Below are 144,179 nucleotides of genomic sequence, written 5' to 3'. Positions count from 1 at the left end.
ACTTTCCTCCGTTCATCTTTCCCTCGATCCGGACTCTTTCCCTCTCCCAGTCTCTGCTGCTGAAAAACATCCCCACAGCATGATGCTGCCACCACCATGTTTCACCGTAGGGATGGTGCCAGGTTTCCTCCAGACGTGATGCTTGGCATTCCGGCCAAAGAGTTCAATCTTGGTTTCATCAGACCAGAGAATCTTGTTTCATGGTCTGAGAGTCCTTTTAGGTGCATTTTTGCAAACTCCAAGCGGGTTGTCATGTGCCTTTTACTGAGGAGTGGCTACTTTACCATAAAGGCCTGATTGATGGAGTGCTGCAGAGATGGTTGTCCTTCTGGAAGGTTCTCCCATCTCCACAGAAGAACTGTCAGTGTGACAATTGGGTTCTTGGTCACCTCCCAAGGCCCTTCTTCCCTGATTGCTCGGTTTGGGTGGGCGGCCAGCTCTATGAAGAGTCTTGGCGGTTCCAAACTTATTCCATTTCAGAATGATGGAGGCCACTGTATTCTTGGGGACCTTCAATGCTGCAGACATTTTTTGCTAGCCTTCCCCAGATCTGTGCCTCGACACAATCCTGTCTCGGAGCACTATGGACAATTCCTTCGACCTCATGGCTTGGTTTTTGCTTTGACATGCACTGTCAAATGTGGGACCTTATATAGACAGGTGTGTGCTTTTCCAAATCATGTCCAATCAATTGAATTTACCACAGGTGGACCCCAATCAAGTTGTAGAAACATCTCAAGGATGATTAATGGAAACAGCATGCACCTGAGCTCAATTTCGAATCTCATAGCAAAGGGTCTGAATAATTATGTACTGTAAATAAGTTATTTCTGTTTATTTTTAATAAATTTGCAAAAATGTCTAAAAACCTGTTTTAACTTTGTTATTATGGGGTGTTGTGTGTAAATTGATGTAATTAAAATAATTTAATCAATTTTAGAATACGGCTGTCATGTAACAAAATGTGGAAAAAGTGAGGGGGTCTGAATACTTTCCGAATGCACTGTATATATATGAACTGAAGAAAATAAATAACTACTTTTTTTTAAGGGCATGCTTTCGGAGTAGTATACACAGAATAAGCATATTTTCCCTTTCTCGCTCATTATCCCTCTTTCTCTATCCTTTCCTATTTTGCTCCAGGGAGATAGACAGGAAATTAATTACAGGGAGCCTGACAGACCACAACAACAAGACAATGATAGGTTTTTACAGAGGGCATTATGTCAAGATTATCGCTGAATGGGGTATTTGCTTGTGGGTCTGTAAAACTAACTTGCAACATAATACGTACCTTGTGAAAGATAAATATATTCACATTTTGATAATGCTACATTGTGGAAACACGTGGTTGCCATAGTAAAATTCTATTTCATCTTCATAATAATCATTCAAGGAAACTGATTTGTGTTGCGATAATTGTAATCTGTACACAATTCACACATTACACACAGCTTCGAAATGTGTTATGAATAAATAATATATTTATCCTCATGACTTGGTCACAGAATATTTTCCTTTATAACGAATATAGAACTAGGCTATATCTTTTCAAAATATTGGTATTTCTTCATCCCCTGGATGAACTGTCACTTTTTAAGGAGCTGTAGTCTGTATTATTTGATGATTGAGCTTAAATGTGCTCAACACTCTCACTTCACCTACAACCCCAACCCCCTGCCTTGGAATCTTAGTAGATAGCACAGAAAACATGGTCCATTCAGCAATTATTCACACAGTCTTGGGCTAATGGTACTCTGAATGCACAGACACAGCAGAATGAAGTGAGTCAGTGGACCAGCAGTAATGGCCTCATGTAGTGTGTGTGTGTGTGTGTGTGTGTGCAGGGGCGCAACTTTCACTGGGGACGGGGGGGACATGACCCCCCCCCCCCCCCCCACACACACACACACACACACACGTTTTAAAATGGCATTTTTGACCCCCCCCCCAGTTTTATAATTGCAGAGTGATACAAAAAGTGGCATCGGTGTGCTTCGGGACCATGCAGACGCCTCAGAGAGTTCTGGTAGACTGTTTGGTGGTTTCAGCCGGTAGGATTTAGGACTGTGCAGACACTACAGAGCATGCTGACAGGCTGTGTGAAGGCAAAGCTATTATTATAGGACCAGCACGATGCTGCTGTCTGGAGCTGTTGTCTCTGTGTGTTGCGCTTTTTCTCCGGGTTGTAAAAGCAAGCAGAGCAGAAACTAAACAGGCTACTCTTTATTTGATTGATGTAGCTGGCAAGGTAACTGTTGTTTGACTTAACAGAAAAATAAGTATTTATTCCCAGTGCTGAGCTAGTAGTGTAAATGACATGTAACATTACATGATTCATCCCCTCTCGACTGAAGTTCCTTCTGAAGAGAATGAACTCTAGCTAGTGGGCCACCACAGCCAGTTCAGCTTTAGCCATCTGTCAGGTAGCAGCATCTAACAGCTGTTGTGTTTATGGAAATGTTTTATAGCCTTTTTGTCCCGTTTCAACAGAAGTAAATTAACTTTGCTAGTTTTTCGGCAGTTGATGTACCATTAGAGCTAGCCAAAAGTTGGCTAACATTAGCTAGCTCACAAATTTTAGCTATTATTTATGCCTCAATCCCGCTAGACCTGAATCAAACGATGAAACAAGCTGCCAAATGATTGAAGACCAATATTTTGACATTTCTTGACTGTGCAATGTGATTTTTTTATTAGTCAGTATAGCAATATAATGTTATTGATTTGTCCGTTTCCCTTGCTAATTCCCTACTTTTCTTTTACATTTAGTGTGTGGATCAGCTTTAATAATGCGGATAGATTATAGCTTCCATCAATGTAATTGTCTGAATCATTTCAGATTGGATACAAAGTTCCAGTCATGTGTGCTCCCTTTCCGGCCTCTAGGTCACCAGGCTGCTCGTTATGGTGCACACCTGTCATTAGCGTTACGTTACGTGCATCTGGGCATAATGACACTCACCTGGACTTCATCACCTCCTTGATTACCTGCCCTATATATGTCACTCCCTTTGGTTTCTTTCCCAGTCGGCATTGTTCCTGTTCCATGTCGGTGCGCTGTTCTTGGTTTGTTCATTTATTAATTAAATGTATTCACTCCCTGAACTTGCTTCCCGACTCTCAGCGTACATCGTTACAGTTCTGTTTTGAATTGATGGGTAGGCTACAGTCTGGGGTCTGGGAGTAATGGTCATTTCAATTACTAAACCATTCTATGCTTGGATGATATAATTTTTAAATGTACACCAAGGTCATTATTTTTCATGCCTCATCTGAGCAGGATCAGATGGTGATTGGGGTCTCAGCAGGGTCAGGCAGCCAGGGAAGACCAGTCTGTGACGGCGCTGAGGGGAACTTTTGCAGAAACAACACTTTATTCTCTCTGTGCAGCAAACACTTCAAAACTGTATCAAGGGTTGATAGAGGCTTTCCCCGACGAGCCAAAACATGTCAAATAAAAATGTGAGGAAGACCTGGGACACACTGATGATGATGCATGGATACCCAGGTTTAAATGCCCAGTCATGTTCATATCATCTCAGACATAAATTACTGCAGTTTAAGGCCATCCCTAGAACGTACTATATGCCAGTGAAACTGAATATCATGCACTCAGAAATGTTATTCCTCTGCTGGAGGTGTAAAACACAAAAGGGGACATATTTGCATATGGTATGATTTTGTGAAGGTTGGCTGAATTCTGTCAAAAAGTTTGTTATTTTATCAGCATGTCTACAGAATGCTCTCATTCCCAGCATTTCGTGGGTATTCATTGTTTTATAACTTAATTGTGTCCCTTGTTTGCTTTGTCTATCAACTCCCCATTACATATATCACCAGTAATAGTCTACATTTACCGTTAATTCCCATAATTTCTAATCTGCAATGTTTGTTTGGTTACGGTGATTTCTGTTATTGCATTCAATATATTATTATTTCTACAGTCAGTTACCATTCTCATTGTCAGAGTGGACATGTATTTTGCAGAACACACAATCAATGCCACACTTGTGAGAAATACGTTTTTGTTTATTTCATTCTATTTATGAGTTGTCAATTTTGTTTGAATTCCTCTTGTCAATGTTGAGTAAGGACACGCACCTGATTATGCATATAGAGGTAGGACGAGTCTATGCCTAGCCAATGTGATTTATATGATATTAATTTTTACCTACCAGGTACAACCCAAATCCGTAAACACGGGCACACTCATAGATATCATCCTGACCAACCTGCCCTCTACATACACCTCTGCTGTCTTCAACCAGGATCTCAGCGATCACTGCTTCATTGCCTGCGTTGGTAATGGGTCAGCGGTCAAATGACCACCCCTCATCACTGTCAAACGCTCCCTAAAACACTTCAGCAAGCAGGCCTTTCTAATCGACCTGGCCGGGATATCCTGGAAGGATATTGACCTTATTCCGTCAGTAGAGGATGCATGGTTATTCTTCTTTAAAAGTGCTTTCCTCGCCATCTTAAATAAGCATGCCCCATTCAAAGAATGTAGAACCAGGAACAGATACAGCCCTTGGTTCACTCCAGACCTGACTGCCCTTGACCAGCACAAAAACATCCTGTGACGTACTGCATTAGCATCGAATAGACCCCGCGATATGCAACTTTTTAGCAAAGGCTAGTTTTTTCAAACATAAATTTGCATCCTGTAGCACAAACTCCAAAAAGTTCTGGGACACTGTAAAGTCCATGGAGAATAAGATCACCTCCTCCCAGCTGCCCACTGCACTGAGGCTAGGAAACACTGTCACCACCGATAAATCCACAATAATTGAGAATTTCAATTATTGGAAAGCTGCCATGATCATCCCCCTCTTCAAAGAGGGGTGACACTCTAGACCCAAACTGTTATAGACCTATATCCATCCTGTCCTGCCTTTCTAAAATCTTCGAAAGCCAAGTTAACAAACAGATCACCGACCATTTCGAATCCCACCGTACCTTCTCCACTATGCAATCTGGTTTCTGAGCTGGCCACGCTCAAGGTCATAAACGATATCATAACCGCCATCGATAAAAGACAATACTGTGTAACCGTCTTCATCGACCTGGCCAAGGCTTTCGACTCTGTCAATCACCACATTCTTATCGGCAGACTCAACAGCCTTGGTTTCTCAAATGACTGCCTCGCCTGGTTCACCAACTACTTCTCAGATAGAGTTCAGTGTGTCAAATCGGAGGGCCTGTTGTCCGGACCTCTGGCAGTCTCTATGGGGGTGCCACAGGGTTCAATTCTCGGGCCGACTCTTTTCTCTGTATATATCAATGATGTCGCTCTTGCTGCTGGTGATTCTCTGATCCACCTCTATGCAGACGACACCATTCTGTATACATCTTGTCCTTCATCGGACATTGTGTTAACAAACCTCCAAACGAGCTTCAATGCCATACAACACTCCTTCCGTGGCCTCCAACTGCTTTTAAATGCTAGTAAAACTAAATGCATTCTCTTCAACCGATTGCTGCCTGCACCAGCCCGCCTAGCATCAGTACTCTGGGCGGTTCTGACTTAGAATATGTAGACTGTAAACTCTCCTTCCACACTCACATAGAATCAGCTTTTTATTTCGCAACAAAGTCTCCTTCACTCATGCTGCCAAACATACCCTCGTAAAACTGACTATCCTACCAATCCTTGACTTTGGCGATGTCATTTACAAAATAGCTTCCAACACTCTACTCAGCAAATTGGTTGTAGTCAATCACAGTGCCATCCATTTTGTCACCAAAGCCCCATATACTACCCAACACTGCCAAAACTGGCCTACCTAGTTAAATAAAGGTGAAATAAAAAATAAACAAAAAATATGTGTAAATGTTTGTATGTGTACTGTATGTCTAAAATATGTGTTAAGTAAAAACCTTCCTACTGCATGTTTGTCCCTTGAATATATTTGTCTATTTTTTTCATTAAAATTACATTAGCATTAAGATTATGAATAATTCATTAGTTTTAGGTGTGCCCAGATGCACTTAGCCTTCACCCCCCTCCACATTTTTTTCCTAGCCCCTCTGTCTCTCCTCTCTCACACTCCGTGCCCCGTCTTGCTCTTTTCTTACCCCCCCTCTTTCTCTGTGTGTCTCCCTGTGAGTAGAACACATGGTTCATGGCTGGTTTAATTGGATGGAATGTGACAGGTTATGTTTTCATCTGCCTGATATGGAGCCTAGCCTGGGAGGAATGGGTAGAGAAAGGGAGGGATGGAGAGTGAGTGTGGGTCTGGGCAACCATAGTCTAGGTTCATATTAGATGCTTGTCTTGAATCAGTTGGAGATTGTACTTTATACCCCTGCCCCACACACACACACACACAGCTAACTATGTAAAAATAGCCTACATAAAGCCAACACATAACAATGCACTGTCAACTGTGGGACCCTATACAGACAGCTGTGTACCTTTCCAAATCATGTCCAATCAATTGAATTTACCACAGTTGGACTCCAATGAAGTTGTAAAAACATCTCAAGGATGATCAATAGAAACAGGATGCACCTGAGCTCAATGTCGAGTCTCATAGCAAAGGGTCTGAATACTTATGTAAAGAAGTTATTACTGCTTTTTATTTTTAATATATTTGCTAAAATATCAAAACCTGTTTTTGCTTCATCATTATGTGGTATTGTGTGTAGATTGATGAGGAAAACATTTAATTAAATGTTTGAGATATCAGCTTTGAGATATCTTTGAGATATCAGCTGATGTAAGAAGGGCTTTATAAATACATTTGATTTGATTTAAGTCCAGTTTAGAATAAGGTTGTAATGTAACAAAATGTGGAAGAAGTCAAGGGGTCTGAATAATTTCCGAATGCACTGTAACAGCAGTTGTTTGTATGGAAATGTTTTGTAGCCTTTGTTTTTATTCACGTTTTAGAAGTAAATGAACTTGGCAAGCTCTCACCAGTTGATGTACCGTTAGAGCAAGCTGGGCAAAAGTTGACTTACATTAGCTATTGTTTTTACCTCAATCAAACTGGACCTGAATCAAACGATGAAACCATCGGCCAAACGATTGAAGATTGATATTCCAATGTTTTTTCAGTGCAATGTGAGTTGTATTAGTCAGTGTGTCAATGTAACGTTATTGATCTTTCAGTTTCCCTAGTTAATTCCCAACTTTTCACATAATAAACAGCTTATCAAAGGAGACAAAGGGCTGTGAGAAATGGGTTTGATTCTAGACACATGAAAAGTAGGATGTATATGGAGGGTACGGGGCAACAGAAGACAAACAGCAGAGGAGCTAATGACCTTGGAGATGGGGAAAGGGCCGATAAACCGGGGGCTAGGTTTGCGGGACTCCACCCGGTGGGGCAGATCCTGGGTGGACAGCCATGCCTTCTGCCCAAGACGATACCGGGGAGCCAGGGTCCAGTGGCGATCCCCTTGTCATCGATGCCTGGAGCTGGTCTTGAGAAGGGCTGACCGACCTCTTCCTCTTGCTCAGGGAAGAGCGGGGGCTGATAACCCAGGGAAAACTCAAAGGGCGAGAAACCCGTGGCAGAGCAAGGAAGGGTGTTGCGGACTTATTCGACCCACAGGGATGGGTCGAATAAAGCCCAGGGATATGTGAGACCAGGGATGGTGAAGGACAGGCAGAGGTTGAAGGAGACCAGCCGGAGCTTGCCGAGGAGTCTTGTTCTGCGCACAGATCGTGCATGTGGAGATGAACGTAGAGACGTCAGGAACCATGGTAGGCCACCAAAAGCGTTGTCACACAAATGCCAGCGTCCGACGGGAGCCCGGGTTGCAGGCAAGCAGCTCATGCAGCTCAACACTGCAGCTCATGAACCTGCTTCCCTATTCCCCAGCTGAGTGCCGTCGCCAGGCACGAGGTGGGAAGGATGGTCTCGGGTTCCGGGTTTGTAGCCATGGGGCTATATAGGCGTGAGAGTGCATCTGGCGTGACATTCTTGGATCCCGGTCGGTATGAGAGGGAGAAGTTGAACCGGGTGAAAGCAGGGCCCACCTAGCTTGCCTGGAATTGAGACGCATGGCGGTGCGGAGATTTTCCAGGGTCTTGTGGCTGGTCCACAAAATGGATGGATGTTCCGCCCCCTCCAGCCAGTGCCTCCACTCCTCCAATGCTAACTTCACCGCGAGAAGCTCACGATTCCCTACATCGTAGTTCCTCTCCGTGGCGTTGAGACGATGTGAGAAGAAGGCGCAGGGATGTAACTTGAGGTCCAGGGCAGAACACTGGGACAGGACAGCTCCCACTCTGACATCCGAAGCATTGGCCTCCTGTTACGCGAGGTGGAACAGGGGAACCCAAGAGACTCGGATGAAGTAACCAAGGTATTTATTGAACCCCAGGGGGAGATGGAGTGCAGGTCAGGGAAGCTCGGGCAGGTTGCTGGAAACCAGGTGCGGAGACTGAGGCTGGAGCGAGAGGGGTTGAGACAGGGTAAGCAGGTCCGGAGGGGAATCCAAGGGGGTAGTAGAGTGGGGAATCCAGGACAGAGGAGCAGGATGACGAGACGTGGGACAGGAGACAGGGACCAGAGTCAGAGCGGGCAGAACTGTAGCAGAGAGAAAAACCGCGGCAGGCAAGGAAAACAGGCACAACAGGATAGCAGGATCTGAATAGTAACAAATGGCTAGAACGTGGACTGACTAAGCAGAGATTACGATCCGGCGAAACCATTCACGATCTGGTGAAACAGTGTTTGAGATCCCGGAACGCCCGGTCAGCAGCTGGGGACCACGTGAATGGAACCTTGGGAGAGGTGAGTGCAGACTGGGGGGAAGCCAGGGTGCTGTAACCTTGGATAAATCGGAGATAAAATTTGACGAACCCCAGGAAACGCTGCAGCTGCACCCTGGACGTAGGGTGGGGCCAATCCACCACCGCTCTCACCTTCCCGGGACCCATCTGTACACACCGTGCAGCGATGATGTAACCCAGGAAGGGGATGGTGGAGCGATGTAATTTGCACTTCTCTGCTTTCACAAAAAGCTGGTTCTCCAGGAGGCGTTGGAAAACCTGTCAGACGTGGACCACATGTTCTTGAGTGGAGCAGGAGAAGACGAGGATGATGTTGAAGTAGACGAAGACAAACAGGTTCACCATGTCGCGGAGAACATCATTAACTTCTCTGCGCTACGGATCCCTTTTACGGGATCATTTTCCTAAACAACCGCTGAATTGCAGGGCGCAAAATATTACAAAAAAATATTTATAATCATGCAATCACAAGTGAAATATACCAAAACACAGCTTAGCTTGTTGTTAATCCCCCTATCGTGTCAGATTTTGAAAATATGCTTTGCAACGAAAGCAATCTAAGCTTTTGTGAGTGTATCAATCAATGCTAGAACAGTTAGCCTTATATTAGCTTGGTTAGCTTGGTCACGAAAGTCAGAAAAGCAATAAAATGAATCGCTTACCTTTGATAATCTTCGGATGTTTGCACTCACGAGACTCCCAGTTACACAACAAACGTTCTTTTTGTTCGATAAATATGACTTTTATTACAAAACCAAAGCCTCGTTCCGTTCGACGAAAATTCCAAAAAGTATCCGTAATGGTCGTAGAAACATGTCAAATGTTTTTTCTAATCAATCCTCAGGTTGTTTTTAACAAACATAATCGATAATATTTCAACCGGACCGTAACCTATTCAATAAGAGAGAAAAAAAATGGAGAGCTACCCTCTCGCGCGCAGGAACTAATCAGAGGACACCTGACTACTTTTGAAAAATCTCGCAAATTTTTCAAAAGAAAAGCCTGAAACTATGTCTAAAGCCTGGTCATAGCCTGATGAAGCCATTGGAAAAGGAATCTGGTTGATACCCCTTTAAATGGAAGAAAGACGGGCCAGGAAACACAGATACATTTTTTTTAAAATCACTTCCGGGTTAGATTTTCTCAGGTTTCCGCCTGCCTGAATCAGTTTTGTTATACTCACAGACAATATTTTGACAGTTTTGGAAACTTTGGAGTGTTTTCTATCCTAATCTGTAAATTATATGCATATTCTACGATCTGGACCTGAGAAATAGTCCGTTTACCTTGGGAACGTTTAAATAATTAAAAAAATCTGACCCCTAGCGTCAAGAGGTTAACCAGAGCCTGGAACACAGCTGGGGTGTTGCTAAAGGGCAAATGGCATGACCAGATACTCGTAGGGACCGCTGGCCTTGTTGAAGGCAGTCTTCCACTATAGCCTTGGTCTCCAGACCCGACAGAGAGTACAGTCATCCTCGGGGCCGGAGTGGTGCCTGGGAGAAGGTCAATCCCGCAGTCATAGGGTCGGTGCAGCGGAAGCGAAGTGGCCCGGGCCTTACTGAACACCTCCAGGAGTTCCTGGTATTACGCAGGAATGGCAGAGAGGTCCGGGGTAACTTCCTAGCCCTCAGGAAGACGTCCTGGGGCAGGCTGCTGTGTCTTCAAGCAATGAGCTTGGCAGAAAGGGCTCCAGCTTATGATGGCACCAGCAGACCAGTCAATAAGGGGATTGTGTCGCTGGAGCCAAGAGAATCCCAATACCACGGGAACCTGAGGAGACTTAATGAGCAGGAATTGGATCATCTTGTTGAGGTTCCCTGACACACGTAGGTTTTTTTTTATTTATTTTTATCCCATTTTCTCCCCAATTTTTTCGTGGTATCCAATCGCTAGTAATTACTACCTTGTCTCATCGCTACAACTCCCGTACGGGCTCGGGAGAGACGAAGGTCGAAAGCCATGCGTCCTCCGAAGCACAACTCAACCAGCCGTACTGCTTCTTTAACACAGCGCGCCTCCAACCCGGAAGCCAGCCGCACCAATGTGTCGGAGGAAACACCGTGTACCTGGCCCCCTTGGTTGGCGCGCACTGCGCCCGGCACGCCACAGGAGTCGCTGGAGCGCGATGAGACAAGGATATCCCTACCGGCCAAACCCTCCCTACCCCGGACGACGCTATGCCAATTGTGCGTCGCCCCACGGACCTCCCGGTCGCGGCCGGCTGCGACAGAGCCTGGGCGCGAACCCAGAGACTCTGGTGGCGCAGTTAGCACTGCGATGCAGTGCCCTAGACCACTGCGCCACCCGGGAGGACACACGTAGGTTGATGGGGGTGGTATTGTGGGTGACCCAGCCTATAGCGCGCCCGTCCAGCGCTCTAACATCCATGGGAATGGAGAGGGGCTAAGTGGGGATGCCCAGCTCGGACTCCAGAATAGCGTCCATAAAGCTCTCATCTGCCCCAGAGTCGATGAGTACCCTGGAGAGATTTCGACTGGTTCCCCCACAGCAAAATTACATGGAAAGAGGTGCGAGTAAGGGGAGAGGAAAAGTTGTCCATATGGCCCAGGAGAGTACTCGCTCCTACCGGTGAGCATGGTCTTTTAGTGGACAGGTGGAGACGAAATGATCAGTAGTCCCGCAATACAGGCAACTCTTAGTGTGAAGCCTGTATAGCCGTTCGGCTGGAGACAGCCTAGCTCTGCCTAGTTGCATTGGCTCGGGAAGAGGTGAATCGGCAGACTTCAGAGACTCTCGGGGGAACTCGGGTAGCTTCGGGTTCTCTCGGCAACGGAGCTGTCGGGGACTTCTGGGATGCCTCGGAGGCGAGGTGGAATCCTTGGGCGAGCGAGTGAAATCGAATCTCCTCTCCTTCCTTCGTTCCCGTAGTCGATGAGGCAAGTCGAGATCAGTCGGTAGTTCCTGGGCTGCAAGCTCGTCCTTTACTTCCTCTGAAACTCCGTGCAGGAGCATGTCGAACAGCGCCTCTGGGTTCCAGACCCTCTCAGCTACCAACATGCAGAAATCCACCGCATAGTCTGCCACACTGCAGAAGTCTTGTCGAAGCTGGAGTAACTTCCGGGCAGGCTCTCACCCGGACAATGGAGCATCGAAAACTCTCTTTACCGCCGCCATGAACTCCTCCAGACTGAAGCATACTCTTGTTCCCATACTGCCTTTAGCCCAGGCGAGAGCCCTCCCGGACAACGGCGTGATGAGGTACGCTTTCTTAGAGCGGTCCGAGGGGAAGGAGGAGGGCTGCAGCTCTATGATGAGGGAACACTGAGTGAGAAACACCCAACAGCTGCCCAACTCTCCATCTAAGCGTTCCAGGGGAGGTAACGCTCTAACGTTACAAGCTTCACTGTCATGGTGCACAGTAGAGGTCTGCGTGGGACCGATTTCTTGATCCCCGCTCCCACCTTCACCCGCTGGCTTCCTGTCCGACTCCCATCCGCTACCTCAAAAACTGGTCCCAAACCCAACCGCAGTCCCGCAATGTCATTTTAGGCGTATGTGACGCAACTCACTTGCCAGCCATGGTCCCAGCAATTGTGCCCCCTATAGGCAATATCAAATGCAAAAAAATAACTTAAGAAATAGGTTAAATTACCAGAGATGTTTGCATGGCCCTTACATTGTATTACTGGGCTATATCAGCCAATATGCTAGATGTAGTTTGAGGAGAGCAGAGTTGGAGAAACTTGCACTTTCTCTTGAGCTATTTTATAGCCTACCTTTTAGGAGTGGGAAGATTTTTAGATGGAGAAATATGGGTGATCAATATTCAGGCCTATTTCTAGGGAATGGAGTAAACTATAGCCTCATCATAGGCCTATTTAGGAAGTACATTTCCTTGGAAAGTTAACTGTCCCGTTCTCTATTTAATTGAGACCACACGCGAGAATTATGACAGCGACACTTGCAACGTTTTGCATAGACCTATAGGATATAGCCTGCCGTTTAGGAGGACGATTTACAGGCCGAGAAAAATAAAGGGGTAATCCATACCCAGCTAGCAATGAGGAATCGGCCCAGAAGCGGCCCTCTTCCGGGGGGATTGAATCGGCCCGGAATCGGGTGATGGACTGGCCCGGAATCAAAACGAATGACTGCCCAGAATCTGCCCAAGTACATCGGACCGTTTCCATTCAGCCGATATTGCTGTCATTTTACCAGAATCCCCCCATCCACAAAAAAACACTGTGTTGGAGGAAACACCATACACCTGGTGACCATGTCAGCGTACATGCGCCTGGCCCGCAACAGGACTCGCTACTGCGCGATGGGACAAGGACATCCCGGCCGGCCAAACCCTCCCCTAACTCGGACGACGCTGGGCCAGTTGTGCGTCGACCTCGTGGATCTCCCGGGCGAGGCCGGTACGGGTCTCGAACCAGCATCTGTCTGCGCCACTCCGGAGGCTCCGGATTGCCTTGCACAAAGTATCAAAATACTAAAATACTACACAGGACTCTTAAAGAATTTCATTTCAATGTTAACTGTATTTTTTGATCACAGAAACAATGAGAAAATATGGAAAAATAAATAATGAAATGCTAATTATATAAAGCAGCCCGTGAAATAATCTGACAGATAGTAGCCCCAATCGTCCCGAGCCCCAAGTAATACATTTGGGCCAGATAACTAAGATAACTATCACAGCAATCGCCCGAATACCAAGTAATACATAATAACCCAATAACTCACACCGGAATTGGCCTGAGCTCAATCCCCGCATCCTATCCATTAGTAATACTGCCGAAAGCGGTCCGAGACTCGGGCCACATGACGTCTGCCGAGTCTGACTCTCAGCCGAGTGCCCTGACTTTCAGCCATAATCAGTCCAGATCCACTGTGCTAGCTGGGTACTTATTGAAAATGAAAAGGCGCAATGCTCGCTAACCACAGTAGCCTAATCTATGTGCCCGTTGTGCCTTTTCCTTTTCAATCATGATTACATGTTTTGATTGCACCTAGACTCCTATTGGTTGAGTTCCCTCCACTTCTTTTCATTATCAATATTTATTTACAGACACTGTAGTAAACTACAGTCTAAAAATATTTAAGTTAATTTCATATTCAAGTTAACTGCCACGTGATTCTCTGTCCATGTAGGCAGCCTACTCTATTTCAATGAGACCACCACACATACTAGGCGCACTTCGACTGTCACGGCCAACAAGGAGAGGTGGGCTTCTGAAGTTGAAGCTGCGAATTCTGTGTGTGAATAATGACAAAAAGTTGTGCTTTTAATACAATAGGTAGGCTAACGAATACAAAGCAGAATAATCTGTGGGACAACAAAAATATTTTCTTCCCCAGTCATGTCTGACCGCCTGCTCCTGCCTGCAGCATGAAAAATGCCGACCCTGCCGCAATGATCTCCCGCAGGGTCAAACAGCCAGGGAAGACCAGTCTACGGAGCTTAGGTGAATTTTGCAGTTCGTTATTGAAGTGATGGGAAGACCTACAGTAGCTACAGGACAGCAGCTTAAAGCTACAGTCTGGGATCTGGGAATAATGGTCATTTCAACTATGGAACCATTGATTCTATTATTGGATAATATAATGTATAAATGTACACCAAGGGAATTCTTTGTCATGCCTCATTTTAGGAGGATCAGATGGTGACAGGGGTCTCAGCTGAGTCAGGCAGCCAGGGAAGACAAGTCTGTGACAGAGGTGAGGTGAACTTTTGCAGAATAAACACTTAATTCTCTCTGTGCAGCAAACACTGGACAAGCTAGAAACTTGACATTTTTAATCTAGTTTAAGGCAGTATGACAAACCTCCATAGTTGATTTCCAAACTGTATCATGGGTTGATAGAAGCTTTTCCCGATGACACAAAACATGTAAAACAAAAATGTGAGGAAGACCTGGGAGATGCTATTGATGATGAAGAATGGATACAGATATGTTAGAATGTCCAGTCATGTTCACATCATCTCAGACATAAATTACTGCAGGTTAAGACCATCCATAGAACATACTATATGCCAGTGAAACTGAATATCATGCACTCAGAAACTGTATTATTCTGCTTTAGGTGTAAAACACAAAAGGGGACATATTTGCATATATTAGGGTCTTGTGAAGACTGGCTGAATTCTGGCAAAGACTATGTTCTTTTATCTCAGCATGTGTCACGTTCCTGACCTATTTTCTTTTGTCTATGTCTATGTGTAGTGTTTAGTGTCAGCACTATTTTGTTTAATATAGCTTCACGGTCGTCTGTTTGTTGTTTTGTTTTGTCTTCATTGAATTAAAGAAGATGTCTTTCTTTCACGCTGCGCCTTGGTCCACTTCTTATGATGATCGTGACAGAATTCCCCACCAAACTCGGACCAAGCAGCGTGATAAGCAGCAGCAGGAGCAGCGCATAAAGGATTCTTGGACTTGGGAGGAGATACTGGAAGGGACCTTGGGCTCAAACGGGAGAATATCGCCTCCCTCGTGAAGAGCTGGAGGCAGCAAAAGCCGAGAGGAGGCGATATGAGGAGGCAGCACGGAAGCAAGGCTGGAAGCCCGCGAGTCAAACCCAAAAATTTCTTGGGGGGGGCTACAATGGAGTGTGGCGAAGTCAGGTAGGAGACCTGCGCCAACTCCCTATGCTTACCGTGGAGTGTGAGAGTACGGGCAGACACCGTGTTATGCGGTAGAGCGCATGGTGTCTCCTGTACGTGTGCATAGCCCGGTGCGGGTTATTCCACCTCCCCGCACTGGCAGGGCTAGATTGAGTATTGAGCCAGGTGCCATGAAGCCGGCTCAACGCGTCTGGTCTCCAGTGCGTCTCCTCGGGCCGGCATACATGGCACCAGCCTTACGCATGGTGTCCCCGGTTCGCCTACACAGCCCAATGCAGGTTATTCCACCTCCCCGCATTGGTCGGGCGACGGGGAGCATACAACCAGGTAAGGTTGGGCAGGCTCAGTGCTCAAGGGAGCCAGTACGCCTGCATGGTCCGGTATATCCGGCGCCACCTCCCCGCCCCAGCCCAGTACCACCAGTGCCAACACCACGCACCAGGCTTCCAGTGTGTCTCCAGAGCCCTGTTCCTCCTCCACGCACTCGCCCTATGGTGCGTGTCTCCAGCCCGGTACCACCAGTTCCGGTACCACGCACCAAGCCTCCTGTGCACCTCCAGAGTCCTGTGCGTCCTGTTGCTGCTCCCCGCACTAGCCTGAAGGTGCGTGTCCTTAGCCCGGTACCTCCAGTTCCGGTACCACGCACCAGGCCTACTGTGCGCCTCAGCCGGCCAGAATCTGCCGTCTGCCCAGTGCCGCCTGCACTGTCCGTATGCCCAGAGCCGCCTGCGCTATCCGTCTGCCCAGAGCCGTCAGAGCTGCCCGTCTGCCCAGAGCCGTCAGAGCTGCCCGTCTGCCCAGAACCGTCAGAGCTGCCCGTCTGTCCAGAACCGTCAGAGCTGCCCGTCTGTCCAGAGCCGTCAGAGCTGCCCGTCTGTCCAGAGCCGTCAGAGCTGCCCGTCTGTCCAGAGCCGTCAGAGCTGCCCGTCTGTCCCGAGCAGTCAGAGCTGCCCGTCTGTCCCGAGCCGTCAGAGCTGCCCGTCTGTCCAGAGCCGTCAGAGCTGCCCGTCTGTCCCGAGCCGTCAGAGCTGCCCGTCTGTCCCGAGCCGTCAGAGCTGCCCGTCTGTCCCGAGCCGTCAGAGCTGGCCGTCTGTCCCGAGCCGTCAGAGCCGCCCGCCAGACAGGAGCAGCCAGAGCCGTCCGCCAGACAGGAGCAGCCAGAGCCGTCCGCCAGACAGGAGCAGCCAGAGCCGTCCGCCAGACAGGAGCAGCCAGAGCCGTCCGCCAGACAGGAGCAGCCAGAGCCGTCCGCCAGACAGGAGCAGCCAGAGCCTTCCGCCAGACAGGAGCAGCCAGAGCCGTCCAGCCAGGACCAGCCAGAGCGTCCAGCCAGAGCGTCCAGCCAGGATCCGTCCCTCAGTCCGGTGCTGCCCCTCATTCCGGTGTTGCCCCTCATTCCGGTGTTGCCCCTCATTCCGGTGCTGCCCCTCAGTCCGGTGCTGCTCCTCAGTCCGGTGCTGCCCCTTAGTCCGGTGCTGCCCCTTAGTCCGGTGCTGCCCCTTAATCTAGTGGGGTTAATTTGCAGGAGGCTACGGAGGAGGGGATTGACTATGGTGGGGTGGGGACCACAACCAGCGCCAGAGCCGCCACCGTGGACAGACGCCCACCCAGACCCTCCCCTAGAGTTTATGCTGGTGCGCCCGGAGTTCGCACCTTAAGGGGGGGGGGGGTTATGTCACGTTCCTGACCTGTTTTCTTTTGTCTATGTCTATGTGTAGTGTTTAGTGTCAGCACTATTTTGTTTAACATAGCTTCACGGTCGTCTGTTTGTTGTTTTGTTTTGTCTTCATTGAATTAAAGAAGATGTCTTTCTTTCATGCTGCGCCTTGGTCCGCTTCTTATGACGCTTCTTATGACGATCGTGACAGCATGTCTACAGATTCTCCGTTCTCCTTGTTTTTGTTTGCTTGGAAATGTTGATACTGGAGACTGTTATCAGAAGAAACTGTGTAACCTATCATTTATAGCGGCTAAGAAATGCATTGCCTTTAATTGGAAGGTTGGTTATCCTCCCATTATGGATGGAAGAAATGTCAGGTTAAATCAAATCAAATGTTATTTGTCACATGTGCCGAATACAACAGGTGTAGACCTTACAGTGAAATGCTGACTTACAAGACCTACCAACAATGCTTTAAGAGGTTTTAAGAAAAAAAAGTGTTAAGTAAAATAGAGATGAGTAAAAAATAGAAAATAAAAGTAACAAATAATTAAACATCAGCAGTAAAATAACAATAGCGAGGCTATATACAGGGGGTACTGGTACAATGTACGGGGGCACCGGTTAGTCGAGGTAATATGTACATGTAGGTAGAGTTAAAGTGACTATGCATAGATAATAAACAGTGAGTAGCAGCAGCGTAAAAGAGGGGTCTGAGTAGCCCTGTGATTAGCTGTTCAGGAGTCTTATGGCTTGGGGGTAGAAGCTGTTAAGAAGCCTTTTGGACCTAGACTTGGCACTCCGGTCCTGCTTGCCATGTGGTAGCAGAAAGAACAGTCTATGACTAGGGTGGCTGGAGTCTTTGACAATTTTTAGGGCCTTCCTCTGACACGATCTCGTATAGAGGTCCTCGATGGCAGGAAGCTTGGCTCCAGTGATGTACTGGGCCGTACGCACGAACCTCTGTAGTGCCTTGTGGTCGGAAGCTGAGCAGTTGCCATACCAGGCAGTGATGCAACCAGTCAGGATGCTCTCGAGGGTGCAGCTGTAGAACCTTTTGAGGATTTTTACATTTGTATTTTTCTTTTTTTTGACCTTTATTTATACAGGTTTTTTCTCATTGAGATAATATCTATTTTCCAAGAGAGACCTGGTCCAATAGCAGCAGGGGGAACAACGTTTCAGACAAAATAACTTACATACACTAACACAACATTAAACAAAACTATAAACACACATACAGTACAACAATTACATATTACATTAAAAACACAAACATCTTGACTAAAAACAGCTGGCCTAAAAACAATTACACTCTTCTATGATATATACATCGATCAAGTGTTTAAACTCCACCAACGAAACTAGATCATCACATGTTAAAATGTTCAGGAGAGAATTCCAGTACCACGGTGCTAAGTAACTAAAACAATTTCTACCATGACCTGTTCTAATTTTTGGTACTGTTAGAAGCAAATCAGAATGGGACCGTAATTGATATTTATTTACTGACTTGACTAAAAAAGAACAGAGATAAAATGGCATTTTACCCAATATGGCCTTATAAATCAGTGTATACCAGTGTTTAAGCCTACGCAAGGTCAATGTTGACCAGCCAACAGCGCTGTAGAGATCACAATGATGTGTTAGACGTTTCTGATTTGTAATGAACCTGAGGGCTGCATGATACACTGAATCAAGTGCTCTCAGGGTAGTGTCTGAGGCCTGCATATATATAACATCACTAAAATCTAAAACCGACAGTAATGTACATCGTACCATCTCCTTCCTGGCCTCAAAAGAAAAACAAGCCTTATGTGTCACGCCCTGACCTTAGTTTTCTATATTTTCTGTATTATGTTGGTCAGGTGTGACGAGGGTGGGTATGTGTGTTTTTGTCTTGTCTAGGGTTTTTGTTTATCTATGGGGATTTTGTATGTCTGGGTAATTTAGGTTTATGGTGGCCTGAATTGGTTCCAAATCAGAGGCAGCTGTTTATCGTTGTCTCTGATTGGGGATCCTATTTAGGTTGCCATTTTCCATTTAGGTTTTGTGGGTAGTTGTCTATGTGGAGTTGCATGTCAGCCAGCACTCGGTCTATTTAGCTTCACGTTCGTTTTTGTTCGGTGTTCTTCCTTTATTTAAAGAAGAATGTATTCATATCACGCTGCGCCTTGGTCTCCTCAATACGACGAACGTGACATTATGCCGGTAATAAAATCCTATTTTCAGCTTGAGCTTCCTTATCAAGTTCTCTACATGCACAGTGAAGCTCCGTTTATCATCAACCCACACACTCAAATATTTGAACACTTTAACTTGCTCTATAGTATGTCCAGCCAATGTAGCAATGCCATGAAAATACCATGCATTTTGTTTTACCCGAATTTAGAATCAGCTTTAAATCATTCAGATTCTGTTGTCACGTTCCTGACCTGTTTTCTCTTGTTTTATATGTCTTTATTGGTCAGGGCGTGAGTGTTGGGTGGGCAGTCTATGTTTTCTATTTCTATGTGGGGTTTTGTGTTCGGCCTGGTATGATTCTCAATTAGAGACAGGTGTGTATCGTTTGTCTCTGATTGAGAGTCATACTAAGGCAGCCAGGGTTTCACTGGTGTTTTGTGGGTGTTTGTTTCCTGTGTTAGCGTTTGGGCCACACAGGACTGTTGCAGGTTAGTCACATTTGTTGTTTTGTTAATTTGTAGTGTTTGTTGGTTTGCCATTAAAATCATGAATACCTCCTACTCCGCATCTTGGTCCGATCCATGCTCCTCCTCGTCTGAGGAGGAGAACGACATTGACAACCTTTACAGTTGTATGATGTTAAATGCTCTTTGGGCATTTTCAAAAGCTAAAGATAAACTACTACCACTTGAATAAAGAACAGTATCATCTGCATAAAAATGAACATCTGCTGTTTCAATAAGATCCCAAATGTTGTTGATATACAAAATGAACAACAGTGGGCCCAAAATAGAACCTTGCGGAATACCTGAGCACACCTCTATGGACATCCGCCATTACACATTGTGTACTATTTGATAGGTAATTTATAAACCAATCTAGAGCATGACCAGTAATTCCACAACATTTTAACCTTTGCACTAACACAGCATGGTCCACGGTTTCAAAAGCCTTCGACAAATCAATAAAAACAGACACACAATGTAACTTCTTATCAAGAGCACAGTGGATGTCATTTAAAACCTTCAATGTTGCTGAAACAGTACTGTGGCCAGACCTAAAACCTGATTACATTCCATTTAAGATGTTGTTTCTTGGAAGTAGGTCTTTAGCTGCCTACTAACTGAGGATCTGAAGACCCATGCCAAATGTTTTCAGTCTCTTGAGGGGGAATAGGCTTTGTAGTGCCCTCTTCACAACTTCATGTGTTTGGACCATGATAGTTTGTTGGTGATGTGGACACCAAGGAACTTGAAGTTCCCAACCTGCTCCACTGCTGCCCCGTCGATGAGAATGGGGGCGTCCTCGGTCCTCCTTTTCCTGTAGTCCACAATCATCTCCTTTGTCTTGATCATGTTGAGGGAGAGGTTGTTGTCCTGGCACCACACGGCTAGGTCTCTGACCTCCCTATAGGCTGTCTCATCATTGTTGGTGATCAGGCCTACCACTGTTGTGTCATCGGAAAACTTGATGATGGTGTTGGACTCGTGCCTGGCCATGCAGTCATGAGTGAAGTGAAGGGAGTACAGGAGGGGACTGAGCATGCACCCCTGAGGGGCCCTCGTGTTGAGGATCAGCGTGGCGGATGTGTTGGAACTTACACTTACCACCTGGGGGCGGCCCGTCAGGAAGTCCAGGATCCAGTTGCAGAGGGAGGTGTTTAGTCCCAGGATCCTTAGCTTAGTGATTAGCTTTGAGCGTACTATGGTGTTGAACGCTGAGCTGTAATCAATGAATAGCATTCTCACGTAGGTGTTCCTTTTGTCAAGGTGGAAAAGGGCACTGTGGAGTGCAATATAGGTTGCATCATCTATGGATCTGTTGGGGCGGTATGCAAATTGGAGTGGGTCTAGGGTTTCTGGGATAATGGTGTTGATGTGAGCCATGACCAGCCTTTCAAAGCACTTCATGGCTACAGACGTGAGTGCTACGGATCGGTTGTCATTTAGGCAGGTTACCTTAGTGTTCTTGGGCACAGGGACTATGGTGGTCTGCTTGAAACATGTTAGTATTATAGACTCAGTCAGGGACAGGTTGAAAATGTCAGTGAAGCCACTTGCCAGTTGATCAGCGCATGCTCAGAGTACACATCATGGTAATCCGTCTGCCCCTGCGGCCTTGTGAATGTTGACCTGTTTAAAAGATCTTACTCACATTAGCTTCGGAGAGCGTGATCACACAGTCGTCCGGAACAGCTGATGCTCTGATGCATGCTTCAGTGTTACTTACCTCAAAGCGAGCATAGAAGTCATTTAGCTCGCGGCTTGTGTCACTGGGCAGCTCGCGGCTGTGCTTGCCTTTGTAGTCTGTAATATTTTGCAAGCCCTGCCACATCCGATGAGCGTCGGAGCCGGAGTAGTACGATTCAATCTTAGTCCTGTATTGATGCTTTGCCTGTTTGAAGGTTCGTCGGAGGACATAGCGGGATTTCGTATAAGCTTCCGGGTTAGAGTCCCGCTCCTTGAAAGCGGCAGCTCTACCCTTTAGCTCAGTGTGGATGTTGCCTGTAATCCATTCTGGTTGGGTTATTTACGTACAGTCACTGTGGGGACGATGTCTTCGGTGCACTTATTGATGAAGCCAGTGACTGATGTGCTGTACTCCTCAATGCCATCGGAAGAATCCCGGAACATATTCCAGTCTGTGCTAGCAAAACAGTCCTGTACTTTGCATCTGCTTCATCTGGCCACTTTTTTACTGACCGAGTTACTGGTGCTTTAGCTTTTGCTCATCAACCCCCAAATCTGTGCATTACTGTACTTTTCAGTGAGGGCCATCAATTGCCATTTGATGTCAAGCAAAGCAAGGTAATGACAGTGCACTCACTCGCTCAGTCATTAGCCCTGCTTAATGCTGGGAGATAACACAAATTAATTGAAGTTAAGTACATGCATTGGAGGAGCTCTTCAGGGTCCAGAGTATTCCACTCTTGCAGAAACTAAACTCAGAAATGTTCCTTTTTCAGGACCCTGTCTTTCAAAGATAATTCGTAAAAATCCAAATAACTTCACAGAGCTTCATTGTAAAGGGTTTAACCTGTCTAGGCTGAGGGTGCCGCTAGCGGCACTCCCCCCCACCCCCACTGAAAAGGCAGAGCCGCGAAATTCAAAAAAAATACATTTTTAAAAATATTTAACTTTCACACATTAAAGTCCAATACAGCTAATGAAAGACACAGATCTTGTGAATCCAGCCAACATGTCCGATTTTTAAAATGTTTTACAGTGAAGACACAATATGTAAAGATGTAAATCTATTAGCTAAAAACACATTAGCATAATCCACCATCTTTTATTTGTCCACCAACACCAGTAGCTATCACCAATTCGGCTAAACTAAGATATTTATAGCCCCTAACCAAGAAAAAAACTCATCAGATGACAGTCTGATAACATATTTATGGTATGGGATAGGTTTTGTTAGAAAAATGTGCATATTTCAGGTAGATGGCATAGGTTACAATTGCACCCACCGTCACAAATGGACTAGAATAACTACATAGAGCAATGTGTTTACCTACTTACTAATCATCAAACATTTCGTAAAAATACACAGCATACACTAATCGAAAGACACAGATCCTGTGAATACAGACAATATTTCAGATTTTCTAAGTGTCTTACAGCGAAAACACAATAAATCGTTATATTAGCATAGCACATAGCACATAGCAGCCCAGCATTGATTCTAGCCAAAGTGAGCGATAACGTCAACATCGCCAAAATATATTACTTTTTTCACTAACCTTCTCAGAATTCTTCAGATGACACTCCTGTAACATCATATTACACAATCCATATAGAGTTTGATCGAAAATGTGCATATTTAGCCACCAAAATCATGGTTAGACAATGTGAAATGTAGCCCAGCTGGTGAGAAAATGTCCGTGCGCCATATTAGACAGTGATCTACTCTTATACATAAATACTCATAAACGTGACTAAAAAATATAGGGTGGACAGGGATTGATAGACAATTTAATTCTTAATACAATCGCGGAATTACATTTTTTAAATTATCCTTACTTTTCAATACAGTTTGCGCCAAGCGAAGCTACGTCAAAAAACATGGCGTCCTAAGCCACTAACATTTTTAGACAGAAACACGATTTATCATAATAAAAATGTCCTACTTTGAGCTGTTCTTCCATCAGTATCTTGGGCAAAGGATCCTTTCTTGGGTCTAATCGTCTTTTGGTGGAAAGCTGTCCTCTTGCCATGTGGAAATGCCAACTGCGTTCGGGATGAACTGGAAGCATGCCCAGCGATTCACAGCGTTTCAGAAATAAATGTCCCAAAATCGCACTAAACGGATATAAATTGCTATAAAACGCTTTAAATTAACTACCTTATGATGTTTTTAACTCCTATAACGAGTAGAAACATGACCAGAGTAATATTACTCCCTCCACTAATGCTTGGAACAGGTGCGGGTCGGTGTCCTCCACGCGCATAACGCAGCAAGAAAAGAGTTCCTAGCTACAGGGTTTTTTAATTTGTAGTGCCTGTGAACGCGCAATCGACCCCATTCAAATCGTCATCACGTAAAGGCATCCAGGGGAAGACGTAAGCAGTGTCCGTATACTCATAGCAATAACTGTGGCCTTTTAACTGACTCCAGATCAGGGGCCAACATTTCTGAAATCTGACTCCATGTCAGGGAAATTGCTGTAGAATGGGTTCTGTTCCACCTAGAGACAAAATTTCAACTCCTATAGAAACTATAGACTGTTTTCTATCCAATAATAATAATAATATGCATATTGTACGATCAAGAATTTTGTGGGAAGCCGTTTCAAAAATTACACGATTAGCATAAATAGTGACAACAGCGCCCCCAGCCTCAACAGGTTTAAACACTGTTTCCCATGCTTGTTCAATGAACCATAACCAATTAATGAACATGCACCTGTGGAACGGTCGTTAAGACACTAACAGCTTACAGACAGTAGGCAATTAAGGTCACAGTTATAAAAACTTTCTAATGACTCTGAAAAACACCAAAAAGATGCCCGGGGTCCCTGCTCATCTGCGTGAACGTGCCTTAGGCATGCTGCAAGGAGGCATGAGGACTGCAGATGTGGCCAGGGCAATAAATTGCAATGTCCGTACTGTGAGATGACTAAGACAGCACTACAGGGAGACAGGACGGACAGCTGATCGCCCTCGCAGTGGCAGACCACGTGTAACAATACCTGCACAGGATCGGTACATCCGAACATCACACCTGCGGGACAGGTACAGGATGGCAACAACAACTGCCCGAGTTACACCAGGAACGCACAATCCCTCCATCAGTGCTCAGACTGTCCGCAATACGCTGAGAGAGGCTGGACTGAGGGTTTGTAGGCCTGTTGTAAGGCTGGTTCTCGCCAGACATCACCGGCAACAACGTCGCCTATGGGCACAAACCCACCGTCGTCGGACCAGACAGGACTGGCAAAAAGTGCTCTTCACTGACGAGTCGCGGTTTTGTCTCACCAGGGGTGATGGTCGGATTCGCGTTTATCGTCGAAGGAATGAGCGTTACACCGAGGCCTGTACTCTGGAGCGGGATCGATTTGGAGGTGGAGGGACCATCATGGTCTGGGGCGGTGTGTCACAGCATCATCGGACTGAGCTTGTTGTCATTGCAGGCAATCTCCATGCTGTGCGTTACAGGGAAGACATCCTCCTCCCTCATGTGGTACCCTTCCTGCAGGCTCATCCTGACATGACCCTCCAGCATGACATTGCCACCAGCCATACTGCTCGTTCTGTGCGTGATTTCCTGCAAGACAGGAATGTCAGTGTTCTGTCATGGCCAGCGAAGAGCCCGGATCTCAATACCATTGAGCACGTCTGGGACCTGTTGGATTGGAGGTGAGGGCTTGGGCCTGGGAACTTGCAGGTGCCTTGGTGGAAGAGTGGGGTAACATCTCACAGCAAGAACTGGCAAATCTGGTGCAGTCCATGAGGAGATACACTGCAGTACTTAATGCAGCTGGTGGCCACACCAGATACTGACTGTTACTTTTGATTTTGACCCCCACTTTGTTCATGGACACATTATTCCATTTCTGTTCTGTGGAACTTGTTCAGTTTGTCTCAGTTGTTGAAGCTTATGTTCATACAAATATTTCCACATGTTAAGTTTGCTGAAAATAAACACAGTTGACAGTGAGAGGATGTTTCTTTTTTTGCTGAGTTTAGTTGTTGTTCCATACGTTTTGAACAGGTCACGTTAGCTGTGAGCATAACCTAGGGCATTACTGAACATCGACACAACCTGGCCTTGAATCAATGTGTTACTCAGTGGAAGATCATTTACAGTGTTCTGACTAACAGCAGGCTGAGGGCAGGGCGTAAGGAGCACTAGGGACACCTAGAGGTCAATGGCATCACTGGGTGCAGGGTTGGGTAGATTATTTTCTAAATGTAATCCTTAAAAGTTACTAGTTACCTGTTCACAAGCGTAATCAGTAACGTAACTTTTTTTTCCGCAAACATTCTTTCTGAATTTAAAAGTAATCCAATAAGTAATCACCTAGTTTTTCAAAAGTATCTGTAATCTGATATTTTTTGTTGTTGTTGCTGGTAACGTAACTGATTACAGTTTTTTGTAATCGGATTACATGTACCTGATCACATGTAATCAGTTACTCCCCAACCCTGACTGGATGTGTGGGAAAGTAACACTTTCACTTCATGTTGGTTTACATCATTAGCTCAGGAAACAGAGGGCATACATGTGCTTGTTACACCCAGGTTAATTCCAGATTTAGTGCTAATACTGTACTTATCAGAGGAGCCTTGTTTCTGTTAAACTGTCTAATACTGGGCTACATTAACATGAATACAGCAATGATGGTAAATTAAGTCAGCTCTCACATCACCCAAAGGGCCAACTGTAAGAGATCACTGGTTTATTTTCAGTAACGGTCTATGAGAGTTGCCTATTAGAGGGAAAACCATAGTGGGCCTTTTAAAAAAGGCTAACATGCTGAAACTGACAGATCTCTGCAATCCATTTGGATCTCATTCAAGATTATGGCCCCATCTAAGTGACTGCAGATTATTGTTCACAGAGAGGTGCGCTAAACCCAGATTATCCACTTGCTGGGGATCCATTTGACCCGATGAACACAACAAGCCAGCCTCACACGCCCTTGCATCTGTGGGTGTTTATTATTTTTTCAGTTTTGGAGGCAAGGAAAGGAGTGTAATGGACATGACTCCAAACCTCACAGTATTAAATAGATTACAGTGGTCACTGGTTGGAGAATAACAGTTGTGGATAGAAAGAGACATTTGTTCATGCCCCACTCTCCTAACATACGGATACTGTATACACAGTTGAAGTCAGAAGTTTATATAAACCTTAGCCAAATACATATAAACTCAGTTTTTCACAATTCCTGACATTTAATCCCAGTAAGAATTCCCTGTTTTACATCAGTTAGGATCACCACTTTATTTTAAGAATATGAAATGTCAGAATAACAGTAGAGAGAATGATTTATTTCAGCTTTTATTTCTTTCATCACATTCCCAGTGGGTCAGAAGTTTACATACACTCAATTAGAATTTGGTAGCATTGCCTTTAAATTGTTTCACTTGGGTCAAACGTTTCGGGTAGCCTTCCACAAGCTTCCCACAATAAGTTGAGTTAATTTGGCCCATTCCTCCTGACAGAGCTGGTGTAACTGAGTCAGGTTTGTAGGCCTCCTTGCTCGAACACGCTTTTATAGTTCTGCCCACACATTTTCTATGGGACTGAGGTCAGGGCTTTGTGATGGCCACACCAATACCTTGACTCTGTTGTCCTTAAGCCATTTTGCTACAACTTTGAAAGTATGCTTGGGGTCATGACCCATTTGCGTCCAAGCTTTAACTTCCTGACAGATGTCTTGAGATGTTGCTTCAATATATCCATATAATTTTCCTTTCTCATGATGCCATCTATTTTGTGGAGTGCACCAGTCCCTCCTGCAGCAAAGCAAAGCTGCAGCAAAGCACCCCCACAACATGATGCTGCCACCCCCTTACTTCACGGTTGGGATGGTGTTCTTTGGCTTGCAAGCATCCCCCATTTTCCTCCAAACATAACGATGGTCATTATGGCCAAACAGTTCTATTTTTGTTTCATCAGATCAGAGGACATTTCTCCAAAAAGTACTATCTTTGTCCCCATGTGCAGTTGCAAATCATATTCTGGCTTTTTTATGGCGGTTTTGGAGCAGTGGCTTCTTCCTTGCTGAGCGGCCTTTCAGGTTGTGTGAATATAGGACTCGTTTTACTGTGGAAATAGATACTTTTGTACCCGTTTCCTCCAGCATCTTCACAAGGTCTTCACAGTATCTTCACAAGGTAGAGATGATCTCTAGGAGACAGAACGCGTCTCCTTCTTGAGCGGTATGACAGCTGTTTGGTCCCATGGTGTTTATACTTGCTTACTATTGTTTGTACAGATGAACATGGTACCTTCAGGCGTTTGGAAATTGCTCACAAGGATGAACCAGACTTGTGGAGGTCTACAATTCTTTTTCTGAGGTCTTAGCTGATTTCTTTTGATTTTCCCATGATGTCAAGCAAAGAGGCACTGAGTTTGAAGGTAGGCCTTGAAATACATCCACAGGTACACCTCCAATTGACTCAAATGATGTCAATTAGCCTATCAGAAGCTTCTAAAGCCATGACATCATTTCTGGAAGTTTCCAAGCTGTTTAAAGGCACAGTCAATTTAGTGTATGTAAACTTCTGACCCACTGGAATTGTGATACAGTGAATTATAAGTGAAATAATCTGTCTGTAAACAATTGTTGGAAAAATTACTTGTGTCATGCACGAAGTAGATGTCCTAACCGACTTGCCAAAACTATAGTTTGTTAACAAGAAATTTGTGGAGTGGTTGAAAAACGAGTTTTAATGACTCCAACCTAAGTGTATGTAAACCTCCGACTTCAACTGGACATGTAGCTCTTTTCAAGTATCATCAGCTCACTGGCCCTAAACGTGTTTGTGAAAATGAAAAGAAAAAACCTAAAGTATAGACATCACATATATTTTGACAAAGCATACAGCAGTTCATGTTTCACATTATATGTCACTAAAGTAAATATACTGAACAAAAATATAGAACGCAACATGCAGCAATTTCAAAGATTTTACTGACTTACTGTTCATATGAGGAAATCAGTCAATTGAAATACATTCATTATGCCCTAATCTTTGGATTTCACATGACTGGGAATACAGATGTGCATCTATAGGTCACAGAAACCTGTGAAAAAAATAGGCCTCAGGATCTCGTCACAGTGTTTTTGTGCATTCAAATTGCCATCGATTAGATGCAATTGTGTTTGTTGTCCGTAGCTTAAGACTGCCCATACCATAACCCCACCGTCACCATGTGGCACTATGTTCACAACGTTGATATCAGCAAACCGCTCGCCCACACAATGCCATACACGTGGTCTGCGGTTGTGAGGCCTGTTGGACGTACTGCCAAATTCTCTAAAATGACATTGGAGGCAGCTTATGGTAAAGAAATTAACATTCAATTATCTGGCAACAGCTCTGGTGGACATTCCTGCAGTCAGCTTGCCAATTGCACGCTCCCTAGAAACTTGAGACTGTGGCATTGTGTTGTGTGAATCTGTGGCATTGTGTTGTGTGACAAAACTACACATTTTAGAGTGGCCTTTTATTGTCCCAAGCACAAGGTGCACCTTGTAATGATCATGCTGTTTGATCAGCTTCTTGATATGCCACACCTGTCAGGTGGATGGATTATCTTAGCAAGGGAGAAATGCTCACTAACAGGGATGTAAACAAATTTGTGCACAAAATTTGAGAGAAACAAGCTTTTTGTGTGTATGGAACATTTCTGGGATCTTTTATTTCAGCTCATGAAACATGGGACCAACACTTTACATGTTGAGTTTATATTTTTTTTCAGTGTACATTTATAAATAGACAAACTAAAGGAAAGGGGGTTATCCGCAGTTCACTAATCTACAATCTATGGAGCAGAAGTGAACCGAATTCAGCTGAACAATACCTCCCACTCTTACTCTGCATGTGTGCAATGACCTACACAGGAGTATCAGGATCCTCCTATTTCTCTACTTCCTCGTGCCCACAGTAGTGTCCCCCATTCCTCTGACCAAACCCCTGGGGTGCTAAATGGGTGGGGGTTTAGGAGCACCACCACTCTGGAATCTGTAAAAGAAACACAAGCATACAGGTAGGGTTTTACAGTGTATCCTCCGCTCTAGAACACGGACATCTGACCTCAAGACCAAACTAGATTTACTCACTACAACCCAAGGGTCTGAGTTTAGGGCTTTACCCACCTGCTGTCCTGCTCGAGGTTGGTAATCAGGACCCTGTACCCGTTAGGAAGGAGGCCGGTGGATGGCAGGGTACTTGCCATTCCTCTGATCTGCCTATAGGTCATCTCTGCCTGGGCACTGCGGGCGTGGTTGGCAGCGCTGCTGTGTTTTTGCTTCTTGTCTGAGATGGGAATTAACACAGTTGTGTGGATTAAAGTGCTATCTCTGACCGGATGAGTGTCAAACCCTAATGAGTGGATAACCAAGCCTGAGTCCCATAGCATAGCCAAAGAGAGAGAGAGAAAGACGTATGCTCTCTGTGTTGGTTAACAGCTCTGCCCATCATGGAGGTGAATGAAACATGTGTGTTCCCCATAACCAGACACTTTTAGATTCTAATGTTGGTATTTGATTAATATTGATGAGGATATCATGATGTACTGTGCGGATGTGCCGTGTGTGTGGCATTTAATAGGGAGTGCTAACTAACGTTTGGGCGTGTCATGGGGCAGTGCTTCATCCAAGTTGCAGGGCATCACGATCTCATGACCCAGGAAGTGCTGCAGATGCAGTCCTCCACTCAGACTGGTCCCCCGCAGAGGGGCAGTTCGGGACATGAGGGGAAGCAGGCCAGGCAGGTTCATATCCATGCCGGACCCATGAGCCATTGGGCGCTGTGGGGAGAAAGGGAGAGACAGTGAATACCACACCAATACTATACCACAAAAGAGGATATACAGCCTACATAAAGCTACTTTGAGTCAGGTGATATTAATGGGTGTCCATAATAAGTGCACATGGGGACACGTTAGCAACACTGTCTCAACTCTCTGACCTCACTAATATGTCCTGCATTGGCTCCCATCTATGCTTCCTGCCTCACTACACCCTCCATAGCTAGTCTCTGCACAACCCACGTTACAGTATGGATGGCTACATTTCTATTGTCTTTCATCACGTGTAAAAATCTAATTAGAGAATGATAATGATCACTCAATAATAATAACAACTGTTGAATGAAAACAAAAAAAAGAGCTGGGTGAGAGCAGGCATAAACCTGAAACGAACGGGATGGGGGTCAAGAGCAGGAAGAGGGTTTTGAATTTATGTTTTTAATGAGAAAGCCCAGGATCCCCCTCTCCCTCTCGCTCCCAAATACTCTCTTAACGAGCACAGGGGGCCGGGTTGACCCAGCTAATAGGGGGGCAAATCCATTGGTGCATTATCGGCCGTGCACATTTCATCTAATCAGCAGGATGAACTGAGCTGGCTTAGGCTGCTTTTAATTCAGCACTGGAGGAGCATTACTGCCCCCATCTCTTGTTATGTGCAGATCAAATCAGGGAGACAAACTGGAAGTTTGATCCTTGTGTTTTGGTAGTTGCTGTTTGGTTGTTGTTTTTCTGTACGCTGTTTGAGTTCAAGTTGCATTGCAGTTGACATGATATGGCCAGTTATCTGGCCTTTAACAGAAATTAGGCCTTTGTGGCTTCTTAGGTCGGAGATAGCTGCAGTGGTCGCAGGAGAAGATGCAGTTAGGAAGACAAAGCTCTTACCAACCAGGTGATACACAAAGGCAGTACCATAACTCCCACCTGGACCTCTGTGCAGAGTAGCTCAGCCTTGGTCCTCTCCTCCAGGGTGACCATCACCCCATCCAGAACCTGCAGTCTGGAGAGGCGTAGTACCACTGCCGGCCTATGGAGGGATCGCCAGGCCACCTGGGACAACAGAAAACATTTACTCATGTAGGACCTCGGAGTGAAGGCTGTCCTGTAAGGACTAAACTGGCATGGGTCTGTTTGTGAGTCCAACACAGTTCTCTGAATTCACCACCCTCAGAGACCACACTCTCATCATCTCCTATGCCGGCCCCACTAGCCCTACCCTCCCCCCGTCCAGCTGATGGAACCCTCTGCTCCCCCCTTCACAGGGGACAAAGCCATCCTCTCCGGTCAGAGCCCTGTCAGTCCCTACAGGAGGGAAAACTGAACAGAAGAGAAGGAGAGGAGAGATGATCTGGCCAGGGCACATGGGTGCAGCAGTGATCTCATGCGGCTGACAGCAGGGGGTATTGTCTCTGGAGCGGCTGCTGGCTCTCCACCCTGGCAGGATTAAGCCCCATGGGGGAAGGGAAGGGATTGGATGGGTGGGTGGGGGCTGTGGGGTAAACAGGCTGGCCCAGCTGAGAAGGCCTCCATGGATGGCAAGCCCTCTGCACTGTGCAATAAGAGCTCTGATCCATGGGCTCCAGATGGGTGCTGAACCCAGGCCAATAGTGTCTGATAACGGCCCTGCCATTTGGTCAGCGGATTTGTCTCTGATGCAGGCCAGTTTGAGGCACAGCAGATGGTCCATCATGTAATCGCTTAATTTAGAACTACAGAATTGCACTGAGTGTGTGTTTGGTAAAAGTGAGTCTGTGAGCTTGTGTGTGAGAATTTGGGTGAGGGTGTAAATGAGGTAATGTGTGTGTGTGTGTATGTATGTGTGTGTGTGTGTGAGAGAGTCTGTGTCTCAGTACACATATTTGAAGTGTCCTCTGGCCTCTAAATAAGAGCAGCCAGGTTTGGTCTCTTGGATTTCCATTGCGCACAGAACTCAGGGGCTTTTCAGACAAAATGAACACACACTGAAATGCAGGCGAAGGAGACCCATAATGGGAATAATTTGACAATTTTCATACTGAGCCCTTTCATTCACTGAGCCCTTGCTTGATTGTAGTAATTGTAGCTTCCGGTAGACATACAAGGTTGTAACCGACATTGGTAAAAAAACAAATAGATACTCACAGGATTCCCTACAACTGACAGCTCAATCAGGGAGGGAAGGACTTCTAGCTTGTCCAGCTCTGAGATGTCCTACAGGGAATAGAAAGGAGAGATAAGACATATTATACTGTCTGTCCTACTCACTTCATAGCAGCATGAATTTAACCCCTCCCCAATCCATTAGGGCCAAACCTCATCCACATTTTGAAGCTGTGAGAGAGGAGCGGGGCAGTTCATGGGAGAGATTACATGTGTGATCTTTCATTAATCTCATGAGAGTTTAGGCATCCAAAAGGGGAGCGGGGGCGTCTCTCTCCCCCACGGAACGTGACTGAGCCGGGCTGTGACTCACACAGACCTCCATTAATTGAAAACATGAAAAGATTAAGGAAGAAAAAGAAGCGAATTGGGGGAAAAAGAGACAAAGCACAAATCACCCGCCTGGGGTGAGAATGAGATGTAGGCTGAGACACTGATTACACGTTGCCTTGATTGTTCCTCTCTGTCCTCATACGTATAACCCTGACCTTCAGTCAATGTCGATTCTCCTTAATACTAGCTACCCCCACACACACGCCACAGTGGGGTGGTAACGATCTATAATTATGGAACTATATTTCCACCCCCTAGAATATACTGTAGATCAAAATAAAACAGACGCCAAATGCTCTGCACATGATGAGTGCATCACCATAATTCAGTAACTGCTGTAGAGGGAGTTTGACTTTGAACTTGGTGGACATTTCCACACTGTGAATGAATGAATTCCTCATTACAGTATATGAATGCATATGAATGGCTCAGTATTGCCAGAAAGTGCAATAACTTGCAGTTGCAGGACACTGGAGGACTGCTGGAGGAGGGGTACCTGTAGTTTGTTCATGCCCAGGAACAGCCTCCTCAGTTTGGTAAGGGGTTGGAGGTGGTTAAGTTCACGGAGGCGGTTCTCTGCCAGGTGCAGCTCCAGCAGAAAAGCCTGACCAAAAAAGGAGTTCTCCCCCAGGGCCTTGATCCGGTTCCGGTCCAAGACCAGCTCCCGGAGCTGATGCAGACCCTCCAAGCCCTCCACCTGGCTGATCTCATTACCTGAGAGGAGAAGGTAAGATATTACATCAGTAGGTAATTACATGACTACAGATACCCCTGTTACCAATATGATTTGACTGGGCGGCATCATTGCAAATTACAACACTGTGAATTTCAATCATTAACTCTGAAATTCACTCAGATACTTAAAGGGGAAATCTGAAGTTGAACCAACAACAGAGCGAACTCCCCGCCACTGTTTTTGGTAAACTGCTGAGGGATGGGGCTTGAGCAATGTAACCACATTCATAGACAGAGCTATCGATAGGACTGACCATCCATGCGATTAAAATAATAGTTTTAACCATATTTTGGGGCTATACAGTGTGTGTTTACAATTACATTGTTTACAAACAATGGAATAAAACAAGCTTATATTTTGGGTTCTGATAGGTAACGACAGTTGAACAAAGCTAATGAGGCATTTATAAGTTATAGGTATATATCTATAATTGAAAAGTACAAAAATGTATGTAGCAACTACAGATTGCCATTTTAAAGAGGAACTGGAAAAGGTGCATCTTCTGCCCTGAATCCGTGTGTATAGTGAGTGTGGTCTGTGGTGTGTACAAAGCTGTCTTGACAGGATTATAAACAAACATCCAGGGTGGGATTAGGATCAAACAGTCACTCAACTGAAGAAAACAATCATCAAATGCAAACAATGGCAGACAGAAAAAGGCACTGTTTTCCTGTGACTCATTGCCATGCCCATTTCGTTCCTATTCTTGTTGCATCATCTCCACCTGGACAGGTCTGAGAGAGCCTCGTCTGTTACTGTTACTGAGCTGTACTTTTCATCAGCTTTGAAACCTGAAGGAAGCTGTTACTGTACCTTGGAGGAAGAGTGCTTTGAGATTTGTTAGCCTGCTGAGCTGCAGATTGGCCATATTTGAGATGCCATTGTGGCTCAAATGCAGCACCTCCAGGCTGCTCATTAGTGGCTCTAGGCTGTCCACAGGACCCACTTCCCTGAAAGAGAGGGAAAGAATGGGCACTCTGAGCTTTAGCTGCCACTCTGACTGAATGCACTGCAACTTCTCTCCCCAGTGCCTCATTTAGAAGGCCAGACCTCAGGTGCACAGCAACTCAAGGCAAATCACACAAAAGCCTGACCCCCCCCCCCCCCCCCAAACCCCCTTCACATTTTAAACCTTTTACTTTGTGTAAACTCTCCTCTGGTCTTTTTCAATAGTATCAGTGAAAAGGGAGATTTGTGCTTTTCTGAGAGCAGCTAATAGAAGCCTAAAATCTTTGTCACTTCAACAGCTTCATGCTGCCCCCAAGTGGCTGAAAGTAGAAAAATATACTCTAGTCTATTGCAACAAAGACATGAAATTAGTCCTTTGCCAACCACACAGTATACTGAGAAGACAGAAATGTTTAAAGGTATTCATGAATTGTACATTTACGACTCACAAACTAGGTTTAAAAGTAATACATTTCAATGCCATGTTCAAATAATATACTTTTATCTGTACTGCTGGTACCTGCTGCCTTTTGATGAGCCCTGCTGGCCATAGCCACTGGAGTTCACCTTGTGGTAGAGAATCTGTCTGTTAGTCAAGGGGGCCTGGGCCTTCTGCCTGGGCAGGATGGATTCTATGTGATTATAGTTCAAACATAGTGCCTACATGGAAGAAAATAAGATTTTATTTTATTGTTGATGGTTTTAAAAAACCTGACAGTGCAACTGATAAATGTAAAATATATGGCACAGATTACATTTTAGAATGGTCGGAAAAGTCTGGCCGGTTGGTAACAATCATTTGGCAGGCCCACCTTGATGTTGGGCAGGTAGACAAGGCCACTGAAGGAGGTGAGGTTGTTGTGCTCCAGGTTGACACTGCGCATGTTGTGGAACAGGTCTGCTGGGGCCAGGTCCACCATACTGGGGAGAAAGGGAACACTTTATACACACTCACTCTTTCTTTTACTGTCTCTTCTACTCATCTAAAAGGTGACTGAAATACTGTGATGAACTACTACACAGTACACTATGCTCAATGACCTGATGGCACTGGACTGCAGGTTGAGATCAACGACGTCGGAGTAGTTGGAGTGTCCCAGTTTCTCTGCCACCATGTCAGGGGTCAGGCGTCCACCAAACACATCCTTGGCATTTTCACACTCCGTCATTTCCTGTGGATAACAATGACGTCACTTCTGTTTCATCTCAATTCAGCAAAAGTTTTATTTATCTCTAAAACGAATAGCTCTATTTGATTATGATGTAAACATACCACTGCAACCCCATCCAGTGCCTTTAGAGAGGGTAGATGGAACACCACATAAATCCTATAGCTTTCCAGTTTCTCCACTAAAGGATTACCATACAGATCCAGAATGATTAAGTTTGTCAAAGCCTAGAAAGAAATGTAAAAAACAATTATCTTACTTTATTTTAATTTCCACATTGACTATTAGTAACAGTGTATAAAAAACAGCTTTTATGTATCCTGTGGGTTGGTGTACAGTATGTTATCATGCTTGGCTGTGTGAGGTCAGCTCACCTTTAAGTGGTAGATGTCTCGTGTGGAGGTGATGATGTTGTTGCCTATGTACAGCTCGAATAGTGAGCGGGCCCTATGCACCCCGTTCAGGGAGCCAATGCAGTTGTTCTCCACAGACAAGAAGTGGAGGTTGGGCATCCGGTCCAGGACAGTGCCGTCCAGACAGGACAGCTGGTTCCCATTCACACTGAGCTTAGTGAGCTGGTGCAGTTTGGACACACCTGAGAGGACAAAGATAGGGAGGGATATCTCATACATCTTTGATGGACATGATTCCCTTGTCAATACCAAATAATTCTCTCTTCCTTGAATAGACCTAGTGCATTCTGAACCAAGAGTGCCAAGGGTTTTCTATTGTGTTAAAATATATATGACAACACTTAATAATTTGTCATGTGGTGACCATTGAGATTAGGACTGACCGTCTAGCCTAGAGATGCAGTTGTCGTTGAGGGACAGCTCCTCTAGATGCTGGCAGTTGTCCAGACCCTCCACTTTAGAGATGTTGTTGTCATTGAAGGAGGCCCAGCGCAGGTTGACCAGTTTGTCCAGGTTGGTGAGCCTGGAGAGCCTCTGGCTGTCAAGGTTAAGGGCTGTGATCTGCTCAGAGTTCAGAGGTCACTGTTAAGTAAACAGACTGCACTTGTACCGCAGATGAAGCACCTGGAGAGAACCCATAAACCACAAGCTGAAACGAGTACATCTTTATTGTTCCTGGACTCCAGTATTGTGTATATTAGTGTTTGTTTCACCTTGGTGGTCCAGCCTTGCTCTAGGTCTCCAGTGATGTCCCAGGGCGAGGGGCTGAGTTGATCCAGGAGCTGGGCTGCAGAGAGCAGGCTGAGACTGCGGGGACGCTCACTGTCCGTCCGGGAGTGGGCCAGCAGAGATGCCTGTAGCCAGAGTGTGAATCAGACTGAGGAATTACTACTCTCAACACAGACGTTAGACCAAACGTTCTCACGCAGCATGTAACAGCAAAGGTAGCCCACTTACATTAAAGTATTCAACTTATCTGGCAAATTATGAACTAAGAAGAGAGTGATTCTCTTGTCTAACTCTTACCTGGCTGATTCTGGAGCTTGCAGCCATCTGAACAGCAGCGCCTGCCTCTTCCTCTGTCACCAGCATGTCATCCAGGTGTGTAAGGCTAATCAGACGTCCCAGAACCGTCATCCTTACCGCCTCGGGCTGGGACAAACGCATCACTTTCATCAGCACAGTGTCTTATGGTCTTACTATATGGACACTAGACTAGACCAACGTTAAAGCTGGTGGTAGTGTGTGTGGTTTTACCCTATGCCAGGGGTTGTGGCGGGTGTCCAGTCTCAGCAGGGTGGGGGCATGTTTCCGGAGCACAGCAGTCTCCTCCCTAGCGCGGGTCAGCTGGTTCCAGCGTAGGTCCAGTTGATTGAGCCGCCCCAGACCCCTCAGCCCCTCCAGGGTCAGCAGGTGGTTGTAGCTGGCGTCCACAAACTCCAGGTTGGGCTGGAGGAACACAGAGAAACATTATGGAACATATTTGCTGTATGTAGGACTCCAAGTTGAAAATGATTCATGAAGATTGGTCGACCTAAACGCCCCACCCGTCAGAACGCACCATGTGGGAGATGTCATCTAGTTGTGTAAACTCATTGAAGCTGATAGTCAGGCGGCGCAGGGCTGTCAGACGAGAGATCTCCTTCAGCTTACTCAGGCTGTTGCCATGGAGATTCAACACCTTTGACCAGGAAAGAAGAAAGATGAAAGTGGGGCACCAGCACAGTACAGAGAGGATAACAGTGCTAAACCTAGTGGGCTAAAGTACCATTATGTGTTAGTCCCTCACTCAGAGGCCTCAACCCTTACTGTAATCTGACTGAGGACGTTGGCCCTGGCTACATTGAGTAAAGTCTTCTCGTCCAGGCTCAGCAGCTTGGGCCGCGGTTTGAGCATGGGCTCCATGTTTAGAGTTTCCTCGTCCAGGTTGATATCGTTGGGAGGGGTGTCGTCTGTGCCTCTGCTGTTGGGCTCTGGGAACGCAGGCTGTGCTCGGTCCTGAGAGGAGGGAACATCATAGTGGTGAGGACAAACGGTTGGTGAATATCAGCACCTGGTTGGTGGGTTTATAAAAATTGGAACATTGAAAGACAAACAGGGTATCCTTTTTCCTACCTGCGAGATATACTCAAAGTCGATGAGGTACTCCGGCAGGACAAGCTCACGGTCAAATACAAACCACTGACTCTGTCTCAGACTGCAGTCACAGCCACTGTGGATCTTGGAGGAGCAAGGCCTCTCTATTTGGATAGAAGTCTCAGGTTGGTCAACAATAAGATGGAATAGAAGAATGTTGACTTTTGCTGGCTGTTTCCATTCTACTGTCACCAGTAAAAAACTGGTTGTTCTGAAAAGTAACAGTTGTGATATTTCACATGACATTACCTCCATTTGTCTTATGGACCTGCTCTGGGCTCACATTGCGGTAAACAGAGTGAGCTTTGGGGTAGTTGAGGGCGTCCACTGAATCCCCTTCATGGATGGGGAAGCTGCGGCCCAGGAACACTTTGGACACTATGAGCTGACCTTGGAACAGGAGGAGAGTTTGAATAATTCCATTTCAGTTTCTCTGACACAGGTTCATTAAAAGCAAAAAAATATAATTTGTACATTTACATTTTTATCCTGATTTATATCCTCAAGGTTTCATTAGCAATACAAATTCATTGAAGTGTGTGAAAGGATGAAATAGGACCATACAGACCATGTCTGAAAAGAAGAGGGTCTATGCTCTGCTTGGAGGTGCCTTGGTTGGCCTGTCGCTGTGTGTACTCAATCCTGGGGCTGTCCATCACACTCAGGCTGTTAGACAAGGGTACAGCTCTCTCTCTGCCCAGGGCCTAACACAGACACAAGACACATGACAGTGTCAAGAACTAAAACAATGACACAATCTCAGGCATAGTGTACAGTCTAAATAAGCAATATGTGTACCTTATACATATCTGCTGTTTTAAAGCCGTCCTCTGGAATGTGCAACATCTCATTCTTCTCACTGGTTCTTTCAGGATCAGACACATAGAACAGGTACTCCAGCCAGCGTTTGTAATTCCTGCACAGATGGAACTGCAGTCAGACAAATGTAAATACTGTCAAAATATTTCAGTTTATGTGGTCTGTTATCAAAAAATATAAATGTTCAACTATTTCTGTGTAATATTAGACATAGACATAATACTGAAGAGCTGAGGTGAATATCATAGAGAAAAGGAACGCTGTGTGTAGAAGAAAGAGCTGCCATTTTAAGATTTAACAGTCTCATCATGGGAACTCACTGTGAGAACATTGTCGACTCCTCGCTGGCCAACAGGGTATGAAGCTTGTCCTCGAAACGAAGCCGCAGAGAACGGTTATGGATGCGGATGATACGGTTGATCTTAATGCCAGTGATGCCATGAGCCTTGTAGTCCCACGCACAGAACCGTGAGAGCAGAAGGTCATAACAGGAAGTGAACCTGTTGGGAGGAGAGATAAAACAGTGGACTCAGTAGCTAAATGCTGCAAATCACCGACATAAATCATCTACACAAATCACCTACACAAATGAGGTAAACTCAAGACAGATCAGTCCGAAAAAACTTGGATGAAACATATCATTACATGATCTAGTACTATATGGTCACATAAGTAATTTCCCTGCAGGTACCCTAGCTAATGTCACTGTTATGTAAAAGGAGATAATTTGTACCAGGGGTCTGTGGAGCAGCCCTCTTCAAACCGAATATTCCCCACTGTCTCAAGCTCCATCAGCAGAAAGTAGACCATCATCTCGTTCCTTTTGGTGGCTTGGGCCAAGTCCCGCTGGTAACAGGACTCAATCCTGCAAAAACAAGATAAAAACACTCTCCTTTTCACACTTCATTATCTTAGTGCCAATAGAAAGCTTACATATAAACAAGAATGCCAAATGAGACTGTATTAAACCCTTCTAAACTCAAAGAAGTTTAGAAATTCTCAGAATGGCGCTGTTTTACGGGCTCTAACCAATTGTGCTATTTTGTGTGTTTTTTCATATTGTTTGTAATTTATTTTGTACATAATGTTGATGCTACCGTCTCTTATGACCGTAAAGAGCTTCTGGATATCAGAACAGCGATTACTCACCTCGAACTGGACAAAGATTTTTTATTTAATGAGCTGACGCGAAGGATATAATGTTGCTCCCCGACAAGGCCCAAATCCCCGTCATTCGCATGAAGAAAATAAGGAAATAGAGGGGGCGGAGATCAGGGTGCCTAGTGAGAATTAGTCAGCAAGTGGGTAACCCGCCTCTACCATCCGTTCTATTAGCCAACGTGCAATCACTGGAGAATAAACTGGATGAGCTCCATTCGAGACTATCCAACCAACGGAACATTAAAAACTGTAATATCTTATGTTTCTTATGAGTCGTTGCTGAACAACGACACGTATAACGTACAGTTGGCTTGGTTTTCCGTGCATCGGCAGGACAGAGCAGCTACGTCTGGTATGATGAGGGGTGGGGGTGTGCGTCTATTTGTCAATAACAGCTGGTGCACAATGTCTAATATTAAGGTAGTCTCAAGGTATATGCTCGCCTGAGGTAGACTACCTCATGATAAGCTGTAGACTGCACTATCTACCAATAGAGTTTATCTATATTTTTCGTAATTCGCGATATTCCAAAATATTTTTTAGAAATATTTAACTTCCACACATTAACAAGTCCAATACAGCAAATGAAAGATAAACATCTTGTGAATCCAGCCAACGTGTCCGATTTTTAAAATGTTTTACAGCGAAAACACAATATATATTTATGTTAGCTGACCACAATAGCCAAACACACAACGCCATTTATTCACCGCTAACATAGCTTTCACAAAACCCACAAATAGAGATACAATTAATCACTAACCTTTGAACAACTTCATCAGATGACAGTCTTATAACATCATGTTATACAATACACTTAGGTTTTGTTCGAAGATGTGCATATTTATAGGTATAAATCGTAGTTTTACATTGCAGCCACCGTCACAAATAGCACCAAAACAGCCAGAATAATTACAGAGAGCAACGTGAAATACATAAATACTCATCATAAAACATTTATGAAAAATACATGTTGTACAGCAAATGAAAGATAAACATCTTGTGAATCCAGCCAATATTTCCGATTTTTTAAAGTGTTTTACAGCGAAAACACAATATATATTTATGTTAGCTCACCACAATAGCCAAACACACAACGCCAACATAGCTTTCACAAAACCCACAAATAGAGATAAAATTAATCACTAACCTTTGAACAACTTCATCAGATGACAGTCTTATAACATACTGTTATACAATACATTTATGTTTTGTTCCAAAATGTGCATATTTATAGCTACAAATCCTGGTTTTACATTGTGAATACGGCGCCATAATGCACCAAATTGTCCGGAGAAATTTTGGACAGTCACGTAATCTAACCAAAAAACTCATCATGAACTTTACTAAAAAATACATGTTGTACAGCAAATGAAAGATACACTGGTTCTTAATGCAACCGCTGTGTTAGATTTTAAAAAATAACTTTAGTACAAAGTACAGCATGCAATATTCTGAGACAGCGCCCAGCAATTCTCTGCCATGTTGGAGCCAACATATTCCACAAAAATACGAAATAACATCATAAATATTCTCTTACCTTTGATGATCTTCCATCAGAATGTAGTGCAAGGAGTCCTAGTTCCACAATAAATCGTTGTTTTGTTTTAGAATGTCCATTTCTTCTGTCGAATTAGCAACTTTGGCTAGCATTGTGGAGGGCACATGTCCATCAACTCTTGGCGCATGGAACAAAAAATTCCAAAAAGTCACAATAAACATCGAATAAACTATGTTTTTCTCATATGTATCCAATAAATTCCAAGACGGAGTATTTCGTTGTGTATACCTAACGCATTTCAGAAGACAATGTGGGGTTCCCTGGTGCGTGGCTAAATACTGCCAATAGGGCAGACCTGTCACTCCAAAAGCTCTCATTCGGTCTCACATCAAGCTAGACACCCCATTCAACATTCTACTGCCTGTTGACATCTAGTGGAAGGCGTATGAAGTGGATACAGATCCATAAATATAAGGCAATTGAATAGGCAAGGCCTGACACAGAGCCCCATTTTCAGAATTTTCACTTCCTATTTGGAAGTTTGCTGCCAAATGAGTTCTGTTTTACTCACAGATATAATTCAAACAGTTTTAGAAACTTCAGAGTGTTTTCTATCCAATAGTAATAATAATATGCATATCGTATGATCTAGAACAGAGTACGAGGCCGTTTAATTTGGGCACGATTTTTTCCCAAAGTGAAAACAGCGCCCCCTATTCACTAAGAGGTTTTTAATGCAGGGAAACTTAAATCCGTTTTACCTCATTTCTACCAGCAGTCACGTGCAACCAGAGGAAAAAAAAACTCAACCACCTTTACTCCACACAATTCTATCCTCCTGATTCCTGCTTACAAGCAAAAATGAAAGCAGGAAATACCAGTGACTCGCTCAATACGGAAGTGGTCAGATGAAGAGGATGCTACGCTACAGATCTGTTTTGCTTGCTCAGACTGGAATATGTTCCGGGATCCATCAAATAGCATTAAGGAGTTTACCACCTCAGTCACCGGCTTCATCAATAAATGCATCAACGACGTTGTCCCCACAGTGACCGGACGTACATATCCCAACCAGAAGCCATGGATAACAGGCAACATCCGCACAGAGCTAAAGGCTAGAGTTGCCACTTTCAAGGAGCGGGACACTAATCCGGACACTTATAAGAAACCCCGCTATGCCCTCAATCCCACTCCACACTGCCCTTTCCCACCTGGGCAAACGGACACCTATTTGAGAATGCTGTTCATTGACAACAGCTCAGCGTTCAACACCATAGTGCCCACAAAGCTCATCACTATGCTAAGGACCCTGGGACTAAACACCCTCCTCTGCAACTGGATCCTCGACGTCCTGACAGCCCCCCCCCCCCCCCCCAGGTGGTAAGGGTAGGGAACAACACATCTGCCTCTCTGGTCCTCAACATGGGGGCCCCTCAGGGGTGCATGCTTAGTCCCCTCCTGTACTCCCTGTTCACCACGACTGCATGGCCAAGCACGACTCCAACACCATCATTGAGTTTGCTGACGACATAACAGTGGTAGGCCTGATCACTGACATTGATGAGACAGCCTATAGGGAGGAGGTCAGAGACCTGGCAGTATGGTGCAAGGACAACAACCTCTCCCTCAATGTGATCAAGACAAAGGAGATGATCGTGGACTACAGGACAAGGAGGGCCGAACACGCCCATATTCACATCAACAGGGCTGTAGTGGAGCAGGTTGAGAGTTTCAAGTTCCTTGGTGTCCACAAGACCAACAAACTATCATGGTCTAAACACACCAAGAAAGTCGTGAAGAGGGCACGACAAGGCCTTTTCCCCCTCAGGAGACTGAAAAGATTTGGCATGGGTCCACAGGTCCTCAAAAAGTTATACAGTTGCACCATTGAGAGCTTCCTGACTGGTTGCATCACTGCCTGGTATGGCAACTGCTCGGCGTCTGACCGCAAGGCACTACAGAGGTTTGTGCGTACGGCTCTGTACATCACTGGGGCCAAGCTTCCTGCCATCCAGGACCTCTATACCAGGCGGTGTCAGAGGAAGGCCCTGAAAATTGTCAAAGACTCCAGCCACCCTAGTCATAGACTGTTCTCTCTGCTACCGCACGGCAAGTGGTACCAGAGCGCCAAGTCCAGGTCCAAGAGGGTTCTAAACAGCTTCTACCCCCAAGCCATAAGACTTCTGAACATCTAATCAAATGGCTACCCAGACTATTTGCATTGCCCCTCCCATTTTCTACGCTGCTGCTACTCTGTTATTATCTATGCATAGTCACTTTAATAACTGTACCTACATGTACACTTGAAGACAGAAGTTTACATACACCTTTGCCAAATACATTTAAACATTTTTCACAATTCTTGACATTTAATCCTAGTAAAAAGTTAGGATCACCACTTTATTTTAAGAATGTGAAATGTAAGAATAATAGTAGAGAGAATGATTTATTTCAGCTTTTATTTCTTTCATCACATTCCCAGTGGGTCAGAAGCTTACATACACTCAATTAGTATTTGATAGCATTGCCTTTAAATTGTTTAACTTGGGTCAAACGTTTCGGGTAGCCTTCCACAAGCTTCCCACAATAAGTTAGGTGCATTTTGGCCCATTCCTCCTGACAGAGCTGGTGTAACTGAGTCAGGTTTGTAGGCCTCCTCACTTGCACACGCTTTTTCAGTTCTGACCACAAATGTTCTATAGGATTAAGGTCAGGGCTTTGTGATGGCCACTCCAATACCATGACTTTGTTGTCCTTAAGTCATTTTGCCACAACTTTGGAAGTATGCTTGGGGTCATCGTCCATTCGGAAGACCTATTTGCGACCAACCTTTAACCTCCTGACTGATGTCTTGAGATGTTGCTTCAATATATCTACATAATTTTCCATCCTCATGATGCCATCTATTTTGTGAAGCGCACCAGTCCCTCCTGCAGCAAAGCACCCCGACAACATGATGCTGCCACCGCCGTGCTTCACGGTTGGGATGGTGTTCTTTGGCTTGCAAGCCTCCCCCTTTTTTCTCCAAACATAACGATGGTCATTATGGCCAAACAGTTCTATTTTTGTTTCATCAGACCAGAGGACATTTCTCCAAAAAGTACGATCTTTGTCCCCATGTGCAGTTGCAAACCGTAGTCTGGCTTTTTTATGGCGGTTTTGGAGCAGTGGCTTCTTCCTTGCTGAGTGGCCTTTCAGGTTATGTCGATATAGGACTCGTTTTACTGTGGATATAGATACTTGTACTTGGATATTTGTACCTGTTTCCTCCAGCATCTTCACAAGGTCCTTTGCTGTTGTTCTGGGAATGATTTGCACTTTTCGCACCAAAGTACGTTCATCTCTAGGAGACAGAACGTGTCACCTTCCTGAGCGGTATGACGGCTGCGTGGTCCCATGGTGTTTATACTTGCGTACTATTGTTTGTACAGATGAACGTGGTACCTTCAGGCGTTTGGAAATTGCTCGCAAGGATGAACCAGACTTGTGGAGGTCTACAATTCTTTTTCTGAGGTCTTAGCTGATTTCTTTTGATTTTCCCATGATGTCAAGCAAAGAGGCACTGAGTTTGAAGGTAGGCCTTGAAATACATCCACAGGTACACCTCCAATTGACTCATATGATGTCAATTAGCCTATCAGAAGCTTCTAAAGCCATGACATCATTTTCTGGAAGTTTCCAAGCTGTTTAAAGGCACAGTCAACTTAGTGTATGTAAACTTCTGACCCACTGGAATTGTGAAATAATCTGTCTGTAAACAATTGTTGGAAAAATTACTTGTGTCATGCACAAAGTAGATGTCCTAACCGACTTGCCAGAACTATAGTTTGTTAACAAGAAATTTGTGGAGTGGTTGAAAAACGAGTTTTAATGACTCCAACCTAAGTGTATGTAAACTTCCGACTTCAACTGTATGCACGCACCACTTTTCCGTTTTTATTTCTTAATTTTTTTAAACAAGTAATTTTTTTCAATTCACCAATTTGGACTATTTTGTGTATGTCCATTACATGAAATCCAAATATAAATCCATTTAAATTACAGGTTGTAATGCAGTAAAATAGGAAAAACGCCAATACTTTTGCAAGGCACTGTATGTGGGACTGATACCAGTGTGGAAGAGCTGGTCACTTTTAAAGGACTTTGTGAATGATTACCTTGCCAATAGGACGATTGAATATTATTGTCTTGCAGAAAATATTTTTTTGTGTGAGTTTCCTCCAAATACATGATGTGGTAGGAATCATGAGACATCATCATTACACCTGTTAATACTTAGATTTAAAACAAAGTTATAAAAAATATTTCTTATTGTAACAGCAAGTAAAATATGCCCTTTGTGTTTTATAGAAATGCAAGGTGTTTAATGTGAATGATTTTATGCTTACTGCTAATGTTTTTTATACTGTCTATTTTTTCATGTTTTCTAAAAATTAATTTTAAGTATATTTCTTTTTTAAATGGTCTAGGGGAGTGCATGGATATTTCGAAGATAAATACACAACACAGAGGACTAAAGGTCAAGAGGACTAAAAGTCAATAGAGTACTAACGATCAATGGATCACGATGGATACATGTCACTCATTGCAAGGTTTTTTCTGTAAAAGGGGATTAATGATCAATGGGTCAGAGACATGGGAGGAATTTCAGTCTGGAACTCATAGCTACATGGCAAGTTCTCATTGGTCCAAATTGTTTATACATTGAGCCTGAAATAGGATACTTGTTAAGTTTTATTGCAAGGAATTCTAATTGGTCAACCACAAGCTAGGGTTGGGTTATAAATTACATCCTGTCTCCTTTGTTCTGTGGAGAGAATCACTGAGGACAGTGAAGAGTGAACATCTACCTCTCAGCATAACATCTATGATTTGTCCTCTTTGAATAAACCTATTTAATACATGTCTCCATACCCTACATTACTCATCTCATATGTATATACTGTACTCTATACCATCTACTGCATCTTGCCTATGCCGCTCTGTACCATCACTCATTCAATTATCTTTATGTACATATTCTTTATCCCTTTACACTTGTGTGTATAAGGTAGTAGTTGTGGAATTGTTACGTTAGATTACTTGTTGGTTATTACTGCATTTTCGGAACTAGAAGCACAAGCATTTCGCTACACTCGCATTAACATCTGCTAACCATGTGTATGTGACAAATAAAATTTGATTTTATTTATTTTTCTCCCCCTGATTTGCTTTGGGGTCTGTGTTATTTATTATTATGATTTTTTCTACTTTAATTTATTTAGTAGATATTTTCTTAACTCTATTTTCTTAACTGCATTGTTGGTTACGGGCTTGTAAGTCAGCATTTCACGGTAAGGTCTACTACACCTGTTGTATTTGACGCATTTGACAAATATAATTTGATTTTAGATTTATACACTCTTGGAGGTCTAATCCATTATTAATGTACATGAACTCACTCCTCCAGCTTCCTGTTCCAAAATTGCAACCTCTCCTTCAGGGTGTCCAGCTTGGAGAGGATCTTGTGTTCCAGGCCGGGGTCGCGGGTGATGTCAGCAAGGGTGTCACTGCGGTCCCCTGAGCCCTCACTCAGCGGTGACAGTCCATCCTCCCAGGTACGGGCCGAATTCCTGCACAGAGCCTGCACCTCCGACAGCTCACACTCCAGCTGCTCAAGACACCAACACAATAGTCATATTAAGCACCACTGTAAATATATGACATATGCATCAAAAGTCCATTGTTGAGGGCATAGTGTTGTACGGACGTTTTTGAGGGCATAATTGAGAGCTCTGATGCGGTCCTCTGGCAGCTGTAAGAGATTCCTCTTGTTCTCCAGCAGATTGGCCTGGGTCTCTGCCAGGTTCCTCTGGGCTGTCCGCACACGCATGTTGTAGTACATCATCTTCTTAATCACAGTGGACTGGAATGAACAGATGTTACAATGTACTGTATGCAATGGAACCCCTTTATTTATAGCATAGTTCATTAGACTGTAATTACAAGATTAGAAAAAAAACAACACCGGAAAAATACATCCATCATCAGAGTTCAGGGACGACTTATTAAACAAATGCTTTAATCTCTCAGTAATAGAGAGTATCAGACATTAAGATCCTATTAAATTACTAGAGGGATTATGTCATAAACCCTCAAAGTTCCAGAATGCTGTGGTAATGGCAGCCATTTTGGTCAGGGAGAAATTCTACTTCTTTACCAAAATGGCTGATCTTTAATACTGTTATAAGATAAGTGATGTCCATTCTAGTATTCTAATTGCTAATTCTATGCTATCACAGCCCTGGAGCCTGCACAGTGACAACAGTTACGAAAGCTGACCCTTGGGACTATTGACCTGTACCTCAGCAGCGTCCTTCAAATGCTTGCTGGAGACGTCGTAGGTGTCAAGCCGCTGGAGGCCTGGCATGTGGTAGAGCACGTGGGTGGCATAGTTACACAGCAGACATACTGGGGTGGGACTTGACTGGGGGTCCTTCAGTCCCAACTCTCTCAGACAGGTCAATGGGGCCAGGAGGGTCAGCTCCTGTTACACAACACGATAACATGATGTTGATGCTTAAGAGGGACACGTTTAAAAACACTAAACTGAAGCATGCACAACCCTGATTGCCACTCAACCCCACTAATGGTTTTGATGCTGTATATCTGTGAGGAGGGCATCACATTAACATAATTGATTGATGAGATGATTGGATTTCTACTTGTTTGCTGGTGGGGAGTTACTCTGAGGTTTCAGGGTAGATCATAGAGGACCAACTGTTCCTTCACCCAAACTCAAGCCATACCTGACATTCTGTATACTGTATGTTGTAAGAATATGGTAAAACATATATTTTTTAACACAATTTTATGAATAATTTTGTGGGAATCTCCCTTTAACCCTGCCACAGTACAAAAGACACATGCAAATTTGATACAGTTAATTCATGCAGCTCAATGAAATTAGTGTTTGAGTGAATGAAAATTAGTGTTTGTATTACTTGAAAAGAGAAGGACTTATTTCCTTATTTTTCTTTTTAACAGGCAACTAAAGGAGAAATGTCATATCAAAATGGCAAAGATGGTAAGCTTCAGATGAATTGTGCAACAGTTAAAATCAGCAGATATTTCTGTACTGCCGTAGCAATAGGCCTTCGACATAGATAAAATACAGGGAATTGCTGTAATCAGCTCTTTCAAAATCAAAGAGACCCGGGGAAATAGGAAACTATCGAGACTGACGGCCAATCAATAATAATACCCAATCCTTTGTCGGGTGACTGATTTCTACATTGTTGACTAGAATAAAGGTTTGAATGAATTATCATATATAGAATCTACTATAAATTAGGCAATCAAGATATTTGACTGAAAAGCAAGCCTGTAATTCACCATATGCAAAGGTGGTAGTCAGATATTAGATTGAGAAGGTGCAGAATTACAACCTTCCATTATTTGAAAATAGTTTCATGTTTTTTTTTCTTACCTTAAAAGAGCAGATCTTGTTCCCAGATAAATTCAGATTTTCAATGCTGATATTAGGATCAAGACTGTGTCCTGTGAAACAGATATAATAATTATCATTATAAATACATCAAAGATGTAATCTGTCAAGTTTATAGCCATTGGAGATGAACCTTCAACTCACCTATCTTCTCAATGTTATTGTCAGCTAAATTCAGCTCTCTCAGCTTTTGAAGTCTGTTTAATCCCTTTAAACAGGTATGAAGAAAGGACGAGACATCTAAAAAAATGCAGATTTCAACAAAACCAATCTATACAGATTATGAGGTGCATTTACATGACACAGAAATGCATCCATACCTCTATGTGAGTGATGAAGTTATTGTTAAGCCACAGCACCTGTAGATTGACAAGTGACTCCAAATTCTCAATCTTACTGATCTGATTGTCATAGAGGTACAGCTTCTGTAACTGATGGCAATTCTGAAGTCCAGAAATGTCCTACAATAATGAAAATAAATACCCCCCCAAAAAAGTATTGTTGGTATTAAAGATAAAAATGCAAATCCTAGCTAGATACAGTTATTTTGCAGACATTTTGCAGTCTATTCTGAATTGAGAAATCAAAGATGCTCAGTTTTGATGGTCAATATAATTCTGTTTTAGATACTCTTTAGATAAAAACTCTACACACATCTCCAATATGTCAGCATGAAGGAATGAAGAGAAACCTGGATCTTACTGTCAGCTGGCATTCCACCACCCAGAACTCCCGAAGCAGGGGACAGGACTCAAGGCCCTTGATGTGACTGATACTCTGGCCTACCAATGTGAGCTGGCACAGCCTTGGAAAAAGGGAGAGGCCAACCATACGAGGATAACCTGAAAAGAACACCTCCAGGGCTGTGATGCTGCTACCTTCCTGGGGTATCTTCTCATAAGACACCCCATTGGCAATACACTGTTGAGGTACAAAAAAAGTGTCTCCACAAGCCAAACAGAAAATGACACTAGTTTTAATCATACGTATCTGGTTGACACAAAATTACTCACCAGTTCTTTGACAGCCTCCTCATCACCATTATGTCTTTGCTTTTCACTCTGTATCATGTTGTTCTGTGCTGAAATATAAGCAATTGTTGATCATGTCATGTATAGCTAAAATAAGGAACATTGCTAAACTTAAGTACATTTGGGGGCTTGGTTTGGGGGCTGTAGGGGGTAATGGGTAATCTTACCTATCAGTAAACAAGCATCTGAAAAAAATCATAAAATTTACCCTTAGCTAAAATTTGAGGACAGATAAGAGATAGAAAACATTTAATATAAGTACAAATAGCAAGAATACGTGATTTGTGTCACTCAATAATTAGTTTACTAGCTAGCTACGTTAGCTCTAGCTAAGCTAACGTCGATAGCGGACTAGCTAACTGTAACGCCAGCTAATGCAAATGTACTTACATTCGAAGTTGCAGCCTGCACAAGTTGCAGCCTGCACATTAGTACACTGTCACGGACACTGTCTGCTCAGACCACTAAGTTAACCGAATACCAGTTTTGGACATCTGTTATTGCAGCTATTCTCTTTATGAAAACAAAAATATAATTTTTGCGTGTTTATATGGTAGACATTGTGCACCTGTAGCTAGCATGCCCCAGCAAGGTTTGTCATCAACCCGTATCCAGGGAAGTGCGTCCCCGTTGCTCAGGAGTCATCTGAACTTTTTCTTCGTACTTTTGATCATCACCACACGAGGGCGCTACAGTGCAATTCATTTGAGCAGAAACTAGCATGAACAGAACAAAGAAATGGTCCTCAACTGGATATTTGCATGAGTGAAATTACTTGCATCTACTAACGTGAAAACGTTTAACAAAAAAACAAAAACTGTCGTATGTTCAAACATAACATGGTACAGGAATATTACAATTTGCGTTATTATTGTGATGTGGTTTTAAGCATTTCAAACATGATACGCTTGAAAGATGCTTCAATATGCTCAAGTTATTTTATGCGTACTCTTGGAAACATACTGCATTGACTTCCATTGTATATTCAAACACTTTAATATTAGTCATGCTGAAACAGTTAACAGAATGTTACTCTGCCCCAAATAAGTGCCAACCATAATAAGCTAATACGATGACGTCAGCTTTGAAGCGCTGAACTAAAACAATCAACCTCGCTCACTTGTGCTCTCGGACTTGACCGCGCAGCCATTAGAATTTTACAGTTTAAGTATACATTTGTAAAGGCAGTCGGCCTTCATAGCATATTTTCCTGTTTTATTCGTTTGACCAACCCACTATCCATTGTGTAGCCCGCGTTACAGCTTGTGCCTGTTATCTCTCGCGCAACCTCTCCCTAAAAGCATGTCTTCGAAGCCCAGCGACGAACTAGGTTCGGAAGGGAAATGGTTTGGGGACGATTATGAAAGAAATGGCCTGTTTGGAAGCGCCCCACCCCGGTTTGATGAGCTACGTGAAGATTTTAAACCGAAAACCAGGGAGGAGACGAGCGACCTGGATCAATTTCATCAATTTGAGGACGATGGGAAAAGGCCTCCCGTTGCTATGGAAACTACATCTACAGGTAAAGCGGTTTATCAATAACATTTATCTTATCACTTATAGACAACACTTGTTTTATATAGATATACATCGTGCGTAATTTAAATTAGTCTGTTTACATTTCTCATAGCAGCCGATGCTATCACAAATACTTATTTTTTGGGGTGTAACATGTCTGAGATGGAACCTTCGTCATCGCAGTGTACCAGACATTCTGTACTTTCTCACGGAGTCAGTGAAAAGTTTAGTAGATTGAATCTACACCAGTCATGGGTTTGGCTGGGAAATGTACTTAAGTGCAAATAATGGAATCGATTTCCTATTAGTGGGTAACTACAGAATAGAACAGAATTTGAACTTGGATAAAATACAATTCAAAACCGTTTATGGACTATGAAATTTAGGTCTACAAAACATTGAAATGTCTTAGAGAAACAGATCTACAGAACAGACCAAGAGAAGACAGCAAACAACAGGCCGACTGTGACCTAGCCATGGGCCTAGCCCTTGATCATGACTCAGTTCCAGTACATTACACATAAGAGTCATTGGATGAAGGCGAGTTTTGTTAAGAGCCACTATGCTCTGAACATTAACACTCATCGCTTGCGTTATTATTTTGGAAGCATAATGACCTTATCCTCCATATCACAGAAACAATTATCAAAACGTTAAATGTATACACTATATGTATACATACACACTACTGTTCAAAAGTTTGGGGTCACTTAGAAATGTCCTTGTTTTTGAAAGAAAATATTATTTTTGTCCATTAAAATAACATCAAATTGATCAGAAATACAGTGTAGACATTGTTAACCTGTTTGGGCTAGGGGGCAGCATTTTCACATTTGGATGAAAAGCGTGCCCAGAGTAAACTGCCTGCTACTCAGTAGATTTGGATAGAAAACACTCTGAAGTTTCTAAAACTGTTTGAATGATGTCTGTGAGTATAACATAACTCATATGGCAGGCGAAAACCGGAGAAAAATCCAACCAGGAGTGGGAAATCTGAGGTTTGTAGTTTTTTAACTCTTGGCCTATCGAATACACAGTGTCTATGTGGTCAAATTGCACTTCCTAAGGCTTCCACTAGATGTCAAAAGTCTTTAGAACCTTGTTTGATGCTTCTACTGTGAAGTGGGGCGAATGAGAGGGGATTGAGTAAGGTCTGCCATGAGCTGACCATGCGCTGAAACAGTTTTCAGCTGTGCTAACATAATTGCAAAAGGGTTTTCAAATGATCAATTAGCCTTTTAAAATGATAAACTTGGATTAGCTAACACAATGTGCCATTGGAACACAGGAGTGATGGTTGCTGATAATGGGCGTATGTACGCATATGTAGATATTACATAAAAAAAATCAGCCGTTTCCAGCTACAATAGTCATTTACAACATTAACAATGTCTACACTGTATTTCTGATCAATTTTACATTATTTTAATGTACAAAACATTTGCTGTTCTTTCAAAAACAAGGACATTTCTAAGTGACCCCAAACTTTTGAACGGTAGTGTATATATTATATACTGTATAGGGTTAGTGTTCCCAAACGGCCATATCTCCATGTTACTGCACGTGTTTATGGAAGACAGAGAGACCACTTGTGATAATTAGCTATATAGCATGTTCCCGAACATCTGTGTGTAACGGAAGAAGGCCGCCAGAAAAGTTGTCGCTGAAGAATACTGTCATCTGCAACTGATAAAGCCGGTTAAAACAGTGTACAGTAAGTTTGTATTTTGCATTTGTGAAATTATGTTGATGTGATATGAAAGTAAAGGGCTTTATGTTTCTAGAACCATATCGCAATTGAGAATTTGAGTCAACCTCTGAAAATAACATAAATAAGGTACTTGCACCTTAAGGAGTAATGGTAACGTTAGGCTCCTTAAGAGCACATCTTGGGCTAGCCATTGGCCTAGCAGGCTACAAACATTGGTCGGGTACAGTCCTTTTACTACATTTTTAAAATATTATTTGAAGCTAGGGACAACACACTGCATAGCTATATCACTTGAATATTAAACTGAAAGTTTAAAAATATATTCCTTTAAATCAGCACTATATGCCATTTTGTTGTGTTTGCATAACAAGCTTTTACTAAAATGTTAGCTCCCATGGCCTGCATTTCCAAAATAGTCCTAATTGTTTGTTTACAAAGGCAGTCTGGCTAGAATACAATCAGTCACTCACATCCTAAGCAGAGTTGGGTAGGTTACTCTAAATGTAATCTGTTACAGTTATTAAACTTACATTTGTGCCTTTTTTCAGTGCTGATTTATTTGTATGTTATTGAGAAAACAGAAAGGTGTCATAATGTATTTTTTATTTTTAAATGTAAAGGTAATCTTTCTAAATGTAAAAGTTTTCCAAGAAGGAATTATCAATTTTTTCACAAATATTTTTTCTGGTAATGTAACTGATTCATTTTTTTGTTGTAATCAGTTATTCCCCAACCCTGAACCTTATCACCTTATCACACATGTTAATGAGGTTGGGTAGCATTGATTAAGCAGTGTGCTGTTGCACCTCAAAGCAGTGTTTTTGTGGGAGCATCATTCATGCTTCAGTTCTAAATCCATTACCCTCTTCAGCAGAGTTCAGCCTATGCTGCTATTTTTAATCCTGGAGAAACGGCTCACCATCCACTTGGAGAGTAGGGAACTGGAGCCCTGCACTTTCATTTTGATTCACAGTTCCTCTGAAATATTCATAAGGTGGTGTTTCAAATCCCGGCTCTCTTCTTAACCCAGGCCTTTTCCTTAGATCTTTCAGCACTGTAATTTAGTTTTTTGAGATGGCAAGCACATTTTTTCTACAAAAACAGAGAGGCATCTAGGCCTGTAATCTGATTTAATGCAGTGTCTTAGTAAATGTGGCATTAAATATCAGTGCTTAAAAAAACATTGTTTTTGTTGTTGAGTGGGAAATGAAGTTGTCTTCTAAACATGGCTTCAGTTCAGTCAGCCTGCCAGATTCTTTGCCCTAATGGCAAGATAAACGCTTTTTTTTTAACTAGGCAAATCAGTTAAGATCAAATTCTTATTTACAATTATGGCCTACCGGGGAACAGTGTATTAACTGTTTTGTTCAGGGGCAGAACAACAGATTTTTACCTTGTCAGCTCGGGGATTTGGTCCAGCAACCTTTCAGTTACTGGCCCAACGTTCTAACCACTAGGCTACCTGCCGCCCCAGGTTCACGTGAATGGTTTACTCACTCTGTGCCTTCACAGCTCAAGTCAGAGGATGGACCTGTTCCCAAACTCACACAGACATACACACACACAATGCACGCATGCAGTCACACACGCACTCACGCGTGCACATGCACAAACACAAAGCTGCCATTTCAAAATCATCAAAAGGGAAACATAACTACCTTTTAGCCTTGCCTATAACATAGAAACACTCTGTTGTGACACTTGTGGTCTTGGTAGGCACAGTGGGGATCTTTTCAGAGCTAGGCTGCTTTCAAAAACTGTAGGCAGACACTGGACAGCCAGGTCTACAATAGTGTAGGGAACAGAGGGCAGGGAAGTAAACCCCAGGTCGCTGGTGTGAAATGCAAACACCCTATGCATTGCGCCAATAGGGTTAACTCGCTTGCTGGGAATTGTAACGTGGCTCATATAGAGGGGATGATACAATAGCCTTTGGACAGAAAAGCCCTAGCCTGTTCTGACCTGTCTAGGACCCTGTCCCTGACCCTCTCCATGCAACAATGTACTCACACAGATTTCACTCTCGCCGGTAGATATCATGCTCCAATCTTTGTTGAATCACACGATTTTCTCAAGAAAATTAAACTGCATACTTCTCGGACCACATAACTCACAGAACCTCAGAGTGAGGCTACTGTACATTAGGCCCCTCCCATTTCCAGTAGCTGACCTCAGCTACACATATTCAATTGCAGCAGCAGAACTTGAGAAGAATAACCGTGAACCATACAGCATGCCTGTTCTCCTCTAGGCTAAGTGATGCCCAATCATCCCCGCCCTCTGCACATAGAGATGTTGCACACACATATCTAATACAGATTTAAAAAACAATGTAGTAATGATGAGCAGGATGTCGCTCCATCCAGAATTCTGACCAGATCTGACCACGTTGCGAAATGCACATGAGGATATCGCTCCACTTGTTCATTTATATGCATCTAATGAGTTTCCCTGCCCTCTGGGGTAGACAAAACAAACAAACACACTGTGCAGAAAGTGAGAGAATTCTGGCATTTCTTCTGTCTCTGTGAATATTGTATGTTTTGAAGTCTGTGTTTGATATTCAGAGATTTTTTTTAAGGCAATAGGACTGTTCCACTGTACACAGTGAAAGACACATTTTACTCTCTGAAGATGAAAGGTATTAGGTTAATAGTACACATTCCCTTTACATGTCTCCTATCCAGACAAGCACACCAATCATTGTTCACTAGCCACATTTTGACACAGTGACTCAGGGGTTGCTAGTCCCTCCTCTTCTGCATCTCAGCATAAAGCATGAGACAGGGTGTCTACTGTCTGGGACTTTTCCATAGTTAGGAGAGAGGAAGCACTTACAGGCTGACTATCGCTCGTGCGCGAGCATTGCAAAATAAATGTAGAAATCTATATTATTCAATTATTGCACCCACACTGCTCGCGCGCGCCAACGAGCGTCTGCATTGCCAAGGGCTAAAATAGAAGTCAGTTCTATTTCTGACGCAGATCGCGCTGCAAGTCCTGCCTCTCCCATCTCCTCATTGGTTTATAGAAGCAGGTACCCACGTGTCATCTCCTCATTGGTTATACCCACGTGGGTGATTGAAAGACGAACGAAGTCAGTGGCGGTAATGCACCTAATTTATGAAAGTTGCCAATCGCAATATAAAGTCCAGAGAAGAAAAAGCTTAGAAGGAGGAGAGATGACTAGAAACTATTCGGTTGACCGTTTTATGTGTGGATTAATTGTCGGAGTAGAGGACCTTGTGCATTTCAGGTAAAATAACAACTCAATGTTTATATCCCAGGACAAATTAGCTAGCAACAGCAAGATAGCTAAAAAGGACTAATTAGCTAGCAAGTGCAAGCTAGCTAGCTAAATTGCCATAAATGTTTAATGCTTTTCGACCTGTACCCAAATTAATATAATTGGTGCAGTTTGTTTTGATATTTTAACCTGCGTGTCGTGATCGCGTTTGGTGTGAGGGGACAAAATACATTTATGCACGATTGCGCACGCGCGCAGCTGGTTTGGGTTCCATGTTAGGTCTACAGTACATGTTCATCAACCAGGGAGATATCTGCTCTTATTCCCAGAGATCCAGAAGTCCTGCGATGTTGCTGGGAGGAAGGATGATGAAGATGCAAGAAACTGTGCTGCTAGTGTCTCTGTCTGTGCTGCCTCATAAAAAGACTTGGGCCCCTCTGCCTGTCCTGTTTCTTGCCAGACTGCCTTCCAATCTCATTCGTCTTCTTCAGCTTCCAGGGCCAATTAGCTAATGCTGAGGGAAGGACACAGATAAAGCAACAAATGAGAGGTTCATGAAACTTCCACTCCAGGGACAACACAGAATGTCAGCTGTCGTGAACTGTGGACCTAATTAGATTCTTCTCCAAATATTTTTCTATCCCCCCACAGACAACGATGTGCTGTCTTTGAATCGAGTCTAATGCTTTCTCAAACCTTCTCACTGTCAGTGTGCATGGTTCTCCCCAGGATTCTTTAAGAAGTTGGTGCTGCTGAGTACGGCAAGTTTATGTTTATTTTTGTTATTTTTTTACACCTGTAACTGCCATTTCCTGCAATCTAGAGCAATAATATGACAACAAAAACATAGTGGCACAGCCAGTCCCCATGGTGGCTTTATAAAAAAAAGATGTACAGAGATAGATGTGCCATGATTGTGTTTGAATTGCTCAATAGCACTAGGCTTCTCACAACACTCAACTCTCTGTCCACATTGGTTGGTAGTTGGATGCTGAGGGATGTTGGCAGTCAGTGGAATCCAACCACTGTCCTCAGCATTTTGTCCAAATTTAATAGACTGGGGACAAAAAAAGACACAAATTTGTGCATGTTGTCCTACGTGTCCTTTGTGTGTGTGTCCTTGAGTGCATGATGTGTGTCTTGGCTATAAATGAAAGTGAAGTGAGACAATAAAATAGTTAATTGACAACTGGGCTACAAAGCTGGCAGCTTGTAGACACTCAGTCTGGATCTTCAAATAATCTATCCTCACCATTCCACTCAGGCAAGGACTTCGCCAGGATCGATAAATGACAGGTGGCACTGGCAACCAAAGCTTCCATTGACTTCACAACTTGAATACAATAGGGCTTCTTGTGTGTAGGCTGACTGTTTTTATAGATTTTTCTCATCCCAATTTTCTGCCTGTCCAGCCATAATGGCCGTTTAAGAAGATGGTGGATAAATATAATATTTTTACAGTTATTGTATGCCATGGATCAATCTTAATGCCCTGATATCAATAGTTAATTTGCAATTATATACCCTGACTTCCCTCTCAGCTGCCTACCTATTGACCTCCTTCTGTATTAATACCCCCGTTGTCACTTTTGAGCAACTTCTATTTGCTGTGTTTGTGAAACCTCTTGCTTAATTACTTCCCTCAATTCAACGCCTCTGTTTCTTTCTTCCCCTTTCTCATTGTCACCCTCTTATCTGCCTGAGGTTTCCGTTTGAAGAACCCTAATGTAAGGCCCCTCTCGCCCTGTGTTTGTCTGGTTTGCTGGAGAGGACTCTTGAAAAGAGATACCGCACTGGTTGAACATGGAAAAACAGTAACACGTATACTGTTCAGTGTTTATCCAGGTTCGCATACAGTATAAACACTGGCTGTACAGTGTAAGCCTACATTCACTTTTCAGTTACTTTCATTCAACAAGTCGCCATTCTAGTAATTATAGCATTGTACAGTAAAGTTGAACAACAGTGTGTGTAAAACACAATAAGTTCATTTGAAAGTCAATACAAGTAGAGGAAGAGGCATGATGGCGGTTTATTAAAGGCGTTCCTGCTCCAGAGCGATGCTGATGCAGCACAGCATCTCCTATGCCCCCCTCAGGGCCAGAAGGCTGCATGGAGGTGGGAGTGGAGAGGTTTAGGGAGTGAGGCTCCTGGGAGCTTGAGGGGAACTGACAGTTCTGTATGCAACTGCAAAAAAATTAGGAAAACAAACCAAGACTCGACATGACTCTTTGATTTCAAATCCCCTCGATATATGTTTTGATTGTTGTTAATTTAGAAATATCAAATTAGCGCAGCCAAACACAATAGAGAAAGATCATCAACATTGAAGACCACTATCATTATCCTGAGATCAATGGCAGAGTCTTGTGGAATGAATGCATTGGGCCACGGCCGCCTACATGCAGTTCATCGAACCTCTGCTTCCAAGCCTATACAGTACATGTAATAGTCAAAACTTTAGATGTCATCTGTTATCACGTTTTTGTCTCCAGCCACATAATGAGAGAAGCCTAGCGTAGCAGCTATTGCCAGGGTGCATTAGGCGAATAGCTGCGTTGTCTGTGTGTAGGGGCCATTTCCATCTAAAAGGAGCCATGACCACCAACAAGTGAAGTTCATAGGAGCATATCAAATGAAAGCTAACAATAAACATTTTTGAAATTAAAGTATGTATAGATTTTTCTAACATTTTCTATCCTAAAAATGTGGAAATGTGGAATAAGTACAGACTTTGATTTCTGGTCAAATAGCAAACGTCTTAAACATCAAAACACAATTAAAGACTGAATTAAAGACCCCTGCCAACTAATATCAACACTTATATTTATTTTTGGATAAATGATTTGACTTCTGTAAATTTAAGAAACATTACCTTGTGCCTTGTAATTCCGTTACCAAAAACCCACATATCTTTAAGATATGTTGTAATTTCTCTCCCATATTAGATTAGAAGTTTGAGTAGAGAGGATAATGAAAGTTCACAGAATTATTAAGTAAAGGTAGACCTATAAATTAGTTAGTGTTTACTAATACCAAGTTTGTTTATGAAGTCTTAAGTGATTAAAATCCATAATTCTGTTACCAAATTGGTAACGGAATTACTGCAAAAAAAAATCTTCTGTCATGTGTGCTTCCTCTCCGGCCTCTAGGTCACCAGGCTGATTGTTATGGCGCACACCTGTCATCGTCGATATGCGCTTTATGACACTCATCTGGACTCCACTCCCTTTGGTTCTGTCACGCTGGTATGAATGATTCAGGAGACAGACGCAGGAATGCGTAATAGGGTTTTTAGAATTGATAAGGGAATTTATGTGTTTAAAAATAATGATTTAATAATTCCACTTTGAAACCTAACTATTAGTGATTATAGTTTATGTAGCATGTATAAGGAATAATTAAAGTATTAAACATAAGTCCAACTAGGTTCAGAAGAGACCTGTGAGGGAGAGAAATGTGTGTGTATGTGTGTGCCTAAGAAAATACCGAGAACAATTAAAACGGTGTTTGACCCGACCTGGCTAGAACTCTGAGAAACTTATGATAGGATAGGGAGTACTTCTCAAGGTTTCCCTAATCTCGGGGGAATGGAACTGTCGGCTATCTACTGTTTGTGTGGAAGTATGTGCGTAAGTAAGGAGCGAGTTATAAAATAGATGTCTTTGTATAATGGACTTCAGAGCGCTCTCGTGAATAAACATTTTCACTATTGTAAGCTGGGACTCTGTCTGTTTAAGTTCAACCATAGTCTTACAAACTCTGGGTTGCAGACTGAGTAGATTAATTTAAGTTTATGAACATTGATAACGAAATTCTCATAACAATAATACCCCACGGCACGGGGACAAAGACCAAACAAACACGTATACAACACACAGGGTTGAAACCCAAACAAAAGATCGAGGAGTACCTCGAATAAATAACACACGCACACGATGATTAACACACGGGACGAGACCCGTAATCATCTGCGCAATCCACAATTGTACGAAAGCCCAAAACACACAGCGCAGGTACTCACATGCACCAACGGACATTGTAACAATAATGGACCCCACCATGGTGAACAAAGGGCACATACATACAAATACAATCAGTGGGAATAGGGGTCAGGTGTACGCAATGAAAGTTCCAGAGGGATCCGTGACAGGTTCCTTCCCCAGGCGTCATTTTTTCTGTTTCATTTTCATGTCTGTGCTGTTAGTGTTTCTTGTTTTGTTTATTAAAACACTCACTCCCTGAACTTGCTTCCCGACCCTTAGAGCACATCGTTACACTTTCTGTCATCTAGTGGTCAAAAGCAAGACTGTGAAAACAGTCTGGATATCATCTCACACTCCCTCTCTCTCTCTCTGCTGCTGTCTCTCACTCTTCTCTCTCGCTACAGTTAACGCCACCTCTCCGGGCTCTAATTGACACCTGCCACCTACCCTCTTTCCATTTACTGTAACAACCATCCTTTGGCCAGACCAAATCGGAACCAATCGTAGATGTAGATGTTTCACAAGTTTGAACACTACAGTAGAGCACACTAAAGTAGAGTACAGTATAATGTACTGAACTCTACTTTACTGGCTGTACTGTGTTCTACTGTGCTGTACTGTGTGATGTCCAAACTTATGAAATATAGACGTCTATGATTGTTTCAGATTTGGTCTGGTCCGGACCAACCAAATGTGGTCTTGTTTGGGGGCGTAGCTCATTACAATAATAGCCAGTGTGTAGAATAATACCCAAATATGTAGGATATTGCATATTTCTACCATTCTTTACCTATCACCAGGAAAATAATGATATTCATATCATATTATGCATTTCTATATAGTACAGATCTGGGACTTGTGCATAGAGTTATATGGTTTATGAGGCATATGTTTGGCATACATACATTTTCAAGTGACAAATCGAGTCAAAGCGTATTTCCGTTAACGTGGAATTACCCCTTCACAACGCATCTACCAGAAATGATTTCTTTAAATGTGTTATCCACTCAGAAGCATGATTATGTTATGTGGCAAATTCTGAAATGAGAATTCCCTTGCTGTCACATCTGATCTGAATGAGCTTGGTCTTGTGGGGGTTTTTCAATGTCTGACTGTCTGGGTGCTGCTGCTGCGCCACAATGTCCACTGCTGCTGTATGCTAATGTGGCTCAGTAGACAGCTTCCCTGTCTGTCTGAGCAGACTCGTATTGCCACTGCTGCCTGATGTCTGTCTGCTGAACACTCAGCCCATCTATTTTCATCATTCTGCATCTTAGACGCCTCTGCGGGTCGTAAGCAAGTAACTGCTCAGCGCTACGTCACTGTCAGACTCTAGAGCAGACAGCAGTGTGGCGAGAGAATATGGGGGGGGTGCGTGTTACCCACTGCCATGAATCAACGGGACTTCTGCAACCAGTTCGAGAGGTCACCTCTGTTCACAGTATGTTGTCTTTATGAGTCCCGAGTCCTGTCCAATTCTGTCCAATGGTAGATTATGCTGCTGGTGTTGTCAGGGGGATAGCAGAATGGGCCTACAGGGGGGAAAGGAGAGCCATAAGAGGATTATACATTAGGAGCCTGACTGGCTGTCATTATGGCTTCATGAACCCTATTGAACTCTAGAAACCACAGCAACAGCTGTTCCCATCTGCTTTAGGAACAGCCTGATAATGCTCAGACACTTCATGTGCTGCCTTGTCTACTCTATTTAACAGAATATTACCTACTGCAGTGTGTCAAAGGGCTGCCATGCTGCTCTGCTTAGGAACCCACCATGTTTTTTCATCTAGTGTTTTGTCTCGTGTCTCTGCATCATTGGTTTAGCCTAGTGTTCATGACATTGTGTTTTGTATGAGGTATTGTTAAGGACATTGTAGACATTTTCAAATGCCATGAGGAGAGGGAGCAAGACCAGCAGGCACAACAGAACAGGGGGAAGGAAGGCGGCCATTCAAGGTAAGATGGGGAGGAAGGTTGCAAAGGGTTGGAAACTTTGCAGTAAATTTCCTGAATTTTTCCGGAAGTTAAGCCTGGGAATTTTGGGAATTTTGCTTAAATTCATCAAAAAAGTTAGCTTATAACAGTGAATCTTTTTTTGTGGGATACATATAAGGCAATTCTAGGTCTTGTAGCATATTTTGGTTAACTATCCCCAATTCAATGGCATTGCAACCCTCTGCATGCACAGTGCATTCTTCCATCACATGAGCAGTGCACTCTTCCATCACATGTACAGCTGATTCTCAAGATCTTGCACACTAATGAGATGCTATTGAGCCCACACTACTACACTGTCTGAGCCAAGGACTACATGCTTTCTGGTAAGTTTTGATTACAATACTGGGTGGGGTGAATATATTTTATATGACGTACATGATTGTTTGTCAACTAGAAAATAGTAGCCTACATCAAAGTGTGTTTAAATCATTTCTAACTTGTTAACAATTTCTGCTAGTTAATTTTTGCTACCATGTGGGTTTTAGCTTGCTTGCTGAGGAGTATTAATTCACCTATTTCCATACATGTTACATTTAAAAAAATGTATCTTACAAAGGAGTTGTTTAATCAGACTGCTTAACTATTTATCTGTACATGGAATTTTATTTTATTTTTTGACACATTTTTTTCTAATCTTTACAGGAAAATGCCACGAGCACTATCTGATGTGTGGAGACATTTCACTGCAGCTAATGTAGAAGGAAAAACAGTGTACGTTTGCAAATACTGTGCCAAATCATATGTGAAGAATGCAACAAAGATGCAGAATCATCTGGCCAAGTGCATAAAGTTCCCTCAGCGCTCACAACAAGCAACCTCTGACAAAAGTCCCTCTACTTCTATTCAAGGTGGAAATTATGAATCAGACACCTTATCGATAGCAACAGCTCATGGTCCTCCTGGAATCAGATTCTTTTGGGGCTCTGAACTGATTCCCCTCTGATGCTCACAGGCAATGTAAGCATAAGAGCACCTCCTCCCAGCTGCTCACTGCACCGAGTCTAGGAAACACTGTCACCACGATAAATCTACGATAATCAACAATTTCAATAAGCATTTTCTACAGCTGGCCATGCTTTCCACCTGACTATCCCTACCCCGGTCAACAGCTCAACAGCTCTGCACCCCCCACAGCAACTTGCCCAAGTTTCCCCCATTTCTCCTTCACCCAAATCCTGATGTTCTGAAAGAGCTGCAAAATTTGGACCCCTACAAATCAGCTGGGCTAGACAATCTGGACCCTCTCTTTCTAAAATTATCTGCCGCAATTGTTTCAACCCCTATTACTAGCCTGTTCAACCTCTCTTTCGTATCGTTGGAGATCCCTAAAGATTGGAAAGCTGTCGCGGTCATCCCCCTCTTCAAAGGGGGAGAAACTCTAGACCTAAACTGTTACAGACCTATATCTATCCTACCCTGTCTTTCTAAAGTCTTCGAAAGCCAAGTTAACAAACAGGTCACCGACCATTTCGAATCCCACCGTACCTTCTCCGCTATGCAATCTGGTTTCCGAGCTGGTCATGGGTGCAACTCAGCCACGCTCAAGGTCCTAAACGATATCATAACTGCCATCGATAAGAGACAATACTGTGCAGCTGTATTCATCAACCTGGCCAAGGCTTTCGAGTTTTTCAATCCCCTCATTCTACCTTGTCTCATCGCTACAACTCCCGTACGGGCTCGGGAGAGACGAAGGTCGAAAGCCATGTGTCCTCCGAAGCACAACCCAACCAGCCGTACTGCTTCTTAACACAGCGCGCCTCCAACCCGGAAGCCAGCCGCACCAATGTGTCGGAGGAAACACCGTGTACCTGGCCCCCTTGGTTGGCGCGCACTGCGCCCGGCCCGCCACAGGAGTCGCTGGAGCGCGATGAGACAAGGATATCCCTACCGGCCAAACCCTCCCTACCCCGGACGACGCTATGCCAATTGTGCGTCGCCCCACGGACCTCCCGGTCGCGGCCGGCTGCGACAGAGTCTGGGCGCGAACCCAGAGACTCTGGTGGCGCAGTTAGCACTGCGATGCAGTGCCCTAGACCACTGCGCCACCCGGGAGGCCAATCCCCTCATTCTTATCGGCAGACTCAACAGCCTTGGTTTCTGTAATGACTGCCTCACTAACTACTTCTCAGATAGAGTTCAGTGTGTCAAATCGGAGGGCCTGTTGTCCGGACCTCTGGCAGTCTCTATGGGGGTACCACAGGGTTCAATACTCAGGCCGACTCTTTTCTCTGTATGCATCAATGATGTCGCTCTTGCTGCTGGTGATTCTCTGATCCACCTCTACGCAGACGACACCATTCTGTATACATCTGGCCCTTCATCGGACACTGTGTTAACTAACCTCCAGACGAGCTTCAATGCCATACAACACTCCTTCCGTGGCCTCCAACTGCTCTTAAACGCTAGTAAAACGAAATGCATGCTCTTCAACCGATCGCTGCCCGCATCCGCCCACCCGTCTAGCATCGCTACTCTGGACAGTTCTGACTTAGAATATGTGGACAACTACAAATACCTAGGTGTCTGGTTAGACTGTAAACTCTCCTTCCAGACTCACATTAAGCATCTCCAATCCAAATGATATCTAGAATCGGCTTCCTATTTCGCAACAAAGCATCCTTCACTCATGCTGCCAAACATACCCTCGTAAAACTGACTATCCTACCGATCCTTGACTTCGGCGATGTCATTTACAAAATAACCTCCAACACTCTACTCAGAAAATTAGATGTAGTCTATTACAGTGCCATCCGTTTTGTCACCAATGCCACATATACTACCTACCACTGCGACCTGTACACTTTCGTTGGCTGACCCTCGCTTCATATTCGTCGCCAAACCCACTGGCTCCAGGTCATCTATAAGTCTTTGCTTGGTAAAGCCCCACCTTATCTCAGCTCACTGGTCACCATAGCAGCATCTACCCGTAGCACGCGCTCCAGCAGGTATATTTCACTGGTCATCCCCAAAGCCAACTCCTCCTTTGGCCGCCTTTCCTTCCAGTTCTCTGCTGCCAATGACTGGAACGAATTGCAAAAGTCACTGAAGCTGGAGTCTTATATCTCCCTCACTAACTTTAAGCATCAGCTGTCAGAGCAGCTTACCGATCATTGCACCTGTACATAGCCCATCTGTAAATAGCCCACCCAACTACCTCATTCCCATATTGTTATTTATGTTTTGCTTCTTTGCACCCCAGTATCTTTACTTGCACATTCATCTTCTGCACATATATCACTCCGGTGTTTAATTGCTAAATTGTAGATATTTCGCCACTATGGCCTATTTATTGCCTTACCTCCCTAATCTTACTACATTTGCACACACTGTATATATACTTTTCTATTGTGTTATTGACTGTACGTTTGCTTATCCCATGTGTAACTCTGTGTTGTTTGTGTCGCACTGCTTTGCTTTATCTTGGCCAGGTTGCATTTGTAAATGAGAACTTGTTCTCAACTGGCCAACCTGGTTAAATAAAGGTAAAATAAAAATAAATCAAAAATGTGTATTGGAAGAGATTTCTGAATGTTCTTCGCCCAGCGTACACCCCTCCAACCAGACATGCTTTATCTACTAATTTGCTGGATGCGGAGTTCAACAGAGGTCAAGTAAAGGTCAAGCAAATCATAGAGAAAGTAGACTGTATTGCAATCATCTCTGATGGGTGGTCGAATGTTCGTGGGCAAGGAATAATTAACTACATCATCTTAACCCCTCAACCAGTATTCCACAAGAGCACAGACACAAGGGACAACAGACACACCGGTCTCTACATTGCAGATGAGCTGAAGGCAGTCATCAATGACCTTGGACCACAGAAAGTATTTGCACTGGTGACAGACAAAGCTGCGAACATGAAGGCTGCTTGGTCTAAAGTGGAGGAGTACTACCCTCACATCACACCCATTGGCTGTGCTGCTCATGCATTGAATCTGCTCCTCAAAGACATCATGGCAATGAAAACAATGAACACACTCTACAAGAGAGCCAAGGAAATGGTTAGGTATGTGAATGGTCATCAAGTAATAGCAGCAATCTACCTCACCAAGTGAGAAGAATAAGAGCACCACATTGAAGCTGCCCAGCAATACCCGCTGGGGTGGTGTTGTCGTCATGTTTGACAGTCTCCTGGAGGGGAAGGAGTCTCTCCAAGAAATGGCCGTGTCACAGTCTGCCAATATGGAAAGCCCCATCAAGGGGATCCTCCTGGATGATGCATTTTGGGAGAGCGTGGTAAGCAGCCCGAAACTCCTAAAACCTACAGCAGTAGCCATTGCACGAATTGAGGGAGACAATGCCATCCTGTCTGATGTTCAGACTCTGCTTGCAGATGTAAGAGAAGAAATCCGTACTGCCCTGCCCACTTCACTGTTGCTCCAAGCAGAGGAAACTGCAGTTCTGAAATACATCAAAAAGCGTGAAGACTTCTGCCTGAAGCCCATACACGCCGCAGCGTACATGTTGGACCCCAAGTATGCTGGCAAGAGCATCCTCTCTAGTACAGAGATCAACAAGGCCTATGGTGTCATCACTACCATGTCTCGCCACCTTGGCCTGGATGAAGGCAAGGTTCTTGGCAGTCTGGCGAAGTACACTTCCAAGCAAGGGCTTTGGGATGGAGATGCAATATGGCAGTCGTGCCAACATATCTCATCAGCCACCTGGTGGAAGGGACTTTGTGGATCTCAGGCTCTTTCTCGTGTTGCCTCCCTCATCCTCCAAATCCCACCAACATCAGCCGCCTCAGAGCACAACTGGTCCTTATTTGGGAACACACACCAAAGCACGCAACAGGCTGACCAATACAGGGGTTGGAAAATTGGTGAGCCTGACAACGAGCCATCCTCAACAAGGTTGGAAAGTGACAGTGAAGATAAGGCCTCAGAGTCTGATGTTCAAGAGGTGGACATTGTGGAGGTCCAGGGAGAAGACATGGAAGCCTGAGAGGAAGACAACCAAAGCTTTAGTTTCTGGACTATTATTTTACAAATGTATGTTGAAAATGTTTTTGGGAGATGCGATGGATCATTTAATATTCCCTTTCTTTTGTTGTTCAGTGAAATCATTCCATGTGAAGACTCAACTAATTTAATTAAAGTTCAATTCGTAACTAAATAGTTGTTTTTATTTATTTTGGAAGGATTTAATCATTTGCAATTATGTCTACTTATTATATGGTAAAAGGTTTATCTTTCTGGCTCCATATGATATGGTAAATAAATCCAATGCAAAACACATCGACATTTAAGTATTAATAATAATTTGCATATATTCCCGTTAATTTCCATATATTCCAGTTTATTCCCACAGAAGTTTCCACCTCTGAATATTCTCCAAAATGTGTAACCCTAATGGGGAGGGACGGGACATCCTGACCCGTAGGTTATTCAGCCTACATCCTCTGGGGGAGCCTGAAGGTTCCTATGTAAATCCCCGATCCCTCCCCCACCTCCTCATCCTCACCTACCCCAGCAGCTGGATCCAGCCTATTTATAGAGGTACTGCTGCCCAGTGAGAGGTAAAGAGTGGAGAGCAGCTCTGGGGAGCGAGGGGAGGCGCTCACAGCACAGTTAGCGGGGGAGTAAACTAGGCTTTGCACACATTCCAGCAATGGGCCCCACTGTCTGTGCAAGCTGTGTGGGGCAATGCCACGGTAACGTCATTGCGCTTTGACTCAGTTTTTTTCACTTTAAAATGTGTGCCAAACTAAAACCATTGATTTAAAAGTTTAACGAATCATACATAGGGTCTACTTTTCACAATTGCCACTGAAAAATGTACTAAAACTAATTTAATGGAAGAATGTAAACTTTGGTAATGTAATTACAGTAAAATCTCCCTCAGGTTATTATGCAAACATGTTTTCCAAAAACTGTTAAATATCTGCTACCAATTAAGATTCAAAGATGTCTGCAGAAAGAATGGGGTATCAGCTGTGGCATGGCACCTAGAGTTTGAAAAAGTCTATTTTGATTATGGAACTACAGTAAGTAAAGTGGATTCACACCAGGTCACGGAATTACATCATGGGTCCCTGATCTGTACTACAGAGATGCATAATTATGGATAGGAATGTCATTCTTATGTTTCACAAGTTTGGACAGCGCAGCACAGTAGAGTACAGTGCAGTACAAAACAGCATAGCAGAGTAGAGTTTGGTAGAGTACAGTACAATATACTGTATTCTACCCACTGTACTGTGCTATTCATACTTATGAAACATACTGTACGTCTATGATTGGATCAAATTGGGTCCAGTCCGGTCGGTCTGTGGAACAGGGAAACTGACAAAATTTCAACTACTTTTCAACATCCATGGATGTCCGGTGTCGGTCGGTGGTTATGGGTAGTAAGAGCTGGGAGAGGTGACATTAACTGGAGAGGGAGAGCAAGAGCGAGAGAGAGGGAAGGGTTGTCCAGACCCTCTTGGTTTGACCAGCAGACAACAAAGACAAGGAATAGTTATGAGCTGAACATAACCATATGCCAGAAAGGAGGACAGTAGCAGGTGACCCAATTCAGTTTCAGTAATTCCGTTACCAATTTGGTAATGGAATTACAAGTTTTAATCTCTTAATAATTCATAAACAAAATGTATATAATCAGTAAAACTAATTGGTAGGTCTATCATTACTTGTTACTTCTGTGGACTTGTATCATCCTCCCTCATGAGGGAGAGAAATTAAATACTCTCAAAGATATGTGAGTTTTTGGCAGTGGTGTAAAGTACTTATGTAAAAATTCTTTAAATTACTACTTCTGTAGTTTTTTGGATGAAAATGTACTTCACGTTACTATTTATATTTTGGACAACTTCCTAATCCAACATCACATTCCTGTAATAGCAGACTACATGCAACTCCGGACTGAAGGGCAGCTCCAGACAGAGAGACAGCTCTGGACTGAGGGGCAGTTCTGGATTACTAGCCGCTTCTGGCTGAGGGGCAGCTCATGGCAGGCTGACGGCTCTGGCCGCTCATGGCTCTCTGACGGCTCTGGTAGATCCTGTCTGGCGGGCGGCTCTGGCAGATCCTGTCTGGTTGGCGGCTCTGGCAGATCCTGTCTGGCGGACGGCTCTGTAGGCTCATGGCAGACGGGCGGCTTTGCAGGCTCATGGCAGACGGGCGGCTTTGCAGGCTCATGGCAGACGGATGGCTCAGACGGCGCTGGGGAGACGGATGGCTCAGACGGCGCTGGGGAGACGGATGGCTCAGACGGCGCTGGGGAGACGGATGGCTCAGACGGCGCTGGGGAGACGGATGGCTCAGACGGCGCTGGGGAGACGGATGGCTCTGGCCGGATAAGGCGCACTGTAGACCTGGTGCGTGGTGCCGGAACTGGAGGCACCGGGCTAAGGACACGCACCTTCATGCTAGTGCGGGGAGCAGGGACAGGGCACACTGGACTCTCAAAGCATACTCTATACCTGGTGCGTGGTACCGGCACTGGTGGCACCGGGCTGAGGGCAAGCACATCAGGATTAGTAGGGGGAGAAGAAACAGTGTGTACAGGGCTCTGGAGACGCACAGGTGGCTTAGTGCGTGGTGCCGGAACTGGAGGCACCGAACTGGATACACGCACTACAGGGAGAGTGCGTGGAGGAGGAACAGGGCTCTGGAAACGCACTGGTAGCCTAGTGCGTAGTGTAGGCACTGTAGGTACTAGGCTGGGGCGGGGAGGTGGCACCGGAAATACCGGACCTTGCAGGCGTACTGGCTCTCTTGAGCATTGAGCCTGCCCAACCTTACCTGGTTGAATTCTCCCGGTCGCCCGACCAGTGCAGGGAGGTGGAATAACCCGCACTGGGCTATGTAGGCGAACCAGAGAAACCATGCGTAAGGCAGGTGCCATGTATGCCGGCCCGAGGAGACGCACTGGAGACCAGACGCGTTGAGCCGGCCTCATGACACCTGGCTCAATGCCCAATCTAGCCCTACCAGTGCAGGGAGGTGGAATAACCCGCACCGGGCTATGCACACGTACAGGAGACACCCTGCGCTCTACTGCGTAACATGGTGTCTGCCCGTACTCCCGCTCTCCACGGTTAGCCTGAGAAGTGGGCCCAGGTCTCCTACCTGCCCTTGGCCCACTACCTCTTAGCCCCCCCCCCCCAAGAAATTTTTGGGTGTTACTCACGGGCTTTTTGGGCTTCCGTGCAAGACGCGTCATAACGCCTGTTCCTCTCTCTCTTCTCCTCCGCTCTCCGAACTGCCTCCAGCTGTTCCCATGGATGGTGATTCACTTTAGCCCATGGTCCTTCTCCGTTAAATACCTGCTCCCAACTCCACAAGTCCTGTAAACTCTCCCGTTGCTCGACATTACGCTGCTTGGTTCTGGAGATTTGGTGGGTGGTTCTGTAACGGCAGTCCTCCTCCTCTTCATCAGACGAGGAGGAGTATTGAGGGAACCAAGGCGCAGCGTAGTGAAATGACATAATTTATTGAACACGACGGAAAAACAAACTAAACTTGAATAAACAAACAAAACAAATAAACGATGCAGACAGACCTGAACGACGAACTTACATATAACGTGAAGAACGCAATGAACAGGAACAGACTACATAAAACGAACAAACCGCATACAGTCCCGTATGGTACAAACACAGGAGACAACCACCCACAACGAACACTGTGAAAACGCCTACCTAAATATGACTCTTAATTAGAGGAACGCCAAACACCTGCCTCTAATTAAGAGCCATACCAGGCAACCCAATAAACCAACACAGAAACAGAAAACATAGAATGCCCACCCAAACTCACGTCCTGACCAACTAACACATATAACAAACTAACAGAAATAGGTCAGGAACGTGACAATTCCTAATTAAAAAATAATGTACTTTTTACTCCATACATTTCCCTGACACCCAAAAGTACTAGTTACATTTTGAATACTGATGCTTCATTTGTAAATGATGTCTGAGTGTTGGAATGTGCCCCTGCCTATCCGTAATTTTATTTATTTATAAAATGATGCCGTCTGATTTGCTTAATATAAGGAATTTTAAATGATTTTTAATTTTACTTTTGATACTTAAGTAAATTTAGGTAATTCAATTTACTTTTGATACTTAAGTAGATGTTAAACCAAATACTTTTAGACTTCCACTCAAGTAGTATTTTTCACTCAAGTAGTATTTTCAATTTTACTTGAGTCATTTTCTATTAAGGTATCTTTACTTTTACTCAAGTATGACAATTGGGTACGGAATTACAAGGTACAAGGCAATATTTCATAAACTTACAGAAGGTAAACAATTTCGCCAAAACAAAAGGAGTCTATATTAGTTGGCACTTGGCAGGGGTCTTTTTGTCAGCATTCTTGTGTTTTGATGTATTCTGATGCCTTTTAAGTCCCCTTTTCCATCTGCTTATCTAGAAATCAGAGCCTTTACTGATTGAATAATGTATCTATTCCTTCATTTCCCAAAAATATAGACTCTTATCTTTCATTTGACATGCAATTTGATGTGTTATTATGAACTTCACATGTTGGTGCTCATGGGTAATTTTCGATGGAAATGCCCTGTGCAATAACTTTGCACAGAAATGTTGGCTGGCTCCACTGTAAATATTTTCTACTGAGGTCACTGAAACCAAATATTTATTTTCACATTAAAAGCTTTGGATTTTTGCCGGTAGACGACACATGGAGGGTAACAAAAGATGACTCTTTCGTAACTTCTGTTGTTGGGATGCCTTTGCATTTTGCAACGCTCTCATACTGTGGTAGCCTTCATGCCGTACTGGACAGGCTGTACCGTAGGTGGAAAGTCACACAGAAAATGATAGGGTACAGTAGTATGTGTGTGTGCCTCAGTGACAATCGGCCATCTTGTCAGAGGAGATTTATGAATACAAACGAGAGATGGGAATGGAAGGAGGAAGGAAGGAAGGCCCAGAAAATTGTCAAAGACTCCAGTCACCCAAGTCATAGACTGTTCTCTCTGCTACCGCAAGGCAAGCGGTACCGGAGCGCCAAGTCTAGGTCCAAAAGGCTCCTTAACAACTTCTACCCCCAAGCCATAAGACTGCTGAACAATTAATCAAATGGCCACCCGGACTATTTACATTGACACCCCCGTTCCCCCTTTGTTTTTACACTGCTGCTACTCGCTGTTTATTATCAATGCATAGTCACTTTAACCCTACCTACATGTAAAATTACCTTGACTAACCTGTACCCCCGCACATTGACTCGATACCAGTACCCCCTGTATACAGCCTCGTTATTGTTAATTTATTGTGTTACTTTTTATTTAATTTTTAACTTTATTTTATTTTGTAAATATTTTCTATTTCTTGAACTGGATTGTTGGTAAGCATTTCACGGTAAAGTCTACACCTGTTGTATTCAGTGCATGTGACAAATACAATTTTAGTTGATTTGAATATAGAACCCATCCCCCGTACCTCAGTGAGGATTTATAGCTGACGGGATGAGTTTTGGGGTTTGAACAATCCCCCTTTGTATGGCTCAGGGCACAAGTGCCCTCTGTTAGTGCTGCATCACTGATCTGCACCGCCATCAGATCTCCCAGCTGATTCCCATACTCTCCCTACGATCCCACACATCTCCACTATCAGACCTGGAGTACACATATGTAACCTAATCCTGTTATTATTTTCAATTCAACATTGCAACTTGATTGGAACGTGTTTTGAAGAATTTCAGCTCTAACGCAGCATTGTCATATTTGCCCCAGTTCACTTTTGACTGAAATATATCAATGACATGTTATGTTGCCTGTGATGCTATCTTCTGCCTATTTCATCTATCCACTTTTCCATATGTTTAAGTTTGCCTTATCAGGGGGCCTCCCGGGTGGCGCAGTGGTCTAGGGCACTGCATCGCAGTGCTAACTGCGCCACCAGAGTCTCTGGGTTCGCGCCCAGGCTCTGTCGCAGCCGGCCGCGACCGGGAGGTCCGTGGGGCGACGCACAATTGGCATAGCGTCGTCCGGGGTAGGGAGGGTTTGGCCGGTAGGGATATCCTTGTCTCATCGCGCTCCAGCGAATCCTGTGGCGGGCCGGGCGCAGTGCGCGCCAGCCAAGGGGGCCAGGTACACGGTGTTTCCTCTGACACTTTGGTGCGGCTGGCTTCCGGGTTGGAGGCGCGCTGTGTTAAGAAGCAGTACGGCTGGTTGGGTTGTGCTTCGGAGGACGCATGGCTTTCGACCTTCGTCTCTCCCGAGCCCGTACGGGAGTTGTAGCGAAGAGACAAGGTAGTAATTACTAGCGATTGGATACCACGAAAATTGGGGAGAAAATGGGATAAAAAAAAAAAAGTTTGCCTTATCCAATTGAGATCTGTGATTAAATCCACTGTCCATCCTCTCCTTCTAGGTGACGCCTTGTCTGACCTTTTCCGGAAGCCCATGAGTGATGATGGTGACCTGTACACCTCGCTCCTGTCCAATCAGAGCCATCCCTCAGGCCAGGATGCATCTTACCTGTCTGATGATCTGAAGCTCTCCTCTGGCCCCTCCTCCCAGGACACCTTCGACTCCTACAGCATCTTTGGTTCCTCCAACACCAAGACGATCACTGACCTGGTTGATGAGATGCCCAAGTCCCTGCTGGAGGGCTCCGAGTCGAAGACCGAGGCCTACAACTACATGGATATCAGCCATGGTGATGATGTCCACAACCAGAACCAGAGCCAGGGGCCCCTGCATAACCTAGTAAACACTGGGCTGTCTAGCTTGGACTCCCTGGGAGGCTACATGGATAAGAACCCTGCAGAACTTGAGGAGGAGAACCTGGGCCCGGCGCTTGACTCACACTCCTTCCCTTACGTAGAGGAGCCTTCTGAGGATGAGGAGCTGTCTGACTACCGCTCCTACCGTAACCTGGGCACCCCTCAGACCGCTAGCCCTGTGAAGATCACCCTGACCGAGTCCCACCCCCCTGCTTCTGCCAAACCCACTCCCCCGCAGGCCAATGTGTCTGACAACATCCTTAGCCTGGGCCTGCAGGGCGTTCCCATGGTTACACTCTCTGAGCCAGAGGACGACAGCCCCAACTCCTCCCCCAATGCATCCCCAACAGGTAGCTATCACCCACACTCTCCTACTGTGTTCTAGTGAGTTAGAGAGTTCACCATCAACATGGTCAATGGTCTTGGACTATGGTTTAGCTATGATTTGAAATACAGTATTTCAAGTTTGGTAAAAATGTTAAAGGTTTTAAGGTTTACAAATAAAAGGACAAAAACATTTTAAAGATTAATTCAGTGTTTCTTATTAATGCTCTAATTCCCTGACTTTCTCTCTCTCTCTCTCTGTGCAGAGAAAGAATCTCCATCCCAAGAACTGTTCAAGGCTGTCCCCAGCAGCAAGCCAACCCCAGGCTCCACCAAGACCAGGGAGCAGGATGGCAGTAGTGCAGAGTCGGGGGACTCTGAGATAGAGCTGGTCTCCGAGGATCCTCCCCTGCAGAGCCTCCCCAGCACCAAGTCCAGTAACAACCCCAACAACCCCTTTGAGCAGCCTCCCAGCAGCAAGGGAGGTTTCAGCCAGACTGGCAACCCCTTCGACAATCCCCCCAGCGCTAAGGGGCCCATATCCTACAGCATCCTGAGGGAGGAGAGGGAGGCTGAACTGGACAGTGAGCTCTTCATCGAGTCTGCCAATGAGGAGAGCCCCAAGAGAGAGGGGTCCGGCCCCAAACAGGGGGTCAACACCCCTTCACCTCTGATCCCCACCGCTGCTCCCCCCGCCCGCCCTGCCCCAGAGGTGGTTCCAGCCGAGCCTGTCACGAGCTCCATGATGAAATCATCCAATGACAAGAGCAAGAGCCCCATGAAGATGGAAGAGGATTTCCCCACCAAGCCCAAGCCCCCCACGGCTGCCGTGCCCCCGGAGGTGAGGTCTGAGAGGCCCCTCCTGGATGACAAGCACATCACTGAGGGGAAGGGAGACCTGACCAAACCTGCTACGCCAGTCTTTATGGAGGGCTTTGACAAACAGAAAGGTAAGTCCTGTAATTCATCAACTTGTCCTCATCTGTTGATACAGAATTTTATATGGTATTCTGTAGCCTATTTAATTTGGAATAGTGCTGCCCATGAACTCTTATAGCCTGCATTCCAACATACAATCTGTGGTGATAAACCTACCTAACTACACTATTATCCCTCCTTGAAGCCGTGTTATCTTTATATCTTTCCTTGTTGCAGTTGTGTTGCCTTTGCATTATATATCATCACAACATTCCAGAAATGTCTCTACCATCTTATGGAACAGGTAGTACGGTATCTGTCTGTGCATTTGTTTGTCAGTGGAGAATCCAGTGGCTGTGTGGTTTGCCGTTTTTTAACACTAGTTAATTGCATGTCTTTTACCAGGCTGTTGCTATGACAATGGAATCCCTCTAAAACAGTAGGTTGTTCATGCACTGTTTTTACTGCCCTGAGTGTGTGATGCATCAGAAGAGATAGCATGGAAGGTCAGAGTGTTGTTATCTCGGCTGTGTTGACAAGGTTGGAAATAAAAAGGGTTGCTATGAGACGGCTAGTTCCGTTCTCTCTGTGCTGTGGTGGGTGTGAGCATCTTGGATTTTGAGCTGCTGCATGATTTCAAGATCTGCTTCCCTCTGGTGGTAGGCTATAGTTACAAAACATGTCTGAGGCCAGCATTTTTATGATGACAATCAACAGAAGCTGAGCCTCTACATCATTAAAGATATCAACTAATCCCTCACTCTCATTGGATATGTATAGAATTGTTTTGAAACAGCCCTGACTCTCTCACTCCCACATCCCAAACAGGCCATTTGTCTCCTAACTCATTCAGACAGACATCATCACAGATCACGCCAGAGACCACTTTGCACCACATTGAGCCAGAGAGTTCTCTGTGAGTAAAGCCGGACATTTTGTGTTGGCACTTAGTTGTCTTTCTTCTGTTATCTTCTTTTTCATCCTTGTTGTAAATAGTGGGTTTATGTAATCCTGTGATGTCAAATCTGGGGCGCACACACATCAATTTACGCTTAGGAGGATTAATTTGATGTGCAGATAGATGCAGTGACAAAAATATCACAGTTCACTTATTATCTTATGGTTCCTTAGCTGTCACAGCACAATATCCACCTATGGTATGTAACTGACATTCCTTATTCAGATGGGGAGAATAAAGAGAAAGGAAAACATCTGATGTGCTTGAGGAAAAGTCGAAGCCCCTCCCCTCTCCTGGTGTTTACAAACAGACAACCACAGAAGAAGGTTCTCGAATCTCTAAAAGCAGGTCAACCAATTTGATGAAGTTGATATTCCTCCACCACTAGGTGGTGCAGGGCACCATAGACTATAACAGAGGTCCGTGTGTAAGCTGGAGAGTGAAGACAAGCAGAGCAGACATTATGTACCACGGCCTGTGCAGCTCCGCAGAAGTTGCCATGGCAACACCGTCCAAGGGGGGCGCACAGCACAGACTCATATATGTTGTGCCCATTGGCTGTTGCCGTGGTAGAGAGCTTTCTCAAGGCTGCAGCTAGCAGAAAGTGTGAGGGGGATGTCGACAAGGCTGTCTGTACACAGACTGTACCAATGTCACTGAAATAGAGGGGTCAATGTTAACATTCAAAATCCTGATGATATAGTTATTCTCTATCCAAGCACACAGACACTGTTTAGACGTGGTACTGTCTGTGTTGCACTCAGCTCCTTACACGCCTACATGCATCACTGTGGCAATTCCATGCCATCTTAGCCCGAAAATATTTTTGGTATCTCAGATTGTTCTGGCAATTCTCACATAGTAGAATTGGGAGGAAGAATGTTTGACATGGTTTGTACATTTGTATCACAATTAATTTATTTTTTAATCATGATGAAAGTGTCAATTTTGGGCCCTTTTTAGACCTGTACATGAACCATACATGATACAACATCTTGGTGTACTTATACTCCTTATAGTGTTGTCTCAAATTTCAGTTTCACATTCAAAAAATATTATGTTGTTTGTAGCAATATACTCTTCAAACACGTCAAATTTCCAGAGTTGGCTCTCTGGTCATTTTAATGATATGACCCGTTTTATACATAGAAATTGACATTATAGGTAATTAATTGCCATTGCCCCAACTGTAGACCAGGTGTTGTTAGAGCTGCAATCTGACTTTGTTGCCTTACAAAAATTCCTGGTTGGTTTAAAAAGTGTACTTAATGTGGGCAAGACCAAATATGTTGTTTACGTGGTATTGAGATGTGGGATGCATACGAGATGTTATGATTGATTTTATGAGTTATTATAGGCCTCTGTGATCTAAGTTTTCATGAAGTCACAGCCCTCCTCTACGATTACTCATTCAGCAAATCACCCTTTGAATTCAATTTCCCATTCACTGTGTTGGTGGTGCTCATACAATGTACAATGTAGCAGAGAGCCCACTCTGGAAATGTGATGTACTTGTAGAGTATATCGTTCCAAACAATGTCTTAAAATTAACAAAATCAGAAAGGGTACTTTTCAGATATTCATATTCATATTTTTATTGTTGAATAAATGAATGTGAAAAATTATATTTCAGAATCAAGACATACTCCATATTTTAGATCACACTATAAGGAGTATAATGACATCAAGATGTTGTCTGTATCATGTACGGTTCACAGATCATAGGGCCTTACAGGAGGCATGTATAGGTCTAAAAAGGACCTAAAATTGCCACTCAAAAATGGTTTGTAACACAAATGTAAAAAGCATGTCAAACATCCTTCCTCCTAATGAAGTTTATTTGTGAGAATTGCCAGAACAATCTGAGATATCCTAAATATTTTCAGCCTTCGCTGTCATGGAAACACCCTAGAGCTTTGTCAGGTCATTTGCATTGCTAATGCATCCTGGTGGGACCTAAAGCACAAACTGAACCACAGCCTTAAAGCAGTAAACCTTTGAGAGCTATTACTGTAGGCTACAGTGTGTATATTTATTCATTATTATAAAGACAAGCACTTAAGCTGCTCAATAATTAGTGAGACATATTGAAAATAACTACGGTATTTGTGTCATATTGACCGCAAGCTTAAACATTGTTTTGTACAAAGCGTAGAAACAAAGGGCAGAGAAGTTGACTATTTGCTAGATTATTCCTTAGCTACGGTAGGTCCCTTCCCCAGCAGTAGCCTATAGAGTCCTCAGTCTTAACACAAAACCTTTTACCCACAGTCTCAATGCTGTGAAGGATGACGTCAGATTTGTTTCAATTGTCATTTCAATCTGGCACCTTATCCGTAAATGATCTTCTATACAATATTGATCATTATGAAACTAGCCACAAAAATGGAAGCATGAGGGGTGGGCTAGGAAATATGACAGTGCACCTGCCTGCTTCCGACTGAGCTTTATCAAAGGGCATGTTGGTTAACTCTTTCACTACCAATCCCCCAGCCCACCACCTAGTCTGCTCTTAGAATCAGGATAAGCATGAGGACTTTTATTGTGAAGGGATGCCTACCCCCCCCCCCCCCCCCGCACTAAATCATTGTATGGATGATTAGCTGCGCAGTAGCGACTGTGGTGTGGCGTTTACAATTCGATCACCCCCCCCCCCCACACACACACACCCCCTCTCCTCCTCCTGTTCTCGCTAACACTGCTCCACAGCATCATTCTGTTTTTTCCGCGAGCCAGCAGTACCTTGGAAACATTGACTCCCTCCCTCTCGTCTCCGCATCTCATCATTCCAACTATTCGTGCCTTTGTGAGATGAGTGAGTGAATCAGTGGCACAAGAAGAGGAAGAGCTAGAAGAAAACGGAGAAGACTTAAGAGAAAGGAAAATCAGGGAGATTGATCATCAGCATGCAGGCCACTGCAGACGGTACCAAGAAGGAGTGCTCCTGGAGCAGCTGGAAAGGCCAGGGTACTGATGTGTTTGCTGTGTTTATTGTGTAAATCAAATCACATTTTATTGGTCACATACACACGGTTAGCAGATGTTATTGCAAGTGTAGCGAAATGCTTGTGCTTCTAGCTCCGACAGTGCAGCAATATCTAACAGTTTCACAACATATACCCAAAATACACGTAAATCTAAGTAAGGAATGGATTATCTGTCTCTGTGTCTGTGTGTTAGGAGTGTGTGTATCTAGGCTGTGAGTGGTGATCTGATTTGTGTGTATGTATGTGGTGCACATGTAGCCTATTTATGCTGCGAGTGCAAAGCTCTAGTTGTGTGTGTGTGTGAAAGGGGGATGTTGCATGTATGGTTGTGGTGGTATCCAAGGTGTGTGTTAGTCGGGGCCTGGGTGATCAGGCTTAGCTGTTTACCCCCCCCCCCCCCCCCCCCCCCCCCCCCTCTGTCTCACAGCAGACACGCCCTGATCACGCTCTCTGTCTGCCGTGTGAGACAAAGGGGAAAAAGAGGGTGGGTGGGTGTGAGACGTCGCTGATTATGATGATGAATGTATACATACATGCTGTGAGACGTCTGTTGTGTTTCTGTGTTCAGTGTCTGTGTGTGTTTTGTGTGTGTGTGTGTTAAGGTGAAACTCTGTTGGACCAAGGTGTGTCATTGTTATCGCCCTCCCAGTGTGACGCTCTGTGGGGGAGCTGTTTTCATGCCGGAGACTTTGAGCTATTTTTTGTGTGCGAGGCTTTCGGAGCATCCAGGATGGCACTGACAGACTGTCTCCATGGCAACCAGGCCACACCTATCCTAATTACATCAGTCTCATCCATCGGCTGCCAGGGCACCTTGCAGCGACTGGGAAAGAAAGGCACAGCCTTCGTCTGCCTTTTTCTCCATCATGGTGTGCATTAGTATTGCCTGACGAGGAGAGAAAATGGTGTCCCTTCCTCCTCCTTGCCTTTCATTTTCTATTGCAGCCATGCTTATTGTAGGAGAGAGATGGGGTTGATTGGTCTGCCTTTTCCTTACCTGTGAATGAAACTGAGTGATTTTAAGATTTAAAATGGAGAATAGAATAGAATCTCCAAATTAAAATGCAAGACTAATATAAAATATACAGAGAAGGAGCCACACGGGCCTATGTGGATACTTTATTTTCATTGAACAATAACCAGTTCCTTTCATTCAGTCACTGAGAGTTGTGAGCATAATAGCTTGTATTCTCTGAGCTTTCACTATAGACGGGTTGGTTGTTTAGCAACAAAAGCGACACGTGCGCAACTATGGTGCAAAACAGACTAGTTTGGCTTAGCTTGTTGTTGATAACATACATAATTTCTCAAATACATTGTTACAGTTGTTGGTTAGCTAGCGAATCTTAGCCATATTAGCATTGACAATGATACACCTTGGTCCAACATAGAGTTTCACCTTAACACACACACACAAAACACACACAGATAAATGATAAAATTGACCAGTTGGATGTTCTTTAGTTTGAATAAGCTGTTGAAGCAAAGACACAGGTTTGGATACATGTTTGATCATGCTGGCTTGGGGCATGATTTGAGCCAGTGTCGAGGACTTTAGTGGTCTAACCGGGTCAGGCTCAAACTGGTTCACTCTGCCTCTACCTAAAAATGTAGAACATAATCTGACTACAAATCTGAAGAGTGAGGAATATTGCATCAGCGTGTTGAGTATCAGAAGCAGAAATCATCCAGGCCTGTATCAGTGATCAGGGTTTGGCTGTGTGCCACGGTACCTACTGTACGTTTTGGTTCAACATCATGTGTTCATGCTGGCTGGGTAGGACAGTAATCCCCAGCGTCTCTACAAACCAGAGAGCTTGACAGAACCTCACCCATGACTCACTCTGTGAAATAGGCTATAGGCCTATACCAATTGTTTACTGTGCAGTACCAATGTGAAAGCAAAGCCTGCTATCTAGCGCTAAGCCTAATAAAAGGGAATTAGATGCTGAACAAATTATTAATGGGACTTGTAAACATCTCATTCTAAATCTCTGCCATACTTCTGACTTATTGGCTAGTTATTATGAGCACTCCATCCCTCCTACACCGTTTAAGATAGAAACGTCATTCAAACTTTAAAATGTACAGACCGGTCTGGAATAGTGTGCTTAAATACCTTTGATATATTTAATACTTTTTAACCTATTAAGCTTTTTGTAATTTTCCCCCCCTATCTTCACTTAAATTGAACTTTTTTCAACATTCTAAAGCATTCCCCATTGTTAGACAGTCACATGACTTCCAACATTTCATTCACTGTAAACAATGCAATTTTTGACACAAATCAGCTACTTTGACCACTTTCCTAACAACTTAGGCAAAAAGTTAGATATGAAATCTTCCTCTGCTTGTCTGCTATTCAAATCTGAAATCAGAACAGAAATATATTTTACCAATCAAACGGTGGAGCTGTTTTAGTAACCGCGTCAACAGTAAGCTATAGGGTTCGGTGACGTCAACCTTTGTCCTATAGTGATTATGTACCCATAATTCATCATCACGATATATACTGAACAAAAATATAAATGCATCATGTGTTGGTCTCATGTTTAATGAGCTGAAATAAAAGATCCCAGAAATGTTCCATATTGCACAAAAAGCTTATTTCTCTAAAATGTTGTGCCACTAATTTTATTTACCTCCTTGTTAGTGAGCATTTCTCCTTTGCCCAGATAATCCATCCACCTGACAGGTGTGGCATATCAAGAAGCTGATTAAACAGCATGATCATTACACAGATGCACCTAAAAGGCCACTCTAAAGTGGCCTTTTTTGTCACGTAACACAATGGTACAGATGTTTCAAGTTTTGAGGGAACGTCCAATTGGCATACTCACTACAGGAATGTCTACCAGAGCTGTTGCCAGAGAATGTAATGTTAATTTCTCTACCATAAGCCGTCATGTATATCACATACAACATCGTTTTATAGAATTTGGTCGTACAATCACAGACCACGCCAGCCCAGGACATCCACATATGGCTTCTTCACCTGTAAGATCATCTGAGACCAGCCACCCGGACAGCTGATGAAACTGTGGGTTTACACAACTGAAGAATTTCTGCACAAACTGTAAGAAACCATCTCAGGGAAGCTCATCTGTATGCTCGTTGTTCTCACCAGGGTCTTGGCCTGACTGCAGTTAGGCGTTGTAACCGACTTTACTAGGCAAATGCTCACCTTCGATGGCCACTGGCATGCTGGAGAAGTTTGCTCTTCACGGATTAATCCCGGTTTCAACTGTACCGGGCAGATGGCAGACAGCGTGTATGGCGTGATGTGGGTGAGCGGTTTGCTGATGTCAACGTTGTGAACAGAGTGCCCCATGGTGGCGATGGGGTTATGGTATGGGCAGGCATAAACTACGAACAACGAACACAACTGTGTTTTATCAATGGCAATTTGAATGCACAGCGATACCGTGACAAGATCCAGCGGCCCATTGTCGTGCCATTCATCCGCCACAGTCACCTCGTGTTTCAGCATGATAATGCACGGCCCCATGTTGCAAGGATCTCTACACAATTCCTGGAAGCTGAAAATGTCCCAGTTCTTCAATGGCCTGCATACTCACAAGACATGTCACCCATTGAGCATATTTAGGATACTCTGGATCGACATGTACAACAGCGTTTTCCAGTTCCCACCAGTATCCATCAATTTCGCACAGCCATTGAAGAGGAGTGGGACAACATGCCACAATCAACAGCCTGATCAACTCTATGCAAATGAAATGTGTCGTGCTGCATGAGGCAAATGATAGTCACTGGTTTTCTGATCCACGCCCCTACCTTTAAGGTTTCTGTGACCAACAGATGCATATCTGTAATCCCAGGCATGTGAAATCCATAAATTAGGGCCTAATAAATTTATTTATTTATTAACTAACTCAGTAAAACTTTTTGAAATTGTTCCATGTTGTGTTTATATTTTTGTTCAGTGTATATAACATACGATGGTATTGACCCCTATTGGCCAACCAATAAAAAATAAATAATACTTGACTAAACCGTTGGGCTATAGGACGAAATCGAATGTTACAACTGTACGAATCATAATGACAGATAATGTTGTTGAAACCTGAGCCGAGGCTAAGTGCAAATCTTTTATAATATTCCTTTCTGGTGGAGGAGTTCAGCATGGAACAGGTGTGTGTGTCGCACACATGACGGAGCGGTGACAGTCTGATAAGGAACGTCCCGACACCAGATAGTTGACATATCAAAACGAACTCTGAACCAATTATATTAATTTGGGAACAGGTCGATAAGCAAACATTTATGGAAATTTAGCTAGCTAGCTTGCTGTTGCTAGCTAATTTGTCCTGGGATATAAACATTGAGTTGTTATTTTACCTGAAATGGAGGTCAAGGTTGTAATATTCATGTGTAAACATACTGAATTATAATTGGATGCATTTTACCGCCATATCATACTGTGCTATGATTGGTTAAGACCACCCAAATGGTTAGGTCATGGTCAGTTTGATCCTGGTTGGCGATACGTGAACATGCCAGTTATAGCTAGCTAATAAAGAGCTACATTAAGAAATATCCTGTAGTACTGCATTTTATTATTTTGTACAAAGTGAGCAAAACAAGACATGGTGTCAGAGTAAAAGGTCTTACAATATGGATTTTTCTGGAGTTCCTTCACCTCGAATGGACTGGGAGTCTACAAACTTACCCGATGCATGGCGTAAGTTCAAACAGCATGTGGAGCTAATGTTCACAGGTCCTCTGAAGGACAGAGGAGAAGAGGGAAAATGCAGCTACTTGCTCCTCTGGATCGGTGAAAAAGGGAGAGATATTTACAACACATGGACACTTACCGAGGCTGAATCAAAGGTACTGAAAACATACTTCGATCGTTTTTAAGCATATGTTGTGCCGAAGACCAATACGATTTTCGCTAGGTACAAATTCCATGAGAAAGTACAGGGAGCTAGCGAGTCATTTGAACAGTTTGTGACAGAGCTGCGTCTGCTTGTGAAAGACTGTGATTATGCAAACAAGGATGATATGGTCAGGGACCGTATTGTATTTGGAATACACTCACCGCGAGTGAGAGAAAAACTTTTGAATGTTGGGTCTGAGGTAACGCTGGACAAAGCTATCGACATAGCCAGATCTCACAAGCTAGCACAGGCTCAGATGAAAACCATTTAGCGCGGCAGCACGAGCGCATCACGTGAACAAGCAGTGCACGCAGTCAGGCAGACATCAAAGCACACCTCCGGTGCACAGAGAGCGCGTTTTAGAACAGAGAGAGAGACATAACTCCAAAACAGAGCGACAGACTCAACACGCCCCAAAACATGTGGATATTGTGGATACGAAGTGCATGGCGAACAAAGAAATTTCCCAGCTAAAGGCAAACAGTGTACTAAATGTGGAAAATGGAATCACTTTGCAAAAGTGTGCAGAGCTTACCGTGGAAAAACAGTACACACAGTGAGTGAAGATGAAATGTCAATCAAAGAGTCAAACGCTGATGAACTGTTTATTGATTCAGTGACACAGAAAAGTCAAATATCAGAGACAGAGCAAGCCTTTGCTGACATTGAGATAGGAACTCAAGGCACAGAACTAAAGTTCAAACTAGACACTGGTGCACAAGTAAACATTATTCCTCTGAATAAGTACCACAGCTTGACATCTGAATGCGAGCTACAGCCCACCACGTGCAGACTGACTGGTTATGGTGGTGAACAGCTCCCAGTAAAAGGCACATGCACTTTCAAATGCAAATACAAGGAAAGTGACATGATGTTGGACTTTTATGTTGTTGACACTAGAGCACCTGCAGTGCTAGGTCTTAAACCATGTTCAGACATGGACCTCATCAAGCTAGTTTTATCAGTGACAGCACCAGTAGAGACAGACAATCTCCGAGTATGTCTCGACCCAAGAGACTTGAACAAGGCTATCAAACGCCCCCATTATCCTTTACCGACGCTAGATGGCATCACACACAAGCTAGCGGGAGTACACTACTTCAGTGTCATGGACGCTAGATCAGGCTACTGGGCTATCAAGCTCACAGAAGAGTCATCTAAGCTCACAACATTCAACACACCGTTTGGACGCTACAGGTTCCGTCGCCTGCCTTTTGGGATTATCTCAGCCCAAGACAAGTTTCAGCGAAAGATCGACGAAGTGTACGAAGGCCTCGACGGAGTTGTGGCAATTATGGACGACATCCTTGTCTATGGTCGAACCAAAGAGGAGCACGACCGAAACCTCCGCGCGATGCTGCAAAGGTCCCGCGAGAGAGGAGTTCGGCTCAACCCCGAGAAGAGCACAGTCGGCGCTACAGAGGTCAGCTACTTCGGACATCTTCTTACAGCGACTGGAATCAAGCCAGATCCACAGAAGATCTTAGCCATAAAAGAAATGGAGCCACCAAAGAACCGTGCAGAGCTGGAAACAGTGCTTGGCATGGTCAACTACTTAGCCAAGTTCGCACCCAGCCTCTCCAATGCTAATGCACCCCTGCGTCAACTGCTAAAGCAGTCCAGTGAGTTTCTCTGGGACAAGCAACACGACATTGCTTTCCAGAATGTGAAAGACTTGATCACGAGAGAACCAGGACCAATCCTTGCCTACTACGACCCCGACAAAGAGCTCAGACTTTAAGTGGACGCGTCGAAGTATGGACTAGGTGCAGTGCTACTGCAAGAAGGAAAGCCCATCGGCTACGCTTCCAAATGTCTCACAGACTGTAAAATCAACTATGCTCAAATCGAAAAGGAGCTCTACGCCATTCTGTTCGGATGGAAACGTTTCCATCGGTACATATATGGACGACAAGTCATTGTGGAATCCGACCACAAGCCCCTTGAGTCAATTATGAGGAAACCACTAGCCGCAGCCCCGCCAAGGCTACAGAGAATGATCCTTCAACTACAAAAATACGACTTCACAATCACTCACCGTCCAGGCAAAGACATCCCTGTCGCAGACACACTCTCCAGGAAGTTTCTTACCTATAATGACAGCAGCCTCAGTGAAGGCATGGACATGCAAGTGCACACTGTGTACAGCAACTTACCAGTTAGTGACACAAAACTGAAGGAGATCCAAGCAGAAACAGAAAAGAACTCGCAACTCGCACAGCTGAGGAAAGTCATACAAGATGGATGGCCTGAGGAGAGGAGAAAATTCCCTCAGAGCGTCTCAGAATTCTGGAACCATCGTGATGAACTATCACAGATCAACGGAATAATTTTCAAAGGAGAGAAAATCATTATTCCTACCAGTCTCAGAGAAGAGATTTTGACAAAGATCCATGCTGGACACATGGGCATGGAAAAGTACAAACAGAGAGCACGGGACATTTTGTTTTGGCCCGGAATGTGCAAACAAATAGAGGACATTGTTGGTAAATGCGCCATATGTCTTGAATGACGCCCCTCAAACACCAAAGAGCCAATGTTACCTCACTGTATCCCAGACCGACCCTGGCAGGTCGTGGCAACCGATCTGTTTAACTGGAACAACGAGGACTACATCGTAACAGTGGACTACTACAGCAGATACTTCGAACACGACAAGCTTCACAGCACCACATCTGCAGCTGTGATACACAAGCTGAAAGCAGCCTTTGCCAGGCATGGCATTGTAGAGACTTTAATATCTGACAATGGGCCCTGTTACAAATCAAATGAGTTTGAATCCTTCACAAAAGTATGGGAGTTCACACATGTCACCACAAGCCCGCATTACCCTCAAAGTAATGGCCTTGCTGAAAAATCTGTGCAGATTGCTAAATCACTCATGGATATAGCAAAAGGAGACAAGAGAGACCCCTACCGCAGTCTCCTTGAATACCGCAACACTCCAGTTGACAACTTCAAATCACCAGCCCAGCTGTTGATGAGCCGCAGACTCAATCCTTCCCAGCACCAACCAGCAGCTGCAACCTGAGGTCGTCAGCTACAAGGAAATGCATGGAAAACGTGCACAGAGACAACAACAAAAGCGTTACTACAACAGGTCAGCTAGACTACTGCCACCACTGATCGACAGAGAGTCAGTTAGAATCCAAGAGCATGGCCTCTGTAAGCCAGCAGTCGTCATCCAGCCAGCTGACACTGAACGTTCATATCACGTCCACACCGCAGAAGGAGCGGTGTACCGCCGCAATCGTCTTCACCTACTGAACACAAAAGAACAACACACTGATGAGATGAATGTTCCCCTGAAAGAGAACGTGATGGACTAAACACACACACAGCACAACATACACCATACTTACCTGCAACACCACAAGAACTGTTGACTGACACAGAAGCATGCTCAGCATCATATCGCACAAGGTCAGGAAGAGAGGTCAAGCCCAGAGCTGTCCTAGACCTGTGAAATGTCAAAGGGTGTAGGCGGATCGCTGCCCTAAAAGAGTTCCAGACTGTAAACTTGTTATTGAAAGTTCACTTGAAATGCTTTGGTATTTTATTTGTTTGAAATGTTAAGATGTATTTCCACTGTGAAAGCTGAGTTGCTGAGAATCCCTTGTTCGAAAAGTAATAGTATGTTGGATCATTGTTTCAGAGTCTATGTTGATTCAGTTGGTGTAGTATGCAATATAAATGGTTACTTACCTTGAGTTCAAACTGCAGAGCATGTTTTCAAAAGAAACGCTTAGAATATGTAAACATTTTTCTTATGTTTTAAAAGAAGGGGGATGTAATATTCATATGTGTAAACATACTGAATTATAATTGGATGCATTTTACCGCCATATCATACTGTGCTATGATTGGTTAAGACCACCCAAATGGTTAGGTCATGGTCAGTTTGATCCTGGTTGGCGATACGTGAACATGCCAGTTATAGCTGGCTAATAAAGAGCTACGTTAAGAAATATCCTGTAGTACTGCATTTTATTATTTTGTACAAAGTGAGCAAAACAAGACAAAGGTCTTCTACTCTGACAATTAATCCACAGATAAAATGGTAAACCGAGTTCGTTTCTAGTGATCTCTCCTACTTTAGGCTTCTTCTTCTTCTTTGGACTTTATATGGAGGTTGGTAACCAACTTGAAGGTGCATTACCACTACCGACTAGATTGGAGTGTCGACCTCAGTTCATTTTTCAATCACCCACGTAGGATATGCTCCTAAAAAAACAATGAGGAGGTAGGAAAGGCAGGACTTGCAGCAAGTTAAGTGTCACAAATAGAACCAAGTTCAATTTTAGCGCCTGGCTACGCACACGCAATGATTGAATAACATGAGTAATGCGAGCAGTGAATAACACGAGCAGTGTGGTCAGCATGTTATCGTAGTGAGTTAGGTTAACATCATGGGCTGGATAGAGGCAGTCTACCCCGTTCAAAACTGAATAATAATGGATTTATTTGCCTCATAAAATAATTGTAAAATAATAAAGAAAGAAATAATTTTTACCTCCTTGTTCGGGCGGTGCTCGCCGGTCGACGTCGCCGGTCTTCTAGCCATCATCGATCCATTTTTAATTTTCCATTTGTCTTGTCTTGTTTTCCCACACACCTGGTTCTCATTTCCCTCATGTGTTGTGTATTTAACCCTCTGTTTCCCTCATGTCTTTGTGTGGTATTGTTTATTCTGTTTCATGTATTGCGCACGTTAGTCTGTTGCGCTGGGTTACGTTAACATACTGGGTTACGTTAACGTATTGTTATTTCGTGTTCACTTTGCCGTGTGTTTTTGTTTCGCCAAAATAAAAGGCTCCGTTGGCTACACCATATCTGCTCTCCTGCACCTGACTCCTTTACAACCATTTACGCATACCTGACAATAATAGTATTAGAGCACAAACTATCGCTTATAAAGCTGTGATTTAAGAATAGCCTAAGCTATAGACTTTCATTCTTGTTATTTTTGAAAGTGGCGACTTTAGGACAACACCTTCTTAGGCTCGAACATTTGGGGAATAAGCTAAATAACTTTAACTTGTCTTAAAGCTTCTATGATAGACCTAGTAGGAGGATAGGTTATTGGCCATTTGGTTTTCAACTTCGCGTGGAGGGATTTTCCCGGTCCGCATGGATCATCTCTTTCTTAATAAGCTTAAACTTTATTAAACTGGCCATTAGATGTTTTCTATAGGCTATTGATGTTGTTTGTTTTCTCTCATTATTACCCTGGCTACCTTTTACATTTTTAGGTTACTCAAATAACTCTTTGAGATTGAACTCTGTTACATTCATTGTTTGATCGGGAGAAAGCCATGCATAAAATGATGAAAGTGTAGCCTATAGCCCAAAGTCATATTCATAGCCTATCGAATGGAAAGAGAGGGGAATATAGGCAACCACATTTTTTTTACAGCTAGACACAAGAAAGTCAATGAATGTCCGACAGAGAGAGAGAGAAACAATATTTTCTGACTGGACCTTTTGCGCTGCTTTGGTGGAATTCTCTCTGTCTGGTCTACATTTCTCTCTTGCGCTCTGTATATAACAAAAAGTATTTATTTAAATAGGCTTTAAAAAATAGGAAAAGGCAAATTACTCGGGAATGTCACTTGCGTGCTCCCCTGCTGTGTGCCGCGAGACGCCGTTCTTCACTGCGCAGCGCCAGTAAAGTTAAAATTCTAAACCATCATCTGTCACATCACTGTGTCATCACCATCGACTATGGCAGTCAATCATCGTCAGTAGATGATGCTATGTAATATCACCCAACTGTAGTAGGCTAACTTCCCACTGACTGCCTTGAAACTTTGAATTTGTTAACTACAGCACAGGGGGAGCACATTCTAAGAATGACACAATTAGTCATTAATGTAACTTTTGACACATCCACTACTTTGACCACTTTCCTAACAACTTAGTGTATTAAATATTAGTCTACTTCTCTGCTATTCAAATCAGAACAGAAATATCTTCTAAGATATTATGAAATCTACTTCTCTGCGACCCAGATATGAAATCAGAACAGAAATAGTTTCGACCAATCAATTGGTTCAACTACCACAAAAATACTTTTAACCAGATAAACATTTTTTACTTAATGCAAAATTACCATCTAGTTTGAAAACGCGTTTTTTAAAACAATTTTTTTTTCTTTTTCGGGTGGCAGTATTTTGTCAGTAAAAGAAAATGTAGGCTAGTTCCAGACAGTTGCATGATTTGTAATATGATTCAACAATTGGCATTTTAGATGACAACCCAAACTCAGCCATCAAATTCCATTAAGCCTTTATTATGGTATTTAAACCGTGTCAGATTCTATCAGCAGCTTTTAGAAACCATGTCCATGACATATGTGTCTGTTGTTTTGACGGCTTCCTGCCTCTATGTTAAACCATCCCTTTGTCCTTTTGTGTTGAACAATAAAGGCTGGGTGTGTGTCGGTGTAGACACGTTATGTGTCCCTCATTCCACATATTCAGAGCAAGTGAATCTGTCTCAGTTTCCCATGGAGTGCTTTCGCTCTCTCCCGCCATCTATCTATCTCTCTCTCCTTCCTCTCACTCTCTCCTTCCTCCTCCTTCCTCTACCTGTGAGTGGAGGGGGAGAAACTGCAGCACCGTAGCTATGGTAATTGCATCAGGCAGGTGCTCACCAGATCCTCACAGAGCTGAAGCATTTTAATAGAGCAGTACATTTCAGCCTGCATCTTTCATCCTCACTGTAAGGTCATATAACACCCTCACAGACGTTGCAGATCTGCTGAGAAACCCACTCAGTAGATGGTATACTGCCAATGAAGTCACATGCTGCGGGCTATAGATAAGAGAATAAATGATCGGAAAGAATTCCATCTTCCTGTCTGGTGGAGGGAGATCCATCCACCATTTTGAATAAGATAGTCACTTTCATTTTGCCCTTGCTTGGCAGTCTTTAATAAAGAGCTCACTGAGAGGGTGTGTGTACGAGTGTGTGCTGGATCGGAGCTCAGGTCTCTGGCAACCGATCCCCTTAACCCTCCCCCAGACCAATGACTAGCTGGTGTGCTTGTGGCCACTCCCCCTTCATGCTCTTCTTTTGTCTGTGGATAAAGCAGCTGCCTCTGTCCCTGTTCAGCCATGGGAGCCGCAGGTCAGTACACACGCTTCTACTGCACTAGCTAAAGATTTTCTCTCTTTGTGCAATCTGTAGATCAGATCACAATGCACATATGCTGCTGTATGTCAAGTCTCTCCGGCATTGCTGTCCTGCCTGTCTGTTTTATGGCTGCTTCGCTTGGTGCGTGTGTGAATTATTCTTTTTTTGCATCTCCATTTTAAGCAATACAGTAGATAAATGGCAGATCATAGAGTGAGTTTCTGACTAGTAACAGTGGGTTTATAGGGAGTGGCACTCAGTCAGATAGAAATTGAATATTATAGATGAAGGGGTGGTAATCCAGCCTTATTGAGTAGTTATTGATTACAGGGAAAGAGGTCAGTCCGTATTGGTTATTGAGAAGGGAAGCTCAGTATTGATGATTTGGGCAGATGATTATGGGGGTATGGCAAAATGTGCACCCATCCCTCACAAAGCGAGGGTCAGTGGTGGTAAAATTAGAGTCCTTTCAGCACCCAGCTTTAGAACACCTTTTTGGCATCCGCAGATGCCTGTTAGAAAATAAAGATGGCCATCATCTCTGTGCCGCTCACAGCTCCATAGCTAAAATTAGAGCAGGAAGGCGGATGGGCAGACAGGAGGGTTTAGGGAGGAAGGAGAAGACACCCAGAGCACGCAGCAGTTTTTCACTCCTCTATGGAACAGGAGCACAAACTCTTTGGAACAGGCTTTGTCTCCTCCTCCTCGTAAAACAGAGGGCTTGCAGGTGTCACATCAACAGTTGAACATTGAAATACATGAATGTACACTGAGCCACAGTCACTGGATGTGGAGGAGCTGGCTCACAACTGTGGGTGAACCAGACACTTTTCTCATGGAAACTGGGTTTCCAGCCAACACAGGAGAGGGCTGTGGGGGTCACTTGAGCTGAGCTGGAACGGTACACTGACTCAGGCCTAATCCAGGGGTGACAAACCTTTGCCGTCTTTGTTGGGGGCTGAAAACATACTGAGTCTTAGGCCCAAAAACCATAAATAGCAAGACATGGCGCCAGTCTTTTAAGACACCATTGAATTGGATGTATACTGAACATGGCAGGTAGCTGAGTGGTTAGAGCGTTGGGCCAGTAACCAAAAGGTTTCTAGATCGAATCCCTGAGGTGACAATGTAAAAATCTGTCGTTCTGCAGTTAACTCACTGTTCCTAGGCCGTCATTGTAAATAAGAATGTGTTGTTAACTGACTTGCCTAGTTAAATGTAAAGTGTTGGTCCCATGTTTCATGAGCTGAAAGAAAATAAATGTTCCATTTGCACAAAAAGCTTATTTCTCTCAAATTTTGTGCACAAATTTGTTTGCATCCCTGTAAGTGAGCATTTCCCCTTTGTCAAGATAATCCATCCACCTGACAGGTGAGGCATATCAAGAAGCTGATTAAACAGCATGGTCATTACACAGGTGCACCTTCTGCTGAGACAATAAAAGGCCACTGTAAAATGTGCAGTTTTGTCACACAAGGGAGTGTGCAATTGACATACTCACTGCAGGAATGTCCACCAGACCTGTTACCAGAGAATTGAATGTTAATTTCTCTAACATAAGCCACCTCCAACATCGTTTTAGAGAATTTGGCAGTACGTCCAAACGGCCTCACAACAGCAGACTACGTGTAACCACTCCAACCCAGGACCTCCACATCTGGCTTTTTCACCTGCGGTATCGTCTGAGACCAGCCACCTGGACAGCTGATGAAACTGTGGGTTTGCACAACCGAAGAATTTCTGCACAAACTGTCAGAAACCTCAGGGAAGCTCATCTGAGTGCTCGTCGTCCTCACTAGGGACTTGACTGCAGTTTGGCGTCGTAACCTACGTCAGTGGGCAAATGCTCACCGTTGAGGGCCACTGGCACACTGAAGTGTGTTCTCCATGCCCGGGCAGATGGCGTCGTGTGGGCGACGGTATGCTGATGTCAACGTTGTGAACAGAGTGCCCCATGGTAGCGGTGTGGTTATGGTATGGGCAGGCATAAGCTACGGACAACGAACACAATTTAAATGCATTGAGATACGTTGATGAGATCCTGAGGCATATTGTCATGCCATTCATCTGCTGCCATCGCCTCATGTTTCAGCATGTTGTCAAAAGGGTCTGTACACAATTATTGGAAGCTAAAAATGTCCCAGTTCTTCCATGGCCTGCATACTCACCAGACATGTCACCCATTGAGCATGTTTGGGATGCTTTGGATCGACGCGTATAACAGCGTGTTCCAGTCCCCGCCAATATTCAGCAACTTCTCACAGGCATTGAAGAGTGGGACAACATTCCACTGGCCACAATCAACAGCCTGATCAACTCTATGCGAAGGAGATGTGTCACGCTGCGTGAGGCAAGTGGTGGTCACACCAGATACTGACTGGTTTTCTGATCCACACCCCTACTTTTTACGGTATCTGTGACCAACAGATTCATATTTGTATTCCCAGTAATGTGGAATCCATAGATCAGATCAAATCAAATTGTATTAGTCACATGCGCTGATTACAACACGTGTAGACCTTACAGTGAAATGCTTTCAGGATTTCTGATCGATTTTATGTTATTTTAATGGACCAAAAAATTAGCTTTTCTTTCAAAAACAACAACATTTCTAAGTGAACCCAAACTTTTGAACGGTAGTATATATATATATATATATGCGAAAAGAAGCAGGATATAAAGGTTTTCACTTTGACACATTCACTCCTCCGTTTATTCGACAGCTCAAACAAACGCAATAAAACATAGGTTAGAGCAAAATCCCACAAGTCAGGAGCCTCTGAGGTTATCTGACCTAACTGCCTGGGGTACACTGGGATTACTGCTGTAAAGGATATCACAACGTAGACGTGGTAAGGAACACTATTGAGCACTGTGGTTATTCTATCCCTGTGTCATTCTGTAGTGACCCTACGGTTGGGTCATTTTGGGGTGACCCTACGGTTGGGTCATACTGTGTCATGTTGGGGTGACCCTACGGTTGGGTCATACTGTGTCATGTTGGGGTGACCCTACGGTTGGGTCATACTGTGTCATGTTGGGGTGACCCCAGTCACCCCACAGATGGGCCATCAAACGGTCTCTGTAATCATGGTGCAGGGATCATCAATTAGATTCAGCTTCTGGACAATTTTATTTCTTGAGTGAATAGTCAGGGGGCCAGAACATCATTTGTAGACTGCAAATTGACCGCAAGAAGCCCAAACAGATATTTGACTAAAACAAACATTTAAAACCTTGTTTGCATTTGTGTACGATCACATCTCTTTCTATTATGCGTGGGAATACTTTAGAACAGATTTCCAAGATTAAAATCACTTGGAACTGATGTGTTTTTAGTCTTTATGTCCCCCCCAAAATAGTTGGGGGGCCAAATTCGGCCCGCCAGTTGGGGATCCCTGCTGTAGTGTGTAATGCTGGTCTAACACTGGATCCTAACCCTGCTCTCCTGTCTGTCTCTGTCCTCCCCCAGCCATGGACCTGCTCTCCTGGAGGAACGTGAAGCAGTCTGGAGCTGTGTTTGGCAGCGTGCTCCTGCTGCTCTTCTCTCTGACCCAGTTCAGTGTGGTCAGCGTGGGAGCCTACTTAGCCCTGGCTGCCCTCTCTGCCACCATCAGCTTCAGGATCTACAAGTCTGTGCTTCAGGCCGTGCAGAAGACCGATGAAGGGCACCCATTCAAGTGAGTTAGGGAGGATACAGGATCTGTGTTTACTCAGCACATGAAATAATCTGACATTTAAACATTCACTATCTTTTTTGCAATGCCACTTTAGCCTGGACACTAATAGTCTGTTGTACTTCTTCCCTACAGATCTTATCTGGAGGTGGAGATCTCTCTGTCCCAGGATCAGATCGGTAAATATGCTGACAAGGCTCTGCTCTACGCCAACACCAGTATGAAGGAGCTCCGTAGGCTGTTCCTGGTCCAGGACCTCATCGACTCACTGAAGGTCAGCCTCACTCTCGCCTCTGGGCTTAAAATAATGACATTGTCTCCCAAGTGGCGCAGCGGTCTAAGGCATTACATCGCAGTGCTTGAGGCGTCACTACAAACCCGGGTTTGATCCCAGGCTGTGTCATAACCGGCCGTGACCGGGAGTCCCATAGGGCGGCCGGTTATCGTAATTGGATCGCAATTGGATATCACGAAATTGGGGGTAAAAAACATAATAATAATAATGACATGGTGGACACAACCATCTTACCAACACTACACTCTTTAACATATGTCATCTCAGTACTATTCCTGCTGTCAAACATTAAGTTACACTTAAAACATCAAATAATTGTATTATGACATACCTTCAGTCAAACCTCATAAATTGTGGGGGTGGGTTTGTTTAAGCAGTGCCAATAGTTAAATGTTTTTACCCTGTGTTGCAGTTTGCTGTCCTGATGTGGCTGCTGACCTATGTGGGCGCTCTCTTCAATGGCCTGACTCTGCTTATTCTGGGTGAGGATCCTTCTACGACTGGCTACTGTAGCTGTTATACTCAGCTCTGCACCTCTCCACTGCACACCATGTTCAGCCTGACATACAGCTCATACATTTTATCAAATGTAATATAATGAATCATATTGAAACCTCCATTTACACCATCACAGAGCCAATCTGAGTATGTACTATAATCAGGGGAGTGGGCTGTAATAAGCAAGCATCACAGTACCCCAGTGTCAGTCAATGGTTAACCCAACACAGTGAGAACACACGCTGTGGTGCAGGGAAACATGACCTGACAAGAGCAACTCAGACAGCCTGATGGTTGCCTCATCACATTTGGTTCTTCATGGAACCAGTAAGAGTTTTACTGAAATATGTATAAATTCTGTATCAGTGGATTATTGATCGTTCTGCCCTTTTGAGCAAAAACAATCGATTTCCTAGATTAGGATTAGTCACATCCTAAAAAAATCAATATTATGAAATTCCAGAGGTCAATTCATTAAAGGCCTTGTTCAAAGGATTTATTCACAACTGAAGACGTGATCTCATATTTTTGTTAAGTCTCTGAGCTGGGGCTTTGTTGACACAATGTGTACATGAGAATATTCCCAGCGGGACACTCCAGGTCTAACTGCTTCAATACGCGCTCACTCTCTTCCCATACAGCCGTGGTGGCCATGTTCAGCATGCCCATTGTCTATGAGAAAAACCAGGTAAGAACTTCCCCTCACTCTCTAGAACACATGTACTGTACATGTAAAAAAATAAAAAATAAAATACAATACAAAACACACACATACAAACATAGTCATACAAACATCAACATCACACGTGCCCAGACTCACACGCCCATCTGCAGCGCCCGCACACTCACCGCCATATGTCCTCAAACTGTACCATTTTGATTCTCACTGTCACCCGGGCTCTAAACATTTCGATAATAAAGCATTTGACCTTTCCATTGTGTTAACCATGGAGGATTGGTTGATTTCCAGTTCAGTTTTTCAAAAGGATTGACAAGAAAAGTATCATCCAACCAGTCAGGTATCTCACTGCACCCTCATATGCCATGTCTTGAAATATGCAGATGGATTAAAAGTAAATAAATGGACATTGTAATACTTCTGACAGCCACAATTCTAACTCTGGCCATAACTTTTGAATTGAATAATCCATGCCTTCTGGGAATGTTATAGTCATTGTTAGTTTTACACTTACGACATGACTTTGCTGTTGTGGTGTAGAATTTGTGAATTTGTCTTGTGTAATAAATTGTATATATTAATATACTGGATTAAGCATACAGTTTAGTTAACTGTAATTTTGGTTAGTTATGTTCCAACATTCCCTCCATTTTATACCAATATCAGTTATTTTTAAGTCTAGGTTCCAATAGTTAATTCTGTAAAGCTATCCAAGGATTGTTTCATAGGGTTGTGTTTTTAGGGAGTGATATTGGTTCTTGTAGAATACATTTAATTTTCTTCCCTGTTGTTATAGTGTTAACTATGAAGTTTAATGTTCTTAGCTTAATCCTTTGAAAATACACACAAAAATATTTTGGGGATAATAATGTGCATCTTCAATATGTGCCCATTGTTACTCTTTAGTGCATTTAACAATATGTCACAAGTAAAAGCCCTGGGTGGTGAGTTGATACAAGTCCAAGTCTGGAAGGTTAAAACCACCCTCAGACTTAGGAAGATCTAAAACGTTCCTTTTTATTCTGAGTTTTATTTGCCCATATAAAGTCTTATGACAGAGTATACTTTTTTTAAAGAATGTCTTCGGTGGGGTAGTTGGTATTACAGAGAAGTATAAACTCTGGCAGTCATGCCATTCTGAAGAGGTCTATTCTACCCATTAGATTTATAGAAAGACTTGCTTTTAATTAGGTCTACTTTCATATTGTTGAGTAATAGGATAAAGATTTATTTTTATTTTTATGTAATCCAAATAATTTCTCTCTTCACCCTCAGGCACAGATTGACCAATATGTGGGACTAATACGGACCCAAGTGAACTCTGTGGTGGGGAAGTGAGTAGAAGCTATGACCTTTTTTACTCGAGAATAAACACACTAGTCCCTGGAACATCCCACTATAAAATAGATTGGAATGATGTTCATATTGATACAAACTAGAAAAGTTTAACACTGTATCAGAGTGATGACCTCCATGTTTTGTCTCGACAGGATCCAGGCGAAGATCCCTGGGGCCAAGCGAAAGGAAGAGTAGACCTGCGTCTTGCTAACAGTGGAGTCCAGCTTGATCATTGTTGGATAGCCTTGTCATTATCTGGGGGTAGTACTATGTCATCTAGAAGGTGTTCTCTAAAACCAACCACTGGAGAAGCCTTGACCCCAAAACTGTCTAGAATGGTTAACACACACACAGTCAATCACCCATGTTTAAGATAAGTCTAGGTAGACAAGTACACAATTTGGAAGAAAATGTATTTTTGTGTTGCTTGTTATTAAGCGCATGAAGTCAAGCCTTGAGTAAATATTATTTTGTATCTTTCGTGCAGTTTTCACACTAGTTTTTATTTTCCTTCAGTGCTTACAACAAACTAAGGTTTGGCACAAAAAAAGCGATATGCCTACAGAAATGCTCTGCTGCCAATGTTAAATACTGCTTCATGTTTCTGAGTTAGCTGGTGGGGCTTCTCTCAGTATATATATATATATAGTCAATAAATATCAATGATTTCCTTTGTTTTCAAGCACGGAATCATTTGATGTGGTAACTGTATTTTTTTTTTGCATAACTACACACAATATCATGTTTTAGGTACTGTTGGTCAACTACTATGAAGACAAGGAGTATCTGATGATATTTAGCTTGTTTGAATTAACTGTCCAACTTTGTACTATGTTCACCTATACTCAATGTAGTTCTTAGACCCTGGTCTAACTATTTGCACTTATAGTTACAGTATGTATTTAATTACAGAAGACAAATAAATGTTCCTTGATGTATAATGTTATCATTTTTCAGATGCATTACTAAAAATAGGGTCCAAGACAAAAAAGAAGTTGACGAGAGCAGTTAGAAATATTAGGACATACGAGATGTTTCGTAATGGTACAGAGTGCATACAACACTGGATAAATATCCAAAGTGATTTGAAATAACATTCTATGAACAAACATAGATACCTTCTGGCACAGAAGGCTCTTTCCTGTTGCGTGTATGCTGAGGTGACAAATTTAACTTGGCTGTCAGGTCACTAAACTAAAGCTAGCACCATACCTTGACTTTAAGTCGATTAATTTATACAAAAGAAAAGGAGTTCCATTCCTTGAATATCAATGATTTATATCCTAAAATTAGAAAGTTATACTTTCCAAACATATAACACAGCAATAGTAAAGCTGAAGAAAAACTCAGGACATGAGAAGCATGGCAGGGCCATGTGCAAAAATGATCCAAATAAATACCACAATTACCAAAAGAGAATGTCCTCCCTGAGGGTTTCATAAGAAAATCTTGTAAAACATAAATAATGGTAGTCAAGGTGAAAACAGCATGCTGTGCTTCTGGTTGCTGCTTTAGAATGGCCTCACATGTTGAGCAGTGTGACAGGGTGTAGCTGGAACAGGACACCTTCGTTCTTTCCATCTTCCTTCTGGACAATCTCCATCTTCTGACTGGGATCCACCTGCACACAAACACCACACACACAAAATAGTCACACATACACGTTCAATATAATTGTTTGAACACTAGAAATTATAGTTAAGTATGGGCCTTACTTTCTATATAAAATCAGGACTGATTTGATTGAAGTGGGGAAAAATAACATTACACCATGAATTCAAGCCATACCTGGTTCCATTTATTTGGTTCCTCATAGTACACAGGAACGAGGTCTTCCCGAGGGGGTGACTTGGTAAATAACCTGACGAGGCATTCGCAACAGTCCTTCTGCAGGCTGTTGATCCTGTCAGGTGCAGAGGACCGTTGGGCCCCTCACACACCAGACGGTTGATGGCACCACGCAACGCATTGATCTGATCCAACACAAAACACTGGTTATGACTCATGTTTTATGATAAATATTGATTTAAATGGACTGACGCAGGAACTACAAGGGTGTTAGCTACCTCGGATGTCCGCTATATTGAATTTGACATCAAAGGCGAGCTCTATGTCACGTTCAGGCAGGACAGCCTCCTGAGACTGGACGTTCCACCCTAGACCACAGAGGGCGCCAGTGTAGCTGGTCCTTTCCTCGTTGGTGCTGCAGAGAACAGGCAAGGTTACATTACAGACCTGTAGAACTTAATGCATGATTTGAAGTGAATATTACAACATTATTTATGTTATCACTTAGCCCCCTAGAGTCCGCGTGGAAGTATAATGAGCAAAAAATAAAAGCTGTCAGTTTTAGCTAGAGGTGTGGCCTGCTGGAGGTCATTTTGCAGGGCGCTGGCTGGCAGTGCACCTACTTGCACAAAGGCGGAGGTAGCGTTCCTGCTGCTGGGTTGTTGCCCTCCTACGGCCTCCTCCACGTCTCCTGATGTATTGGCCTGTCTCCTGGTAGCGCCTCCATGCTCTGGACACTACGCTGACAGACACAGCAAACCTTTTTGCCACAGCTCGCATTGATGTGCCATCCTGGATGAACTGCACTACCTGAGCCACTTGTGTGGGTTGTAGACTCCGTCTCATGCTACCACTAGAGTGAGAGCACCGCCAGCATTCAAGTGACCAAAACATCAGCCAGGAAGCATAGGAACTGAGAAGTGGTCTGTGATCACCACCTGCAGAATCACTCCTTTTTTGGGGGTGTCTTGCTAATTATAATTTCCACCTTTTGTCTATTCCATTTGCACAACAGCATGTGAAATTTATTGTCAGTGTTGCTTCCTAAGTGGACAGTTTGATTTCACAGAAGTGTGATTGACTTGGGAGTTACATTGTGTTGTTTAAGTGTTCCCTTTATTTTTTTGAGCAGTGTATATACATCATTTTTTTGGATACCTTCAGGTGTCCTAAAATTCAAAATTCAAACAGCTAAATTATCCTTGTTATGATCATCTTAAAACAATTCCACGTTAGCTTGGTATAACCCCAATCATTTCACATTTCCTATTGGACCTTAAGGTACGGTTTTCTGATAGGTAATTTGATCGAATGTGGTGAGGAGCATACTATCTCCAAGCAGACTAACCGTAGCTCTATGACAGGGCTGAAGAGCATGGTGATGAGAGCAGGCAGGCCGTGGATGTGAGGCATCAGCGTAGTCTCCTTCAGTAGAATGCATGCGCCTAGAACAGCACACACACGCATCTTACTGTTATAACACACGCATCTTACTGTTATAACAAAGTCAATGTCTGGTAGGGTCTCACCCTTATTCTAGAGCCCTCAAACTCAAGTGTGGACCACGAAGCCAGTTCACTTGCATTCCCCCCCTCGAATCAGGGACTGATTTAGACCTGGGACACCAGGTGGGTGCAATTAATTACCAGCCAGAAAAATAAAACCCATCAGGATCCGGACCTCATAGGGTAAGAGTTGAATACCCCTGTTCTAGAGTGTGCTTACATCCATGATCACATCCCATTCCCAGTACTGTACCTGTGGCACTGACAGACACTCCGCCGCCACTAGCATCCTCTGATGGCTGTCCTGAGGACTGTCATTCAACGCCACTGAGTTGATGCTGTCCTTTTCTATGCGCACCGACCTGTAAGGAGTTGACATTAGCACTGGGATATAGTGTCACCAGAAGTGGGCCAAACTATAACCTGATCTGGGTGACACTGACTAACATTGCAAAAGCTGTGGAAGTTGACTTTGTGAGGGCTGGTGGGCCATGCACAGGAACCTGTTGGGAACAGCATCAGCAACACTTACTTAGCCACAAACAATAACGCCACCATGCTTTACAGTCAGTATGAGGTTCTTCTGTTCAAAGGCTGTGTCATTTTCGTCTGGCATTGCGGCCAAACTCCACCTTTGACTCATATGTCCAGCGCACATTGTTCCAGTAGTTTTGGTCTTTACCCAGGTGTTGTCTGGCAAACCTCAGTCTTGATATTCTTTTTTTGAGAGCAGAGGCTTCTTCCTTCCTGACCTCCCACGTAGGCCAAGTTTGTGCAGTCTCTGACAGTTGCCTCATGCACTTCGATATTGATTGTGACGAGAGGCCTGTAGATCCCTTGATGTTACCCTGGGGTTCTTAGAGACTTCTATGAGCATCTTTCGGTCAGCTCTTGGGCTGAATTTGGTGGGATGACCCGATTGCCAGTGGTCTGGAATTTTCTCCATTTGTGGATGATCCGTCGGACAGTGGAACGATGTACTTGGAATTGCTTGGAAATGGATTTGTAACCCCTTCCAGACTCACGGGCATCAATAATCTTTCTTCGGAGGGCCTCTGAGGTATTTTGATCTTTGCATGACGTGTTACCACACACCCATTTGGTTAAGGCGGCGCACAATTGGCCCAGCGTCATCCGGTTTAGGGTTTAGCCGGGGTAGGCCGTCACAGTAAATAAGAATTTGTTCCTATCCAACTTGCCTAGTTAAGTAAAAAGGTTAAATTAAGATAAAAAAGACCAAACCAGACAACGTTTCAAATCTTTATGGAAGGCTGGACCCTCGCAAGGTGCTCTAATGATTTCCTAATCATTTGCACCTGTTTTGGTGCACCGGATCCTAATTTTAGGTGATGGTAAAGGTAAGGGTGTACACATTTTTTCTGCATAAGGAAATTGCATTTGTTTATTTTAATTGCATAACATTTTCAAAGTAAAACATTGTGTGTGGTGTGTTAAATTGGGTTACCTTTATCAATGAATGTGGTTGGAATTTTGCAAAAATATCCATGTGTCCAAATACGTTTTTTTTTTTTTTTTTTTTTTTTTAAATACACTTTCCAAAGGGTGTACTTACTTTTTCACAATAAAATTGACAAATTGATTTAAAAACTGTGGTTGGCGTCTATCATGGGTTTTTTAACACTATCATGTTTGGCGTCTAGATGGGTTTGTCCAACATCGTGTGACGTAAAACTTTACTTTCCGTCTTTGCATTTATGGTATTGTAAGTTGTTATCATATATTAAGCATGAATCAATTAAATGAGGCATTGAACTTGAACAGTACAAATCCTGGATCTAGCTGTTGGACAGTTTTTTGTATAGATCTCAGAAATGCAGTGTAACATTCTGTCTCCTTATGTTATGCGGTGTGAAAACAGTTCATGGGCATACAAACCCAAAATATTAAAAACGATAGCAAAATCGAATGCTTCTACCTGAAATAGTCACCTTTATACTTCAAACCAAAATCAATACGGTCATTAACGTGGTTCTTTAATAACTATGCATAATACTAGGATGTGCATTTGGTGTCCAGCTGATCAGTTACGCCATGATATTTTCACATCCTCATCTGATCCAGGAAGGAATTTTCCAAATGAGAGTCAAGTGACAAACAGCTGTTGTGATGTTGCGTCGCGCACACGCCAACAGGCCAAACTGCAAAAAAGGTGTTTGCGAGGAATGTCCAGAATATTTTGTTGTCTCATTTGTTACGGCAGTGCAGACAGTTGTGCCTGGATTCTCGTTGGATCTAATATCCCTAGCGTATTGATGTTGCTCATCGTTTGTCTGATTTACAGCAGCGTCTCGTTAGTTTTAACAGAGAAAGCATCACGATAAACTGTTCATATATTTTTGTGCCTCGGACTAGACTAGAAGTTGTGTAGTATATGTTATTGTGCGACACCCACCGCTATTCCAATTAAATGGCATTTATTCAAATGGTGAGATTAATGCTACCAGTATTCATGGCTTTATTATGCGTACCTGTGGTGGCCACATAAGCTCCAGAAAAATTGGCATGCATGTACCCCATCTATTTAGTCAGGCAATGCCCACAATATTCTCACATTTTAGAATATAATTATATACTAAACAAAAATATAGAACGCAACATGCAACAATTTAAAAGATTTGGCTGAGTTACAGTTCATATAAGGAAAATCAGTCAATTGAAAAGAATTCATTAGGCCCTAATATATGAACTTCACATGACTGGGCAGGGGCCCAGACTTGGGTGGGTCTGGGAGGTCATAGGCCCACCCAATGAGGAGTCAGACCCAGTCAATCAATTTATTTTTCCCCACAAAAGGGCTTTATTACAGACAGAAATAATCCTCAGCACCCCGCCCCCCCAACGATTCCGCAGGTGAAGATGCCAGATGGAGGTCCCTGGCTGGCGTGGTTACACATGGTCAGCGGTTGAGAGGCCGGTTGGACGTAGTGCCAAATTATCTAATAACCGACGTTGGAGGGGGCTTATGGTAGAGAAATTAACATTAAATTATCTGGCAACAGCTCTGGTGGACATTCCTGCAGTCAGCTTGCCAATTGCACGCTCCCTAGAAACTTGAGACATTTGTGGCATTGTGTTGTGTGACAAAACTGCACATTTTAGAGGGGGCTTTTATTGTCCCCAGCACAAGGTGCACCTGTGTAATCAGCTTCTTGATATGCCACACCTGTCAGTTGGATGGATTATCTTGGCAAAGGAGAAATGCTCACTAAAGGGATGTAAACAAATTTGTGCGCAAAATTTGAGAGAAATAAGCTTTTTGTGCATATGGGTTCTATATTAGGCCCTATATGTACAATTATATAAATTATACAATTGTGTAACATTGAGGTCCTTGAAAATGAAGTCCCTGAAAGTCCTTGAATTTGACATACAATGTCTGTATGAAACCTGCTTAAAGAATGTATGTTGTTGTATAGGTGGAGATATGGGCCAATTTGCATATATTCACTTTAAATCCTCCAAGTACACATATGGAACTCCATATTTTTGTTGTTTCAAACCATTCAGAAATGTTTTTCCCAATGTTACACATTGGCCCCATTTATTTATAGAAAGACGTGTTAAAAAACCTCTTCTGGCTGCAGGGTGAATATTGAAAAAACTGGAAAATATGTGCACATTTTCAAACGGCCTCTTAAGAAATTTTTCATCTTACAATATGCATATATTTACTACTATTGGATAGAAAACAGTCTATAGTTTCTAAAAACGTTTGAATTATTTCTCTAAGTGGAACAGAACTATTTTTACAGCCCATTTCCTATCCAGAATTGAGATTTCCAAATGCGATGTCTCTCTTTAAGACCTTGTCTATAAAAGGTCATGTCACTTAGGACCGTAGAAACACGTCATACGCCTTCATCTGGGTGTAATGCGGAAGTGAGAGAAGAAAGCAGTTGAATATCTCTTCCAGGGGCTGAACACAACATCTTGTAGTGAGACCTGCGCACTTTATTTTTTTTTCTGGGCGCGAGGTAGAACCTGGACTCGGCTCCTGGAATACGCTCGTTAAAGGTGAATATGACCTCTGGCTACGATATTATTTGATACATGTCACAAAATCATCCTAAAGTATGTTTTTTCAATATACTTTAATTATATTATTGCAATTTATTCTGGACTTTAGACGTGATGCTTTGGAAGAATTTTTTGAAGAAAGAGAGATTAGCGCCGCACGGCCATTGTGCTTGCTAACCCAAGAGGGAAATAGTTCGTTCTGGAACCCAACTAAAGACTGTACTGGACATTGGACCCCGTTACAACATTCTGATGGAATATCAACAAAGATAAGGACCCAATTTGGGATGCTTTTTCATATATCTGTCGAACTGTGCTATGCTAGCGTTTGACTAGAATCAATGCTGCCGTATGCTAGCTAATGTTGTAAGCTAATATAACGATATATTGTGTTTTCGCTGTAAAACACTTCAAAAATCGGAAATATTGGCTCTATTCACACGATCTTTGTCTTTCATTAGCTATCCACCATATGTTTTTATGAAATGTTTTATGAGGTGTAATTAGTAGTTGACGTTGGTGTCTGTATTTTCTCTGGCTACTCCCGTGCGATTTCAGACTGTAGCTATGATGTAGCTATGATGGGAGCAGTAATGTAAAACTGATTTATAGCTAAAATATGCACATTTTATGAACAAAACATAGATTTATTGTGTAACATGTTATAGGACTGTCATCTGAGGTAGTTTTTTCTAGGTTGTTTAGGTTGGTTCTAGGTTAGTTAGGTTGGCTTGTGCATGCTACTTGAATCATACTTGTGCTGCTGCTACATGTCTGTCCACTTTTTTATTTGGTGGTGAGCTAACATAAATATATGTGGTGTTTTCTCTGTAAAACATTTTCAAAAATCGGACATGTTGGCTGGATTGACAAGATGTTTATCTTTCAAATGCTGTATTGGACTTGTTAAATAATAGGAAAAATAAAATTAAAAATAAATTAAAATATCACCTGATACCTATTGTATCCCAGGAATTCCTGACAGGAAGGTGTGGCCCTGGCCCACTAATACACTGTAGAACAAAATTTACACGAGCTCACATGCTACCAAAATGACGATGACGCCATCTTGTGGTGAACTAACACCGTGTGGTTCAACCAGACAGGCAGTCTATTTAACAAAACCTATGAGTCAGCCGTTTGGCCAGTGTTCTTGCCTTGCTCTTCAGAAAGGACCGGCTGGTCTTGGAGAAGGACTGGAGCAGGCTGTCGATGAGCTGCTTCTCTTTCTCCTTGTTGGTCTTCCAGGAGCTGCTGGTAGCGTTGGGGGTGAAGGTTCCGTCCTGCAAGTCTTTCTACAGAGACACCAGCACCTCGTGGCTCTGCTGCAAGACACACAACGACACAGCACTGTCAGGGCCACAGCCTCTGTTTCTACTGCTGGACAGCTAGGACACACTGAATGATATATGTTTATAGCCAAGCCTTACAGGAATACCACAATTGAACAATTCCCCATTAGCACAACTTTACAAAAAGATACATGGCAGTTGATTCTGCAGTGAAGACAGAAAGCTGGTCTGTGTTTCTTAAGGTACCTTGGACTCAAAGCTCTCTTCGGCCTTAACGGCGTGTCCCTCCTGTATCATGATATCATCCACACTGGAGGTGACCGTGTCGGTGTTGATGAGCAGCTCCACATGCATGATGCCGTGCAGGATAGAGAACAGGGAGACGATGAGTGAGCAGCCGTTCACTAGTGTTATGAAGAGGTTGCGTACGCGGCTGCTCCACTTGTCCCCCAGGATCATGGACTGGGCTGATGGATGCATCCCCGAGATACAAAACTCCTGTGCTTGAGGAGGACACAGGGCAGAACAGTCACACCAGAATACAGGCAAATTTTATCTGGTTAAGATGTGGCCAAAATAGGGTGGATCAGGAAAATACAGTATGTTGCCTATATAGACTTTGTAGCTGTACCTGCAATGGGTGGGCCATGATATCAGCAGGTAGCTCCCTCAGACAGCTGCATGACACCAGGGTGGTGTTTCCGTAGTCCAAAAAGAACCTGGGATATTCAAAACACATACTTTACATGGTTCATCCACTATAACTGCAACTATAATTAACCTGTATTAGGGAGGGAGTGATTGTGTGTGCCAGTAAGCTTGGCGTGCATGTGATTGTACCTCCACAGAGCTGCCGCGGACGTGCAGGATCTTGGCACGGTAGTAGAGGCCCTGCTCGTCGCCCTCAGAGAAAGGTGCCAGGCACAGTAGGTTGGAGTAGAGGGAGACAGGAACTGGACACAGCTCACGAGAATTAATCTCAGCTGTCAGATAGCACTGCTTCTCCATGCTGGCCTCGCCTGCCTGGAAGCCCCAGAAGTGGCCCACCTCCACCACCTAGGGAGCCAAGATGAAGGGGGGCATGCTCGGTTACCACCACTGTAGACTGTACATAACCAACATGGAGGGTATGTGATCACCTAAATTGAGTTCCTCTAGATATAATCTTCACCACATTACTCATTTACACAAACAACTCCCAGAAATGTGACTGAAAAAGGAGTTTCAGCCTGATGACTAACTTCTGTGACGTTGACCACGGAGATGGGGTTGGAAGGCAGCTTGTCTGGATCGATGGTACTGCTCAGCACCTCCACTGGGTAGACTGAGTTGTCCTAGAAGTCCACATTCACCCTGCAAACCACAGGACTGGATAGAATGAGTGATGCAAAGAAAACCTGGAGGATCCCTCCAAGGGAGGAACACAGTGCAAGTGTAACAGTCAGTCACTGAGCTGCATCATTGCATCAGTGAGTGAGTCTATGAGACTGACCCAACTCACTAACATGACAGCCCAGTCTCTAAATGTGTGTAAGGAGGAGGAAAGGGGGGGGGGGGGGTCTAGCTCGGCCTAAATCTCCCCTCTAAGCGGCTGTGTGATGGCTGTGGAGTGTTAACCATAGTGCCATAGCACGTCAGGTTACATCAAGGCATCAGGTTACATCAAGGCCCAGTGTGGAGGGGTGCAGCCTGTGGGTGGCTGCAGGGCTCACTCCCACCAAACAGCCACTGACAGGACACCTCCACCCCCCTGAAGAGGTACCTGGCCCTGAGCCAGAGCTGATATTACCAAGACATCAACTGACCGCAAAACACATTTATCTTGAGAAGTTGGGGTAAGAGGCTTCACCCATGCATAAAACTGTATTTTGTAGCATACGAGAGGGTTAAAACTACAGCTCCTAGCAGAGTATTATTAGCGTGAGAAGGATGTATAGGCTTTCTACCGAGCGCATCTCATGTGGCAGACGGTCCTGCTCCCAGCGCGGGCCTCCAACTCATCACTGGGGTGCACAAACAGGTCCAGAGGATGCCTCTGGTGGGCCAGGAGGAGGGCCAGTGACACCTCAGGGAGGACCCCCGACCCCCGGGTAGTCGTCTGGTAGAACTCCACATGCCCTCTGAACGAACACACAACAAATGTTCATCATCTTACCAATGAACTATGTGTATACTGTTAGACCATTTAGGTCAAAACATCTAAGAAGTATTTATCTATGAAACAGGTAACATGATGAGTTATGGTACATCTAGTCAAGGTTTCATCCATTAGTTTGTTACCTGGATCCATCAAAGGCTATGGACTTGACCTGGCCACACTGGCGGAACAGGGACTGCAGCTGCTTATAGTACAGGAAACTATAGGGAGGCAGGTTCCTCACCTGAGACCAAACAGTCAAAGAGCCTGTCAGTGGGCTAGCATTCACAAGATACAACACGGTTCATGTATAGGAATCTGATGAATCGGGGATAGGGGGTAAAGGCATCATACCAGCACTGTTGTTTTGGGATCATGGTCAGACAGGTCTTTGGAGGCCAGCTCTTCATCCATTTCCCCTTGGGCAAAGTAGTTGGGGTAGTAGGCACCAGCGATAACCACCTGAGAAAAAGAAAGATGAGATTATATCAAATAGACAAGGCCAGAGTGATAGTCTGTGTAGAAGGGCTAGGTACACAAGGTGAAATTAGTGTCATAACAATAATCATAAAGTAGTTGATAACACAGGTTCAAATCAGTAAGGCTGGTCTGAATGGAGAGCTCACTTCATTCAGTAAGCACAATATAATTGACATGGCTTCCTCTATGGGCACAGCAAGAATTTACATCGGATGTTTACAATGTTCTCATCAACAGCAGTGTCATGTCGCTTTTCCTCCTTTACTATTAATTAGCCACGTGCGGAATGTCAGTCACCTATTACCCTACGGCCAATAAGCACAGCTGAATTATGCAATTTTACCACACTTGCTAATTCATCTATGGGCATACCTGTGCAATAATCAACCTGCTCTCTTCTCACCAATCTTATGATGTATTTAAATGAAGGCTTACTCTATTCAGTTAAGCCTTCCCTCAATTGAATAGAGATAAGTTGGAAGTAAGGTGTAGAGCTCCAGAATGCTTGCATGTGCCTCGGTCTCACCTGCAAGATGAATTTCTGCTTGTGGAGGCTGGAGTAGTCCATGGGCAATGGGTTCTCAATCACGTGCATGTTGAACTGGGACGCCCTCTTCTTCAGGTCCTCATAGAGCTCGGCCACCTGGGGGTCACAGAGTCGGGGTCAGAAATTGTGGACAACTGGTGTGTGTTTCGTGAGATGCTGGTCTCTATACCTCTCTTATCCTCTTGATCTGGATGCAGTTCTCCTTGCCCCACTCCAGCTCATCCTGGGAGGAAGAACACACACACCTTGTCTGATGTCTTTAGGCACCTCCTTTATTACATTATTACATACGCTTCTATGTATTATCCATGTTGGGAGTTAATTTATGTAACATAACAATCTAAATGCTCTCACCTTTGGGTGCCTTAACTCTCCCTTGTTTCTGGACGTGTGCCAAACCTTGAATGCGTTGACAAAAGCAATGGAATCACTCGGCACACCGTGTGCAAAGGACAGCTTGCTCCTAAATATTCAAACATTTAAGAGAAGACAGGGACGAGTGTTATAGCTAGCAATGTGATTGTAATTTAATAACTGACTTATGGATGAAGACTCAAGAAAATAAAATAACCTTCAAAATAGAACTAGAGTCATTATTTTTACTAACTGTATTTTCATGTAAACTTCACCTAATAGTGGGAGTGTTTAATAATGATAAGCTATTGTTTTGCTATCTTAGTCTATTCAAATTTTCTACATCTCCTCGTCTTCCCAACTGTCCTTCGATGCTGGAGCAGCTAATCCGGCTAGATGTGTGTGTGGGTGTAGAGAGCTATAGGCTATGGCACTTCAGTCCAATTTTTTTTTTGATGTGTAAACTTACTTTTCTACAACGATCGTTTTCATTGCTTGTTAGTAAATAAATAGGTATTTAAAAAGTTGGATGTGTCCGACTCTTCATTAATAAAAGGTTGTTCTGGCTCTGAGGGATATAGTCTTAACGCGCTAATGATGTGTCAAATGGACAATGTGCCAATCCTCTCCAACCTGGCATGGTATAATTTGATACGGAATCTTCTCTTAATTTATAGACTAATCAACGCTGATCAGGTCCGGTCCTGGACAATATGCGGCCATAGGCAAAACAGAGAAAAATGTATTACGCCCTCCTACCCCCGCAAATTAGAATAGCAGCCTAGGCTATACAGCGTCGGCCTACAATGCACTTCTACGAATGCCCATGTGGTAGCCTACCATATGTAAAACGGGCAATTTACCCTGTCATTTGGTTACATTAATTTCTGTTAATGCATGTATTACTGTAAGAAATTGTAATAGATACTGGAAACTTGTTTTAACAACTTCTCAACACAAGCTATACTTGACACAACATGCACCCATACCCCTCTTATTCCCCCGTCACATTCTGCTCTAATCAGATAACAACCACACACCCACACACTCCCCTCCCCCATGAACAGGCCCCTGCTAAAACAACCCCACACACATTATATTCAAGGTTGAGACTTTAAGACAAAGAACCATGTTAAGAGCCAATGGAACGTCGACACCATGCCCGAACAGGACTACCCACGACCCAGAGCGACCAATCAGAAGGCCAGACTACCAGATTCAACCTACATCCTTTGCTGTATAATGAACTGCACAATATGTTTAGGGTCTCTTTTTCTGATGGTTCCATACGAGCTGAACGAACGAGACCGTGCAGCACGCTTTCCCAGATATCTTTACCTCTGAATAAACTGCTTTTATTATACAAAATCCACCTCGTCCAATGTCTCAACTTGATCTCAGTTCTCCAGTAACTGTTTTATCAACATTACTTACAGTAATTTACCATTCTCATTCTCAGAATGGAAATGCTGTTTGTAGAGTTCACAACCTGCTACACTTGTGGTTTATTTCATCCCATCATTTACACGCTTCATGTGAGCATGTGTATGGTTTCCCTGTCCTGTTAATGTTGACGGCGCACGCCTGAGCACAAATAGAGGTACCTGGCCTGCTTCTCGCAAATGTAGGAAAGTGCCCAGCTGAGCTTCTGTCATTTTCTCTTCACCTCACACAGTAAGTCAAATTATAATAGTTCATCAGTTTTTGAAAAACCTTTTCCAACTCTCTCTCCCTCGACAACCAGCATCGCTGATAAATAGGCTATGGACATACAGTGTGTGTATTTGTTTCCATTTTAATAATTGTTAATTTCATACTATAGCTGTCCCTTTCATACTTATGTTCAATTCCTTATAGCCTTTCTTCGAAAAACCTAAGGTAGGCCTAGGTTTTTAAATACATTTTAAGGAAAAAAAAAAAAAAAAAAATTATATATATATATATATTTGCTTGTGTCTGACATATGCTGGTTGCTTTGATTGACGGGTGCTTTTACAGGGGTGTGCGAGTTTGCTGATTCTCTCTATAGTCCTATTCTGTCCATTCACCAAGTTTCCTAAAGTAACCTGTATGGACTCCATCTCTTGTAAAAGGACTATTTTCAGTAGCTTTTGCTACAGTACATTATTTCTCATTATGGCGTCCTCTCTTTGAAAAACATATGCCAATGTCGTCGAATGACTGCAGCAGCGTAGATTGTGACGTTAAGCAAATATTTTGGGAAAAGCGGCCTTCGTTTTAATGGTTTTGCACGTCGAAATAGGATATGTATTTTATTTATTTATATGCAAAAAAAGCCAACAGACAAGAAAAAAGGTAGGCACATAGAAGTAACGGAATCAAAATAAAGCTGTGTCAATACGAAAATGCTACAGATCCTCTCCAACCTGGCATTTCTTAATTGATATTTAATAACCTGGAGGGGAAAAAATTAAATGCCATGGTAATAACGAAGTGTAATGGCTTGTTTAAAATAGGTTTTATTAAGAAGCATATGCATGTAAACAAGTGTGCAAACAAAACTGTAACCTACCCTTTTCTGACCCTCCCTAATGGTTATATTGGTGACTGTGTACATTGGCCTGGCCAATTACCATAACATCAAATTCCAAGACCATCACAGCCCTAGTTACAACAGACAATAGGTCAAATGGCAGTGCCTAGGTAGATTGTGTAGAATTAACCAATAAGGACAGAGGAGGTATGGTATATGGCCAATTAACCACGGCTGAGTGCTGTTCCAACGCAACACATGACAGTCCTGAGCCGTGGTATATTGGCCATATATCACAAACCTGAGGTGCCTTATTGCTATTATAAAAATGGTTATCAACATCTGATATACAATGGCTGTCAGCCAATCAGCATTCAGGGCTCGAACCACCCAGTTTATAAGTGCAATTATATATTTTTTGCTGAATGAGAGAAAATGAGAGAGAGAGAGAGAGAGAGAGAGACACACACACACACACAGAGAAGTCGTTGACCAAACACACAAAGCATAAACCCAAACCCCACTGACCTATGATGAGGCACTCCTCCAGACAGCCAAAGACATGTCCGAGTACGATCATCTTCCCCAGGTGCAGGTCCACAGGCAGGTGAGCCAGCATCCGACCCAGGAACGTCAGCTCTCCATCAAAACGCTTCTGGCCCTGCCCATTGTTCCCCAGGGACAGTGCGCCCATCTACACCACAAACACACACACGTCATGACGATTTTCTTTCCTTCAATGATAACTGACTGCAAGAATGCTTAGTGTCACACATACACACACTGATTCACAGTCAAAATGTCTCTATCCATCAATCCTTCCAGCCAAAGAGACCTGACTGTCCTGTCTGCTACCGCACAGCAAGCGGTACCGATGCACCAAGTCTAGAACCAACAGGACCCCGAACAGCTTCCACCCCCAAGACATAAAGACTGCTAAATACAGTGGACAAAAATATAAAAATGCAGCATGCAACAATTTCACTGAGTTACTGTTCATATAAGTCAATTAGTCAACTGAAAAAAATTCATTAGTCCCGAATCTATGGGTTTCGCATGACTGGGCAGGGGCGCAGCCATGGGTGGGCCTGGCTCTCAAGTGGGTGGGCCTTCTTGATATGCCACCCATAGCTGCGTCCTTACCCAGTCATGTGAAACCCATAGATTAGGAGCCAGGCCCAGCCAATCAGAATGAGTTTTTCCCCACAAAAGGTCCTGGGCTGGCGTGTTTACATGAAGTCTGTGGTTGTAATGACGGTTGGATATACTGCTAAAACCTCTAAAACAACGGAGGCGGCATATGTTAGAGAAATTAACATTCAATTCTCTGGCAACAGCTCTGGTGGACATTCCTGAAAGTCAGCATGTCAATTGCACGCCCCTTCAAAACTTGAAACATCTGTGGCAATGTGCTGTGTGACAGAACTGCACATGTAATGATCATGCTGTTTAATCATCTTTTTGATATGCCACACTTGTCTGGTGGATGGATCATCTTGGCAAAGAAGAAATAATCACTAACAGGGATGCAAACAAATTTGTGCACAAAATTTGAGAGAAATAAGCTTTTTGTGCGAACTATACAGAACATTACTGGGATCTTTTAAATTTAGCTCATGAAACATGGGACCAACACTTTACATGTTGCGCTTCTATTTTTGTTCGGTATACAGCGCATTAGGAAAGTATTCAGACCCCTCGTTTTTTTCCACGTTATGTGACAGGCGTATTCTAAAATTGATTACATTTTAATTTTCCTCATCATTCTACACACAATACACCATAATGACAAAGCAAAAAAAAAGGTTTTAGAAATGTTTTCAAATTTGTAAAAAAATATATATATATATATATATATATATATATATATATTACATTTACATAAGTAGACCATTTACTCAGTACTTTGTTGAAGCTCCTTTGGCAGCAATTACAGCCTCGAGTCTTGTTTTTTTTTACCCCTTTTTCTCCCCAATTCCGTGGTATCCAATTGGTAGTTTACGGTCTTGTCCCATCGCTACAACTCCCGTACGGACTCAGGAGAGGCGAAGGTCGAGCGGGGTGCGTGTTCCGAAACACAACCCAGCCGCACTGCTTCTTGACACAATGCCCGCTTAACACGGAAGCCAGCCGCACCAATGTGTCGGAGGAAACACTGTACACCTGGTGAGCATGTCAGCCTGCATTGCGCCTGGCCCGCCACAGGAGTCGCTAGTGCGCGAATTGACAAGGACATCCCTGCTGGCCAAGCCCTCCCCTAACCTGGATGACGCTGGGCCAATTGTGCGCCGCCCCATGGGTCTCCCGGCCACGACAGAGCCTGGACTCGAACCAAGATCTCTAGTGGCACAGCTAGCACTGCGACACAATCCTTTCTCTGAGCTCTACAGACAATTCTGAGCTCTACAGACAAGCCTCATGGCTTGGTTTTTTCTCTGGCATGCATTGTCAACTGTGGGACCCTGAATTTACCACATGGGGACTCCAATCAAGTTGTAGAAACATCAAGGATGATCACTGGAAACAGGATGCACCTGAGCTCAATTTCAAGTCTCATAGCAAAAGGGTCTGAATACTTATGTAAATAAAAGGTGTTTTCTATTTTTTAAAAATCAGCAAAAAAAAAATCTACAAGCTGTTTCCACTTTGTCATTATAGGGTATTGTGTAGATTGCTGAGGAAATGTTTTTAATCCATTTTAGAATAAGGCTGTAACGTAACAACATGTAGAAGTCAAGGGATCCAAATACTTACCAAAAGCACTGTAGTTAGTTAAAATACACTGCTCAAAAAAATAAAGGGAACACTTAAACAACACAATGTAACTCCAAGTCAATCACACTTCTGTGAAATCAAACTGTCCACTTAGGAAGCAACACTGATTGACAATAAATTTCACATGCTGTTGTGCAAATGGAATAGACAAAAGGTGGAAATTATAGGCAATTAGCAAGACACCCCCAAAAAAGGTGTGATTCTGCAGGTGGTGACTACAGACCACTTCTCAGTTCCTATGCTTCCTGGCTGATGTTTTGGTCACTTTTGAATGCTGGCGGTGCTCTCACTCTAGTGGTAGCATGAGACGGAGTCTACAACCCACACAAGTGGCTCAGGTAGTGCAGTTCATCCAGGATGGCACATCAATGCGAGCTGTGGCAAGAAGGTTTGCTGTGTCTGTCAGCGTAGTGTCCAGAGCATGGAGGCGCTACCAGGAGACAGGCCAGTACATCAGGAGACGTGGAGGAGGCCGTAGGAGGGCAACAACCCATCAGCAGGACCGCTACCTCCGCCTTTGTGCAAGGAGGTGCACTGCCAGAGCCCTGCAAAATGACCTCCAGCAGGCCACAAATGTGCATGTGTCAGCATATGGTCTCACAAGGGGTCTGAGGATCTCATCTCAGTACCTATTGGCAGTCAGGCTACCTCTGGCGAGCACATGGAGGGCTGTGCGGCCCCACAAAGAAATGCCACCCCACACCATGACTGACCCATCGCCAAACCGGTCATGCTGGAGGATGTTGCAGGCAGCAGAACGTTCTCCACGGCGTCTCCAGACTCTGTCACGTCTGTCACATGTGCTCATGTGCTCAGTGTGAACCTGCTTTCATCTGTGAAGAGCACAGGGCGCCAGTGGCGAATTTGCCAATCTTGGTGTTCTCTGGCAAATGCCAAACGTCCTGCACGGTGTTGGGCTGTAAGCACAACCCCCACCTGTGGACGTCGGGCCCTCATACCACGCTCATGGAGTCTGTTTCTGACCATTTGAGCAGACACATGCACATTTGTGGCCTGCTGGAGGTCATTTTGCAGGGCACTGGCAGTGCACCTCCTTGCACAAAGGCGGAGGTAGCGGTCCTGCTGCTGGGTTGTTGCCCTCCTACGGCCTCCTCCACGTCTCCTGATGTACTGGCCTGTCTCCTGGTAGCGCCTCCATGCTCTGGACACTACGCTGACAGACACAGCAAACCTTTTTGCCACAGCTCGCATTGATGTGCCATCCTGGATGAACTGCACTACCTGAGCCACTTGTGTGGGTTGTAGACTCCGTCTCATGATACCACTAGAGTGAGAGCACCGCCAGCACTCAAAAGTGATCAAAACATCAGCCAGGAAGCATAGGAACTGAGAAGTGGTCTGTGGTCACCACCTGCAGAATCACTCCTTTTTTGGGGGTGTCTTGCTAATTGCCTATAATTTCCACCTTTTGTCTATTCCATTTGCACAACAGCATGTGAAATTTATTGTCAATCAGTGTTGCTTCCTAAGTGGACAGTTTGATTTCACAGAAGTGTGATTGACTTGGAGTTACATTGTGTTGTTTAAGTGTTCCCTTTATTTTTTTGAGCAGTGTAGTTAATCAATAGCCACCCGGACTATCTGCATTAACCTTTTTGCGCCAACTCTTGACTCATCACATTCGCTGCTGCTACTGTTTATTATCCATCCTGTAGCCTAGTTACTTTATCCCTACCTATATGTACATGTCTACCTCAATTACCTCATTCCCCTGCACATCAATTCAGAACTGTTACCCAGTGTATATAGCAAAGTTACTATTGCCCAGTGTGTATTTCTTCCTTGTGTTATTATTTTTCTATTATTTGTTGGGAAGTGCCCGTAAATAAGAATATCATCCTGTTGTTTAGGAAGCATGTGACAAATATTGTATTTGAAGAGCCCATCCACAGCACGCCCCCCCCCCCCAAATCACACCTGACAACCACCCTCAAACACCACTGACAGAGCTAATTCTAGCTGACGCAGAGGTCCTGATACAGCAGAACCAACGTTAGGAAATCATTGCAACATCACAAACACACAGTGACAGAATTGGGCTTTCAGCACCGCTGTATCTATACTGAACAAAAATATAAAACGCAACATGTAAAAGTGTTGGTCCTATGTTCTCAAATTTTGTGCACAAATTTGTTTACATCCCTGTTTGTGAGCATTTCTCCTTTGCCAAGATGATGGCCAATGGCACGCTGGAGAAGTGTGCTCTTCATGGATGAATCCCGGTTTCAACTATACCGGGCAGATTACGTTATGTGGGCAAGCAGTTTACTGCCGTCAACGTTGTGAACCAAGTGCCCCATGGTGGTGGTGGAGTTATGGTAAGCTACAGACAACGAACACAATTGCATTTTATCGATGGCAATTTGAATGCACAGAGACACCGTGACGAGATCATGAGGCCCATTGCCGAGCCATTCATCTTCCGCCATCACCTCATGTTTCAGCATGATAATGCACGGCCCCATGTCACAAGCATCTGTACACAATTCCTGGAAGCTGAAAATGTTCCAGTTCTTCCATGGCCTCCATACTTATACTCATTGAGCATTTTTGGGATGCTCAATGATCGATGTGTACGACAGCATGTTCCAGTTCCTGCCAATACCCAGTAACTTCACACAGCCATTGAAGAGGAGTGAGAGAACATTCCACAGGCCACAATCAACAGCCTGATCAACTCTGCAAAGGAGATGCGTCGTGCTACATGAGGCAAATGGTGGCCACACCAGCTACTGACTGGTTTTCTGATCCACGCCCCTACCTTTTTTTAAAGATATCTGTGACCAACAGATGCATATCTCTATTCCTAGTCATGTGAAATCCATAGATTAGGGTCTAATGAATGTATTTCAATTGACTGATTTCCTTATATGAACTGTAACTCAGTAAAATCTCAGAAATTGTTGCACGTTGTATATTTTAGTTTTTTTTTTTTTTTTTTTTTTTTTTTTTTTTTTTAAATCTCTCCATAAGTACAGGAATCCAATTCCATCAATGTATGTTTGAGATAAGGATGTCAGCAGGTCCACAGTGAGGTACCTCTTTGAGCTGGAGCACAGTCCTCTCGATGTCGTTGAGGTTGGGGGGTGAGAGGGCAGTGGAGAGGAGGGAGCAGGGGTTACCCATGTCCAGTAGCTTCACCTTCAGCATGATGTTGGCCAGGGGGGCACGCTGGGAGTAGTAAAAAAATATCCTAGTTACTGGCAGAATAAACTAGCAACTTTATAGGTCTAGTTGAGTAGCCTGCCTAGTCTTTCAGTAATCACATCCGGTGCATAAATCAATCAACAAATGAATCCAACTTCGCAGGTGTTAATCATCATACTATCAATCATAGTTATGAGCTTGGTTCTTTGCCATCAGGGCTGACCTAATGTATGAGTCTCTTACCACCAACTCAGGAACCACAGTCTGGGATCTCATTCCTCCAGAACTCCTTGGTCACCAGCCGGTAACAGTAGCCCTTAGACACTCGCCCAGCCCTGCCTAAGGGAGAGAGGATTCACAAATCCTCATTGGGAATTCTATTCTTGAATTGGAATTTCAATTGCTTTCTTGAAATGGAATTGCCTCCCTGATGGGCAGTATGAGGTGGAACTGCATAGTACTGTACCTCTGCGCTGGTTGCAGTTGGTCTTGGAGGCCCAGGTGAGGCGGAGGGACTGGTAACTGGTCTCTTTGTCACAGACCATGTGACGCGCCAGACAGAAATCAATCACTGTCAACAGGAATACATCAAATTCAGACACATGGAGTGAATACAGTACGCAGTACATATAGCAAGGAAAGTCTGTAAACATTATGAAAAAGGGCCTCCTGAGTGGCACAGTGGTCTAAGGCACTGCACTGCAGTGCTAGCTGTGCCATTAGAGAACCTGGTTCGAGTCCAGGCTCTGTCGCAGCCAGCCGCGACCGGGAAACCAATGGGGCGGCGCACCATTGGCCCAGCGCCGTCCAGGTTAGGGGAGGGTTTGGCTGGCAGGGATGTTCCTGTCCCATCGCACACTAGCGACTCCTGTGGCGGGCCGGGTGCAATGTACGCTGACACTTTGGCCAGGTGTACAGCATTTCCTCCGACACATTGGTGCGGCTGGCTTCCGGGTTAAGCGGGCGTTGTCTCAAGAAGCAGTGCGGCTTGGCTGGGTTTCGGAGCAAGCACGTCTCTCGACCTTTGTCGGTACGTGAGTTGCAGCGATGGGACATGACTAACTACCAATTGGATATGACGAAATTGGGGAGGAAAAAGGGGTATATTTTTATTTTATTTATTTATTTTACCGTTATTTTACCAGGTAAGTTGACTGAGAACACGTTCTCATTTGCAGCAACGACCTGGGGAATAGTTACAGGGGAGAGGATATATATATTTTTTTAATAATAATATAAACTCAAAAAAATAAATGTCCCTTTTTCAGGATCTTGTCTTTCAAAATAATTAGTAAAAATCCAAATAACTTCACAGATCTTCATTGTAAAGGGTTTAACCATTCTGTCGCAGGCGTTCTGCTAGCGACCCACCTCGACAACATCCGAGGAAATTGCAGAGCACCAAATTCAAAATATAGAAATGGTCATAATGTAAATTCATAAAAAATACAAGTGTTATACATCGGCTTAAAGATTAACTTCTTGTTAATCCAGCCGCTTGGTCAGATTTCAAAAAGGCTTTACGGCGAAAGCATACCGTGCGATTATCTGAGGACAGCGCCCCGTTTACAAAAGCATACAAACATTTTACAACCAAGTAAAGGAATTACAAAAGTCAGAAACAGCGATAAAATTAATCACTTACCTTTGAAGATCTTCATATGGTTGCAGTCACAAGAGTCCCAGCTATACAATAAACGTTTGTTTTGTTTGATAAAGTCCCTCTTTATATACCAAAAACTCAGTTTTGTTGGCGCGTTTTGTTCAGTAATCCACTGGCTCAAAGGCGGTCAAAACATGCAGACGAATACATCCTAATAGTACCGGTAAAGTTCATTGAAACATGTCAAACGATGTTTATAATTAATCCTCAGGTTGTCAATTGCCTAAATAATCGATAATATTTCAACCGGACAATAGCGTATTCAATAGAAAGGAAAAACAACGAAGGGCGCACACTCGGTCACGCGCAAAACCAGCACTGCATGATTCTACAGTCCACTGAGAGAAAGGTCTCATTCTTCCTCATTTTTCAGAAAACAAGCCTCAAACAATGTCTAAAGACTGTAACAATGTCCAAAGACTGTTGACATCTAGTGGAAGCCATAGGAACTGCAATCTGGGTCCTAACCCATTAGATACTTTAAAGGCATTCAATTGAAAAAACCCACATAAAAACAAATCCCACTTCCGGGATGGATTTCTCAGGTTTTTGCCTGCCATATCAGTTCTGTTATACTCAGACATTATTTTAACCTGTTGGGGATGGGGGCGCTGTTTAGACTATTTATGCTAATGTGGCTAATTTTTTAAACGGCTTCCCACAAAATCCTTGATCGTACAATATGCATATTATTATTATTATTGGATAGAAAACAGTCTATAGTTTCTATAGGAGTTGAAATTTTGTCTCTAAGTGGAACAGAGCCCATTCTACAGCAATTTCCCTGACATGGAGTCAGATTTGAGAAACGTTGGCCACTTTTCTGAAGTCATTTAAACGGGCACTGTCGTTGCTATGACTATACGGACACTTCTTACGTCTTCCCCTGGATGCCTTTACGTGATGACGATTCCAACGGGCTCGATTGCTCGTTCACAGGCCCTACAAATGAAAAAAACCTTTAGCTAGCAAGTCTTTTCTTGCTGCGTAACGCGCGTGGAAGACACCGACCCTCTCCTGTTCCAAGCATTAGTTTAGCCTGTTATATTTCTCCGGTCATCTTTTCACTCGTTATAGGAGTTACAAACATCACAAAGTAGTTAATTTAAAGCGTTTTATAGCAATTTATATCCGTTTAGTGCGATTTTGGGACATTTATTTTTGCAACGATGTGAAAAGTTGGGAACGCTTTTCAGTTCATCCCGAACGTAGTTGACATTTCCACATGGCAAGAGGACAGCTTTCCACCAAAAGACGATTTCTCCCAAGAAAGGATCCTTTGCCCAAGATACTGATGGAAGAACAGCTCAAGGTAGGACATTTTTATTATGATAAATCGTGTTTCTGTCGAAACATTTTAGTGGCTTAGGACGCCATGTTTTTTGACGTAGCTTCGCTTGGCGCAAACTGTATTGAAAAGTAAGGATAAATTAAAAAATGTAATAACGCAATTGTATTAAGAATTAAATTGTCTATCAATCCCTGTCCACCCTATATTTTTTAGTCACGTTTATGAGTATTTATGTATAAGAGTAGATCACTGTCTAAGTGGCGCAAGGACGTTTTCTTTACCAGCTTGTCTACATTTCACATTGTCTAACCATGATTTTGGTGGCTAAATATAAACATTTTCGATCAAACTGTATATGCATGTTGTAATGTGATGTTACAGGAGTGTCATCGGAAGAATTCTGAGAAGGTTAGTGAAAAAATTAATATCTTTTGGCGATGTTGACTTTTATCGCTCACTTTGGCTAGAATCAATGCTGGGCTGCTAATTGCTATGTGCTAAGCTAATATAACGATTTATTGTGTTTTCGCTGTAAGACACTTAGAAAATCTGAAATATTGTCTGTATTCACAGGATCTGTGTCTTTCGATTCGTGTATGCTGTGTATTTTTACGAAATGTTTGATGATTAGTAGTTAGGTAAACACGTTGCTCATTGTAATTATTCTAGTCCATTTGTGATGGTGGGTGCAATTGTAAACTATGCCATATACCTGAAATATGCACTTTTTTCTAACAAAACCTATCCCATACCATAAATATGTTATCAGACTGTCATCTAATGAGTTTTTTTGTTGGTTAGGGGCTATAAATATCTTAGTTTAGCCGAATTGGTGATGGCTACTGGTGTTGGTGGACAAATAAAAGATGGTGGATTATGCTAATGTGTTTTTAGGTAATAGATGTACATCTTTACATATTGTGTCTTCCCTGTAAAACATTTTAAAAATCGGAAATGTTGACTGGATTCATAAGATCTGTGTCTTTCATTAGCTGTATTGGACTTTAATGTGTGAAAGTTAAATATTTTAAAAAAATATTTTTTTTGAATTTCGCGGCACTGGTTTTTCAGTGGGGGGGGGGGGGGTGTGCCGCTAGCGCCACGCTGATCCTAGACAGGTTAACAGTTTTGGAAACTTTAGAGTGTTTTCTATCCAAATCTACCAATTATATGCATATCCTAGCTTCTGGGCCTGAGTAACAGGCAGTTTACTTTGGGCACACTTGTCATCCAGACATCGAAATACTACCCCCAAGCCATAAGAAGTTTTAAACCCTGTTTCCCATGGTTGTTCAATGAACCATATACAATTAATGAACATGCACCAGTGGAATGGTCTTTAAGACAATAAAAGCTTAAGACAATAACAGGTAGGCAATTAAGGTCACAGTTATGAAAACTTAGGACACTAAAGAGTCCTTTCTACTGACTCTGAAAAATACCAAAAGAAAGATGCCCAGGGTCCCTGCTCATCTGCGTGAACGTGCCTTAGGCATGCTGCAAGGAGGCATGAGGACTGCAGATGTGGCCAGGGCAATAAATTGCAATGTCCGTACTGTGAGCTGCCTAAGACAGCGCTACAGGGAGACAGGATGGACAGCTGATCATCCTCGCAGTGGCAGACCACGTGTAACAACACCTGCACAGGATCGGTACATCTGAACATCACACCTGCGGGACAGGTACAAGATGGCAACAACTGCCCAAGTTACACCAGGAACGCACAATCTCTCCATCAGTGCTCAGACTGTTCGCAATAGGCTGAGAGAGGCTGGACTGAGGGCTTGTAGGCCTGTTGTAAGGCAGGTCCTCACCAGACATCACCGGCAACAACGTCGCCTATGGGCACAAACCCACCGTCGCCGGACCAGACAGGACTGGCAAAAAGTGCTCTTCACTGACGATTCGCGGTTTTGTCTCACCAGAGGTGATGGCCGGATTCGCGTTTATCGTCAAAGGAATGAGCGTTACACCGAGGCCTGTACTCTGGAGCGGGATAGATTTGGAGGTGGAGGGTCAGTCATGGTCTGGGGCGGTGTGTCACAGCATCATCGGACTGAGCTTATTGTCATTGCAGGCAATCTCAACGCTGTGCGTTACAGGGAAGACATTCTCCTCCCTCATGTGGTACCCTTCCTGCAGGCTCATCCTGACATGACCCTCCAGCATGACAATGCCACCAGCCATACTGCTCGTTCTGTGTGTGATTTTCTGCAAGACAGGAATGTCAGCGTTCTGCCATGGCCAGCGAAGAGCCCGGATCTCAATCCCATTGAGCATGTCTGGGACCTGTTGGATTGGAGGGTGAGGACTTGGGCCATTCCCCCCAGAAATGTCCGGGAACTTGCAGGTGACTTAGTGGAAGAGTGGGGTAACATCTCACAGCAAGAACTGCCAAATCTGGTGCAGTCCATGAGGAGGAGATGCACTGCAGTACTTAATGCAGCTGGTGGCCACACCAGATACTGACTGTTACTTTTGATTTTGACCCCCCCTTTGTTCAGGGACACATTTTTCCATTTCTGTTAGTCACATGTCTGTGGAACTTGTTCAGTTTATGTCTCAGAGGACGTTTATTTTTTTGCTGAGTTTATATATAAACATTATGAAAAAGAAAACACCCACCATATTTGACATCTGGGACTGTAACAGAGCTCTCTGCAATGTTGGTGGAGAGGATGATCTGTGGAGAGACAGAACATTAAAAAAACAGAGCTACGTTCTAGAAGTCCTATTCAGTAGAGTGGTGTGATAGTTACCTTCCTGTACCCTGGGACAGGCACCAGAAACACCCCGTTCTGCTCCTCCATAGTGACAGAGGAGTGGAGAGGGTACACCTGCAGTCTGAAACATACACCATAACAGCACCATCAAGTTTCTACTAAGTACCGGACACACACACACAACCTACCATAGTCATGCCCCAGAGACGTAACCAATGAACGTCAGACACACAACACCCACCTCATGCGCACCAGCTTAGACAAGGCCTCTTGCATGTAGTGGATCTCACCCAGACCAGGAAGGAACACCAGCACACTGCCTCGGTCTGGCAGAGAAAGGCCTCCCTCCCGCTCAGTCCTGCTGTTGAGATACACACAATGGGATAATTATTGGACAACTATAGGACATCTAAAATCAACAGTAACTAATAAATAGTGAACAAATTGTTAATTTATCAAGCAAGCTAAGATGAAGAGTACTGCTGCTTGAACCCTAACCTCTGATCTTGGCCTCCAGCTCGTCAAAGCTCTGGATAAGGCTGACAGCCACGTTGTACATCTCCACAGTGATGTAAGGTTCATCTGGATGGTGGGTATCCACCTGATAGATAGATAATACACAGACAGTGTTAGGTTAGTCTAAACTGTGAGTACCAGCTACATCCACAGACAAGGCTTGATGCTTCCCCACCCACCCTGTAAGGAATCAGGCTGCAGACGTCATCCAGGTAGAATTCCTCGATGGCGTAGGGAGCCCCCTCCACCTCAAACACATAGGCTGGGTTCATCTGGCTGCGGATAGGCGTGCCAAAGTACTCTGCAAACTCCTTGTAGTTGATGGTGGCTGACATGAGGATGACCTGCATAAAGGGGGAAGGGAGGCGGTGTGTCTGTTCAGTCAGTACGGTTTAGGATCACATGGTGGTGAGTGCTGAGAAGCGTGGGCTGAGAAGCGTGGGCTCACCTTGATGTAACGAGAGTTGGAATGGAGGAGCTTCCTCACAACCAACAGGAGAAAGTCCAACTCCTCCGTCCGCTCATGGACCTGAAATACACAGAACCACCCTGCTTACTGACTGGCTCATACACTGCCATGGCAAGATATTACTCACCATCAGCTAGTTTGATGTTACTGGGTACTAAGATACACTGAACACCAGATAAGACAACATTATTAGCGGTCAAGTCATCTGTAGACTACTTTGAAATGACGACCAGTCTGTCTCAACAGGAAAGTTAGTCTTGGTTACCTCATCTATGAAGATGTGTGAGTACTCAGTCAGGCTCTTGACGCCGACCAGTTTCTGCAGCAGCACCCCAGTGGTCATGTAGATAAGTCTGGTGTGTTCAGTGGCCATCTTCTCTAGGCCCACCTGAAACGAACCAACAAACATAATGGCTAAGTGGCAAGTGTACATTCACACACAAGCACATAAACACATCCACGCAGGTCAAGAGGAAAGGTGAAGCCTAAATACTGTCACTTCCATCTGTGACGTCAAACAATCATTACCCAGAGCACTCTCTCACCACACAACGTGACTCTCTATCAGACAAATTACCTGTCCTAACAACCACGCACCCCCCACCCCACCCCAGGGAAGATGCCATCATGTTCTACTACTCAACTCTAAGTACAAATTCCCTTACGGCTTGACTTTCATAAAACTCTCAGAGAAACTAAAGATCGAGAGAGAAGGCACAGTAAATATCCACTACAATCCCCCTAGGACAGACAGAGCCAAAGCTAAGAGTACAGGATAAAAGCAGCCCTCCATGTTAGTACTGACAGGGGAAGGTCACTGTGAAAGTAGAAACTCTCCATACATCCTCAAGGCCTGGAACCCATCAGTTTCTCCAGCTCTCCACTGGAACCTTTACAGTGGTAGGAACCTATCAATTGAATAATAATCATTATATGGTAGTACACGAATGGTATAAATAACACTTTATAGCTCCCACAAGGTGCAGAGTATGAGTACTTGGCTACCATTATCTTCTAGTGTCTCCTACAGCTCTGCTTCACCCCTTCATCTTTCATTAGTTCACACTCTGCACTATACTGTGACCTCCTATCTGTATTTATTCTGACAAGCTTTCAAGCCCTTAGGTGTTCATCAGGTCAGCCTATCACTGTATCACTCCTCAATCACTGTCTTTCTAGCAGTGACATCACCCCTGCTGCAGTCCACAGCAGAGCAGACAGAGGCGAGGAGCAGGGAGTTATAATTAGACTGTGTCTCTTGTTTCAGAGCTGGACACAATGCAACCAGACAGCCTGGAAACAGTCCAGCATGGAAGCCTGTCCACCCCACTCCTTCCACTCCTCTCTCTGTGAGAGAAACGTCAAGTGGGCTTTTTGTACAGCGCTTCATCGAGAGATAATAGTATCGCTAGAGGTGCTAAACTCAGTCCACTGCCACTTGTTATGCAACCTGATTTCTTGTTTCTTGCATCTTTTTCTCTCTTCTTTCCACCAAGGGATGTGTATGGTATGCATGGTAATATGTTTTTTGGGGTATAGATATCGAAATGGTATAATTAACAAGGTATGGGTGAGTGTGGTGTGAATTCTTCACTAACCTGGTATCCCACCAGACTACTCAGGCTGCACTTGCGCTCTCTGGCAACCCATCGGGCAATGCTGCTGGCGCCTATTTTGCGAGGCTGGGTGACCATGAGGTTACAGGGGGCATTCTTCTCGCTGTAGTAGTCCAGGATGAACTGGGGCAGCTGGGTAGTTTTCCCACTGCCTGTGGCTCCACGAATGATCACCACAGAGTTGTTCTCGATCAGAGAGATGAGCTAGAAATACACAAACACATATCAAACACAACAGAGGAGAGAACATTATATTTGCCATTTTAAAGCTGAACATCAAAATATGATTCAACAATCTAAATTACAGTTTATAATAAAGTATTCTAATCTGTTGTTTATCTTCAGTCACAAAAACATCCAAAACATTCAGATTCTGCTCTTGCTGGACAATAAATGTGAATCTGAGTAGGAAATGAAAGTCTGAAACAGATATTTTCAATAATGGCCCTACTCCATCAGACTGTTACTTGAAAGCATGTGATGACAGTCACAGTGAGTTAGGGTCCCTGCTCTTGTTGCACGTATGGCTCCATCAGATAGAATCAGTGCTCATCTGAAGCACAGTAAAACCTTGAATGGAGTTACGACCTGAGGAACTGTTGCCAATGACCATCTCTATTCAAGTCTATGACCTGAAAAGGTCTGAAATGGCAGGAGTACCTAAAGCGTGTGTGGCTACTAAAGTATTTTACCTCCGGTCTATTCTTTGTGATGGGCAAGCTGGGGTAGTCATAACTGGCCAATGGGGGTGGAGGCACACCTAGAGTTGGAAAGAAACACAAAAAGGTTTGCTCATTTGACTTTCTTAATTGTTTGGGAAAAAAGGAATCCAATTGAAAGCCAAATGAATTAGAAAGTTATATCAATGTGTAACTCACCTCGCAGAAAAGTCAGGCTTTCCTGTCTTGTTCCTCAGTCCCCCACCTTCACTCTTTGGGCTGACCTGCTGTTGGGGAGCTTTTGCAGGGCTAGAGAGAAACACAGATTCTCAGGTAAATCAAAAGATAGTTGACTGTGCACTGAAATTTCAGACTAATGTCAATTCCATGGCTCTTTGGTCTGGCCAAACGAGAAGAGAAAATTGCTGTATGGTGTTTCAGTCCAGCCACTGTCGTGGATAATCGTCTCAGAAATATAACACTCTTACAAGAACTTGTAAATTCAATATAGACTTTTAATATAACATATCAGAAGTCGTGTCAGTCCGCGGAAAGACCCCCTTCCATAAGCACTGGCTCTGTTCTTATACACACACACAGCACATGGGTTCATCACATACGTTAATTAAATTACTTCTCCTAGGTCATCTGCCACTATTATCCTTCATTTCAGGCTTCCTGCTTGTTTACGCCCAATAACGCCTGTATCCGCTCTTGATTAGATTATAATGGTGGCAGGACCCTCGTGTCCTAAAATTAATATATGTCTATCTTACCCTAAGCACTTATGGCCTTTCCTCTCTATTTAATCTTCATAATGATGTCCTGCTCTTTCCATAAATGTACTTTAAAGCACATATGGCTTTGGCCATCTGCTAATCTTTGGTTTCCTGTTTTTACCAGAATGGCAAATGCACTCACATATTGCCTTCTCCTACTATATTCTAATGTACACTTCTATGTCTGTCCCTAAATGTATCATTCACTCCCACACCACCCAATTCTTTTAGAAAACCAAACTTATCAGCATTTAAGTGTCAAGGAGAGACAACGCAGTTCTGTAAGTTCATGTACACTCTTACAAAAAAGGGTTCCAAAAGGGTTCTTCGGCTGTCCCCATAGGATAACCCTTTTTCGTTCTAGGTACAACCCTTTTTTGGTTCCAGGTAGAACCCTCTGTGGAAAAAGGTTCTATATGGAACCCAAAAGGGCTATTTCTACTTGGAAGCAAAACAGGGTTCTTCAAAGGGTTCTCCTAGGACAGCCGAATAACCCTTTTAGGTTATAGATACACCACTACACTCTTAGAAAAAGAGGTGTTATCAAAGCTAGGTGAAACAAAGCGCCCCCCGTTGCACTCATATTAGGCAGCCGCATCCTAGTAGTGATAATGTGGCTTTTTCACTGAGTAAATAATGTTGAGTAATGCTAGTGTGTCTTTGTCAAATCAAATAGCTCTCCCCCTACTTTCTTTCTGAATTCCCTCCCCCCAAAATTATCTTTCCTCTGAGTTTCTAACATTCCTCTCTTACTCGTCCTCCCTGTCATCTCCCCCACTCCTCTCATTCCGTGGCTGGGCCAGTCAGGCCTGGGGCAGTGTTGCAGAGAGAGCAGTCCCAGTCATCTCAGCTTCTCTCCGGGCGAGAGGAGGACTTTCTACACAGCAGGCAGACACACTGTCAGAGCTGGGAGCAGCTCACCCACACATCTAAAAATGCACAAGGGTTGACATGCACACACTCACTTCAGCATCTAACAAAGCAGCTGACCTTACAACAAAGCAGCACCAAAGGAAAGGAGACAGCATTGAGTCAGAGGAGAACCCCGAGTAACTCCGCTGGACACAGTCCACAGGACAGGAGAGCAGGGACGAGTGAAGATTACAATTACAAGTACAGAGAGGACAATTTCTTACAGACAGACAGCAGAGGAGTGCAGACAGCGTATGAGCCACTCTCGATCAGGACTATAAGTCCAGTAAGAACCAGAGAATGGAGACTTCACTGACAGACCCATGGATACAGAGTCCTGGAGATGCTACTCTGAGGTGCCCGTGTTGATCTCTCTGCCTACGTCTGGCTCTCTCCCTCAAGCCTCCTCACTGCAGCATTCAAGAGTAAGTACCAACAACCATGTGTATTTTTTTAAATTACATTTCACACTACATAGGCTATTTGCCATTTATGGTCAGAAAGTTCCAACAATAAAATGGCACTCATCTAGACAATAGCCACAAATTATTTGGCCCATTATTTTTAGACATTTTCTAGGACAGTCAGGTTTAATAAAACAAATGACTTTTCTTGTGCTTTGAGACATTGATGACAGGTGTATAGCACTACAGTACCCGTTACCCCAGGCTGCCTAATCTGAGTGTAGCTAAGGTGTGAGGTACAGAGAGAACCATCAGTCTGAGGAGTTCAGTACACACCCACACCTGGGCATCCTCCTCAACAGAGTGAGAATGCCACTGAATGCTATCAGAACACTGATGACGACAGAGGTCAGCTTGTATGGAGGTAATCAATTTCTCACTTTCCACCATGTCAAGTCTTCAACGAGTGCAGATCAAATCAATACAATTGCAATTCTTTCAACAGTTCTGTTAAAACAGACTTCAGGAGAACAGAACATCAGTGTCAATACTTTTGATTCAGGATGTACAATACTTTATTTTCTCACTGCAGTAACCACAGTATTCCTCCGCCATGCCCCTATTCAGCTGGATGAAATGGTTGCGTGCTGAAGGAGAACAGGCTCAAGATGAGGGGACATCTGCTAAGTCCACAGGGGTATTACCCAGCTGCACACTGATCAGGGAGCTGCTGTGGCACGTGGAGGAGAGGGAGCGCCTGGCACGGGAGGTGGAGCGGGAACACAGGTTGGCCCACAACACCGTGGGATACCCGCACTGGCTCCAGAGCTACCCAAGGTTACGTACGCTGATCCCCGCATCGGAGCGTCTCCAGTTGGAGCATTTGTGTGCCCAGATCCAGCCCATACACACCGCCACGGTGCTCTCCAGGTATATTGTACACCCATTTTCATACAGTAGTACCCTTTTCATATAAGCACATTGTGTCCGAAATAGCCACTGCCACCACACCAGGGTGACAATAGGCGAAGGAGACGAGTCTCAAGGAGAGCGGGTCAGAGCAATCTGCCAGGGAAGCCACTGTGTTATTGTCACAGAAGTAGGTAACATGGGGTGTGAATATGCAACAGTGAAGTGGATCCTTTGGGGCTAGGCACAGCGAAAACAACCTCAGGGAAAGCACTTTGCATCAGCAATATCATATCCCTATTAAAATAAAAACGCCCCACAACAATGTTTTACAGTGATGGTAACATTTGTATGAACACAGATTTGGTCTTTTGGAGAGCTAAATGAGAAATCATGACCCTTGTAATAATACTTGAAATAACCTTTAAATCCACCATGGGTCTTGCAAAAATGAATGTTCATTAACTAGATGTGCATAACCACATCCACATGGTTGAGCTTCACGGCTGTCAAAGAAATTGTTCAAAGCCAAGTTATACCACTGACGGAAGTGACACAAACACTCGACACCCCCCCCCCCCAAGAACGCTCCATACAATGCTGAGGTGTGACTAGGTTTGCATAATCACATTACAACAGTAACAAGATCACCCAATTATTCAAGGGATATTATTCGGTGTGGAAACTCACTGCAAGCATTTTTCTTCTTTGCAAAATGTCCTCCTGACAACTAGATTGGAGTGAGCTCATAAATATGCCCTCAGCCTTGTCACCTCACACAATGCATGAAACTTTGAAATAGCCTACATCGTTATCAGCATAACTTGTCAACTAGGCCTAATGGATAATTGAAAGCCAAAACAGCTTCTCCCAAATGGCCTCATTATTGTGGATAATGCAGTTTGGGTTAAAGAGTTTATTAACCCACTATATCCCTCTATCCCATTCTCAGGTTCCGCGAGGTGCTGGCCAGCAACAACATCCTGCCCTGGGAGCTGGTGTACGTCTTCAAGCAGGTGTTGAGAGACTTCCTCAACAAAGAGGAAGGGGAAGAAGAGGAGGAGCATCTGCCGCAGCCAGCACTGCTTGGGCCAATGGAGGCCTGGACCAACCGATACCAAATGAAGCAGGGCTTTGTCACACCCACCGTGCCGGACTGTGGTGAGCCCCCGAGAGAGGAGATCCCAACCATCTCTGGATATGTGGACCGTACTACGAGAGGCTCTAGTCCTTTCACTGCCCATAGGGACTGGGACCTTCCCTACTACTACCACCACCCAGTGCCACACAACTCCACAGAGGCCTACAGTACCATGCTGTGAGAAGAGGCAGGGTGGTAAAGTAGTCCCCAACTCATGACCATGCTTACCTTCTATCCTTGTTATGTCATGCCTGAAAGAGTTGTAATCCCACCCCAAAATGTGCATAAAATGTTAGATTTATTCATTTAAATGTATGAACTGCAACACAATCTTGCACGGGACAAACACTTGGGGACAGATTCAGACATGCAACAATGTATACTGCTATCTACCTGAACTAGGGGTGCATCTCAATACTAGCTACTACAATAGGCTTGTCTACTAGCGAGCCTACTTCATTTGCACTGACAAGTCAACCCGTATTAGACTAGAGGTCGACCGAATGGCCGATTAATTAGGGCCGATTTCAAGTTATAACAATCGGAAACCGGTATTTTTGGACACCGATTTGGTGTCCGATTTTTTTTTATACCTTTATTTAATCTTTATTTAACTAGGCAAGTCAGTTAAAGAACACATTCTTATTTTCAATGACGGCCTAGGAACGGTGGGTTAACTGCCTCGTTCAGGGGCAGAACGACAGATTTTTACCTTGTCAGTTTGGGGGATTCAATCCTGCAACCTTAGAGTTAACTAGTCCAACGCTCTAACCACCTGATTACATTGCACTCCACGAGGAGCCTGCCTGTTACGCGAATGCAGTAAGCCAAGGTAAATTGCTAGCTAGCATTAAACTTATCTTATAAAAAAACAATCAATCATAATCACTAGTTAACTACACATGGTTGATGATATTACTAGTTTATCTAGCGTGTCCTGCGTTGCATATAATCGATGAGGTGCGTATCCTTGCTCCAATGTGTACCTAACCATAAACATCAATGCCTTTCTTAAAATCAATACACAGAAGTATATATTTTTAAACCTGCATATTTAGCTAAAAGAAATCCAGGTTAGCAGGCAATATTAACCAGGTGAAATTGTGTCACTTCTCTTGAGTTCATTGCACGCAGAGTCAGTGTATATGCAACAGGTTGGGCCGCCTAATTTGCCAGAATTTTACGTAATTATGACATAACATTGAAGGTTGTGCAATGTAACAGGAATATTTAGACTTACGGATGCCACCCGTTAGATAAAATACGGAACGGTTCCGTATTTCACTGAAAGAATAAACGTCTTGTTTTCGAGATGATAGTTTACGGATATCGACCATATTAATGACCTAAGGCTCGTATTTCTGTGTGTTATTATGTTATAACTAGGGTCTATGATTTGATAGAGCAGTCTGACTGAGCGGTGGTAGGCAGCAGCAGGCTCGTAAGCATTCATTCAAACAACACTTTAGTGCGTTTTGCCAGCAGCTCTTCGTTGTGCTTCAAGCACTGCGCTGTTTATGACTTCAAGCCTATCAACTCTCGAGATTAGGCTGGTGTAACCGATGTAAAATGGCTAGCTAGTTAGCGGGGTGCGCGCTAATAGCGTTTCAAACGTCACTCTCTCTGAGACTTGGAGTGGTTGTTCCCCTTGCTCTGCATGGGTAACGCTGCTTCGAGGGTGGCTGTTGTCGATGTGTTCCTAGTTCGAGCCCAGGTAGGAGCGAGGAGAGGGACGGAAGCTATACTGTTACACTGGCAATACTAAAGTGCCTATAAGAACATCCAATAGTCAAAGGTTAATGAAATACAAATGGTATAGAGAGAAATAGTCCTATAATAACTACAACCTAAAACTTCTTACCTGGGAATTTTGAAGACTCATGTTAAAAGGAACCACCAGCGTTCATATGTTGAGCAAGGAACTTAAACGTTAGCTTTCTTACATGGCACATATTGCACTTTTACTTTCTTCTCCAACACTTTGTTTTTGCATTATTTAAACCACATTGAACATGTTTCATTATTTATTTGAGGTTAAATTGATTTTATTGATGTATTATATTAAGTTAAAATAAGTGTTCATTCAGTATTAGTGTATTTGTCATTATTACAAATACATTATTTTTTATATATTTATTTTATTAAATCGGCCAATTAATCATTATCGGATTTTTTTGGTCCTCCAATAATCGGTATCTGCGTTGAAAAATCATAATCGGTCGACCTCTAGCTTAGATATTTTGGCACCTGGCTACAGAGTACCACAGTATCAGTCATAATACCCATAAAACATACCGGTCAAACAAGGAAATATTCCTATTGTTTTTCCACCATTCATTTTTCCCATAGGGGATTTTAGAAACACTTAAAATAAGGGCTGTGTTTTGTGAAGGCTTATTCTGGCATAACAATAATCCATCCACCTGACAGTTGTGGCATATCAAGAAACTGATTAAACAGCATGATCATTGCACAGGTGCCCCTTGTGCTGGGGACAATAAAACACCACTTTAAAACGTGCAGTTTTGTCACAACACCACAGATATCTGAAGTTGAGGGGGCGTGCAAATTGGCATGCTGACTGCAAGATGTCCACCAGAGCTGTTGACAGTTCATTTAATGTTCATTTCTCTACGATAAGCTGCCTCCAATATCATTTTAGAGAATTTGGCTGTACATCCAACAGGCCTCACAACAGCAGACCACATGTAACCACGCACAGCCCAGGACCTCCATATCAGTCTGCTTCACCTGTGGGAGGAGTATTTGTCTGTAATAAAGCCCTTTTGTGGGGAAAAACGAATTATGATTGGCTGGACCTGGCTGCCAAGTGAGTGGGCCTATACCCTACCATACACACCTATGGCTGCACCGTTCCCAGTCATGTGAAATCCATAGATTAGGGCCTAATGAATTTATTTTAATTGATTGATTTCCTTACATGAACTGTAAACTCAGTAAAATCTTTGAAATTGTTGCGTTTATATTTTTGTAAAGTATTGTTTACTGTGTTAGTAAATCATAACATTTTTGCTAGTTAATACAGTATTTCTTGAAAATTATGTAGGTAGCTATGTAGCCTGACGATTCGATGTTGAATCGCGTAGAATTCTACATCAGTGAGAAATTATCGTTTGGGTCAGGAAAGTTTCCTCTCGTTACCTCTACAAGCAAGAATGTTGAATAAAATAATACTTTACCGGTTGTCCGTGAGGCTGGTCATTTTGCAGGTAGGAATATGAGACAATATATCCACAGGAAAGTATAATTACGTCAACTTTACAAAACTCTGTGCGTTCAGATTTATATCACCCGAAGCATGCGCACAATATGAAAATAAACAAACGTATGCATACTTAACGAGCTCGTGCAAGTGTGTACCTGCAAGTGTGTACAAGCGTTTTGAAAAGTTGATGTAGTTTTACTTGTAGGTGGATATATTGTCTCACATTCCTACCTGCAAAAGGACAAACTGCACGGACAACCGGTAAAGTACGTTAAAATAAAATATTATTCAACATTCTATCTTATGAGAAGACATTTCCAAACGTATGTACAGCATTAATCTCAGACTGAACCAGAGCAGAGGTATCAGTCTGATTGTCAGGCAAGTAGCAATGTAGCTAGCTAACACAAAAGTATAAAGTTCCAGTCTGGTAAATTAGCTAGTGTGCTACAGTGCAAGGGAACATGTACAGTTTAGCGGGCAATTCAATTCTACATTTAGCTAGCTAGCCAGTTTACTTACCTCGGTCTTGATGACTCCTCCGACTTTACTTTTTTTGGAGGTTCATCTGTGATTCTAATGTTAGCAAATTGGGTGCCCAATGTAAACCATTCTGTTATCTGTTCTGCAGTTATTGCTTTCTTAATGTTTACTATTTTGTGGACTCCGCTTCCGTTGGGTCTGTGTTCAATGGTGATGCTGCAGAATTCTAAATTAGTTCAAAGGCACGTGACAGTACACCTGCTAAGGGGTTGCCACAGTCATAAACCCCGCCTATTAAAATGTTATTTTAAACCTAACCTTATCCACACTGCTATCCGTATGCCTATCCTTAACCTTAAATTAAGACCAAAAAACGACTTTTGGTTTTCATACATTTTTTACAATATAGTGTTAGGGTTGCGAAAGTTCAACTGAGATAGGAACAATATCACACCTGAACTTGGTTAAAATAATTGTTTAATTCAAAAGTTAATAAATGGCAAATACATTTTTCGTATATACGGGTTCAATGTTTCATCACGCAGGATAAGACAGAGAACTGATTTGTTCCTGACAAAGATAGTATATTATACTCGTGACAGAGATTAGTTCCCACTTCCGAGCCGGCCTGTCAGAGTAGAGACTGGGCGTGGTTTAGACTCACCCAGCCTATCGTTGGTGTTGGCACATAAACTGGTCCCAGCCCCTTTGCGCACTCTGGTGTCCCGTCGCTGTTGCTGTGTAGATTACGCTCCCTCACCCCAGAGACTGGGGTCAGACAGTTTTGTAACATTGTCTGAGATATTTGCACCTGTATACAATGTCCACTGTTCTCGCTCAAGGCTAACTACAGCTTCCCAGCACTCTTATCTGGGGCTAACTGTTACTTCCAGCACACACACCCAGACACCCAGGCCAACAGTTTGTCAATATCCAATCACATTTAATACAGTTGCTAATCACGTTTGTTATACTATTCAATCACAAATAATACAGTTGCTAATATTCAATCACGTGTGTTATGGTATTGGGTTATAGTGCATAACTCAGAACCTCACATATGTTCTTCGTGTGTATAGTTGATCTGTTATTGTCCATTGTACACCACAGTCAGCAGTCTCCTGATTCACCCCCTCCTGTGTCTCTCTAAGATTAGCACAGTCTCGGTCACACAGTACAGCGCCCACAGCGCCCTTTTTAACACACACACATTTCACACTGCTGATACATTTGTTGCATACACACACATATTTCATACACACACACATATTTCAGGCTGTGGCCTCATGGTTAGACAGATCACTGGTAAGAGTGAGAACAATGGAAAATGCAGGTTCACATGAGTCAGTAATTCAAACTTTAATGCATAAGAAGTCCTACTAGCTTATAGTTAGTTAAGCATGTCAAAAAACCTTATAAAACCCCACAATAGCCAATTTTGACTGTGCTGTGGTAACTAGTGGAAACCATTTAAAGAGTCTGGGTTGGTCTGGATCCCCTGCAAAGGAGTCGAGAAGTCTGGGTTGGTCTGGATCAAACATCCATCTACTGCAGAGGTTGTCAAAACTAATTCTGCCCTGATTTTAGCCTCGGGAGCCGCATTGGTGGAAAAAGTACACAATTGTCATTCATTACTAAAAGTCTAAAAGTATTTGGTTTTAAATATACTTAAGTATCAAACATAGCCTAAAAGTATGAATCATTTTAAATTCCTTATATTAAGCAAACCAGATGACACAATGTTATTGTTTTCTAAATGTACGGATAGCCAAGGGCACACGCCAACACTCAGACATCATTTACAAACGAAGCATATGTCTTTAGTGAGTCCGACAGAACATATATAGGCTGTAGGGATGACAATGGAGGTTCTCTTGATAAGTGTGTGAATTGGACCATTTTATGTCCTTCTAAGCATTCAAAATGTAACTAGTACTTTTGGGTGTCAAGGAAAATGTATGGAGTAAAAAGTACATTATGTTCTTTAGGAATGTAGTGAAGTAAATGTTGTCAAAAATACAAATAATAAAGTGCAGATACCCCCCCCAAACTACTTAAGTAGTACTTTAAGGTATTTTTTATTTAAAGTACTTCACACCCCTGCATTGGTTATATCCTTGGGATATTGGGTCCCTACACCTAACCTTAAAAGGTGCAATATGCAGAAATCGCTCTGCCATTTCCAGGTTACTAAAATTCAATAGTTAATCTAATTTTTGTTTGTGACAAAACAAGCAATGGTGTAGAGAATCACTGTATCATCTAATCCACTGTGAAATATATTTTCAATAACCACAAATTTTGTATTTACAGCTGTTTGAAGCTGGGTGTACAAAACCAAAAGGAAAATATGCAAAAGGAAAACTTAAGCATGGGAAGCATAGAAATAGCGCACATAGAACATATCTACCACTTCTTGCTTTCAATGAAAATGACAGATCTATAACTCACATTTATGTGAATTTGGTCGGGTAGCCCAAAAAGTTAAATATTGCAGCTTTAAACACCTATCCCGTTTCAATTTCAACATGGTAATGTCAGAGTTGGGACATACCAAGGATTCCGTTTAGACTTTTCCAGGCCTTATTCGGTTTTCAACAGGTGCGAATGGCTGCATTGAAAATGTGTTATATTTCCTCACTGTCCAAATGTGGGGGAAAAAATCCTCTATCCATAATTTTTAGATTTTTGCAGCCTGGTCTCAGACTAGACGTAACATAGTAAATATAAATCTGAGACACTTAAATTAGTATGATATGTTTAGTATGGTTACATAAAACAGAAGAAACAAGAGTGGTTGGTATAATGCAAACATCTAGCGACCCAAAGGTTGTGTGTTCAAATCTCATCATGGACAACGTTTAGCAACGACATACTACTTTTTAGCATGTTAGGTTAAAGGGTTAGGGGAAGGGATAGCGAACTCCTAACCTTAACCCTAACCTTGCTAACACTAGCCACCTAGCTAACGTTAGCCACAACAAATTGGAATCCATACATATTGTAATGAAACAGGAAAGGCGTGCGGCTTGAACCCTCAACCTTCTGGCCCAAGGCACAGTGCACCATCGACTGTGCCACAAAAGCATGCTCGAGTGGCAGATTTGATATCTGCGCTTATAAACCAGGGTCACTACACAACTCCCTCCTTTCAAAGAGTGTGTCCTCACGCTAGAACTCACAGGACGCTGTCTTACAGGAACGCGCTCACCGGCTAAGCACACGCACGGTCATGGATGCGAGGTCCGATCATTTTCACTTCCGACACCAATGCAATGAAACGGGCAGGGAGCATGGCTTGAAACCCTCAACCTTCTGGCCCGAAGCCCACCGAGCCATCGACTGTGCCACAAAAGCATGCTCGAGTGGCAGTGTCACGCTTCTACTAAAGTTGAACCCAGAAGCAGACCAGGACAAGGAGAGTAAGACGAAGGTGAGTATTTATTTACAAGTTTGAATGTAGTGATAGAAAAATCCAAGTGACGGAGCGGGCAGCGGAGGTGAGTTGATGGGATTGAATAGGCAGATCCAATGAAGTAACTGAAGTCACCGACGACCAGGTAGGGATGAGATGAGTGTTTCGGGTGAATGACTGTGACAGAAAAAACAGAGGTGAGTTCAAGGCAAGCAAGACGTACAAAACAACAAAACAAACTCTATCAAACTGGAGGCTGATACACTGGCACAACATACTGTTCATGGCTAACGATCCGGCAGGGAATGGATGTCAGGTCAGTGCTTATGAAGTGGAAGGGTGATGATCAGGACCAGGTGTGCAGATGGCTGATGGGATACAGGTGCAGGTACTCAGAGATCTTCCAACTAGCTACGTCGCCCGGCAACCAGACAGGGTGCGTTCCAGGACACCGGAAAAAACACTCCAGGACAGAACACAGGCAAAAACAGACTCAGGAAGCGGGATTCGTGACAGGCAGTTACTATCTGCATTTTAAAATGTTTTTACTTTTTTAAAATGTAACCTTTATTTAACTAGGCAAGTCAGTTAAGAACAAATTCTTATTTACAATGACTGCCTACAGTTGAAGTCGGAAGTTTAAATACACTTTAGCTAAATACATTTAAACTCAGTTTTTCACAATTCCTGACATTTAATCCTAGTAAAAATTCCCTGTCTTAGGTCAGTTAGGATCACGACTTTATTTTAAGAATGTGAAATGTCAGAATAATAGAAGAGAGAATGATTTATTTCAGCTTTTATTTCTTTCATCACATTCCCAGTGGGTCAGAAGTTTACATACACTCAAATAGTATTTAGTAGCATTGCCTTTAAATTGTTTAACTTGGGTCAAATGTTTCGGGTAGCCTTCCACAAGCTTCCCATAATAAGTTGGGTGAATTTTGGCCCATTCCTCCTGACAGAGCTGGTGTAACTGAGTCAGGTTTGCAGGCCTCCTTGCTCGCACACGCTTTTTCAGTTCTGCCCACACATTTTCTATAGGATTGAGGTCAGGGCTTTGTGATGGCCACTCCAATACCTGGACTTTGTTGTCCTTAAGCCATTTTGCCACAACTTTGGAAGTATGCTTGGGGTCATTGTCCATTTGGAAGACCCATTTGCAACCAATCTTTAACTTCCTGACTGATGTCTTGAGATGTTGCTTCAATATATCCACATACTTTTCCTGCCTCACGATGCCATCTATTTTGTGAAGTGCACCAATCCGTCCTGCAGCAAAGCACACCCACAACATGATGCTGCCACCCCCGTGCTTCACGGTTGGGATGGTGTTCTTCGGCTTGCAATCCTCCCCCTTTTTCCTCCAAACATAGCGATGGTCATTATGGCCAAACAGTTCTATTTTGGTTTCATCAGACCAGAGGACATTTCTCCAAAAAGTACAATCTTTGTCCCCATGTGCAGTTGCAAACTGTAGTCTGGCTTTTTAATGGCGGTTTTGGAGCAGGGGCTTCTTCCTTGCTGAGCGGCCTTTCAGGTTATGTCGATATAGGACTCGTTTTACTGTGGATATAGATACTTTTGTACCTGTTTCCTCCAGCATCTTCACAAGGTTCTTTGCTGTTGTTCTGGGATTGATTTGCACTTTTCGCAACAAAGTACGTTCATCTCTAGGAGACAGAAGGCGTCTCCTTCCTGAGCGGTATGACGGCTGTGTGGTCCCATGGTGTTTATACGCACTATTGTTTGTACAGATGAACGTGGTACCGTCAGGCGTTTGGAAATTGCTCCCAAGGATGAACCAGACTTGTGGAGGTCTATAATTTTTTTTTGGAGGTCTTGGCTGATTTCTTTAAATTTTTCAATGATGTCAAGCAAAGAGGCACTGAGTCTGAAGGTAGGCCTTGAAATACATCCATTTACATTTACATTTTAGTCATTTAGCAGACGCTCTTATCCAGAGCGACTTACAGTAGAGTGCATTCATTTTATGACATTTTTTTTTTTTTTTACATACTTAGACAAGGATATCCCTACCGGCCAAACCCTCCCTAACCCGGACGACGCTATACCAATTGTGCGTCGCCCCACGGACCTCCCGTTTGCGGCCTGCTGCGACAGAGCCTGGGCGCAAACCCAGCCCAGCCTGGGCGCGAACCCAGAGACTCTGGTGGCGCAGCTAGCACTGCGATGCAGTGCCCAAGACCACTGCGCCACCCGGGAGGTATCCACAGGTACACCTCCAATTGACTCAAATGATGTCAATTAGCCTATCAGAAGCTTTTAAAGCCATGACATCATTTTCTGGAATTTTCCAAGCTGTTTAAAAGGCACAGTCAACTTAGTGTATGTAAACTTCTGACCAACTGGAATTGTGATACAGTGAATTATAAGTGAAATAATCTGTCTGTAAACAATTGTTGGAAAAATTACTTGTCATGCACACAGTAGATGTCCTAACCGACTTGCCAAAACTATAGTTTGTTAACAAAAAAATTGTGGAGTGGTTGAAAAAACAGTTTTAATTACTCCAACCTAAGTGTATGTAAACTTCCGACTTCAACTCATCCCAGCCAAACCCGGATGACGCTGGGCCAATTGTGCGTCACCCTATGGGACTCCCAATCACAGCCGGATGTGATACAGCCTGGATTCGAACCAGGCTGGATTCGATGCAGTGCCTTAGACCGCTACGCCAACCAGGGTCACTACAATGTCCTACATTTTGCAAATTTGTAACTTATTGCAATTTGTAACATATCATACAAAATGAATGATGGACATCCACAAATTAATACATACCAGGGGTTGGAACCGGTTCAGGGAACAGAACCGAAAACTGGAAATTAACTAAATGTTTTGAGGAACAGAATCAGAACCGTGAACAAAAGTGATCTATACTGTTTAGGAACAGAACCATTATTTTAAATGCACGGGAACCGGTTAATGACATTTTTATATTCTGGGCATTTTTTTCCAGTCCCACAAAAAATGCCTTTGCAAAGCCCTCACTCTGTCACTCAGAAATGTATTCCAGTGTATGCCTGCCAGCTGAAAATATTTGCCTGTGCGTGTATAGGCAACCCGCCTCTCCCCCTCCGAAGCATAGTCTAGTAGCCTACTGATGTTACCAGCATGATTCAGAAATTAGGGAGAGTTTTTTATTGGAGAAGAATGGATTAACCTTTTCAATGCTAGTTAAGGATTCTAGTTAATACGTTTCACATTGGATTTATTGACTACAAAAAGGTTTAAAAAGGTGTTTTTATTTTAATTCTGGCACCGCTCTGCACACACAAGCTTGTTAGCTAGCTTCTCTGGTCCAACGTTAAGGCAACTCTGAAGTTCAAAGACATTCAAAGTTCCTTCATAGAAGACACTCCTCCGTAGGTATAATTATGTTGGCCTAATTCAAATAATGCAAACAAGATGCCCAGCGCTTCAAGCCAAGCCTCTTCCACCCTCACGCTCTCTACCCACCTGCAACATTTCAGTTGCATCTCGCGCCGTACACTTGTCTGTCCAATGCATGCAAATAGCTTGCCCGCTCCTTAGTAATTTCTAGCAATTTTTTTTTTTTTAACAAGAGTATATTTTTGATTTTAAAAGGAACAGAAAAGAACGATATAAACCACTCTTTATTTTTCTGGTCAGAACAGCGGAACAGAAAAAAACATTTAAAAAATGCTTCATAACGAGACGGTTGGTAAATAATTTTGGTTCCAACCAGATACATACCATACAAAACATATACTAATTGGAGTGTCCCGGATTTACATTTAATATGTTTAGTCCAGGGTTGGGGATTAACGGATTTCATGTAATCCGTTACATACAGTTGAAGTCGGAAGTTCACATACACTTAGGTTGGCGTCATTAAAACTCGCTTTTCAACCACTCCACAAATTTCTTGTTAACAAACTATAGTTTTGGCAAGTTGGTTAGGACATCTACTGTGTGCATGACACAAGTAATTTTTCCAACAATTGTTTACAAACAGATTATTTCACTTATAATTCTCTGTATCACAATTCCAGTAGGTCAGAAGTTTACTTACATTAAGTTGACTGTGCCTTTAAACAGCTTGAAAAATTCCAGAAAATTATGTCATAGGCTAAATGACATCATTTGAGTCAATTGGAGGTGTACCTGTGGATGTATTTCAAGGCCTACCTTCAAACAGTGCCTCTTTGCTTGACATCATTGAAAAATCTAAATAAATCAGCCAGGACCTCAGGGAAAAAAATTGTAGACTTCCACAAGTCTGGTTCATCCTTGGGTGCAATTTCCAAACGCCTGAAGGTACCATGTTCATCTGTACAAACAATAGTACGCAAGTATAATGTCACGAACTGGCTCAAAGTTCATAACAAAAAAGGGAGATAAGGAATAACAAAATATATTTATTAACTAAAGTAAACTAAATACAATTAACAATGGTGTGTGTGTAATCAGTAGTGTAAGTGAGTGGTTGCATGCATAAAGGTGATAAGGAGGGGTGTTGAAAGGTGCCAACGCAAACAAACAAAAACAGCCAAATAAAATGCCAAAACCAAAATCTATCAGTGTCTGCATGGAGAGTCTCCTCAATGAACGCGGAAGGGGTGCATTTATCCTGGGACACACCCAAGCCCAGGGGTGTCCCATTTTGCTGACGAACCTCCCGGCTCCGCCCACCGACATCCTATTAAGATTAACAAGAGCAAAGAGAAAGAATTCGGCAGACAGAGTGGGAGGGTCGTCACCCCCCCCCCCCCCCATAAAACCGGTGACCAACAAGGACCCCGGAACACCCTACCAGTCACACAAATAAAATTGACCCAGCCTCTGCATCTCAAATTGATGAGTGTTCACACTTCCACTTGCCCAGGCCAACCTCGTCCTGCCCAGACCTCAGCAACCCTTGCGGACAGGAAGCAACCTTTAAGAGGAAATAAGAAAACGAGACCAGAAGGGAACAGACAGGAGCAACAGAACAGGACAATACCAAACACAAAATAACAGTGGTCACGTGGACATTCAGGAACAGGGCACACGAGAGAGCGCATCAGCAACGACATTATCCGTCCCCCGGATGTGCCGCACATCGAGATGGAATGCTTGTAAAAAATAAACACCATCTCATTATCCTCTGATTAGGACACATCATGGACCTCAAAAAGGTGAGAGGGTTATGGTCGGTGTAGACCACAATAGGTACTACTCCCAACCCAACATACACCTCGAAGTGTTGTAGCGCCCATATGAGTGCTAGCGCCTCTTTTTGAATGACAGAGTAGTTCAACTGATAATGGTTAAACTTTTTGGAAAAGAAACTAACAGGCATCTCAACACCAGACACATTTGCTTGCAGCAAAACTGCACCTGCCCCCACATGACTAGCATCCACACGAGGAGCAGCCAGCACCGGAGTTGAGGTAAGCAACCTCTTTGCATCTTCAAAAGCCTGTTGACAACGAGAA

The 144,179-nt window shown here is 43.6% G+C and overlaps 3 protein-coding genes and 1 pseudogene across 10 annotated transcripts; 2 read left to right on the top strand and 2 right to left on the bottom strand.

The window, feature by feature from the left end:
- Positions 1-26,335: 26,335 nt before the first annotated feature.
- lrrc9 (leucine rich repeat containing 9) lies at positions 26,336-51,050 on the bottom strand. 6 transcript variants are annotated; one of them, XM_055864984.1, is made up of 34 exons: positions 50,437-51,050; positions 50,214-50,231; positions 50,029-50,096; positions 49,718-49,936; positions 49,336-49,476; positions 49,160-49,223; positions 48,998-49,068; positions 47,873-48,055; positions 47,279-47,434; positions 46,971-47,179; positions 39,601-39,732; positions 39,188-39,367; positions 38,847-38,964; positions 38,617-38,752; positions 38,298-38,438; positions 38,028-38,152; positions 37,722-37,910; positions 37,474-37,593; positions 37,170-37,361; positions 36,939-37,064; positions 36,626-36,766; positions 36,296-36,473; positions 35,874-36,094; positions 35,604-35,726; positions 35,372-35,502; positions 35,143-35,251; positions 34,851-34,990; positions 34,196-34,332; positions 33,143-33,360; positions 32,296-32,364; positions 31,087-31,224; positions 29,994-30,177; positions 29,525-29,684; positions 26,336-29,390 (listed from the first exon to the last, which is right to left on the bottom strand). In XM_055864984.1, exons 3-34 carry the CDS (start codon positions 50,083-50,085, stop codon positions 29,351-29,353), a joined length of 4,548 nt encoding a protein of 1,515 aa, XP_055720959.1. In that variant the 5' UTR covers positions 50,086-50,096; positions 50,214-50,231; positions 50,437-51,050; the 3' UTR covers positions 26,336-29,350. The 6 variants fall into 6 exon arrangements, with proteins under 6 accessions (XP_055720959.1, XP_055720961.1, XP_055720962.1 ...); XM_055864986.1 differs by having other exon boundaries at positions 31,099-31,224; XM_055864987.1 differs by having other exon boundaries at positions 49,336-49,374.
- A 94-nt stretch (positions 51,051-51,144) lies between these two features.
- On the top strand, positions 51,145-98,876 carry rtn1a (reticulon 1a). Of its 3 annotated transcripts, XM_055864991.1 has the most exons (9): positions 51,145-51,568; positions 73,864-74,568; positions 74,809-75,492; positions 94,916-95,123; positions 95,256-95,394; positions 95,828-95,897; positions 96,555-96,601; positions 97,868-97,926; positions 98,083-98,876. In XM_055864991.1, the coding sequence occupies exons 1-9, from the start codon at positions 51,349-51,351 to the stop codon at positions 98,123-98,125; spliced, it is 2,175 nt and encodes a 724-aa protein (XP_055720966.1). In that variant the 5' UTR covers positions 51,145-51,348; the 3' UTR covers positions 98,126-98,876. The 3 variants fall into 3 exon arrangements, with proteins under 3 accessions (XP_055720966.1, XP_055720967.1, XP_055720968.1); XM_055864992.1 differs by lacking the exons at positions 51,145-51,568; positions 73,864-74,568; positions 74,809-75,492 and adding an exon at positions 79,065-79,385; XM_055864993.1 differs by lacking the exons at positions 51,145-51,568; positions 73,864-74,568; positions 74,809-75,492 and adding an exon at positions 91,331-91,437.
- Positions 98,877-98,969: 93 nt separating this feature from the next.
- On the bottom strand, positions 98,970-135,529 carry LOC129813356 (ATP-dependent RNA helicase TDRD9-like; annotated as a pseudogene).
- Positions 128,982-134,360, top strand: LOC129812960 (protein RD3-like). The gene is made up of 2 exons (XM_055864995.1): positions 128,982-130,470; positions 131,402-134,360. The coding sequence occupies exons 1-2, from the start codon at positions 130,154-130,156 to the stop codon at positions 131,769-131,771; spliced, it is 687 nt and encodes a 228-aa protein (XP_055720970.1). The 5' UTR covers positions 128,982-130,153; the 3' UTR covers positions 131,772-134,360.
- Positions 135,530-144,179: the final 8,650 nt, after the last annotated feature.

The sequence above is a fragment of the Salvelinus fontinalis genome, chromosome 16 (genome assembly GCF_029448725.1).
Source record: "Salvelinus fontinalis isolate EN_2023a chromosome 16, ASM2944872v1, whole genome shotgun sequence".
Lineage (NCBI taxonomy): Eukaryota > Metazoa > Chordata > Actinopteri > Salmoniformes > Salmonidae > Salvelinus > Salvelinus fontinalis.
This window is presented reverse-complemented; position numbering and strand designations above follow the sequence as displayed.

What these genes read in the sequence shown, in the direction of transcription:
- rtn1a (XM_055864991.1), top strand. Translation starts at nt 51,349, where the DNA reads ATGTCTTCGAAGCCCAGCGACGAACTAGGTTCGGAAGGGAAATGGTTT. An exon ending in CCCCAATGCATCCCCAACAG is followed by an intron (nt 74,569 to 74,808) that starts GTAGCTATCACC and finishes CTCTCTGTGCAG; the next exon opens with AGAAAGAATCTCCATCCCAA. An exon ending in CCTGACTCTGCTTATTCTGG is followed by an intron (nt 95,898 to 96,554) that starts GTGAGGATCCTT and finishes CTTCCCATACAG; the next exon opens with CCGTGGTGGCCATGTTCAGC.
- LOC129812960 (XM_055864995.1), top strand. Translation starts at nt 130,154, where the DNA reads ATGCCCCTATTCAGCTGGATGAAATGGTTGCGTGCTGAAGGAGAACAG. An exon ending in ACCGCCACGGTGCTCTCCAG is followed by an intron (nt 130,471 to 131,401) that starts GTATATTGTACA and finishes TCCCATTCTCAG; the next exon opens with GTTCCGCGAGGTGCTGGCCA.
- lrrc9 (XM_055864984.1), bottom strand. Translation starts at nt 50,085, where the DNA reads ATGATACAGAGTGAAAAGCAAAGACATAATGGTGATGAGGAGGCTGTC. An exon ending in AAACAGCAGATATGTATAAG is followed by an intron (nt 38,753 to 38,846) that starts GTACACATATTG and finishes TGTCTGTGTTAG; the next exon opens with GCCCTGGGCAGAGAGAGAGC. An exon ending in TGTCAGTTGTAGGGAATCCT is followed by an intron (nt 31,225 to 32,295) that starts GTGAGTATCTAT and finishes CTGTTGTCCCAG; the next exon opens with GTGGCCTGGCGATCCCTCCA.